The 144,179-nt window shown below is 34.4% G+C and overlaps 7 protein-coding genes and 3 long non-coding RNA genes across 21 annotated transcripts; 3 read left to right on the forward strand and 7 right to left on the reverse strand.

Annotated features, from left to right (window-relative positions):
* Nucleotides 1-4,748: 4,748 nt before the first annotated feature.
* LOC147512337 (uncharacterized) lies at nt 4,749-8,922 on the reverse strand. Of its 3 annotated transcripts, XR_015217188.1 has the most exons (8): nt 8,437-8,922; nt 7,325-7,510; nt 7,120-7,183; nt 6,765-6,995; nt 5,952-6,234; nt 5,770-5,849; nt 5,530-5,675; nt 4,749-5,237 (listed from the first exon to the last, which is right to left on the reverse strand). It is a non-coding gene; the product is annotated as an uncharacterized LOC147512337 (long non-coding RNA). The 3 variants fall into 3 exon arrangements; XR_015217189.1 differs by lacking the exon at nt 8,437-8,922 and having other exon boundaries at nt 4,749-5,201; nt 7,325-7,659; XR_015217187.1 differs by lacking the exon at nt 8,437-8,922 and having other exon boundaries at nt 7,325-7,658.
* A 59-nt stretch (nt 8,923-8,981) lies between these two features.
* LOC147512338 (uncharacterized) lies at nt 8,982-20,964 on the reverse strand. Of its 3 annotated transcripts, XM_086599460.1 has the most exons (13): nt 19,259-20,964; nt 18,848-19,114; nt 17,549-17,602; nt 17,200-17,298; nt 15,511-15,736; nt 15,163-15,355; nt 14,899-15,087; nt 14,688-14,816; nt 14,448-14,571; nt 13,325-13,501; nt 12,648-12,766; nt 9,677-9,752; nt 8,982-9,214 (listed from the first exon to the last, which is right to left on the reverse strand). In XM_086599460.1, the coding sequence occupies exon 1, from the start codon at nt 20,100-20,102 to the stop codon at nt 19,410-19,412; it is 693 nt and encodes a 230-aa protein (XP_086455586.1). In that variant the 5' UTR covers nt 20,103-20,964; the 3' UTR covers nt 8,982-9,214; nt 9,677-9,752; nt 12,648-12,766; nt 13,325-13,501; nt 14,448-14,571; nt 14,688-14,816; nt 14,899-15,087; nt 15,163-15,355; nt 15,511-15,736; nt 17,200-17,298; nt 17,549-17,602; nt 18,848-19,114; nt 19,259-19,409. The 3 variants fall into 3 exon arrangements, 1 of the variants encoding a protein (XP_086455586.1); XR_015217190.1 differs by lacking the exons at nt 17,200-17,298; nt 17,549-17,602; nt 18,848-19,114; nt 19,259-20,964 and having other exon boundaries at nt 8,982-9,752; nt 15,511-15,819; XR_015217191.1 differs by lacking the exons at nt 14,448-14,571; nt 14,688-14,816; nt 14,899-15,087; ... (4 more) ...; nt 18,848-19,114; nt 19,259-20,964 and adding an exon at nt 14,148-14,280 and having other exon boundaries at nt 8,982-9,752.
* Nucleotides 20,965-26,559: 5,595 nt separating this feature from the next.
* On the reverse strand, nt 26,560-27,342 carry LOC147512339 (17.3 kDa class II heat shock protein-like). Its single transcript, XM_086595310.1, has one exon. The coding sequence runs from the start codon at nt 27,184-27,186 to the stop codon at nt 26,722-26,724; it is 465 nt and encodes a 154-aa protein (XP_086451436.1). The 5' UTR covers nt 27,187-27,342; the 3' UTR covers nt 26,560-26,721.
* A 6,246-nt stretch (nt 27,343-33,588) lies between these two features.
* Nucleotides 33,589-35,363, forward strand: LOC147512340 (uncharacterized). Its single transcript, XM_086595311.1, has one exon. It carries the CDS (start codon nt 34,135-34,137, stop codon nt 35,182-35,184), a length of 1,050 nt encoding a protein of 349 aa, XP_086451437.1. The 5' UTR covers nt 33,589-34,134; the 3' UTR covers nt 35,185-35,363.
* A 24,046-nt stretch (nt 35,364-59,409) lies between these two features.
* LOC147512341 (PHD finger protein ALFIN-LIKE 3-like) lies at nt 59,410-65,917 on the reverse strand. Of its 5 annotated transcripts, none has more exons than XM_086595318.1 (6): nt 65,715-65,917; nt 65,050-65,160; nt 64,926-64,958; nt 62,562-62,790; nt 60,596-60,728; nt 59,410-59,926 (listed from the first exon to the last, which is right to left on the reverse strand). In XM_086595318.1, exons 2-6 carry the CDS (start codon nt 65,147-65,149, stop codon nt 59,678-59,680), a joined length of 744 nt encoding a protein of 247 aa, XP_086451444.1. In that variant the 5' UTR covers nt 65,150-65,160; nt 65,715-65,917; the 3' UTR covers nt 59,410-59,677. The 5 variants fall into 5 exon arrangements, with proteins under 5 accessions (XP_086451444.1, XP_086451441.1, XP_086451443.1 ...); XM_086595315.1 differs by lacking the exon at nt 65,715-65,917 and adding an exon at nt 65,382-65,491 and having other exon boundaries at nt 59,410-59,947; XM_086595317.1 differs by lacking the exon at nt 65,715-65,917 and having other exon boundaries at nt 65,050-65,299.
* Nucleotides 65,918-66,762: 845 nt separating this feature from the next.
* LOC147512342 (anamorsin homolog) lies at nt 66,763-71,043 on the reverse strand. 2 transcript variants are annotated; one of them, XM_086595312.1, is made up of 8 exons: nt 70,811-71,043; nt 69,746-69,893; nt 68,588-68,751; nt 68,431-68,514; nt 68,177-68,336; nt 67,960-68,096; nt 67,289-67,363; nt 66,763-67,171 (listed from the first exon to the last, which is right to left on the reverse strand). In XM_086595312.1, exons 1-8 carry the CDS (start codon nt 70,826-70,828, stop codon nt 67,133-67,135), a joined length of 825 nt encoding a protein of 274 aa, XP_086451438.1. In that variant the 5' UTR covers nt 70,829-71,043; the 3' UTR covers nt 66,763-67,132. The 2 variants fall into 2 exon arrangements, with proteins under 2 accessions (XP_086451438.1, XP_086451439.1); XM_086595313.1 differs by having other exon boundaries at nt 70,632-70,969.
* A 9,745-nt stretch (nt 71,044-80,788) lies between these two features.
* On the reverse strand, nt 80,789-85,097 carry WAV2 (alpha/beta-Hydrolases superfamily protein). The gene is made up of 8 exons (XM_086595322.1): nt 84,626-85,097; nt 84,167-84,202; nt 83,629-83,707; nt 83,418-83,472; nt 83,202-83,318; nt 82,723-82,887; nt 82,313-82,556; nt 80,789-81,101 (listed from the first exon to the last, which is right to left on the reverse strand). The coding sequence occupies exons 1-8, from the start codon at nt 84,861-84,863 to the stop codon at nt 81,097-81,099; spliced, it is 939 nt and encodes a 312-aa protein (XP_086451448.1). The 5' UTR covers nt 84,864-85,097; the 3' UTR covers nt 80,789-81,096.
* A 151-nt stretch (nt 85,098-85,248) lies between these two features.
* On the reverse strand, nt 85,249-97,819 carry LOC147512344 (nuclear transcription factor Y subunit A-7-like). Of its 2 annotated transcripts, XM_086595319.1 has the most exons (6): nt 97,380-97,819; nt 88,088-88,461; nt 87,188-87,300; nt 87,040-87,111; nt 85,945-86,112; nt 85,249-85,865 (listed from the first exon to the last, which is right to left on the reverse strand). In XM_086595319.1, the coding sequence occupies exons 2-6, from the start codon at nt 88,365-88,367 to the stop codon at nt 85,494-85,496; spliced, it is 1,005 nt and encodes a 334-aa protein (XP_086451445.1). In that variant the 5' UTR covers nt 88,368-88,461; nt 97,380-97,819; the 3' UTR covers nt 85,249-85,493. The 2 variants fall into 2 exon arrangements, with proteins under 2 accessions (XP_086451445.1, XP_086451447.1); XM_086595321.1 differs by lacking the exon at nt 88,088-88,461 and having other exon boundaries at nt 97,380-97,726.
* A 13,451-nt stretch (nt 97,820-111,270) lies between these two features.
* On the forward strand, nt 111,271-113,733 carry LOC147512345 (uncharacterized). The gene is made up of 4 exons (XR_015217193.1): nt 111,271-111,356; nt 112,188-112,301; nt 113,190-113,276; nt 113,556-113,733. It is a non-coding gene; the product is annotated as an uncharacterized LOC147512345 (long non-coding RNA).
* A 13,183-nt stretch (nt 113,734-126,916) lies between these two features.
* On the forward strand, nt 126,917-131,225 carry LOC147512346 (uncharacterized). 2 transcript variants are annotated; one of them, XR_015217196.1, is made up of 4 exons: nt 126,917-128,416; nt 128,548-128,803; nt 129,584-129,750; nt 130,598-131,225. It is a non-coding gene; the product is annotated as an uncharacterized LOC147512346 (long non-coding RNA). The 2 variants fall into 2 exon arrangements; XR_015217194.1 differs by lacking the exon at nt 130,598-131,225 and having other exon boundaries at nt 129,584-130,120.
* Nucleotides 131,226-144,179: the final 12,954 nt, after the last annotated feature.

Here is a 144,179-nt window from a genome sequence, read left to right on the forward strand (position 1 = left end):
GTCTAATTTAAAAGGCCAGGTTAATTATGGTGTATTTTACTAATAGAGACTCTTTCACTGAATTTTCCTTATACTTTGTGAAGCACGTTTGTTGTAGGGAATATTTAGTTGTTGTTGTTTTTTTTTTAAGAAAATAGAATAATGGTCCACATTTTGAGACATGGAATGCTGGGTTCTCAATATTTCGTTTCAATTTGTCGTTGATTGGATTCAATTCCGACTTCAATTAGATACTGTGCAATTTACGAGAGGTTTAAATTGCTCGGAAGATTAAAAACTGAAAATTGGAGCTGAAGGTTTGCATGTTAGACTTATTCAAAAATGTTTAGAAAATTGAGCTCTATATGTTGATGTCTTGAAGCCTGCCAATTTGGTATTTATTTATAATTTGTTTTTTTTCCCTAGAGGACTACTTTAAGATAGCACAAGGGATCTACTAGAAGCTTAAAATCTCTTACTATTCCTGCACTAGGTGTCTAGGTATTTGTTTGTAGGTCCTTAGATTTCAGTCTCATATATTTGTGTCGCTTGCATATTTTTGACAATTACCTTAATCGAAGTTAGTGGATTGGAGCTTAATGCCTTCTGCTACTAATCCAAACATCGGCTATATATATGGAGTTTCAGCTTTACTGGGAAATTTTCAATACATTCAAGTTGGCATCATTGGTTTGTAATTCACTCAGTCCTGTTTATAAATTTCATTTTTCATTAATGTTAAAATGTACCTTCATGTATTTCATGTGATGCAAGTTATTCATGGTTATAGTCCTATAGAAGAGAGTAAACAGGTGCATAAGATGTACCTCATTCCCTTTGGTTTGTTTGTTTGCTTAGCTCCCCACTTTTAGTTTTTCGACACTATATATCCTCTTTGTTAAGCAAATTTGTTATGTTTAGTTAGTTTTTTGGGTCTTAATATTATGTCGTTACTTAAGCTTGATTTTTAAAGTATTTAGAGGTGTTTACTATTTACCTTAGCTAAAATGTGGATTTGACTTCAATGTTTAATGCTTGCAGGGGTTGTAGTAAGCTATTGGCTTGAAAAGAGGATGTAATAAGAAACATAGAGTCACCATATGTAACTAAGTATAACCCGAGAAGCCAGAAAAATTATGGATAAGATGTGAATTTTTGTAGGAACGATTGCAAGTGAGCTTCTGTTGGATTGAAAGCTTCCAAGGTTTTGATTTCTTATATTTTTAATTGATGTATACTTTATCAAAAAAAAAAAAAAAACAAATCAAATGAATGTATTGCAATTCATCCTAAATTTCTTGAATTGCACTTTTAAGGTTGTGAATATTTAAAACAGTTAGTACATCCATCCATCTCTGTGCTTTTTACTTGGAATAGAAATTCAATTTTGGGTTATATGTATATTCTTTTGAGGGACTTGGAATCTTAAATAAGTTCCATGAACATATTTTAAATTCTATAGGGAAATGAGTTTTACCTTCAAGTGGTTCATGTACCCCTTTTAAAAATATGAATATGTATTTGTGTGTTTTGGATCTTGCTTTCTTTGCGTCTATGACTAAATACCTTTTGTATGCTAATTCAGTATTCCATTATGATGTTCTTTTCCACATAACACATTTTATTAAGGTTCTGAAGCACTTCCACATGGGCGCCACTTATCCCGGGGTACAATGGAACTTAGATTGTGTTTTCATTCATTCATTCACAACACTTTTGAAGTATTTTCCTATTCAAGATCTCAAGCCTTTAAGATATTATGGTGGTAGTGGAACATAGTCAAACGAAGACTACTAATAGCTAAGATCTAACATTCTTGGTAATGCCGAGACGTGGGAATATGCAAGGACACGGTTTGGTCTAGGCAACTCCTGAGCAACATCTTTCGAGCCAGATAAACTTATCGAGTATATCAAAGCATTAGCATTTAAGCCATGTGGTTAAGGTGATAGAATGGAACTTAAAATTTCACATGATCAACTGTTGGATTTTAATTGTTTGAAGGGATATTTGTCTTCCTGAGTTTCGTATTTGCAGAGGGTTAGGTTATTGGAGTGGAGATGACCATTTTACTAGCGGGAAAACATGAACCTCAAGTTTCTATTAGTGATGAGCAGACACTACCTGTAGCCACTAAGTTGAAAACTCATGAACGTTCTTCCTGTAATAAGAGAGATTGTCAGAGTTCAATGATAGGACTAAGGCTTCTTTAGGGGATGTTAAGGTTGTGACGATCGTTCAAGGGGGGTTTGTGGTTGGGGAAATTTGTGTCAATGAAGTGTGAACATGGTGGTGAACCAATTGTTAAGGATCAAGACCAATAGGCCCCTTTAGGTACGTCGTTTTTATGAGTATCTAACTGTCGAGAGTAATTTGTTGAAGCTGATTACTGGTACTTAATTGGACGCCTTTGAGAACCTTATAAGAGAATTAGGTTATTTGTTTTGCATTTTATAGATACTTTGTTGTTGACGATGTGTAAAGCGATTCTCTAAACTTCCAATACCACAATAATTGTGTCACTTTCATGGCATGCTTATGAACAATTTTAATTTAAAAAAAGGGTTAGATACTTTATAAAGCGACTCTTTATAGATACTTCGTTGTAGACCATGTGTCAAGATATTCTCTAAACTTCATTCGTTGTTTTGATAGTTGTACTGGTGGATTATTGAACTATATATATTGATCTAGAGAATAACTTTCTTTCACTATCTGCATTAAACTGTTAAATCATGGTGAATTTAATTGAATGTTCATAGGTCTATAGAAAAGTATGGCAAATGCATGTTTAGAAGCGATATCAACTCATGCAAGATTACAGCTGTAGTATTGGATGTCACAAGCTGGTCTGATGTTTCCAGTAGGTCGTATCCATCGTCATTTGAAATCAAGGATTGGTGCAAATGGGCAAGTAGGGGCCACTGCTGCAGTTTACTCTACAACTACACTAGAGTACCTTACAACATAAGTATTGGAGTTGACAGGCAATGCAAGCAAAGATCTCAAAGTGAAGAAGTGTATCACCCTAAGGCACATCTGCAGCTAGCTATCAGAGGGGATCGGATGAGGAGCTTGACACGTAGATCAAGGGAACAATTGCAGGTGGTGGTGTGATCCCTCACATCCACAAGTCACTCATCAACAAGTCAACCAAAGAATAAACTATTCTTTGATGAGTTTTCCATCAGGCTTAATTGTTGTTTGACAGGCATTGGCCTTGGTTGTATGTTTAGGCACTCAGTAGATGTTACGGTGTTGAATATTTTTAGGCTATTTGTTTTTGTTCTAACTTTTAATTCTTAGTGACGTTCTGATTTGAACTAGGGTTTCTCTCTTATGCTTGACTTTCCATGAATTGATGTATTTTTTAGCAAATACGCAATCTGTCTTTCCAATTATTTTTAAAAAAAAAAATAAGAATCTGTATTTTTTTTTAATATTATTTTTCCTATATGGAACTTAGCTTTAAGCTGATTGGAATAGATTATATTTTTGATCAACAGAAAGTTATTGTGTTTCACTCTGATGTCTTAATCATCATTTTCACAACCTAGCTACCATTAAAAAAATTTTGTTTAATATTCACGTGCAAAGCACGTGCATTTTAGCTAGTATATATAATATATCAAACACGTATAGTCGTATATGCATATTAGTTAATTAATTAATATATTTAGTGTATTAGCTAATTCATAATATGCATACATATGAACGTTGACATTATTATTAACATTTATAATACATGTGTTTAATATAATATTATAAAACATGTATTTAATAACACACATTAACTATTATGCTATATATATTTAGTAAACTTTTACACCTAATAAACAAAAACTATAAACATAATGACCTTAAAATACAATGTACTTTCTTGTTTTTTACATTAAATACAAAGTATTTTTTTCTTGCCTAAAAATACAATGTACTATAAAAATTTTACAATCCATACTATCTGTTAAATTTGGTGGGACTGAATGTGATTTAGCCCTTATATACTAAGAAAAAGACTTGAATACCCTCAGTAACAATTCAAATTTTCAATATGTACCGGAATTTGAGTCGGACTTAAAAATTGAAGTACTTTAAATACTAGCTTTTATGTCCGACCTATGGTCGGGCCTGCTACATTGATAGTTAACAATAATAAATCCTTAAGTCCATTAGAAAAAATAATATATGTACATTGATTGTTATTGTTTCAATATCCCAAAGTCCACTTGATCCTTATTTGTTTGAAAATCAAAACTTTAGTTTATTTCATTATCTTATAGATAAGAAAATTAATGGGTTTTCAAGAGGGCTAGAAAAAACTTGATGTTGAAACAATTTGAAAGAGTCTTGTAGCACAGAGAAAGTGTGAGAGTTTGTATTCTTGTGATAGGAGATGAGAAAGAGAGAGGGAAAGAATGGTTTTTCTTTTGGACATTTTTTTGTTTATTTCCCTTAATGATAAGGACTACCATCAAACCATGTGCAACATTGGCTAAAAGGTTGGGCTTCAACAACCAAGTTAAGCAAGGTACTCAGTAATCAGTAAATCATATTGAAGAAAGCCTGTAGTAGAATATGTGACAATGGGCTGAACACAATAAATTCAAAGAATATAGGTAAAGCAACACCACTGAATTGAAAGAATGTTTCTATAACCACCATGGAAATATAGCCAATATAGAATATGATATGTTCGTTGAACAGCCCGACTAAAAGACTCCGGTGAAATTGACTACCAACATATGTTGCATATTGGAAAGACAATTGACAATGTATGTATGTTGCAATAAGCTTCTTCACAAATAGTTTAAATGAAAGACAATGAGTTTAATGTAGGTATATTATCCCTTGGAATAATAAAAATATCTAATAAAAATAACTTTCAACATATAACTTGAACATTTTTTTCCGACACTCTAGTGATTAAAAGGTCTTCACCCTCCCTTTTATTATTAATCTCTTTGGAAACAAAACTGCCCTGTCATGGAATAGGCCATTTATTTATTCTAGCTAGAACTTCCCTTCTCCTACATTCCAATTTCTCCTTTGTGTCAATAAGGCTCTCGAAATTTGAACCATATGACACGTGTAACTTATTCCCAAGAAACACAAACTCATCCAATTTCCTCTTTGCAAATCTTGCATTGCTGACCTGTAAAAACTTATTCCTTTCCTCCAGCTTGAGATGGTGCAAGGGACTTTATGGCCGCATCCAAGTTCAACTTCAATGAACAAATGTGTTAGCCGTTCCGTATTGCCTAATGATGAAACATAGAAAAATTGAAATTTTAAATCAAAATACTTCTGAGTCTCAAATTTGGTAGTTAGGCCTTTTACAAACTTAAGTTATAATCAATTAATATAATCCTACACTATTAGATATTAGGGATAAATAAGCAAAAGGGCCTATACTTAACAAAATAGTACTTCAACATATTAGGGCAATACATTTATAGAACACTTCGAAAGACTTCTCTTAATGTTGAGTTGATAAGAACTACTGTTAATATCCATTTCCCATTGCCTAAAAAAAACACAATAGAGACTTACCTTCAGTTTGCACAACTTGAGTTTTAGTAGACTTCTGCAACTAATTCATTGGTAGAAGAACCCATTCAGAGTGCTACTTAACATAATTCCGATATTGAAACGATTTGAAAGAGTCTCTAATTTACCAACACCCCACCTCTAATTACCTAAATATATTAAAGAAACTCATAAATATTTCATCAAAAAAAGTTAATACGCATATGCAAGACAAATTCAAAAGAGGTGAACATCAGTTTGTACCTATAGGCCCGACGTTTTTATTGGAACTAAGAAGCTGCAGTTGCTAACGCATTCCCATCTAAGAGTGCAAAAACCATATGCTGAAAATAAAATGCAAATCAAAAACCCATCAGAAGATAACATATTGGTAATAGGGCAGTGAAATTAAGGAACCGAATAGAGAATGGTTTGAGTCTAGTAACCATTTCTGTTTTGTTGTTGAGAGAGAGAGAGAGGAATGAATTGACAAAGGGTTGTTTTGTATCTTCCATCTGATGGAAAGTGGCTGCTGATGAAGAAACTTGGCATAAAAATCGTAGTGCTGCTGCCAAGATGGCTGAGACCACGCACTTTAAAGAAATAAATCCATCTAGATTTCCAGTAGCATTAGATCCAAAGAAAAATCAGCAGCAGTAGCAGTCGATGTACACACAAAAATCATTAGATGATATGTAGCAAAACAGGAAGGTGTTTCTCATGCCAAATCTGCAAATGCATCACACACTTTATAGTCATTTAGAATTCCTGTAAGTGAAACAATCACGAAGAAGATATCCAAAGTTCACAAACTGGTTGTTCATAGTTGAAAAAAGTATGTGCAATTTAGGGAAAGGAGTTATGCAAACGACACAATATTAAACAACTAATTATACTGTACGTAATAACCAAGACAAAGGTACATTAAAAAAAAAATAAAAAAAAAAAAAAAAAAAAAAAAAAAAAAAAACCCACTTTAATTTGTCATCTGAACTTTTGTATCTACTTCACTGATATGTTCCTAGATTCAGTGTGGCTTCTTTACTAATATTACCGCAATGTGATGACTATATACTAAACTAAGAATACCAGCCTTTATTCATTGCACCCATAATTGCTACGTGCATTGTTGTTGCTTCTTTTAATTTTTTCGCATACCGATGAAAATTGCATGGATTTATTAGCAATGCCTATCAATAATTAAAGAGGTCAAGTCAAGAGGCATAAAGATTTTGTCAGTAGCGGACATGTTAGATTACCTTATCGGTGAGAGAACCATGAATTGGAGGTGTAGCGAAAAACTTCATGTCCGGACAGATTGTAACTACTACTTTTGCACTGAAAGCAATGCCAATAGCCAATCCTGGGTAAATAACTCTGTCTCCAACAGCAAGAGAAGTCACTGCGCTGCCAACTTCTTCAACAACTTCAGCACACTCATGACCAATGACCGTTGGCTCTTCCACTAAAAAAGCTCCACACCTCATATGCTACATAATTTCAATTATATTTTGCATTAGTGAAAGACAATTTAAATTTCCCTGGAAGAAGTATTTAGTGTGTATCAATTAACATAAATTGCAAGATCAAATCTAAGAGAAGTAAGATTGTTACCTTCAGCTGGTAGTGAACATCACTTCTACCTACAACTTTTATTTTGATCTTAACATCATTCGGACTTGCAATCAGATCAAGTAAATTAAATGTCAAAAACACATGACTACGTTAAGTATACATGATCATGAAAAAAGGTTGGATGCATGAAATAGAAGATCATATAGTTGAGCTTAAAAGAAAAAGAAAGAGAGTCGGTACATACCAACAGCAGGAAGTTTGAATGGTTGAATTTTGAGATTGTCAACACCTAGAAGCCATTCAACATTGTTTACTTCTTCAAGTACTCCTGCTTGTGCAGATGAATATCTTCTCTTTTCTGGTTTGTTGAACCTGCTGAATTTTATGTGTCGTTGAACAGTTGAGGTCGAAGGATGTCAAGATAGCACTACTGGAAGAAAGAGAAACAGTAATAAATTAAAAATAATAATAAACATAACTAAGAATATATTTGTCGCCACTTCTAAGATGATGGGTGACACCTATTAGGACCTTTGCAAATTGAAATGAAAGTAGATAAATTAGTTCATATTCCTTTTTTTTTCTTTCTTTCCACCAGTGTATTCAAAAATAGAACTTCAAATCATAAAACTGAAGTTAGCACCCGGGGGGGGTTACCTTTAGTCTGGGTCATTCAACTTTCTTGAGTAAGCAATAGCTTATGAAGGCATGAATTGAAATGGAAATATTCAATCAAAATATTTTTAACACATTGAAATGAAAAATTTGTAATGAAATAAACTTGAACAAATCAGATAGGATCTTCCGCTATCCGAAATTCGATAGCAGATCATCAGTCTACGATACACGATTTAAGATATAGCCATTTCAGATGATGAAGTAGATAAAATGAACCTAAAAAACACCAAAGCAAAGACTATAAGTAGATTATTCAAACTGGTGCAACAACTTCACACTTCACATGATGCCCATGGTAAATATACTAAATGCAATCATATACATAGAACATTTTTTTTTTATCCATATTTTAGTCTAAAGAGGGGTGGGTACTCAGCAAGGGAGTTCTTGCTTGGTCATAATGATTTGATTAAAGACGGGTAGCTGTCTCTTTGATCTGAACAAAAAGAATAGCAACCCAATTAACGATTATGAGAGATTACCTCAGAGTAGTGGAGCAACAACTGGTCGATCTATTTGTGAAATACTTATTACATACAATGATACACGACACCTGTTCTCAAAAATTGCTTCTATATTTTATCTCGTATAGAAGATCTTCTTAAATCACGCTCACTTTGCAAGAGTGTTTGCACATGGAATATGTATCAAACTAAATACAGTTGTGTTATCACTCACCTTGACACCTTCAGAAAGCCTTGAGCGCACAAGCAATTTTTTCCAGTTCCCCATTGCATCATTGAAAGTGTTCCATCTACATAGTCATGAACTTGAAAAGTATTACAGTCACATGCTTCACACCCAAGTTTAGCACTATACCACCGTTAACTAATCATCTAGAGGAGTTCATGAGGTTCATTCAATTCATGGGAATATGTGGAAGTTAAGATGTGTTAGGACTTAAGGTTGGTTTCGGTGAATATGCACCAAACAAAATGTACGTGCTGAAATCAAAGGAAGCTAATAATCAAACATTATTTGTAAAGCTATTTTTTTTTTTTACGTCATTGAGGAATATGAAATTAGAAATATTCTAGTATATAGTAAGTCACTAAAACTACCAGTAGAAATATATATTGATCTACTAAAACTACTAGGAAGGACAAAGATGAAAATAGAAAAGCATAACCAAATTAAATTATCACCTATTAGTCACTTAAACTAATGTGCAGTGTCAAGAGAATCAATTTGTTACTTCAACGGGGCGGGGCGGGTTACCTTTAGTCTGGGTCATTCAACTTTCTTGAGTAAGCAATAGCTTATGAAGGCATGAATTGAAATGGAAATATTCAATCAAAATATTTTTAACACATTGAAATGAAAAATTTGTAATGAAATAAACTTGAACAAACTGTATAGGATCTTCCGCGTATCCGAGAATTCGATAGCAGTCATCAGTCTACGATACACGATTTAAGATATAGCCATTTCAGATGATGAAGTAGATAAAATGAACCTAAAAAACACCAAAGCAAAGACTATAAGTAGATTATTCAAACTGGTGCAACAACTTCACACTTCACATGATGCCCATGGTAAATATACTAAATGCAATCATATACATAGAACATTTTTTTTTTATCCATATTTTAGTCTAAAGAGGGGTGGGTACTCAGCAAGGGAGTTCTTGCTTGGTCATAATGATTTGATTAAAGACGGGTAGCTGTCTCTTTGATCTGAACAAAAAGAATAGCAACCCAATTAACGATTATGAGAGATTACCTGAGAGTAGTGGAGCAACAACTGGTCGATCTATTTGTGAAATACTTATTACATACAATGATACACGACACCTGTTCTCAAAAATTGCTTCTATATTTTATCTCGTATAGAAGATCTTCTTAAATCACGCTCACTTTGCAAGAGTGTTTGCACATGGAATATGTATCAAACTAAATACAGTTGTGTTATCACTCACCTTGACACCTTCAGAAAGCCTTGAGCGCACAAGCAATTTTTTCCAGTTCCCCATTGCATCATTGAAAGTGTTCCATCTACATAGTCATGAACTTGAAAAGTATTACAGTCACATGCTTCACACCCAAGTTTAGCACTATACCACCGTTAACTAATCATCTAGAGGAGTTCATGAGGTTCATTCAATTCATGGGAATATGTGGAAGTTAAGATGTGTTAGGACTTAAGGTTGGTTTCGGTGAATATGCACCAAACAAAATGTAATTGCTGAAATCAAAGGAAGCTAATAATCAAACATTATTTGTAAAGCTATTTTTTTTTTTTACGTCATTGAGGAATATGAAATTAGAAATATTCTAGTATATAGTAAGTCACTAAAACTACCAGTAGAAATATATATTGATCTACTAAAACTACTAGGAAGGACAAAGATGAAAATAGAAAAGCATAACCAAATTAAATTATCACCTATTAGTCACTTAAACTAATGAGCAGTGTCAAGAGAATCAATTTGTTACTTCAACGGATACTCTGCTTCACTTAATCTATTATATTCTTGAGAACAATTACGTAGTTCATGGTCGAGTTGTAAGAACAAATAAAATCGAAATTTTAAATAGCAAGTAACGACCAATTGTTATTTGATTGGAAATTCGTAATGCATCACCTGAATATGGTTTTAGTTTTGCACTACCTCTACTCATCCAAAAAAAAAGGTCTGCTCTATCTCTCTTCCTGTTACTCGAGTCTTAGTTTATATGAATGGAAAGTGCGAAAAAAATTGGAGTCTAAATAGAAATATGTAAATTCCAAACTAAATTTATTACTACCAGAAATCTTCCATACTCATACCCTCGAGCAAAACATTTGAAAAAGAACAAAGTAAAAAGTAATATAGAAAAGTAAAAAGTAATACAGAAACATGTCAATGCTAACCATTAAAATGATAGGCCTCACACACTCGAGCTACAATATGCAGATAAGTGTATGTACCATTCCGTATGTAGTATTGTTACTAGCATCAATCTTGCTTTGCTATGTAAAAAACCCAAAAGCTACAAAACATAAGCATAAAAGAAATCACCTAGAAATTTTGTAAGTCATCTAAAACTACCTTACGACGAAGAAATATATATTGATCTTTTGACTAAAACTACTCCGGAAGGACAAAGATTTGAAAATATCGAAAAGCATTAACCAAATTTATTATCCACCGATGTCTCTATTTTGCTTTTGTGGCCTCTTGTTGTAATGAGCTGTCACCAGAATTCTTAGGATTTGTTACTTCACTTCCGCCATGAGATTCTTGATGTTGCTAATCTATTATATTCTTTGAGAACAATTAATCTTACCCGATTTTGATGTTAACTCTCGAGTTGTAAATGAACAAATAAAACCACAAAAAGTTTTAAGCATTTTACAAGTAGATGGTTGCCGGTCTTGAGAGGGAGTTTGTTATTTGATTGTAAAGAAATATTCCGATGGAGGGACTTGCATCACGCCGGTGGATATGGTTTTAGTTTTGCACTACCTCATGATTCATCCAAAAAAAAGGTGGTGGTCTATGCCCCTCTTGCAAAAAGAGTAGACTAGATGTCTTAGTTTATATGAATGGAAAGATCATGTCGAAAAAATTGTGATGCATTTTGGAAATAGGGGTATGTAAATTCCAAACTAAATTTTCTACTATCCCAATGAGGGAAGACTCGACACCCTCCCCCAAAACATTTGTCTAAGAACAAAGGGAAGGCATCGCGTAGAAAATGTAAAAGCCTGTAATACTTTGGGAATGGAGTCTTTCAAGGTGGGAGAAGCATTAAAAGAGATCGGCCTCAAAAATTGAGAAACACGTCATGTCAATACCATTAAAATGAGGCTTGTAGAGCTAACCATTGTTTCATTCCTTTCATGTTTGACACTTTTGTTTCTAGCCCATCAATCTTGAGCTTTAAGCTATGTAAAAATGGACTGCAAAGACACAAAACAACGAGTTTGTATTTAGGAGGATAGGAATTGCCATTCAATCAAAATTCTTGTAATTGTTGCACGCTTGTCCCAATTTATCATCTTTATCAATAAAATTTCCACTTAAACAAAAAAAAAAAAAAAAATATATATATATATATATATATATATATATATATATATATAATTCCAAAGTAAATGATAATTAATCACGTTACAAGAATTTTGACTGTAGTGATTTCTCACTGATGCTTATGTTTTGTAGCTTTTGGGTATATATATATATATATATGACAAAAGAATAATAATGATAAAAAAGTTAAGAAAGCATCTAGTTGTTTTTTTCATACTACCACTTTTAAGGAGGTGAAATTTGATGTCAAATTCAATATGCATGGTTTGTTTAATCAAAGAATAATGAGTGCAATATCATCAAAATTTTGGATCCACTCTGCCTAAGAGGCAACTCCTAAAAACAACTTCCATATAAGTTCCTCAAATAGTAAGCATACTATCTAATCATCGTAATACTAACTACACTTAGTTATGTAGGGCTTGCTCAACAAACTAACAACCAATGTACCTAGGAAGCATAAAACTATTGAAAATCGATTATACTGGACAAAGTTGTTAGAGTGTTGCCATATAAGAGAGAATATAGGCTGTCACTGGTAAGATAATCATAGAGCATAAGAAAATCATATCTAGAGCATAAGATGATCTTTCTAACGAAAAAAAAATAGAAAAAGTAAGAGTAAAGTTTAGTGATCCTTCTATACTTTAGACCTTCAAATTCATCATCATCTAATGATTGCTAATATTCACATGACTTACAATAAACTATAACCAAGAATCCTACAACTGCAGAAGTTAATAGAGTCGTTGATACTTGGACGATTAAATTATTGATTTATAAAAACGGTGGAAGAAACTAACCCAAAGACCGTCATAACAACATGTAAAAATATAAATAAACCGAGACAATAAATATTTGAGCTACGACTCACTTTCAATTTATCCTCCTCCAAGTATTCCCCAACTTCTTCTCTGAGATGCAACCTGATCTCAGTTCCACATCCTAGTGGTTCGTTCCATGAATCCTCAGAGATAGCAAATGATCCATCGGCTATAAAGGTCCAAAAAAGATAACATTATCGTTAACATTGATACAAAACCACAAAAGAAGTTGAGACAAACTTCACAAAAACTTAAACGAAGAGAAAGTCCTATTGTTTATGTCTTAGATGTGGTGAAAGCATAGCTAAGATGAAAGAAGCAAGCTAAATGGAAAAAGATGTTAGTTTAAGGATGTCATTTAAATGAAGAGAAAGTCCTATTGTTTGTCTTAGGATTAGAGAAGTTCACCACATTTCAAAGCACTAGATCTCTTCAAAAGGCCAAGGACATTTGGTACCAAAAGCAATAAACTTATATGCGAGTAGGACATTTGATAGCAGTAAACTACTTGTATGAATTTTTTAACCACCAAAAGCCAAATCAGGTGCTTATCAGAAGCAAAGAGGAATTTCATAATATCTGATATTATCTAAAAAGGGGGAAAAAAATAAACAACAAATTATATTCAAAAATGTTTTATCGCCAAAATAAAAATAATAAATTGGATTGAAAAAGAAATAAAGATAACATAGTTTCTCAAAAAAGTGTGATTCAGAGAGGAAATGACCTTACTAAACATAACGTTCTCTTGCTGCAAATCAACTAAACCATCTAAGAACACCTTGCATTAAAAAGTCCATTTTCTCTTAGAAAGTTCTATCGGCAAGTCGAGACATTCAAAGCATCCTTCACCGTTTACATTCCATGTAGTTAACCGTTTACATTCCATGAATTACCATACTGTCTGTGGAAGAAAATGAAAAAAAGAACCTATTCCACTATTAGGAAAACATATTAGACATCCAAAGCAAAGTGTTTATATATGTAGGAATGTAAAAAATTAATAGAGTTTAGTATCCCCTATTTTAGGACCTATTTTGTAGTCATGATGAAATCTAAACTGTTCTCCATTGTAAATAATGTTGCACTGATAGTGTATATAGCCTACGCAAGAAAAGAATGACACACATTGCCTTTGTCTAATAAAAAAGTAATTAAAGCTCTAAAGGTGACCAATACATTCTTTTCTAATAATCTAAAATAATCTCTGCATATAATTTAAACTTTAGCTGGAGAGAGGGTGACGTGTCCACATAATAGAGAAAACCCTTAATGAAGAAGAATTTCTTTTTTTTGGTTTTGACCAAGGGTGCGTTGTTGTTTTATTTGGGTTACCCTAAATCCGATTCCTGCAACAGTTTATGTGATAAAAACTGCATGTTGGCAACATCATTTTTAGTGAGATTCCAAATAAGACTGCCGGTGCATTTTTTACTTAGTCTGTATACATTACAATCAAATGTCTTTGCTATGAAATTCTCATGACTAACCTAATACGTATTGTAGTGGAAATCCATAGTGTTTTTCCCTTATATCATGGTTTTGCATACCTATGGTCCCTTTGAAAGATGCAAGGCATATAACTTTGTAGTCTAAACATGGTGTTTGACCATTGCAGTTTATAATATTTGCCAACGGACGGATTGACATCATCTTGTAATTGAGATTGGAGGATCACCATAGCTACTTAGGCTGACCAACGCATGTCAAAAGGAAAATGACAAACGAAAAACTTTAACTTAAGCCCAAAGAAATACAAAATTAAAATGGAATACATAAACATGAAAATTAAAATAGACTAACATCACGTAACACACATAAATCAATTAAGGAGTAAAAAGGAAACATACCTGGTTTGAAAAGAGTTCCTTGGGTAATAATTTTTTTCAAATTTTCAGCATATATGAATTATGCTGAATTCTATAGTAGCTGACCCGACTCTAGCATCTCTATGTCATGAGACCTTAGTGCATTCTACATGTAGAAGTTTCAAAATGTAAGACATATAACACACAAAACAGACGTCCACCAAATAAAATATATATTACCATAAGAAAACATCAACAAAAGAGAAATATATAGAAATTTACCAATTGCAACCAAGAGAAAGAACAGTTGTGAAATTCCATCAAACCTCCATGTTACAGCAGCAAGCGACCGTCTCATCTTGCGCTTCTTCCTACTATCAAAAGACGATTCCATATTGTTGAAGGAAATACCTAACATAGATTTGAAATATTATATATTTAAGCCTAAGCAAATAATTTCTATTGCAATATAAGTTTATTATGCATAGAATACCTGTTCCTCAGTATAAGATTTAAAATTGAAGTGCCAAAGCGTAAACGTTGGTGAAGAGAAATCGTAATATAACTCAAAGCATATATCAACTGCTTCGATGAAATCTCGCATTGTGAAATGTTGCTCCCTGATGACCTTGTCTCCCATGGACTTCAAACTCATTACGGACAGAGAGCAAGCATTGTGAATCTAGGGAAGAAAATAAACTGAAATTAGTGAGAGAGAGTAAGAGGAGGGCGGCGGGGTTACATTAATCATACTTACTTTGCTAGAAATCTAAATAGAAAGAAGAGCAATGAGTTGGATATTGCATTCTCTCAAGGGTTATTACAAAAGCCAATTTGTTGTTTGACTATTTTCCGCTATGAAGCTGAAGCGGAGGATGACAATGAAGCCTTGGTAGATTGAAACAAACTTGATGACTTGAGGCTGCTTCTAACCCATTTTCTCCTTTCTTCTACACTTGCTCATTGTGAAAGCAAAAAAAAATTCAAATTTAATATAATCAATTTTCAAATCAAAGAGAGAAAAAGAGTTGTGCATCGTGTTTTCAAATGTAAATCAGTAATTTAAATAGAAAAATGTTAGAATTGAGTTAAGGTTTTCACATACCTTGTTTGTGTAAAGCGCTCTAAGAAAATCCCATGTCTCTCTATGAACATAGGGAACCACAACTAAAATCATCGCGAGACTGCAGAGAAGCCAGAGATACATTCAAGGAAAATCTTATCAAGTCGTTGCTCTATGGTTGCTGAATTCATTTATCTTAGATTTGGTCCCTGCAACTCTTAGATACGGTGGAGCCTTAGTTTTTGAGAATGACTGCTACATGCAGACCCTGCAACATTCAAAAAACCCTTAAGACTATTCCTTTTATTTCGAATCAAATAGATATACAGCAAGTTAGCTAAGCTAGATATATAAAACATATACAGAGGAATAAAAAATGAGAAAGTTAGCTGAGTTACATAGTGAAATCTCTACTATATGCTGCAATGCTGAAGACTTGGTTATTTCTTTTTTATTATTTTATGCTGTGATTGGTCCAAAATTCTAAAACTTCACCTATATATATATATATATTTTATATATATATATATATATATATATATATATATATATATATATATATATTTTAGGATTCTAAGTGCCAATAAAAAGCCAAGAAGTTGATTGCCGAACCTAATGTCAGGTAACATAAGTAAAATTAAACAAACTACAACCCCATAAAACCCATGACAACACGAATTAGTGAAAAGAATAACATGATCGCAATGGCTTAGAGAACATACTGCAAAGATAAAGAATTGCGATTATGAGTAGCTATAGAAAACCCGTTTAGGTGATTGTCAACCAAATGCCAAGTTGCCAACTAACACAAATAAAACAAAAACGACATAATAAAGTTTGGCCTATATACAATGGGTAAGAGAATTTAACGCAAAGGTAAAGAATCTACGACCTACAATAGTAAGTAATCACTCGAAATATTTGTTCTATAGATACACTTGCGAATCACTATAACTTGAAACTCAGTGGTAGGTATATACAATAGATTTATGTACATATGAAATAGAAAGATACATATGAAACTTCAGGGAACTGTCATAGATGTAAATGATGTCGAAAAAATCATAATACGTATCACACATAGTGAGGTTGCAACTGAGCAAAAACAATTATGGTGAGGCTGAAATTATGCACCTTGAAGTAAGTCCCATGACAAAGAAAGTTTAAGATTAAAAAATGACGAAGTTATACATATATTTCTTAATCGCCATGAGAAAACTACATTCAAAGAGTCGAGTTCTAAGAAATTGGTGAGTTTCAAGAAAAACTTGAAGCGAAACAAATAATGAATCTAGAGACGCTTTATTATCAGCTTATCGCAGAACGAATTTAGCACAATGTACTAAGAAATAACTGTTGACACACTGGTGTGTTTAAGCGATAACCGAATTATATTCATTGCGCACAATGGTCTCTCCATCTGCATACCATATGCTTGAAGGAATGAAATGTGCCAATTTCAGTACTAACACACTACCCATAAACACTTATATATATAATAATGGATTGGGAAAAAACAAAGTAAATCTAAAATAAAGCAATAGATAAGAAGACATATATACAAAAAGTCGAAGTTGAAAGTATATAAGTGCTAAAACATTATGAAATCAATATATGTCATGTGTACCATATAGATTTATTCTACTCTATTTTGGTTGAGTATCACATGTCATAGGATTGACTACTTAAATTCATTTATGCAATTTCTTGAGAAAGTACCAGTAAAATTACCTTCATTGCGCGTTCATTTCTACGATGAACAATTATTTATTTGCTTGCTCTTACTTGATGAGTTGATGTTACATCGGACGTCCTTGGCAGGTTTAAAACCTATATCAACAAAACCACAATTCATGAGAGTTAGTAAAACATCTCATCTCTGATTTGTGATTTAGTCATGATAAGAGAGCTATCATCTCAACTGTTAGTAGGTTTAGAAAGCCCACAAACAATGCACAATAACCTGATTTCCAATCTCCACCCATTTGTTTGCATAAAATTCCAGCTAGAAGAATCTTTGAGTTAAAGGCTAGCCAGAAAACCCATCATATAATCTATCTACTGAAAGTTTAAATCTTACCTTCTCCTTCGATTGAGTTAAGTTCAACTCCAACACACCATACATGAGTGAGATCTGCATTTAAAAAGAATAGTAATGAGTCTTATGTTCTTACAACTACAACTCACTTAACACCAAGTGGGCTAATCTATCATTGATATCAGTTAGTTGTATGAGAATATGAATTCATACTAAACTCATGACAATGTATTGTAACAAAATTGTATACTAAACGTATGTTTTTACTGTAAACCAATGTGAAATTGTGCACTATAATACAACTGATAACCACTCGTAAAATCAATTCTATATTACTATGTGTGCAGAGAGAAAGAAATAACAAAGTGTATGAAAATCAACTCATAGATTTTGTGATTGATAGCATCAACCTCGTTGGACCTGCTACTTGAGTGTTAATATTAAATCGATATTAATTAAACTGAAGTTCATGATAAATGTGTATGAAAAAGAGATTATTAAAAAAAGGAAAAAATGTGAATTCAGGTGTCTCTCTTGTCTAGGCAAAGCATCTAGAGGATGTCTAAGATGTTAGGAATCTTAGCGCCAAAGAGACTCAATGTGTCATTATCAACATAAAGGTACATATTATATAAAAAGATACATGCCTGTATATTATATAAAAAGATACATGTCTTTAGTACTGAATTAGCAATCAAGATAGGGGCAAACAACAATAGAAGAGGAATAAACAAATAATCACTGAAGTCACAAAACTATTCCTACTACCTAATTCCTACTAAGTACTAAGAGTGGCATATAGCTAAGTAGTCATAGACATTTCCCAATACAGCATCCATGTTTATTGTATCTTAGTATGTGCTAAGTAGTCCTGGATTGAATGAACGGTTGAGTTACTTAGCCTTCCAGTTTTGCTTGTCAGTTTTGGTTGACAGAGGGAGCTATGCTAAGTGTACTGTTCAAGAAGATTTATGAGAGGGTCATGGACTAAATATTAACTACTAAGATTACTACTTAAAACTTAATTTTTTTCATAGATTATTGGCAATTATGAATTTCTTTTTCTTTCTTCCATGAGCAAAACCTTTGTACTGTAGACGGTTGGACATCTATTTTCTATATGATTACATGTTAAAGCATAGCGATGCCCTTTGATGCTAAATGGATCATAACTGTAGCAGCAAACATTTTCAAAGAAAGTAGGAATCATGAATGCAAAAATGACTTGAGATAATTGAACGGTACAAACTTTTGATTTATAGAATTATATTATGTCGGGAGTGATATTTATAGAGAACAAAGATGTAAGTCAACATATTTATGCACAAATTATCAGCTTACCTGGTCAATGTTTGAAGTTGGAACAGTTTTTTCCAACCATTGCAATTGAAGCCCAGTCCCACAAAAACCCAACAGAAACCCATCCGAATTGCGAAGCCCAGTCTCAAAAAAGTCAGCACTTGTTGACTACTATCATCATACTCTTATTAGACCCCATTATCACTCTAGGATTCCCTAGCATGTTTCATGTTGCTCAAAATTCTTTCACCCGTTTATTTACTTTTCTTGTTATACTGCATCCTTTTTGCATGGTTTAGATACATCTTCCTACCAATACACAGAAAACAAAATGCAATCAAGAGTTTTAAAAAAAAAATACATAATCTTCTTTTTTGTTGTGTTGGAAACGTAAAACCCCATCACTAAAAAAAAAAAAAAAAACTTAAGCCCATAGAGATGAAAGAGATTTACCAGAATACTTGTGGCATCTTGGTCTTCTTTTTCCATTTGACTTCTTTCCAAAGCTGGGTGTTTTTGTAGAACGACCATTGATAGAATTGACATGCCTAGAGTCCAGTTTAACTTTATCTGTATTTTGAGTCAACCAGTCATAATCATCAGTTTATGTGTTTCTACCGTCGTCAAAGGACTCTCGACCATCACCCTTCCTTTCTTCGCTACCAGACTGACCTTCATTGTCAGGCTTAGTATCATCACTTTCCAAAACTCGAGCATCCAGAGAATCAATACCGTTATCGTATTCATCAGCAAACTTTTCCCCTTCATTTTCTAAATCAAAGTGGACGCCATTACTATTCATTTGCCTTAACTGCCCAACATTCTTCAAAGAAGCCTCATATTCAGCTTCATAATGCTTTAATTCATCCCTTCCAACTTCATTATACAATCCCCCACTTCTCATATTACCAACAACAGGAGGATGCTTATTACTTCCACTCCTATTCTTCACATATTCCTTGTCAACACTCTCATCTTTATTATTACCAATCTCCAACTCACTCTCATTATATTCATCATCCCTTCTCCTATCATCCCTATCCCAATATCTCGAATCCCATCCATGCGAACCCGAACCACGACCAAACTTAAGTACTCTAGAACTCTTAGTACGTGTCACATTTGTAAGAAAATCAGAATCATTCTTTAAGTCATCATACTGACCAGATAAGGATGCAACATTTTGAAAATTAATGGGTTTTGAAGAGGGAGAAAAAAACTTAGAGACAATAAAACCATTTGAGAGATTTTTGTAGGGAGAGAGAAAGTGGTGAGAGCTTTCTCTTCTCTTCACCATCTTTTTGTTCGGTTAGAGAGAGAGGAAAAGAGGCGTAAATGTTTTCCTTTTGGACTTTTCTTTTTATTTTTTTGGGACTTTCCTTTTTGTTTGGTTAGGTTACGAACAATTGAGATTGAAATTGGGAAAAGAGGGCGTAGAATTCATTTTTTTTATGCCGAATTATTGGAAAAGCTGAGGTGTCCATCCAAGAAAAAAAAAAGGGACTGACATGTTTCACTGGGAGCATTCTCAACTACTCAGTATTCATAGTCTTTGATAATTGATTGTTGAAAACTTAAACTTAAACTTATGCAATTCATGCTTCAAAAGAAACCCAACACGAAGACTTAAACTCATAACATCTTTATCTTTATCTTTACGATGTAAAGAAACTCCTCACGTAATAGTGAGGCTTGGGTCGACTGGATTTTTGTTTTTCCTGATTTATCCCCATTGCTCTTATCTACTAACATCAGCCAAACAAAATACAATACGTAAATTGTTATGTTTAACAGGGACACATATGTCATTCGATATATTATTAATTATTATTGGAGTGGGCCCAAGAAATCAGACTCAGAAACTCACAATTTTCGTACCCGTGGACTATTGCTTTTTGTCTTTATCAAACTATCTTAATTCACTATCATAATTACCCATTGTGACAAACCCTTTTCATTTGCATAGTTGCACAATTTAGTACACACGGGCCCAAAGTTTAAAAACAAAAAACACACACAAAAGTTACTGCTAATAAAAATAGTACACGTGTACATCTATTAGGTTGCCACATTTTGCACGCCAAACTCCTCCATTTTACCTATCTCATTTTATTATTATTATTATTATTTTAATAAAATTTAAAGGAAAAAAGGCTTAATTTTTTTTTTTTAATGAAATTTAAAGGAAAAAGGGCTTAATTTGAATTATTTATATATGTAAGATGTGTAATACTTTTATATATGCAAAGAAATAAAAAAAAAAAAAAAATTATGTTGAACATTAATTGTATATATCGGGCCGGCTACGTCGACATACTATTCTAACATACTATCTTGACATACCCAGCCAACTGTCAGATCTTGGGAATCAAGGTCTAGATATATTTCTAACAAATCAAACAAATTAAATGGGGGCAAAAACGACAATTTTTTTTCACAAAACTTTTCTTTTCACGTTGCGTTTTGGGTTTTCTTCCTTAAAAGAAAAACCCCATCTACATTCTTTAAGTACTCCAAGGTGGATGGAATTGGATTTGACAAATGCATAAAGCCGCCCTTGAATGAGGCCCTGTCCTCTGAAACTACGCAATTAGGCTTACAAGTATAGGTAAAAAGTGGTACATTTGTGGTGTTGGAAATCATTGTAAGGGAGGTCAGAAATTAGTCATCACTGTAGTGATTGGCAAAAACAGAAAGGGGGTTCGGTGGCTTAGTCATAAAACTGGTCACAGCCATTAAAGCTTATGCAAAGGATGAGGACGTTACTCCTTTTTGTAATCCATTTTTTTCATTGAGTATATATCGTCATATATTGCTTGCAACGTGTGACGAGCTCTTGAAGCTGTGGGACTGTGGGAGTTCAGTAGGCGTCGTGAGACATTGATTGTATATATCCATTTCCATTGTTGTTGCACATGCTAATACTTAGGAGGTTGAGGCATTAACAAAGGAGTGCATGGGCATAGTTTAGGACCTCCTTCCCTCAGGATTACTAATTATTTGTCTAAAAACTTCTACAGTCCAATGTTATTTCAAAGAAGCGGAATACACTAAAAGATGATATGGTTTATTTGGATGCAATTAATTTTGTGCTGGTAGTGTTTTATTGGTTGGGGACAATGACTCTAATCATTATGAGTCACGAAACAAATTAGCTTCTTGATTGATACTGGAATGATGTATCTGGATAAAATGTGCCCCATCTATTTTATTCCCGCTTACCCTCTTGTAGTAAGAGTGTAAGACAGATACCATGAGCATTTGCGTAACTTCGAATTCGATCGTCCTTCAAATGAATTCTCCAGAAAATAGAAGCAGTGACTTCGACAATCCTACTTTTCATTCTTTTGTCTTCCATATGATCTTCATCTCCTCCATGCAAAACATCTTCATCATCGATATTGATTGTTATTACAAAGTAGAAATAGGAAAAAGAAGAACAAATTTTTGTCTTTTTGTTTTTTGAGTACAACCAACCGAATTTATTTTGGGGCAATGGAAGCCACGTGAATGGAGAAGAAGAAGAAAAGAATTTTTCTTTTGTGAAAAGAAATTGTCGTTTTTGCCCTCTTTAATTTGTTTGATTTGTTAGAAGTATATCTGGACGTCAGATTTCACAATATCTTACGGTTGGCTGGGTATGTCAAGATAGTATGTTATAATAGTATGTCGACGTAGCCGGCCCGTATATATATATATATATAATCCATGTCCATAGCAATGTTTTTTCCTTTTCCAATTTGTCCTCATTGATATTTGCTAATTACACCACCCATACCAAATCTAATATGTGGATTGTTGTATGTAAGAGGAGTATATATGTCATTCAATACGTAATTTTTTCTTCCTTATGAAGTTGGCAAAACTGTAGGGTTTTATGGATTTGTTTTGTTTAAGAGGTTTAGGGGCTTTATTATTAATTGAATTGGAAACTTCCCATTACGTACTAAATTTAGACCAACCGACCCCACTACCAATTCCCCAACTCTTCCACTGCCTATTTTCCATCTCTAATCACATGAGACGTTTTGGGGGCAGATAATAGTAAGAAAATTCGATTTCTTCCCACCAACACCATGTAACCAAATAAGATAAAAGATGTGTTGAGTACATTAAGCATGCACAGAAATTTAAATGCAATTGTTTACTTAAAACACCCTATGTCTACCTCTACTATCGTTTCTATTATCATGGTATTGATGCTGATTTGGGTAAAATATTTGAGTTTTTTTTTTGTTTAACCGAACTTTCATCTACGCATCAGTCTATTGGGGTGATTCTATATTTCAGCCGAGCTTTTAATTGAATTGAGCTCTCATTTCCGCATCATTCTACTGGGATAAGTCATAGTTCGGCCTTTATATCTTCTTTACATATGGTCATATGCAAAATGGCGAATTTGTATGGTAGATAATTATATATCACAATTTTTGTACGTATGAACATACGGTAAATTTCACGCTCATCAAGCGTGCCCAAAATGCTAGTATCTTTAAAAACAGCACCCAACTTCAATAATGCATGCCTCAGCACTAGCTTTCCTTGCAGCCCAATCCTCATTGCTCAAAAACTCAACCAAACAACCATTGAAATCCCTCAAAACATTGATTCATCGACGCCCCAACACCAATAACACTTTGAATCAACGATAACAAAGCAGGTTTGCCCTTAAAACTCTCACTTCTCAATAATATAACAAATTTAGGCAATACCCTTTGTAAATGATACAGTAGTAGTATGATAGGGATTAGGGAAGTTGATTTATCGATTTAATGTCACAGAAAATATGAAAAAAATTCACATCTAGTTCAAAATAGTTCATTAGACATAGATTAATCCATTAAACACAAGAAAACGTTCACACAAAGCAATTTTGAAAGACATAAAACCAACTCAAAACAAAACCATAACACATATATCATTCACTAGGCATTCATATCTTATTCATTCAAACACCGACTAAAACCGCATCATTCTGCATCATTTTCACATCATTCTACTGGGATAAGTCATAGTTTGGCCTTTATATCTTCTTTACATATGTTCATATGCAAAATGGCGAAATTGTATGGTAGATAATTATATGTCACAATTTTTGCACGTATGAACATACGGTAAATTTCACGCTCATCGAGCGTACCCAAAATGCTAGTATCTTTAAAAATAACACCCAACTTCAATAATGCATGCCTCAGAACTAGCTTTCCTTGCAGCCCAATCCTCATTGCTCAAAAACTCAACCAAACAACCATTGAAATCCCTCAAAACATTCTAGTTCCGATTCATTGACTCCCCAACACCGATAACACTTTGAATCAACGATAACAAAGCAGGTTTGCCCTTAAAACTCTCACTTCTCAATAATATAACAAATTTAGGCAATACCCTTTGTAAATGATACAGTAGTAGTATGGTAGGGATTAGGGAAGTTGATTTATCGATCTAATGTCACAGGAAATACGGAAGAAATTCACATCTAGTTCAAAATAGTTCATTAGACATAGATTAATCCATTAAACACAAGAAAATGTTCACACAAACACAAAGCAATTTTGAAAGACATAAAACCAGCTCAAAACAAAACCATAACACATATATCATTCACTAGGCATCCATATCTTATTCATTCAAACACCAGCTAAAACCGCATCATTTCTGCATCATTCAATTGGGATAAGTCATAGTTCGGCCTTTATATCTTCTTTACATATGTTCATATGCAAAATGGCAAAATTATATGGTAGATAATTATATGTCACAATTTTTTGTACGTATGAACATACGGTAAATTTCATGCTCATTGAGCGTGCCCAAAATGCTAGTATCTTTAAAAACAGCACCCAACTTCAATAATGCATGCCTCAGTACTAGCTTTCCTTGCAGCCCAATCCTCATTGCTCAAAAACTCAACCAAACAACTATTGAAATCCCTCAAAATATTCCGGTTCCGATTCATCGACGCCCCAACACCGATAACACTTTGAATCAACGATAACAAAACAGGTTTGCCCTTAAAACTCTCACTTCTCAATAATATAACAAATTTAGGCAATACCCTTTAGGCAATACCCTTTGTAAATGATACAGTAGTAGTATGGTAGGGATTAGGGAAGTTGATTTATCAATCTAATGTCACAGGAAATACAAAAGAAATTCACATCTAGTTCAAAATAGTTCATTAGACATAGATTAATCCATTAAACACAAGAAAACGTTCACACAAAGCAATTTTGAAAGACATAAAACCAGCTCAAAACAAAACCATAACACATATATCATTCACTAGGCATTCATATCTTATTCATTCAAACACCGGCTAAAATCGCATCATTTCCACATCATTCTACTGGGATAAGTCATAGTTCGGCCTTTATATCTTCTTTACATATGTTCATATGCAAAATGGCGAAATTGTATGGTAGATAATTATATGTCACAATTTTTGTACGTATGAACATACGGTAAATTTCACGCTCATCGAGCATGCCCAAAATGCTAGTATCTTTAAAAACAGCACCCAACTTCAATAATGCATGCCTCAGCACTAGCTTTCCTTACAGCCCAATCCTCATTGCTCAAAAACTCAACCAAACAACTATTGAAATCCCTCAAAACATTCCGGTTCCGATTCATCGACGCCCCAACACCGATAACACTTTGAATCAACGATAACAAAACAGGTTTGCCCTTAAAACTCTCACTTCTCAATAATATAACAAATTTAGGCAATACCCTTTAGGTAATACCCTTTGTAAATGACACAGTAGTAGTATGGTAGGGATTAGAGAAGTTGATTTATCGATCTAATGTCACAGGAAATACGAAAGAAACTCACATCTAGTTCAAAATAGTTCATTAGACATAGATTAATCCATTAAACACAAGAAAACGTTCATAACATAAAACCAGCTCAAAACAAAACCATAACACATATATCATTCACTAGGCATTCATATCTTATTCATTCAAATACCGGCTAAAATCGCATCATTTCCGCATCATTCTACTAGGATAAGTCATAGTTCAGCCTTTATATCTTCTTTACGTATGTTCATATGCAAAATGACGAAATTGTATGGTAGATAATGATATGTCATATCTTCTTTACGTATGTTCATATGCAAAATGACGAAATTGTATGGTAGATAATGATATGTCACAATTTTTGTACGTATGAACATATGGTAAATTTCATGCTCACCAAGCGTGCCCAAAATACTAGTATTTTTAAAAACAGCACCCAATTTCAATAATACATACCTCAACACTAGCCTTCGTTGCAGCTTAATCCTCATTGCTCAAAAACTCAACCAAACAACCATTAAAATCCCTCAAAACATTCCGGCTCCGATTCATCGACGCCCCAACATATAACACTTTGAATCAACGATAACAAAACAAGCTTGCCCTTAAAACTTTCACTTCTCAATAATACTAGTCAGTGCTACGCACGTGTCTCTATTTCTCTCTACTTTACGGTCTTTCTCACGTCTCTCTTTATTTTACGCAGATATTAACTATTTTGCCATACCAAAAGACAAAAGGACAAAAAAACGAAGTGATTGCCCTGTAGTCGGCGATATTAACGATTTTTGCCATTGCCCTACTGTAGCTAAGGGTCGCGAGAATTAAAATATTTTAGATAACAATAGGCAATACCCTTTGTAAATGATACAGTAGTAGTAGTATGGTAGGGATTAGGAAAGTTGATTTATCGATCTAATGTCACAGGAAATACGAAAGAAATTCACATCTAGTTCAAAATAGTTCATTAGACATAGATTAATCCATTAAACACAAGAAAACGTTCACACAAAGCAATTTTGAAAGACATAAAACCAGCTCAAAACAAAACCATAACACATATATCATTCACTAGGCATTCATATCTTATTCATTCAAACACCGGCTAAAACCTAAGCAACCTTCACTTCAATAGTCTTGGGTTTCTTTGGTTCTGGAGGAGGTTTCTTCTCGACAGTGACAATCAGCACACCATCTTGACAGATTGCCGAAATTGCTTCCATATTAGCATTCTCAGGCAGAGTAAATTTCCTCATAAACTTGCCAACCCTCCTTTCAATCCTCACATACTTAGCTCCTTCTTTTTCTTCCTCCCTCTTTCGTTCTCCAGTAATCACAAGCACATTGTCTTCCTCCAACTGAACCTTGATATCACTAGATTTCAGCCCCGGCATGTCAATGACGAATGAATAGGAGTTTGGGTATTCTTTTATGTCTGCTGGTGTTGCTGCCATTGCCTTTGCATCTCGGACATAAGTGCGCGTTGGTGCATTGTTTGATTTATCGGATTCGTCAGACATGTCCATCATTTGGTGAAGAGTTGAGAAGAGTGGGGCGTCGATAAATCGCAAATCCATCTTCACTGGTAGCACGCGAGAGTAACAGACGCTTGATTCAAAGTTTGGTTTTCAGATAATTTGATTACAACTCGATGATGAGATTGGCTTATGGGGTTTGTGGTTATATAAGTGAGAACAGGAGTTTCTAGAGAGGTAAAGAAGTCTGTTGGGTTCGAGACTTCGAGGAGGTTCGAAAGTTAATTCTTCTAATCTTCTGCCAAGAAAGCATCCAGAACCTTGTGGAAATTTCTTACGCATAACATGACCCCATACCAAGAACTGTATAGGTCAAGGCCCAAAATAATCAACATATCCAATAAATCGGACCCCCAGAGGCCCAAATTCTTCAGTAAGTGCAAATTTTCACCGTGGATGCCCAAAAATTGAAGTATATTTTGAGAAACATACAAAACATGAAAACAGAAAGCGATGTAGAAAAACAGCCGAAAAATATTGATGATAAAAAAAACAAACCAAAAAGGTTGTAAATTTGTACAATGAATTGGGATGGGACCTTTTCCGCAAAACGGTGACTTTTAATTGGCATAAACGAAAATCTAAAAACATTTTAGTCATAACAACAATTTTTTAATGGTGCAGAGCAAATTGTTGTGTGATATCAAAATATTGGATGTATCAGATATTAATATTTTATAAAACATGGTTATTATTTGCCCGTAAAAGAAAGTGTTGAAGTGCTTAATGTAACAGAAATAATGATGAGATTATATTGTGTGCCTAAAACCTTGCAATCAAATACATAAATTTTGGAGAGTCACAACTAAATGATTAATTACCAATTGGTTTTGGTTTTAAGTTGAATCTTTAATATATAGAAAAACGAGGGGTCGAGTGAATAGTGAATGTGCGTGGATGTAGGGCCATTTTGGTCATTTCATATTTTTATTATTTTTTAACTTTTGAAGGGTAAAATAGTAATTTAAAGTTTATAAGTTTTAAAAAAAAAAAGTCTGTGAATCCCACGTGGGTACCATGTGCACAGTAGCTAGTACCCAAATTAAATATTGTACCAGAGCGGCGAAGAATACTATTTCTCTAGCCCAAAAGTCCCATCCCATCGTACACCACATTTTAAAAAAAAAAATCTACATGTTAGGTTTAAAGATACGCAACACGTATATAATCCTATTCTGAGTGTCTAAAGCCATATAATTTAATATATATAAATATTGTAACATTTTCACTTATCACTAATTGGTTTTAAGTTAGTAGTCCAAATTCAATAAGAAAAAACAGTCATTTTCACTTTCTCATAACATTGACTTCGTCCAAAAGCGTCACATTTCTCTTCCCCAAAGGCAAAGTTCAGAGCATTTCTAGGTGGTGGTAGCATACTTTTCATATTTGAAGAAAAAATTTGAAGAAATTGGTCGCAAATTTCGACCAACTCTAGTTGATCGCAAATTTTGCGAGCAAATTCACTTGACGGGCCAACCCTGCGCGACATTAGTACTGGCGCGCGACAGTACTAATGTCGTGTGCTATGTTTAATATAATGTCGCGCGACAGTCGGACTTTTGTCATTTCACAACTTTTTTTTCAACTTAAGTCACTTTAGTTCTAGGAAAAAAATGAGTTCCGACGACGAATACGTCTATAATAACCAAACACGATGGAGTAGTGACGGTGAGGAAGAATAAAACAGTGGTAATAGTGCATACGTTTGGAACAATCCCATTGGTGATCTAGATGATCATGAACCAACCACTTCTGGAGCTGGAAATCAGGGAGCTGAGGCTGACGATCCATTGCTACTTCAATATCAGCAAGTCGATTTTGAATTTCCTACAGAGGCTATTGATTTCAGCCATCTTAGGCCGGTGTCTAAGAGGTTTCATGATAGGCATGTCTCAAGAGTTGTTCTTGAACAACAGGTATGTATTTTAATTTCATAAATTAGTAGTAGTAGTAGTAGTAGTTAATTTTAGTAGTTAAATACATATAATTTTATTTTTATTTTTTTAATTTTAGTTTCATTTTGCGTACATCAGAGATGTGTTATGTATCGGGTTCGGTGCACTCCACGTGCGCTTAATACGTGGTGGGATGATATTAAGAAAGTCGGTGCACTTGACCATGTTAGAGATGCAATTTTAGCGACTCCCTTTGCTCATCTAGTTGACATCCCTTACAATAAGACTGACATTCAAGGAGTTATTAATGGTTTAGTTGAAAGATGGTGGGATAGTACAAATACTTTTCACTTCCCTCAGGGAGAGTTGGGCTTCACTCCATTAGATTTTTGCATGATATCTGGTTTGAGTATAGGATTAGGTAATCCGTTGAGATGTAGCAATCAATTCGAGTTGTGCCCAAATGATGACTTTCTTCCCTTTGTCGACCGAGGAGTCATATGACAAATCTTTGTGTTAGGATTTCGGTATCAAGGTCGCATACATTACACCGTTGACTACCCGATTCAGATTGCAGTTTTGATAGATTATTTGTCACTTGATTCTGATGATGGTCAAGCACATGTTGATGAGTATGTAAGAGCTTTCTGTATGTATTTGATGGGTGTCTTCTTTTTTTCCTTCTGGCTATTCCACGATTAACTTGGGATATCTAGCCAACTTTGAGCACTTGCATGAGTTGGGCGGTATTGATTTTGGTGGAGCCATATACTGCCATTTGTTGCGTTGTTTAATAGGGCTTCTCGGCAGACTGGTGTTGTCAGTAGTCCCCAGATGGGAGGGTTTGTCATTCTCTTAGAGGTATGGTTTTATGAGTATTTCCGTGCTGCAAATCCTATCCTCACAGAGTATACCGATGAGAGGCCGAGGCTCAGGGCTTGGCACGGACCTCGTCGAGCTCGTCTGACCAGTGAGATCAGTCATAACATAACTTCTGTCTGAACCCAGATCGAGCTTAGCACATAGGCTTCTATTGTTTTGAGGCCTTGGAGGACATCTGTGCACATCGGCGCGAATGACTGTAGATATGCATTGTTCATTTCTCATAGGAGGATGGTATTCACTTGTGGGAGTGATATGGAGTGGTATTTAGGGGATAGATGTTATAGACAACTCACACAATACTTTGGTATCCCCCCTGATCCGCCTACCCATGTATCAGAGGCTAAGGACATGACTTTAGAGCAAGTCATCGAGAGTAACATGCATTGAACTTGGCTACAGGCTTCTGACCTAGTTACATTGCAGACTTATGAGCAATACTACCGTTACTGGTTTAGGGTGTCTATTGGTCATTTGCTCCCAGTTGTAGGTCGTACAGGCAACATTCATACGGTTAGCAATTTAGGTGTCAGACGTGAATTCCAGATTGGCCAGCCGTCACAGCCGACATTTCAGCCTGGACCTGTACACACATTTGTTCCAACGCCAGATCCCCCTCAGTCAGAGTGGCCTTGGGTTTTCAGTTTGAGCGATCCGAGTGGCCAGACGATTTACCAGCCCATTTCTTCTATTGATGACACTCACGTCGTACAGTTAGAGCCTGACCTTGGACATCTATCTTTGGTAATTATTTTTATTGGTTTTGGTTTATTATTTTTGTTTATTATGAAAATGTCATAAATTATTAATGAATAATTATTTTATAATGACTTATGCATGAGTTATGAGACAAGCATTCGTGTAAATGATGGCTTGCGCTCCTCAGTATTCGCCTACAATGTTAAGAGAGAGAGACTTCTTTCCCAGGCTCATGTGGATTATGACGATTTGCAACGCCAGATTGATGAGTTACATGCTCAGATTGATCGCACAAGGGTGAGTTCATCACAAATGATGACCGCACGGAGAGTTCAAGATAAGGACAATCGAGGAGGAGTTCATGTAAGACATATAAGACAGTCTAGGAGGTTGTTGTATGACGATTATTATTATGATGTGTGATTTAGAATTGTTCATTTGATCATTTTGATATGTTGTATGATTATTATTATGTTGTGTGGTTATTATTATGTTGTGTGATTTAGAATTTACTTCCTTTGATTTAGCAAATGAATTGCAATTTTTATTAATAAAACGACAACTAATACATGATTGCAAAAACATAAAATAAAAATAAATAAATAAAAAACAACTATTACATATCACCCTTATTACATACTACTAGAGTTACTCTAGTTATCAAGCCAGTCATCATTTTCTTCATCATTAACTTCTTCGTCGTTGGAAGCATCATTTGTACTACTTGCTCCAGCCTTTTTTTCATATTTAGCTACAATTGCATCTTGTTTTAGCTCTAAAAGCCTTCGCAAACGAAGATTGACATTGTCGAGTGACATTGCCAACAACCTAGTCTCATTTTCCTCCTCTCTAATACGGAGTTTTTATTGCTTCAAAAATAACTTTTTTTGTATCTTCTCTTGCTTCAATTTCATCATACTTTGAAATTGCTCATTTTGAATATCTTCTTTATTTCTTTGACTTTCTTTAAAAGTTTCAAGAAATTCATCCATATTTTTAGCAGTGGATGCAACATTACCCTCGATAGTAGAAGCAACTTTCTTGTTCTTCTCAATTTCTTTGCTCTGCTTCCTACCGACCGACCTCTCCAAAAAACCTTTGGTACTGCTAGGATCGTATTCCGAGTACAGTGAAGGTGAAAGGGGTAGAGTAAGGCATTGAAGGGGTTGGAGTTGAGGGTAAAGAATCGAAACCTTCAACATCTCCGGATCTTGCTTTCTTCTTTGGTCTTGGAGCAAGCGTTTCGTTGCGTAACTGAGTTCTTTGCCACTTTGGCGTATTTTTTACTAGATTATAACAATCTTGCCATATCCATGGTTTTCCAATAGTAGCTGCATAAGTTGTTGCTACGTGAAAGCTATGTTTATTAAAAAAAAATCAATATCAAGTAGTATATAAAACGAAGTATAAACAAATCTTACAATGTCTTCACGTCCCCACCCGCTTGGAGGTTGTTCTTCAAGCTTTCTTAGTATAGCATGATATTTGAACGGTAAAATAATCGACCAACGTTGTGAGACTCCCTTCCACTTATGATTGTGGTCAAAACCTTGAATGTCATTCATCCTAGCCATAATTCGTTCACAATAAACTTGACCCAATTGATCATTCCTTACTATAGGATCTTCTCCAATCTCAATCAACGCTTTAGTAAGAGCAATATTTTCTTCATTTGTCCAACTTGGACCCCTTCCTTATTTTGGTTATGATATTGAGAGTGTTGTGTGTGAAATGGTTGAGAGTGTTGTGTGTGAAAATGAAGAAGGAGATGAGTATGTAGATATATGGATGTAGAAATCCGGCCATTTTTTGCCCGTTTTTTTTTCCGTTGGAGCACACGACATTAGGAGTGGCGCGCGCCAGTAGTAGTGTCGCGCGACAGTGGTAGTGGGTAGTTGTGGTCAAAGTCAAAAAAGTGGGGCGACATTAGTACTGGTGCGCGACATTACTATTGTCGCTCCGCATCCGCATCCAAACCTCTAAATTTGCGAACAAGAATGCGAACAGACAGGTTATGCGACCATGAATGAGGCCACCTAGAGATGGAATTCCGGGAAATTCTGAATTTTTTCTTCAAATATGAAGAAAAATACATGTTATACTACTACCTAGAGATGCTCTTGGTGGCTTTATATTTGGTCGCATCCTTCAAATTTGAAAGAATGCGTCGGAATTTTCCGAAATTCTATCTCTAAGTGGTAGCAAATCCGGTCGCATCACCTGCTTGTTCGCATTCTTGTTCGCAAATTTGGCAATTTGATCTGCGGATGTCGCTACGCTACCATTGCAAATGTAATTTTTTTTTTTTTTTTGACTTTGACCAAAGACTACGCCACCCCGATATCATTGTGCGCCACTACTAATGTCGCGCGAGTTATTTTTTTTTACCTTTTTAATTTGGTGCGACAGTGGGAATGTCGCATGAGTTTTTTTTCCAACTTGGGGGCGACATTGGTAATATCGCACGACAATATCAATGTCGCGGAAGGTAGTCCTATTCCAAATTTGCAAATGAAATTTGCGAACACCTAGAATTAATTGAAATTTGCGACCAGTTTTTTCATACTTTTTCTTCAAATATGAAGAGTATGGTACCACCACCTGAGATGCTATGAGGGAAGTAATTCATCAGTTGCAACAATCCACATAACAATACACTAAAAAAGAGAAAAACACATTATTAGTGCACAGTGCATAGTGCCAAAACTCCAATATCATCTGCCTGAAAAATAAAAATACCGATCAATAATATAAAATATTATTGTAGTAGAGACTTGATTCAAGCCCAGACCAATCAATCTTTCGGCCCAGGTCGTGTATTGGGCTTTCCACCAATCAATCCCGACAACATATGAGAACAATCAACGTGGCAGTATGGATAAGGCAGACACGTTACCCATTGTGTCAAATTCCTAAAACCCTAACAATCATATCCAATCCCCCGCCACCACGTAACTACTATATATTCCCTAAACACACCCCTCTCTTCTTTCTTTCCCTCTTTCTCTCTCTTCCCTTCAATCGCCGTAACCACAAACACTCTCCATAAACTCTCTTTTATTTTTTGGCTGTAAATAGAACTTTTCGATCCGTTTATTTCGGTTTATTAAATCTTTTAATACCCCCACACACCTTTTGTATCAACTTTGCATGCTATAACAAATCCTCCTTTTTTTTTCTCCGGCAAGATCGGCTCTACTCTCCGACGAGTTTTTCCGGTCAGTAGTCGGAGATTATTCTTCCTCAAATGATGTCATCACTCCTCTTGTTTTACTCGGTAAAAAAGTCTGCATCATCACTACTAACTAATGTTTGATCTTCTTGTATTCTTCATTCAATCTTTTCGATCTAACAAGTACTCCTTTCCACAAAAGAAAAAAACAGTCTGTACGAATCATCGTAATATAAATATCGAGTAGGTCAATTTGGTGTTATTGTGGTTTTGGATGAATTTTGTACATAATAGTTGTTGTTCTAAGCTTATTTGAGTTGAATACTAAAAGTGGCGAAAATGAGTTTGAACGCGGCCGAGGAAGATTCGGCACAAGAAATACATTTACCAGCCGATATAGATTGGAAAATGTTAGATAAATCGAAATTTTTCTTCCTCGGGGCCGCGTTGTTTTCTGGCGTTTCCGCCACTCTTTACCCTGTTGTAGTATTAAAAACGAGGCAACAGATATCGCAAACTCAGGTTTCTTCCGTTAAAACTGCGGTGTCTATTGTGCAACACGAAGGGATTCGTGGTCTTTATAGAGGTTTTGGGACTAGTTTAATGGGAACTATTCCGGCTCGAGCTTTGTATATGACAGCGCTTGAGGTTACGAAAAGTAATGTTGGGATTGCTACTGTTCAGTTGGGTTTTCCGGAACCTACTGCAGCTGCGATTGCTAATGCTGCGGCTGGTTTAAGTGCTGCTATGGCTGCACAGCTTGTTTGGACTCCGGTTGATGTTGTTAGCCAACGGCTTATGGTGCAAGGTGGGCACAATTTCAATTCTAGTTCCTGTAAATATCGAGGTGGGATTGATGCGTTTCAGAAAATTTTAAAGTCCGATGGTCTTCGAGGTTTATATAGAGGATTTGGGATGTCGATATTGACATATGCACCCTCAAATGCTGTGTGGTGGGCATCTTACTCTGTGACGCAAAGACTAGTATGGGGTGGATTTAGTTGTTATTTTCGCAGAAAAGATAATTATTGCAAAGACGAAAGTTGTACTAGTAATGGTAATGGTTATAGTTTCCGGCCTGATACGAAAACTGTGGTGGCCGTCCAAGGACTTAGTGCAGCCATGGCTGGTGGCATTTCGGCATTAATTACAATGCCCCTCGACACAATTAAGACAAGATTACAGGTCTTGGATGGCGATGACAATGGGCGAAGACCTCCTACAATTGGACAGACAGTTAGGAATTTGGTTAGAGAAGGTGGATGGGCCGCTTGTTATAGAGGATTAGGTCCTCGATGGGCATCCATGTCGATGTCTGCTACCACTATGATCACTACATATGAGCTTCTTAAACGCCTTTCAACTAAGAACCAAGAGCACTTGACTTGATTAACTGAAAAATGTTATGAATCCTTCATGTAAATTTTGTTTCATATTTCTGTTATTTCTCCTAACCTGTTTGCCCACAGGGCTAATGAAAATATATGCAGGTTTGCCTGTATTATGTGTCTCTTTCATGTTTTAATGGCATTTTGTGCTTTTTAATGTAAAACAGAAGGTTCTGTGTATTTGAAGATTTTTTATTTTTATTTTTATTTTATTTTCCGCTACAAATCACATCTTTTATCTAACAAAAAGAACGGTGTGGGACGAAGGACCCTATCCGACGGCTCAAAATCTTTTTCAACATGACAAATTCAAGTGATTTAGGGGCTTGTGCAATTTTGTTAAAACACCCAATATCTTTAAGATCTATCCAGAAAGTCAACAATTATGGCTGGGCTTAAACACTAGGCTAGCCCATATACTGTTGGGCCTCCAAATTTGACATGGTGGGCTTATGGATAATGGGAAATTGGGTTGGCCTTGATTGGGTTTTTTGCTGCCGAAGGTGCAACGAGTTGTTCAGTGCCGTACGGCACAGGCAAACCCTAGTATTTATATATTATAAAATTAAAAGGGTACACTGAAAGTCAATATTTTGGTAAAGTACTCATGTAACTATAAGCCCATTTAGCTAGATCATGAGTCTCACCATTAAAACATCTTCTTAACCATCTAAAACATGAAAACTTAACATTATTAGCAGTTCTGATAATTGCTTTCGTAATGCTTTGTAAAGACCAAGCAATACTAGACTCATGGGAGCTCAAACTGTTGATAACGTTAATGTTGTCCCCCTCAAAAAGAAATTTTCCTCCTCCTAAGTGTTGCTTTCCCATTTCAAGCACTACCGCGCAATAAGTTCACTCTCCTCACGACTTTCTTTGTGAATCTCCTCACTGCAGCAGCAAGTAAAGTTCCTTCTTGATTCCAAGCCATAACAACAACATATCCTGACAGAGATCTCTTATTGAAAGCAGCATCAAACCTAATATTTACATAATCAGGCATGTCAGTAGTGTTACTTATATGATAATGTAAAGTAGATATATTATTATTGTTACTAGTAGATGTTGAAGCATGTGGGCTATGGTTTGAATTTATATTCCTAAGTGTAGTATTAATAGAAGAAGTAAGGTTTGGATTCTCCCTGTCAAAAGCTTTGAGTCTTCTTTCCCATTAAATCATAGTAGTGATTAGTATAGACCCCATATCCGCTGCTCCTTTATCAAACTTATCCAAATTCCTATTATCCCACATAGTTTGCATTAGGGTGCATGCATACACACACAAATTTGCTATGTCAAGGACTTTGTTTTCACACCATTCCATGATCTCATCCACCCATCTTCTAATGGACCATCCTCTGTTGACCTCTGTTCGTAAACCCAGTGGCGAAACAAACCACAAAGCTTTAGCCCAATCACATTCAAAAAAGATGTGTTCTACTGTTTATTTTTGTCTGAAGCAAAAGCGTTCCTAATCTTCTTCTGTATCTTCTCTCAAGTTGGCAATATTTCCATGTATAATTTCCACATGAAAACTTGTTCCCTAGCTGCCAAACGAGCTCTCCAAATTCTTCTAATAGTTTTTGTTTGAAAAGTAAAGTCACTTCTCTCCCAATCTTTTGCTTTGAGCATATGAAAAGCAGATTTGACAGAGAATTTTCCTTTAGTAGCGGGCCACCAGATTAACTCATCTTCCCCACCATCATGTAGTCTGATGTGTGTTCCCTTAATAAGCTCTGCTACTATAGGATCAAAAACTTCGTCAATAAGTTGATCATTCCATGCTGCTCCTTCTTTATTCATGAGATTTTTTACTTTCCAGTATTTCTGGATCCCCACTGGTGGGTGCAAATCCTTTATCAGTATAGGGTGATCATGGAGCATAAGCCAAGGATCATTGAACACAGAGGTACGAGCACCATCTCCGATGGTCCAAATAGACCCTTTATGCACCAGATCAAAACTTTTATTGAAGTAAGAGGCATTAGGTGGTAACTTTTGTTCTGCTCCCATACCTTTTTTTTTTCATAAACCGCATGAAAAGTTTTAAACCAGATGAAATTCTCATCCATTAAAGCTCTCCAATTTTGTTTGGCTAATAGAGCTTTGTTCATATCAGAAAATTTCCTGAAATCTAGTCCTCAAAGGACTTAGGTTTGCAAAGTTTATCTCATTCAATAGCATTGACCAAAATATCGCCGATATATCCGATATATCACCGGTATATATTTGGTACACCGACATCGATATTTCCGACATATATCCACCGAATATAGAACTCTTTTTTTTTCCGATATATATCGGAATTTCTGATATAAAACTTTATATCGCCGATATAATCGATATATCTGATATTTACGATATATATCGGTTGACTTTTTGACCATTTTTTAATATAAATATGATATTTCTAATATATTTCCGATATTATATGTCCGATATATCCGATATTTCCGATATTTTAAATAGTTTGGAATGGTCACCAAAAAAATGGATATATCCGATATATATCGGTTTTTGGGTACACCGATATATTGATCGATATCGATATTTTAGGCCTTGCTCAATAGTGTGGATACTCTTAGATTCATCATGCCCATGCCACTAAAATTCCCTACACACTTTATGCTACTCAATAGTGTGTATATGAAGATGTGAGTTGTGGGAAGGACTGAAAACATAAATGTAATTGGGATTCCAGGGCCTTTTGTGAGAGTGAGTGAAACTGAGAAAGATGCAGGGAAGCTATAAAGATTTGCAAAAGAGTTCTATTAAAGAAATTAGGATTCCATTTTGTTGCTGTAATTGGGTCTTTTCTGACCGACCTTCATGTGAATAATTGGAATCTTATTCTTATGATTAGGACTTAGATCTGATATCTGCTCTGCAAATAGATGAGGGTTTTGGTGTCTGGACTCTGGACTATTATTTTTCTCTATATACGGGACAAGCAAGATAATAATGTTTATGACTACTAGAGCGTTAGTTGATGGTTACTGTTGTGGGATCATTAGTTATTAGGTAGTGGATTGAAAAGTATCATTGACTATATAATAGTACCACTAGAAAATGTGTTTTCCTTGTAGTTAAACTCAAGTCCTCACTTTCATAGTTTTAAATTTATCTAACTTCTTTAAAGAAAACGGTGGGAGGAACAGTGAAATTCATCACGCCATTATTTTTTTTTTTCCAATTTTACCCCTTTCCAAACACGAATATTACAGTTCATGCCATTTGTTTGTTTTATTTTTTTTATTTTGTTTTTTGCATGGGTAAAATAGTAGTTTCACGTCTATAAATTAATGAAAAATAAAATAAAATCAGAGATTGTTAAAGAAAACGAGAGTTTGAACAGTAAATTCATCACACTATTATTTTTTTTTCTGATTTTGCCCCTTGCCAAACCCAAATATTACAATGTCATGCCATTTTTTTTTTACGTAAGTATAATAGAGGCGCCCAGACACGCATTTTGGATTGAAATAGGCTAGTAATGTTATATACATCTCTATGCTTCAACAGTGAATTCATCACGCTATTAATATTTTTCCAATTTTACTCCTTTCCAAATACGAATATTACAATTTATGTTATTTTTTCGTTTTATTTTTTTATTTTATCTTTTGTAGGAGTAAAATGATAGTTTCATGTCCAAAAATTAATGAAAAATAAAATAAAATCAGAGATTGTTAGTAAGGTATATATTAATCATCATATGTCCAACGTAAGATGAAAGTTTCACAAATAACTATGATACCACCATAGTTCGTGATTCCGAACGAAATTCCGGAATTCGTTTGGAATTTCAATTTTTCAAAAAATCGGAATTTCAAATATAATGTCGAAATAATCAAAATTTCAAAAGAATTTGAAATTCCGAATATAATAGGGTTGAAATTTACTGGATTTCGGTTTTTGAATTTGAAATTTCGAAATCCCGAACTATGGATACCACATGATTTGTGACAAATGGGTCTTGAAAATGCACCTAACCCTAGAGTGCTAAAGCTTAGTCCCAACTCAGGTAGGAAGCTGTCCTAGACCCTGACTGATGGCGATCCTCTCCATTAATAAGCTAATGTTGTCTTCATCTTTGGAATTATTTGGCAAGAGATTTTATGATTGGACGATTGGTCGAGGAAGTCAATTGATGAAACAAACAGAATATTAGGCTCGGAACTTGATTGGTTTGCGTTTACTTAATTATAGGATTTGATTACCATTTACCAAGGAATACTGAATACATACTTGCATTTTGGTATTGTGGGCAAGGTAAGCTATGAACTATTGGAAGCGCTATGTACAGTGGTATCATGAGGCGCCCACGTGAAAGTCATCTGCTTTTTATCTTGAGTACTTATACCTTGTTCACGTTGAAACCTTTTATTATTGAATGCAACTTACGCAAGAGTTCATCAGTCATCACATCTATTATAATAAAACACAATGGCAGGATAAAGGGTAGTCGGGATCGCGTGGGGATCTGCGTTTGATGGGGCATAGGTGTACGCTCCACATCGTTTCGAAACACCTTTGAGTAGTTTTTAATGTGTCATTTAATTAAGGTTGTAATAAACTAAATAAAGTGTAGAAACCATGACTCTTGGTCTCTTGGTCATAAATAACCCCAAATATTAAGATTAATTGTCATTTAATTAAGGTTGTAATAAACGGTAGAAACTATGATTCTTGGGCATAAATAACTCCAAATATTCAAATTAAGTGCCAGTAAAAACAGGAGTAAGGAAATGAAAACAACTTTGAAACATAAAACGCCCAAGATTCACGCATGCTTTAACATCTATACCTCGGATCAATTTTATCTTCATTAGCATGGGATTCTTCAGATTAATTACTCCATCATGTAATTTCTAACATTCAACTCTTTCTCTGATAAAGTCTCATTCTCTCTATCCCTTTTTCACCTTCTAAAACCCGCATTTTATATGTGTATCCCTCTCTACAAAGAGTTTGATTATCTTCTCGTACTACTCCGTCATGGCCGGCATTACACATTTTATTTTGATCATTTTTATTTTATTTTTTGATGATGTGAGTGTGATTCTTTGTTTTTCATGGTTCTATCATTCTATGTCATCGAAATGGTAGCATTTTTTCGACATTCCTAATCGGTTTTAACCAAATTCCCCGTAAGATTCACTTATTATGATCACAATGTTTTGATCGAGTGCAACAGTTGGGTTAAAAGTTTTTGCTTACTATTGTTTAATTTTTTGCTTATCTTTCCTTAGTTGCGAAATTTAAGGAAACGTTTTGTATTGTTCAGATTGTAGCTTATATGCATTTTAGTGTGCTTTAAATTTCTGATTTGATTTATGGGCACACTTAATTTCTAATCCATGGATATTTGGATTGGTGTGAAAGAATAGCCATTAAAAGCACTAGATTGATTTATAGTTTAGTTGGGCTATTTGAATTGAAATCGATACACACTTTGATCCTAATCAATCGGGGAAAAAAAAATATTTTGTTGTTGCTAGCTATTGAGATGTAGATAGTTTATTGGTCTCAATTTGATAACTTTTTATTGCACTAGCTTTAGATTTTTTTTCTTTTCCTCAACTTTTTGAAAAATGTGATGCTTCTCTTCCACTCGAATAAATGTAGGCTTTTAAAGGAGTATCAATGCACAAGGGTTCTTATTTAAACTTTCAGAGATTAAATTTATTCAATTTATGATTAAGTGAGGTTGAAGCAATAGCAAAGATTGGAAAGGCTAAGTGGTCTTTGACGCTGAATATGTACAAGCACACAAAATTATTTATGGTTCTTGAAGTAGTATGGTATACACTGAGTGAGTTGTACGTTGTATGTATGTGAATAGTTTCTTATAATGGCACTTTAGATTGTTACGTTGGATCTACTTAGGGAATTCAGTCAAAAGTTTGATGCCACGATACCATGCCCAAACAATTTTTCTTATGTTGTTTAACATGGGATATTCCAATAAGTAATCTCTTTTGTTGAACTACACATTTGAAGCTTCGAAGTTCATCATCGTATACTTACTAACATAAGCTAATATCATTACATATATACGCCTTCTTTGCTTTATAACACAATGTCCAGAAAGATCTAATATCAGAAAAGGTTGAAAAACCTTCTTGAATTGGTTGCTTAACCTTAAGGGCATTGCAGGTAGTGGGTTGCTATTCTTAGGAACGCTTCCACCCTTAACTTATTCATCGTAAGCATCTCTTTAATTGCGACTATACTTAGACATTCTACCCATTTGTCATGTTCCTAATTATTTGTGATCAAAAGTTATTCAAGCTACAAATCGGAGAGATTTGTGTGCGTGATCTCAACCTCAATTTATTTGTGATTATATATTTGGAGATAGTATTTATTAGTGGATACAACTCTTTACATTGTTGTGGATTACTTAGACCTTCAAACAACATGGGCAATAGCTCCTTTTATCTTAATTCTTGCATGATCAAACTTGAGCAGTTGCAGTCCATATAGAATGGGCATTGGTATTAGCATTTGTAGACGTGTTTTGAATTACTCGAGTATGTGGTGCGATTTGTTTTAACCTGCTTTTCTAAAATTTGATGATATGCTTGGTACACTTGATATGATTTATTAGTTGTTATGTTTTCTTAAGTTGTTGTTTGTCTTAGAATAATTAAAGTCAAAAATATATTACGGTTAAGGCATTTTAGCGGTCAGATACTCTACTGTTGGGATTGCACTAGAGTGAGGACAAGACAAACAAAATCAGTGGTTGAGATAGAGTCTTCACACATTTATTTGGGGCCAAGAAGTGGCCAATGACAATGTGTATGCTACATTTGAGGTTAGTATTAGACTATATTAGTGAGAGAGAACGGGTAGGTTTTCATAATGATTGAGAATTAAAACCACGTATTCTTTCCAAAACGCTTCATATTCTTAATTTGCTTAATGAAACCCACGACCCTATGCAATCCCCACTCTCCGCTCTCTTCTTCAAACCCTCCTGCACTTCGGTTTGAGTGTCGTCGATATCACCATGAAAAAAGGGAATCAAGGGAGTAGTTCACTTCCATTTCCATAAAAGCAATTGAGTTGTTTCTTCTTTTTTCTTTAATGCAAAAGCCTTACTAATCGCTGAATATAGTTTTATGCCAAGTGGTACTCTTGATTTAGTATATTGTTTTCCTATCTCTAATGCAAAAAGAATTTATCTATTCATCTGCTCATGGTAGCAATTCTCCTTGCAAGTCACCTTACATCTCATCTTTTGCCTTTTCAGTCTTGGTTCAGAGAAACAATTACACATTCATTTTGTCATAAAAGCGTAAGTACATACACCATAATGTTGAACTCTATCTTGAAAAATATATTCCCCGTGCTATTATTAGAGTAGTTGTTTATTTCAAAAACATTTTGTATGGTATTAGTCTCTACATCAAGTGGCTTAGATAACCAAATAACAAAATCAATAGTGTTTTGGAGGCTAAGATTGATGAAAGCAAGTTAATTTGACTAAGACCATCATAGAAGGTAAGTTATTCGGAACTTATTTATTTTTAAGCGCAATTATACACTTTATTCTTTTCTTCATTCAAAGTTCTCTTTGAGGAAGTTTCTTTTCCAACTCTACCTCCCAATCTTCATTGATCTAAAGCTTGCAACAATAGAACTTTCTTTACTTTATTCTCTATTTGATTTCATTTTATCACCTTTTCAGTCTGCTTATAGAGGTCGCCTATCTTTTTAAAAAGGATTTGTTAGGTTTTAGGTTTCTTTAAATGTGATTGGCATTGTAAGAATGCTTACCTTAAAGGAATGATGTCTACACAAAAAGATATCTTTAATAATTCCTCCAACAATATATTAGTTAAACCCTACCAAAAGAATCATGTTTTTGACCATTGTAGTTCTTATACCATAGGATACTATGTGAAGTCTTCACTAGATTGAGCAATGTATGTCTCATCTGCCTGAGTAGGTTGAACATAGCACTACTATCTATTTAGAATTGAAAAATGCAACTTATAGTGCCGTTGGGAAAGTGCCTAAGATACTGCTTGATGGCGTTATTTCATTACAAATCGTGATTCTCCTTTCCCATTTTCTTATTTGTCGTACTTCTTTATTATTTGCCAAATTTTATCATGTGGAGTGTTTCATAGTTTGCTTTGCCTCTATTTATATTTTTGAACTATGCATTTGAAGTTGAACGTTGAGCATAAGTCTAAATTATGCCAAATTGAAGCTTCAAATGATGTAGTAATTCCTTGGGAATGGGTTGTCACCGAAATTGGTAACTTTCATACCTAAACTATTTCTTTGATCCACTTTATTGATTGTGCCTCTTTGCGGTACTCTCCTTCATTATTTTCCCATTTTTATTTTGTGGAGTTTTGATGGTCAGTCATTGATTATTTGCTTATCTTTTTGTTGAGCCATGCTTATGGGAGACCTGTGATTGGTTCGGAATGCTTAGCGCATAGTGAAATTAATATATGAAAATGTAAGGTCAGTCGGCCAATCCAACCAGCACTGGGACATTTCAGTCCACCGTCGATAAATGTAAATTTGGTCAAGGTGTTATACAACCTTGAGCCTAGAATGGGGTGCTTACTAAGTTGTTCAATGAGGAGTTGGGTTTCATAAAAGTGTGTAGGGATTTCGAAAAGATATTCCTGGATGCATGAGTACGTGTTCTCAAACTTATACACTGTCCATCTTGATATTCTCCATTCAGTGGCCAAATCGACCCAACGTAAATGTTGCTTATACAATTTTTTTTTATTTGTTTTAGTGCCATATGTATCATAATTCATTTTCTTCCACGTCATGAAAATTTTCAAATAATAAGCTGATGGTTTGTTTTGGATCCACGTATTATATTGATTTGTACGTAGCATATCCCGACATCAAAAATTAGTCACCCATACTTCTTTTTGTTAGGGGTTCTCCTAATTTGCTTTGTAGTTCGATTTTGTTGTTACATTATCAGTGTTTTTTTTTGAATGGTAAGCATTGCAGGGAGGCATAGGTTGGACTACAGTGGAATTTAACTGATCTAGCTTGGAGTTTTTATTGAGCATAGGCTACAATGCTGCATTAGACATGTTTGGATGAAAGTTGTATGGGGCAAAAGCTTTGGCAGACACATTCCTTCTAAAATATTTGAATTTTAGTTGTTTTGATCACTTGGCACACCTCATTATGGGTTTGTCTAAAATTGCTTGCTAGATCATATTGTAACCAAATTTTAACTTTTTTTTTTTCTTCTTTTTGGTAAATGTTGAGGATTGCAGGTTGTTAAAAGTGGAATAAGGAATTCAGGGAGATACTTGATTCAATTGACGCCAAGATTTTGCACTTACAATGAAAGCCGATGATTCAAGTTCAAATACAAATAGCTAAAGAACATTTATTCATAGTAAACACCTTTATTCACTGGCACACCACACACTTTGCAAGAGACCTTTCCAAAGACAAGCTGATCCGGCTTGGTGAAAGTGGCACGAGCCGCCAAAAAGCTTAGGCATCACATTCCCTCTTGAGTGTGTTATCAATATCCAAGTTCTTTGTTAGAAAATGGACCTTAATATGAAGTTGTTGTTAGAAAATGGTACTTCATGGGTGTGGTGGCGGGAATTAAACTTATAATAATATGGAAACATCAATTTTTAGACGGTCTTCGTGTGTTCAAAACAAGATATGTAAGCGTCAATGGTCAATCTTTTCAATCTATATTCCTTGGCTTTCCTTGGTAATAACAGGATTTTAGAGAGTTCTCATCAATTTATATTCTTTGGATTATTTTCTTTTGGTAACAGGATTTTAGAGTCATGTATGCATGTGCAATACTTGAGTCAACTATCTCATATGGAAGCGCAAAATACAAGTTGCTCGTTGTTAAGTTATTTTATGGCAACACCAGTACCTTTTCTTTTGCATTAGGTATTCAATTAAAAGTTGAATTGCAGGCTACTAGAGACATAGCATAAATAAAAACATTATTTTATCTTAACAGGTTAGTAGTGAACAAGAAAAAAAAGAGACATAACATAAAGAATAAGATAGTGTACCAATATTTATCTCCATCATTTTATTCTAATTAATTCTACATAATATTAATCAAGAAAGCATTAAAACAATCCGTGCCAAAGGCACGGGTAATACCTAGTCTATATAATAAAACAGAAAGGAGTGGGAGAACAGATTCTACGTCATATGGTTAGGGACGTGGTTGACACACCCCTAATCATAGCCACTAAAAAATTATAGAGGGTGAATTAAAAAGTTTTTATGGGGTGAGTTAAAAAAAAATCTCACCTCACCCACCCCACACAAAAAGAGTTAATATTTGACAAAATTTTTATGGGTTAAAATGATAATAGTAGGAGTAGGCAGGGGGGCCTTGAGGGTCATAGGCACGGGCATACCCTATATTATCTAACATAATAGGGAAGTGTGGGCCCAAAATGCCCTATCCAATTGGTAGGTAATCATTTTCACCAAAATATGACTTGGCAGATCCAAGTGTTTAGTGGGTTTGTGCAATTTTGTTAAGTTATCCAAAGATCAGCCAAAAGTCAACAATTGCGGCTGGGCTTATAAACTGTTGGGCCTCCAAATTTGACATGGTACTACACAATTAGCTGACCCAATTGATACTATTGGGCTTATGGATAATGGGCAATTAGACTGGCCTTGCGCCATGACGAGTTGTTTTGCGCCAAAGGCGCACAAACGCCTTGCGCCGAAGGCGTGACGAGTTGTTTCGTGCCAAAGGCGCGACATGTTGTTTCGTGCCGAAGGCACGCGTTTTGGCACGCGTACGCCTTGCACTGAAGGCACGATGAGTTGGCGGGATAACATGGTAGGCGCGTTGAGGTCTCGCAGGCCGTAGGCACGGGCATACCCTAGTTCCTTAATAATACTATCCCAAGTTCCCAACATGGATGAGCCCAACACTTTTTTCTTAAATTTACAATCGAATCGAAGTGAAATTACTATTTTTCCCCACGTGCAAAAAAAATTTCCAAACCAAAAGCGTATAAATTTATTTAATTACAATAAGGTATATTCCAATTTCGATGCCCGATTTTCTCAAAAAACTAAAATATTAGTAGTTATTCATTTAGATTATGAAAGATAAAACAAAATGAGATATATGTTAGAATTAAATAGCTTTAGAGAGAACACCACACTAACCAAAGTAGATTGAATAATGGAGAGAATGAGAGAGGAAATCTTATTGATAGAATTAAGTCTGAATGGAGGAGGTTACCTTTATATATAACTAGGTAACCTCATTTCTAAGATACAAGGATTATCAGGATAAACACCAAGAAGGATTACCAGGATAAACACCAAGATAGAAGATTACTAGGATAAACACATATGAGGAGGTGTCCCATATGGGCTCAATGGTGGGCATCCATATAGACCCACGAATTTCATAACACTCCCCTTTGGATGTCTACCATTCTTGTGGAAATTTTAGTGGATGCATCTTTTGTAGCATTCTTTTGGATGCTCTATAACTATCCAATGACAGTTCTCTCATTAAAACTTCGCTAAAGAAAATCTAGTGGGAAAAAACCAAAGCGAAGGAAAAATAGTACAACATTATTCAGAATCATTGTAACTTGATTAATACTGCCTCATTAAAACCTTTACTAGGAAAACCCAGTAGGATAAAACCTAGATAAGGGAAAAGATTACAGTGCATATGTCCTGGGACACATTCTTCGGGATGCTCCCCCTGCTCTATTACACCCCCTGATAAAGACAAGTCTTTATATGGCTTGGTGGTGAACTCTACGCATGCCGATATGATCCCATATACAAGTTTTTGAATTGTATGCTTCGGTAGTGATTTAGTGAAGAGATCAGCAAGGTTGTCACTGGAACGAACTTGTTCGACCTTAATCTGCTTCTTCTTCTAAAGCTAGTGAGTGTAAAAGAACTTTGGCGCAATGTGTTTTGTCCTATCTTCTTTTATAAATCCTTCTTGAATCTGGGCTATACAAGCTGCATTATCCTCATAAATAATGATGAGAACACCTATTATAGAAGGTAATTGACAAGAACTATGAATATGCACAATTAATAACCTTAGCCATACACATTCACGACTAGCTTCATGAAGAGCTAAAATTTCAAAGTGGTTAGAGGAAGTTTCCACTAAAGTTTGTTTAGTGGAATGCTAACAAATGACAACATTACCACTAAGAAATACATAACTTGTTTGGGAGTGACACTTGTGAGGATCTGACAGAAATCCTGAATCTGCATATCCCACAAACTTGGAACCTTTAGAATCCTTTGAGTAAAACAAACATAAATCCGTGGTTCCACGTATATATCTTAAGACATGTTTTACGCCGTTCCAGTGTCTTTTAGTAGGTGCTGAGTTGTACCTAGCTAACAAATTTATAGCAAAAGCAATGTCCGGTCTAGTGCATTGTGCTAAATACATTAATGCACCAATTGCACTCAAGTATGGTACTTCAAGGATCCAATACTTCTTCATTTTCTTATTTGGGGCAATATGGGTCTTTCTCTATGTTTAGTGATCAGACAACCATTGGGGTCCTTAATGGATATGCCTTGTCCATATGGAAATGTTTCAAAACATTCTCGGTGTAATTAGTCTGGTGGACTAATACACCACTAGAACTTCTCTCGATTTGCAAGCCGAGACAAAGTCTTGTTTCCCCAAGGTCTTTCATCTCAAATTCCTTTTTTAGGTATTAAGCAGTTATCTCAAGCTCTTCTGAAGTTCCAATCAAATTTATGCCATCCACATAAACGGCTAGTATTGTAAATCCATTTAAAGATTTCTTTATAAAGACACATGGACAAATTTCATTGTTTGCATACCTTTCCTTAAACAAATATTCAGTAAGACGATTGTACCACAATCTTCCGAACTGTCGCAAACCATTCAATGAACGTCTTAGTTTGATTGAGTGCGTATTCTTTGATTTTGCTTCGGCAAACCAAATCCTTCAGGAATTTTCATGTAAATATCTTTGTCTATGTCCCCATACAAGTAGGCAGTCACTACATCCATGAGTTATATCTAAGCTTTCAGAAACTGCTAAACTTATTAGATATCTGAAAGTTGTAGCGTCCATAATATGAGAGTATGTTTCTTCATAATCAATCATAAAACAGTAATCTTTCTTACGACATGTAGTGATCTAACAAATACTTAATAATGTCATCGTCCATCACTTGTTCGTTGGAATTAGGCGAGACAAAACAAGGGGTTCATTCAAATAATAAAAATTTTTGCCAAAGATAAACTTGATGTGAAACATGATCAAACTTGATGAACCTGCTGACGATGGATTTCTTTTATGGACTAAAAAAAAATCTGAAAGAGAAACAAATAGGATACACTACATATCGGTAGTCAAAATAACTATTAATCTTTCGACTAAAATAACATGATTCAAACTCTGCATCTACAGTAAACATTTCAGGTCAATCCAACAATGGAAAGATCTTCATCTAAGCGGAAAATGAAAAACTGCTCTAATGAAACAAATCGGTTAGTGTTCTGACTGTTCTCATACCTTTGTTTTTGTGTAGTAGATGATGAGTAGAAGAATATGGTACTGAGAAGATGATAGCTCCTAGAGTCTCGTGCTGATAACGTGTTAGAATTAAATAGCCTTAGAAAGAACACCACACTAACCAAAGTAGCTAGATTGAATAATGGAGAGAATGAGAGAGAAAAATCTTATTGATAGAAATAAGTATGAATGGGAGGAGGTTACCTTTACATATAACTAAGGTAACCTCATTTCCAAGATACAAGGATTACCAGGATAAACACCAAGATAAAGGATTACCAGGATAAATACCAAGATAGAAGAATACCAGGATAAACACCAAGATAAAGGATTACCAGGATAAGTACCAAGATAGAAGATTACCAGGATAAACACCAAGATAAAGGATTATCATGATAAACACATATGAGGAGGTGTCCCATATGGGCTTAATGGTGGGCATCCATATAGGCCCATGAATTTCCTAACAATATAGAATATGTGTAAAGCCCAGTGGCAATATTACACTAAAAAAAAGCATAGGGACAATTTTGTAATTTTTAGTATGTGCCATTTTTGTAATTTAATTGGGTATAAACTAAGTAGTTAAAATTAGTTTTCAAAAGTAATCAGTCTGGGAATGATATGTGATCGGTGATTAATTAGCAATTTAATCGGGTTAATCGGTTTTATGTTATTATATAAAAAGAATACAATATTAAGTGCAATAATTAAGAAATAATTTAGTAAAACACGAGTTGTAAGTTCGAATATATCCTATTTTCATTCAAAGTATAGGCACTGTTCACGATTCCAAACGGAATATTAGAATTCCAGTGGATATTTTGGTTTTTCAAATAAACGAAATGACATCGAAACGAATTAATCCAGAATGTATCGCTGGGCATTTCCAATAAATAACCTATTGTTCGACGGCAAATAGTGAAAACTACCTGAATACATCTCAAATTCGATAGTATTCGATAAAACTGAACAGTTCACTCAAAACTTTTTTTCTCTCTCAAAAAACGTATTCACTGGAGTATGATGATTCCGTCAAAGCATGAATGATGTGGATATACCCTCTATGATCAATGGAAGTTTGATCAATTGTGGAAAATGAAAAAGTCCACTATTTTCTAGTTTCCAAATTCTAGGTCTAAAAGTGTTCAACTTTTAAAAGTAAAAATAAGGTAAGAATTTATTTTTTTCCATTTAGATTTTGAAAAATTGAAGTACTTGAAAAATATACGAGTCTAAACCCTTGATTCGTTTCTGTTTCATTGTTGTGACAAACAAACTTACAAAATTTATGAGCCAAACATACTGATTCTATGATACAACATCCTACAACAAACTGTATATGTGATTGTTAGAAGATCGTTCACTCTTTAATCTTTATGAATGTGTATGAGTATCATTCCATAGGAGAACAGTCAACTTATTTATTCCTATTCTTAGCAATAAACATCTGTACTAGATTTTGGACCCGGCACATATATATGCCCTGGATCTTTTTAATATATTGCCCCTCTTAAAACTGGAACGTTCGATCAATGTTTTTGTTAAGAAAAAAAACCATATTACGAAAAACCTATATTGTGATTTGTGCGTAACTGCAAGTGCTTAAAAAACTTCAATATTGTTTCCATCATCAAGTAGTTGTGTGCCAAAAAAAAAGCCATTATGCTTATTCTTGTGATTTACATTGGTTTGCATCCTGATATGTTATCCTTTTTTGTATGCCAAACCCCAAACACAATATGCTCTTAAATGAACTCATATACATGCTCAATAACATTTATGATATTAAGTGCTCTAAGAGAGTCATCTAATTCTCAATAGTTCCTATTGTAAACCCCCCTTTATGATATTTGAGTTGTCATAGAATGCAATAATAACCTCCCTTACATTTGAATGATGTTCAATTCTTGCTATTTGCCTATATGATTTGCTTGAAATAAACTACACATTTGATTGGTTATTTGAATCTCCCATGCATTGACCCTTTCAATTGTTGATGAATATAATTATTGGTAAAAAAAAATTGTTGATGTTTTTTTTTCTAACGCACCCATAATACAAATGAGATAGTACAATGATCTAGAAACCCCCCTCCCCCCCTTCTCGTCTTAATGCAAAAATTGCTAGTTTATAGTTCACGTAGAGAATTTTAAAAAAAAATTGGTTATTTTTCTTCCTAGAACTGAATTCTACTACTTTCCTAATTCCTATGATCCTATCACAATAAAACTTGTTTGAAATAAACTACCCACTTTATTTGATTGGTTATTTGAATCACCCTTAATTACCCTTTCAATTGTTGATGTTTTGAATTATTGAAAAAAAAATTTTTTTTCCGTTAAAAAAATTGTTTATGGTAGACTGATTTTTTTTTTCTTGCGCACCCATACTACAAATGAGAGAGTGCATGCTCTAGGCTTATAAAACTTAATATGTTTTACCATAAATAAAAATCACTTATGAAAGACATTGCACGTGATTTATGGTTTTCTCCATATGCATATTAGCATTATGAACATCTTTTGTTTCAAGAAGAGTCCACCTAGGATCATAGCATGTTTACATGACATTCTTCTCAATCTGCATTTACTTTGTATCTTTGTAGGTTGTGCTAGGTTCTTAAGTTTTGGTGAAAGATATATGTCTTATGTTCTATTCCAATCAATCAGATGCGAGGAATGCGAGAAAATGCAACCTGCGTAATGAAATAAGTTTTCTTCCATTGACGTAATCTCCGAGGCGAGGTGTCCCTGTAATAGTTTTTCTTGATTTCAGCCTATCCCAAGAATAAAAAAGACGTGCAGAAACACCAAGGTTAGATGTTTCCAGCCTTGACATCTCGATGTATATGACCATGCTCATAAAGATACTCCAACCCCTTCATTACTTCATACAAAACCTCAGAGATAACCACCTCATCTCGAAACCCGTCTGGATAAGCAATCTTGAGTATATTATGAACTTAACCTGGTTCCATATTCGGCATGACAACCCACAAATCATGATCATTCACAAAAGCACAATGAGCTTTAACAACGTTTGGGTGGTCAATCAGTTTCATCATCTTAACCTCTTGAGCAATGTTGTTCAGGTCACTTTTTCTCAAAATCTTGGATCTTTACAGGGAACCACTTACATATACTTTCAAACTAAAAAGGATTCTTTATATTGAATTTGGGGGTAATTATAAGATCTTTCTTTCAACTGATCTATGAATCGATCAGTTACTCTGTTCTTGCTCATGGTGTTAAACGTGCAAGCGCATCTCCCATCATGTGCATTGATATCTGTGAGCTCTTTGGCGTCCTCCCCTAAGATATTCTCTTTGAACTTAGTTCTATTGAATACTCGAGGTTGCTTTCATTGTCACATTGTGTGTATTCTTCCTTGAAACTTAAAGTTTATTAAGCCATAAGTGGAGTTGTATGGAATTTTTCATGCACATTTTCTTTATGGTGTTCTTTACTATTTTTGGTTGTTCTTAAGATTAGAATAATGTTATCGTTCAGAGAAGTAAACTCAGATATATTTTTGGTTGTATTTCATATGTTTGATGCGTTAATTGTTGGTTACATACTCAGGCATACAGACGTTGGTCACCATCCCATCTTAGTAGGATATTTCACTATCAAATAGTCAAATGTTAACATCTCGATCAGAAGTAGGCATTTTTTCTAGTGTTGAATATGTGACGGCTTAAACTTTCAATTTGTTTGGTGTTTGCAATTCACTTGGGACATGAGTATTCTTTGTGGTAGGAGCTCTTGCAAATCCAATGGACATAAAGAGGAAGTCATTAGGACCCCGATATTTTTTGGCACCACTAGTACCATGCTTGACATCATTATGGATTTTATGGGCGCTACAGCTTGGGAAAGAGAACATATGCGGAGCAACAAATGAAGCTATTGGAAGCACAAAATCTTTCAACGGATGTTGTTTGTCATGCAATTTGTCTAAAATTACACCAGTTTCAAGGTCTATGTCGCAGTATTGCATTTCTGATTTGTCATATCTTGAACCCTTAGGAAAACATTATCTATTTATTTATTTTGGAAGCAACAAAAATCAAAATCAAAACGAAACATTTTTTATTTTTTTCTAATATTGTTTATTTTTTTCTTTAAACATATACCTTATTTTTTTTACCAAGGACTTAAGGAGAACCTTACCTACACAAATTCTCCAAGCCCAACGGTGGCATACAAAGATATCTCAAGAACTCACTAAGAATTGGCAATCCATAATAAGTATTATATGTGTAACCTTCAACACCTGTAATTTCTCTAATCAGTACCCGCTGTACCGCTAGACTAAGAGGCACTAATTAGAGGCACATTCAGGGGCATCCATCTATGGTGTAACTGTTGATGACTTGGGTGTACTATTGGATTTAAAAAAATGTGTTACTCATGAATATGCAGCCAATAAATTCACAATGTGAGATGATCTAATAATGGCTAGGGTGTTGTATTTAAAATTTTAAATACACAACAGGACAACACTGCATATTTGGAGTGTAAACAAAATAAAAAACATAAGAAGATAACAGATAGTATTCAACGGAAAAAATTGTATTCAGTTTATTTAAAATAAGGTAGAGCTAGTACAATAAGAGATGATACGCTAAGCACATTAATTAGCGAAGCCTTACATATGAAAAATGACATAATTTCCGGAAAAGATATTGGACTTGTACAAAACCTATTTTTTAGCAAGTTAGTTTAATAGAAATTGAAAATTATGAAATACACTCGAACTTTTTAAAGAGGTTCCGTGTTCCAAAGAAAAATTGGACTTGTACATAACCTATTTTTTAGCGAGTTAAAGAGGCTACTTGTACATAACCTATTTTTTAGCAAGTTATTTTTATGGAAATTGGAAATTCCTAAATACACTCAAACTCTCTAAAGAGGCTATATCTTTCATATTAGAGTGACACGTAGGAGAGAGAAAAATCACTTTTAGAAGTCTCTACTTTAGTATATAGATAGTAGATAGTAATATAGTAAACTTACCAAATGGTTGTGTGACAATATTTTGACGTATTGAGTGAGAAGGCCTTGCAAAAGATTAGTTTAGAAATTGAAACACAGGGTAATGTCCATGCTCAGTCCAATTCAGCAACTGAGTATGTGTTCCACCTGTAGATGCATGAGAAGGCCTTGCAAAAGATTGGTTTGAAAATTGAAACGTAGGGTAATGTCCATGCTCAGTCTAATTCAGCAACTGAGTATGTGTTCTACCTATAGATGCATGAGAAGGTGTTGCAAATTGATACGTAGAAAATATATATAGTGGCATACATATGATTCCAATTCTTCTATCTACTATCTATATAAATAACATAAAACTTGATATGTAGAACTTACCAATTTTTTGTGTTACTGTGTTTCCTCGCATCATTGTAGAAGAGATTCTTTTGTTTTGTAGACACTGAATTCTCCATCTTCGTGATTCTTTTAAACTTTGCTTACTTGGAGTAGGAGTTGGAGTTGCATTAGAATTTTTTCATCGTCGTTTTCGTCTTGTTGAGATTTCTTTACTGGAGTTGTCCATATTGTTGAGTCTGAAATAGAAATAGGTTTCTTCATTAGATTGGATTGTTATTAGTTAATAATATAGTCTAATTGAATTGTCTTATCTTTTACAGGATCAATGAAAAAAAGAGAAGAACAAAATAACTTGATTGTTGTTGGGAATTAGGAGAAGCAAGATTTGAAACTATATATAGGAATTTTTTTAGCAAAAGTTTATTTTTGGCTCACTATTGTATTAAGATTTGATTCACAATTTGGACTGTTGAAATACACTAGACTTGTACGGTAATTGGTTTGCTAGCATTCATAGTGGTTTCCAAATTGGACTTGTAGAGATAACCTATTTTTTAGCAGGTTCTCGTTAGACCTTTTTCAATTATCGGTTTGCTATATTGGGCAGAAACACTTGTACATACTGAGCCTCCAAATTGGTAGCACTCCAAATTGGGCACACATAATCACCTATTTTTTAGCTCCTCACGTTAAGGCACAACATGCCATAATCACCTATTTTTTAGTTCCTCACGTTAAGGCACAACATGTCGTTTCTTTCTTTTTAAAAGATTCACCTATTTGTTAAGGCACAACATGCGGTTTCTTTATTTTTAAAAGATCCACCTATTTTAATTTTTAGGATCGGTTTGGGTTTGGTAGCACTCATAATTTGCAATTTGTTGGACTCTTATGAGAGAGTGCTAAGTAGATATATATCTACGTCACCACAACTCTATTAGGAGAGGCCACCTAGGAGAGAGAAAAGTCTATCTCTCATATTAGAGTGTCACTTATGAGAGAAAAATCTCTTTTAGAGGTCTCTACTTTAGTATATAGATAGTAATAGGACATCAACTTGTCTGGTTTTATATGAAACTAGTCTATTCTCTCATTTTACGGTAAAAATTTTACCCAATGAAGGCATTGTTAGAATATTAGTTCACTTTTGTTATCAAAATAGTTGGGAAAAAAAAACATATACTAGAAGAGAGTGGAGACACGATAGAACAAAGAAAGGACAAATTTTAGCAACTAGTGTACTTAGTATTGTATAGGTTATAATTTTGCAATTCATTGATGCTTTAAAAGTATCTATCATGTACTTGAATTTTGAAGGTTGGGGTTTCGTGCATTGATAGATTTTGCTCTTTTCCTTTAGCTTTTTCTTCTATGATCAATTCATGCATAGACTCGAGTATGGATGCTCGAAAATTTAAAAAGAGATGTATGTATCAATTTTTCGGTTTTATTCATGCATTAGTATTGCAAGTGAGAATTAGTCGTTCAATTTTTAGTCTTTGTTTCTTTTAGGTTTTTGTTAAATTTTGTGTTTTTTTAGTTATCCATATAACCGTTCAATTTTTCGTTTTTGTTTCTTTTATGTTTTTTGTTAAATTTTGTGTTTTTTTAGTTATCCATTTAACCGTTATAATGGTCATATTGTTGGGGTTTTCTGTTGTATTTGTAATATAGGATGATGAAAATTTTCAATTAATTTTTTTTTTCAGGTGGCAATTCAAAAGGCGAATAGGTGGCAATTCAAGAGGCGAATAGGTTCAGGCATCCTCTAATGCTCTGTATCGCGCAATCAAAGATGTGGAAGTGACTCACAACCTTCATAACTTATCTCTCTCAGATTTACTCTTCGACCCTTCGGGTTTCTAGACCTATTCGCTATGTGAATCAAGGCCAATTGCCATGAGTCCATTCCTTGTGGACTTGTCAATCACGTTTATCAATTTTGCATCTTATTTGAAAACACAAAATTTGTATTATGGGTCATTTGGCGATCTGATTATGTTGTTTTCTTTCAGGGAGTGCCTAAACTTAAAAGACTAAATTATTATGTTGACGGTGACAATGCGGGCTTGCGAGTGGATTTAATCGGGATTAGTAACCTCTTAGCAGAAATCGCAAAAAGAACCATCGGGTTTTGCAAGTATCCGTGTCGATACAGACATATGTTAGCTTTGACAGAGGTTGATTTGAAATAAACAAATGAGACCCTCCACTAATTTGCTAACTTCTAAACTATACTTTGTGGAAAAAAAATGTTCATATAGTTATTTAGCTTGTACAAAAATAAAATCTAACAAAACTACAAAATTATTATTTACCTGGTATTACTAAGTTGCATCTTCAATTCAATATATAATCTTTTACTAAAATTTGAATTTGTCTAACACATTCATAATATTACTCTTGGTGTGAAACAAAAAAAGCTCAAAACCAAAAACTAACCCAAAGATTTATCGTCAACTATTTTCTAGTTTTATAAATTTGTTTAACATACACACCAAGAAAGATTGATGATGAAAACTTAGAGGTATATTAAGTGTTTTGAAAGCTTTAGTGAAAAAACAATTTCATTTTAATCGCATTCTCTCTTATTGCATTTTTATTTTTATTTTTTTGTTTTCATGAGATTCATACTTTTTAATGTTGTTACTTTGAGTTGTTTGATTTATTTCACATGTTCAACAAATTGGAAAACCCTAAATCCCAAATTGAAACGAATGATCTCTAACAAGATTAATTTTATGTTCGGTGTAAATAAAAAGAATTACGAGTGATTTAACAACAAGTAAAAAAATAATAATAAAATAAAGTATTTATATATAATAATAATTTATCACAATTTATATTCAAATCTTGTCTACTAGTAGTTCATGATATTCTTCATGTTATACGTTAATGTGAAAAAAACAAGTTGACAACATTGTAATGATGTAATCTCTCTCTCTCCAGTTGCCATATACTATTTCGTTGTTTAACATGAAATAGATTTCATAAGAATAACAATTTTTTTTTTTTTTTAATATTAGTTGTTTGATAGATTTCGCATGATCTAAAAAGTATATACTATTTCGTTCTTTAACAATTCCTGATCCACCACCAACACATTAAGCAGACCGAGTCAGAACATTGGTGAACAAATAGCTTAATTGTGCGGAGTTTACCCTAGTAACTTGAAATGTCAAACGCCGAAAACCATATTGTTCCTTATATGTGCCCCAATGTCTGTATCTGTTGTACCAAAAAACAAATAAAGATCCATTTCCTAAATTAAGAACACGTCCAAAACAAGTGGCAGCAATATCTAAACCTGATTATCGAAATATATATATATATATATATATATATATATATATATATATATATATATATATATATATATCGGTTTGTATATATATTAGGGGTGTCTCTTTTTGCCAAATTTCCGATTTTTCCGAAATCCGACCCGAAATTGGTCTGGCTCTGGGTGTAGTTTTCATGGGCCGATTTTCCGATTTCCGAAATTCGAAAAAAAAATTGGATCGGATTTGGATATAATTCTAAAATCCGATCCGATCTAAAAATTCCGAAATTTCTGATATTATTGCCAATTTATTCCGAAAATATATACTTCTCTCACTATCCACTTGATTAGATCTCGACAATTAATTCATTTTCTAGTTTTTTACTTCCAAAACAAAACAAAACATAACCTAGCCCCTACTTCCCACTTGAATTGGGACCACTCTACTGTCATTACAATCGCCTGCCATAACAACAATGATATGAAAAAAATGTCATTGAGTCATACAATGACTTCCGCACCAATCCAAAAGCCAAAATTAATAGATAGAATATTATGTAAAGCTACTTAGAGTCCAAAACCATAATCCATTATTTATCACAGACACTTCACGCTTCAATTTCCACACACCGAAAAAAGATTGAAACATTACAAATACCCGGACCTCAAATGAATGCAATGTTTGCTATTGGTGGTGGGCTGCGTTCTTTTTTTCGCTTTTTTCTTGGATCACTTGTTTGAATGAAAATGGGTTTTCTCAAGAAACAAGTCGCGTATTGTTGTTGGTACATTGGTGTTGTGGACATGATTTTCTCTCCCTACAATGAACATTGGCGTATGATATTCCAAAAATAATTGAAAGTAAAGAGATTTTTGAAAATTTACCAAGTATTCCGAAATTTTCGAGTTATTCCAAAATTTCCAAAAGTTCCGAAATTAGAAATATATTTTGAATCCGAAAAAAAATTGGATCGGATTTGGCTAGCATATTAGGTTCCGAAAAAAATTTGGAAAAATTCCAAAAGAGGTTAATCCGATCCGATCCGAAATCACCCCTAATATATATATATAAACCTTGTATTGGGCTTTCAAACCAAACACAATTAGCACAATCATAAGCAAGCACATCTCCATGGTCAAAAGTAAATATTAAATCCCCAACAACAACAGATCCAAGATACAACGCATTGGTTTGCGAAAAGGAACTGAGATTTGAGTCCACGACCCATTTATCACGTCAAAAGCGGATGCGGATGCACGCGCACCCTGAACCCAATCAATCTTATCCCTGTTAGCAACAAGAGCTGTAGAAATGTCTTCAAAACTCTTAACAGTGAGTTCAGGAGGAGGGTCGGCAAGAGGGGAGAATAGGTTAGATTCAGGATTATAGACTTCAGCCCAGGAATAAGTTCTATAACTAAAATAACTGTATAAAACAATATATGCTTAGAAGTAACCCCGTAATTGTTGTTGATAACTACAACGTACTTTCAAGATTACCTGAACGGTTGAATAGGGCACTGCATAATGAACAGTCCAAAGATAAGACTATTCTCCATGCATGTTCAAAGATAAGACTATCCTTATAGCATAATGAACTAAAAGTAACTATTCTCCAGGCATGTCATGGAAGAGACGAGATTGGTAACACTGTTCACAATTATCGACGCAATTTGCCCAACTAACACTGCCATTCATATCAAAGCACGATAACCGTTTTCAATCCTGCTGATGGTGCGGTGGTCAATAGACTACACCTAAGACCCACTTCGCATTGTCATTTAAATGACCACATTGTAGAGATCACCCACGGTTTCAAGCCTCAGAGTCGTAGACTATTTTGCCAGGCTTTACCATCAAAAACCATGTTAATCGTCTTGCATCTTACAGAGCACTATCAGATAATCTTACTACATTTAACAGTAACAAGAGGTATGATTCTCTTTTAAACAGTAACAAACTTAAAGGGTTTGAGCATACAGTTTCTAATGCATGCTGAAACTAGACCACATTATGTTACTAATAAAAAAAAAGCAGGAACAAAGAGGTGCCAAATCACCATGTGAAGGTGTTTTCATGATTAACAGGGGAAAACAGATTTCCTGTATAGAAAAGTACATATCTGTGACCTAATTTAGAAACAAATAACGGTATCCTCAAGCCTAATTAAGAAAACACTATCATCCACAGTTTTCAGAACGAAAGTACCGAAACACTTAATGCCCAACAAGGCAGAAGAGACAAGGAACAAACCTAAGCTACTGGACAGTTAGTTCACGAAAATACAGACGCCAATAATCTTCTATTCCAGGAACATCAAGGGCGTGCTCTTTTGTTGCTGCACGAAGGACACTTGTACTGCTTAATATGCTCAGCCCTTGCTGGAGTGATCTTCACACACTTTCCATGGAACCATTTCTCGCAGATATCACAGCAGATCCAGAATTCATCTGATGCATAGTTCTCACCGCATGCCCCGCACAATGTCTCCCCGTGCTCGTCCTCATCCTCCTCGTCCAAACCTTCGTCTTCCTCCTTTGGTTGTGTTGGCTTCGAAAACTTGCCCTGAGATTCAGAAGCCCGCTGCTTTTGTTGCCAAATAAGTGAATACCAATAACTAAATTGAGATAAATATGTAGATACACATCAAGTACAACACCCAATAAACTCAAAAATTGCACCCACAGATAGGGGAGAAAGAATGTTGACAAAGTTAACCTCACACTAGCTGCTTGTAAAGAAAGAATAAACCCGCAATTGAATAGTAAGGTATTGATTATAATTACCAGTAAGTTCTACAGTTCCTTAATAGGTTAGCAAACAAGGCAACTTGTTCACTTTGGAAGGTGTTCTTAAGGTCGGGACTAGTGTTTCCTTCTTAATATTGCAAAGAATATTTATTGAAGTCCTGCCAATCATTCCTACTTAAATGCTGGTAAGACATGGTTCATGATCATAAGGTCCAGATTCACTGATCAGTAAGGGGATATCTCTTCAATCTAAACCATGATTGGAACAACACATAAACTCGTGAATACGTGATTGGTTTACCTTATGAAGACCTTTTCAGTCGTAACAAATGAAATTAACACTCCGCTACCAGTAAAACAACACTAAAACCAAACCAAACCAAACCAAACCAAACCTAGTCTATACCAACAAAACACACACTTACTAACCAACTAGTCATTTAGCTCATCCATAAATAAATGAACTGGTAAAAGCTTTTAGCACCTTAGAGTTTGGTTTAGATTTGGTGCTGCTATGATTTGAAACCGAAGACTTCTCCTTAACTTGCTTCTTTGCAGCTCCAGTGACAACCTCATATATTGTTGACATTTCATTTATCATATTAAACAGACGTTTCCTGCATCACAAGCGTGGGAAAGGCATACAGGGTAAGGCAAGGAAAAACCTAGAGTAAAAGAAATCATGTTCAATTAATACTTCATGTCGTCACCAATCAAAGTAGTACATACATAGATATATTAATCCAATTGAAAATGTGTATCAATATGAAGTGTACTGTGATTCAAAACCAAAAAAACGCAAAAGAATAAGAATGGCACCAAGCAACCCAACACTAAGGCAAATCCGTACAGAAACAAACTGTCCATCTTAGTGTCCCATCCATATTACATGCTTACTCGTAACTGATCAACAAGAGATCAAATTACTTCATGCATTAAATAGTCAAACCACCTTGCAATGCACACAAGAAAAAACAAGAATGACAAATCAAAATTGCCAAGCATGTGGAATTGAGCAAAAGATATGATGATTCACCACCTACATTAAACTACTGTCTATTAAGTAACTAACATCCCATAACGACATTGACTTTATGTTGTCAAAGGTAGCTTGACCTTTAGTGTAAGAAGTTGCAGGTTGTTGTCAAAGGGATTGCTGGGGCGGCGCCTCTTGAGAAACGTAGCACCCACATCTCACCCCTAACCCCCCCTCCCCCAATGACTTCAAATGTCTTGTGCATGACTCGCCAGAAATACAACAAAAAGAGTGAGAAAAAGGAGTTACTATCATTAAAAACAGCATTACCAAAAAAATCATACAACAATATTAAGTCTAGCTAAAAGAATTCTATTAACAACGAATATCTAACAGATAGTCCCTTAATGAACAGCTGTTACCACTTTCTGACATGCCAACTACAATTTCTATAATGCACTAGAACTAGCTTTGCAAGACATTCACTGTGTGGGAAAAGGTATGCAGATGTAAGGTATAAGACTACATGGTTGCAATGAATCCAAAATGGAGTTAATAAAACTGAGCTACATCCACAGATACTACACTATGAAAAGCTATTGACAATTAACAAACCACAATTTCTAATGTCAAAATTCACATGTACGCCAAAACCAAGGTATCTTCGTTACAATGTCTACATGCCCAAGAATTAAGATGGATTGGATATTAGCATCATACAATTGAGGAACAAGGGTCTACAATGGAAGTAGATTAGGCACTACGGACCGGGAGAGCAAGATATTTGGAGAGATGTGACGAATGTTAAATTTGGCGCTACATGCCCAATAGCCTATGTTATAAGGACAGCCACATTTTAAAAAATAATCTGTGTCGTATACGTCACACATATCAGACACATTGTATGTAATATACCTCAATTTTTATATTTTGCCATGTAAAACACTTCGTATTCTTGCTGGATACAGACACACCTATCCATGTCAATGTAACTTAGCCAATACAGACACGTTTTTTGCAACAAATCACAGAATGCAAGTTAAAGACACGGAAACGTACAAAAATTTAAGGCATATAAGATACATTATGTGCGTGTGTCGTATCCGAGCTGGATACGCTGACACAGATTATTTTTATAATATGGTGTGTCCATGTAACATAGAGAGAATGCAATCTGGATTGCTACAAAAGTTTGTCAAAAAAGTATCTATTAGGGTAATATATGACAAGCAGTCTGACTATGTAGAGATAACTATGATAACAAGAATAATAAGCTCAAAATTTGACGTTCCTAAGTAACAATCCCATCAGATCAAACAGAAAACAGGATAGTTATTTAACTTTCCCTGTATCCACTCACTTGGGCAAATATTGCACACAATCACATAATATTAGCATTTAGCAACCACACAAAATTGGAGAGCTCAACGGTAACAACACCAAAAATATACACAGTTGAGTAGAAAATGTTTACCTGTCACTTCTATCAAATCCAAATCTTGCACCAAAATAAAATGCCACACCAAGTAGCCACGCATCACTATGGACTGCAACCAAAGCTAACCAGTCCTTTTCTTGCATTCCATCCCGAGCAAAATTAATGCCTAATGCAGGCTCTGGGAGCTCGGGAGGGACCTCTTCAGCAGGTAAATTAACCTCCCACTGCTCACTGGGGAATCCATACAAACACAGATTTTCCTTTTCTGCACAACACAAGAAATATCTAAGAACGCTACAATTACAGAATCAGTAAATCACAAAAGCTGAAACTTTGCACCAAAAATAAGCTGAGAAGGCGGGTTGTCATATCGACACAACCACAAGATCCAACTAAATTGTGTTTCAAACAAGAAAGATGGAGCATTAAGAAAATTACTATGAAATACAAACAGAATAGAGGATGAAGAAAGAGCACTTGAATGCTTTATAGCATAGTAAAAAATGTTGACTTGCAATAATACACCTTTATGTAAGACAAATTTCACCATCCACAAAAATATTATCCACTATCCAGATGGTGATCACCAGAAAGTTATAAAGCGGTAGGACCTGGCACTCCTTTCTCATTATAAATATAATGCATTATTACTATCTTATACAGCATAAATTTTATAAACCACATAACAGGCCCAAGATTCAATAATAAACAATATGACAATATGTCCATTAGCAATTACTCAACCTACGAGGTGTAAATTGAAAGCAGAGGGACCTGTTCGGAGGAGCTAATTTGAAGAAATATTAAATACATTCTAGTAGCCAACACTGCAATAAGAAAATGACGACAACTTAATACAATCAAACTAATGGGCCTAACTACGGATATGTTATCCACCTTATCATCCAAGCGTGATAACAACATGATAATTAGAGTAACCAACAAACTACTGAAACAAAAAATCCATAAGTCACACTCAGAAACTCATCCTTTAATTGATACATCCATTAGCACGAAGGACGTATCAACTAAAAGTTAATTAGCGTTCAATTTACACCTCAGGTTGTAAATGTGAACCTTGGCTGTGAGCAATTTGTTATATCCAACAAGTTCAACAACTTTTTTTTTCCAAGATTAATACCTGATTTAGAAATATGTTCTTGAACAATGGATGTTACACTAATATGTTCAACAATTAGTGTTTTTTTTTTTCTTGTGATTTAAAATTCTGAATGAAACCATTGGATAAAACTAGGTTTTTGTTGGAAATCACTTTTCCCTTTCCACTTGTAATAATTTTCTTAGTGTATGCATCTTTGTAGCGATAGTTATATACACAATTCTATTATTTTTTTGTTGGTTCAAATTACAGCATGTATGCTAAGAGAATCATGGTTCTTTATATTTAATGGTTTTTGTAGGAGATCAAACCTAGAGCTTTTTCTTTTAAAATCACAAAGGACTACTATAAATAGAAATTAACATATTTAGATTATAAATTCAAACAAAAACAAGAGTTTCATCTATATTGAGACTTCGATATGCGTTAATCCTTGTAGGGCCAGATATATTACTGTACATAGTCATCACAGTGTTCATAAAAATCCAAAGAAGTAACACTTAACTTCAGAATGACAAAAATTCATGGAAGAATAACCCATCCTCCAAAGACCCTGGCCTGGTTTAAAACACCAATGGATATCAAACAAAACTAAATGTGACGCAAATCCACTTTAGCTACTCCACAAAGATTGTAAGGTCCTATTTTAAACTTAGCGTGAATCCTAATTTCCTGAAACCAAATATGTCTAAATGACACCAAGGGTAAAGGCCTCAATTAAATCTTGAAGAATTACTTTCGACACAAAAGTTTAAATGAGAAAATGATGCACCACATACCAACCGCATTGCATTTTTCAATACACAACAGTGACGCTAATCTGGATTCAAATTGCATAATGCACTTCTAGCGACAAGAAAGACCATTTTAATTTGTATCCAAACAAAACTGACCACCATAGGCTCTAGATAACAGCTCTTTTTTCACTTATCCATAAACAAATGACCCTGAAATCTCTGTACAATAAACTTTCAAACTCAAAAACTAAACACCTCTACCCATACAAATAGAACACAGAATGTTTATACAACCCACATTGAACGGAAATATTTCAAAAAATAAATATAGTAATAATAATAATAAAATATTTAAAAATTCCAAGTTCCCAACCAAGGAATATTACTATTTACTAAAATAAACAGAACTCCTAAAATCTACAGAACTATAAAAAGGCTAGAAACCAAAATTTGTCCCACATTTCATTATCACTCAAAATCTCGTGAGAAATCAAACATGCAAAAACTAATAATCCAAAAAAGGAGTGTGTCAGAAACCCTAACCAGGATCACACTGCTGGAAAAAATCCTCAACATCTGCAACAACAACAAAAAATATCCAACCATCAAAAAACCCCTCAATTCCAACTCAAAAAAAAAAAAAAAAAAAAAAAAAAAAAGAGCGAACCATCAGTGAGAGCTTTAATCATTCCAGCTCTCCGACCCTTAAAATCCCTGAAAACTTCTTCAACAGTTCTTGGATTATACTGCGTTCCACTTCCATCCATCTCTCTCTTCTCTTCTCAGTAAAACAAAACAATAAAAAAATCACACACTTCAAAATGAAAAAAAAAAAATTTAAAAGGAATTTAGTGATTTGGTAAGGGTATTTAAAGGTAATAAGTTGTTCAAGGACAGAATAAACGAGGACACTCGGCCAAATGGGTTTTTAATTTTTTTTTATGTATAAGAGGGAAAGAGAGAGAAGTTTTTTTTGAGATGAGAGAAAATTATTCTTACTTTGACCTGTTGTGTTTTTTTTTAAGGAGAGAGAAAGAAATACAGTATTTGAAATTGGGTTAACTGGATTTGATATTTTAGTGAGGAGTCCGGCTTATACCATATTAATAGGAAAGTAAATTTTGGTTTTTGTTAGGGCAAGTTTCAAATTCGCAATATATTTGTGATTGATGTTTTTTTTACTTTTTAGATCCAGGGTCTTTTAGGTCAGCTGGGCCATTTGTAGAGGTTGACTAGTAATCACGGGCTTGGATGACATTGTTACAAATCTGGTGAGGGGATTCACAGGTCATCATCGGTTACATCGAGCACGCCTTAAAAACACAAAATTACCGGTTCGCTGCTATGGGCTAACTATTGAAAAATTATGCGAGAGTTGCTGGAGGTATCGACATAAGAAGAAAGTAGAAAGATCTGATCCCATCGTCCTTGCACTTGTTGGAACTGCGATAACTCAACAATTGAGAAGGAGAGAAACATGGTATGTTTACCCTTTAAATTAATATATGTGTATAGTTTTTAAAGTGAGTTTGAACGTTGAGAGAAGACACAAGAAGCAAAAATTGTAGAATTCGAGATCCATGTTTTGGTGAGCCATTGAGATAACGTTTTGGGCATCGGTTGAATCCGTCTAGATACTTAAAATGGATGACCCACCTATATCAACATGACAATTCAGATCTAGTAGACAATGCACTTATGAGTTGCATGAGTCTCAACCTCACTGAAAGACACGTTCTGTTTTTGACATCTAAACAAAGTATACAAAGCAAAATGTGCATTTAGTAGCATTCCTCTTGAAACCCAAGTTCTTTTCAACCGTTAATTTTGAACTTTGTCTATCAGTCTATGCACTGAGCACTTGTAAACAATGTAAAGCGCATGTGTGAAAATCGTGTATTGGAACATTTGGCAATTTCACATCGAGATTTAGGATTGCTTCGTATTCAATAGCTCAAAACGTGTATTGGACATTTGTGTGAGAATAACAAAGACTCTAACGAAAATGACTGTTCATCATTTTATGAGGATATTTGTCCAAGTGTGTAATGGTCAGGTCATTCAAATTTCAAAACTGTGTCCTACTGTCTCCCAGTGAACAGAATCTCAAAATAAAGTGTTGCATCCCTGTACAATTTCATGCATTGCTCATTGGCAAGTAGAAGTGTATGCACTTGCGAACCTGAAAAGTGAGGCCCTCTCAATTTTTTCTCATCTTCGAGCAGAGTATACTCATCTTTAAAGTTTAAAGTAGTTCGGTACTTCGGTTACGTATTAACTTAACAGCAACAGGATCACAGATTCACAGAATGACAGAACCACTTCTCTTACAGTCTTACTGCCATAGGTGGTTGGGTTTATTTAGTCAGGAAGAACAATACACAGCAAAGCTGCACTATATTTACAGCTCATAAGATTTCTGAATGAATTCTCTGTAGTCCATTTAACTCAGAGTGTCGGATAAACACAGAAGTCCGCATTGTCAATATAACAATTGCATGTCTAGAATTGCGAAAAACACAAAGAAAGTTTTTATTTCAACAGTTACACTTCTCTTAAAACCCAATACCATTAGACTCTACATTGAAGTTGATAGAGGAAACCAAAATCATAAAGAGACAAATCTGTAAAATAAAACCTAACAGCCGAAGAACCAAGTTTGAGACACCTGAACCAGTTCAAACTACAGCATCTCCATCGTAAATAAATTCTTCAACAACAAACTTCTCTATAGATTTCTTTTGTGATAACTAGAAGTCAGATGCAAGAAAATTCCCAGCCAGTGATACCTGCATCAAGAACACAATGCATGACTTTCTGACTTATTTAATTACATTTCTTTATTAGACACAGATCTCTTTCAGAGAGCGTCAAGGAAAAAGAGCGAGTACAGTTTAGATTAATACCTTCTCACCCAGTTTAAATGGAGGCAGACCTTTGTAAGGGCACGAGCCGCAACGGAATGCATCACCTAGACCACACTGCAGTTGTGGAAAAAAAATGTTTAAACAGGAAGAATATAGTTTTTTTAACTATTTCCAAGGAACAAACCTTACACTACATTTTAAGAGCACCAGAAAGTTCTAAACATTCTAAATGAATAAATCACAATATTGTGGATTTTTATTTGCCTCAACAAAATGGGGAGTGTGTATGTGAAGTTTTATTGAATTAGAGCATCTCCAATGAGGCGTGTAAGCCGTAGATAATAGCTAATGACTAATAGAGGGAGTAGGGAATTATCAACCCGGATACAAATTGGTAAAAGGCTCGGGCATCACTTGGAGTGATGCGCGAGTTTAAAATATGTCCGAACATCACTCCAAATGATGTCCCTCTCTAGTTCTAAAAGTGGCCATTTGTAAACTAGGGCGTCACTCCAAGTGACGCCTGATTTTTAAAATCCAAATGTTTTACATTTCTCCATCGGGAACTATCAAGTGTGGATATATATAGTCTTTAGTGTGTAATGAGAAATTGTAAAATCCTAATGGCATCTATGTAGAGCCTACATGGAGGTGCAATTCTACACCCTCCATTGGAGATGCCCTTAAAGACTAGAAATGTTGGCACTTACACTACCACATGAGGACTGAGGATTCTCAATCTGGTCCATAGTGAGTCCCAACTTCTCCACTTTCTCCACTGCCTCAGCACGTCCACAACTACAATTTTTGCATGCTTTCCTTGTGCTTCCAACTTCACAATCATCAACTACAGGAGGACAATCACATAAAGACGCTCAGAGGACTGAACGACAGGACCAAATTTTTTGATAGGGTTCTATAATTTACCTGGTAGCAATTGTGGTTTCTTCAAGTCTTCTTCCGTTAAAAGACTGTCTTCATCAATCAGATCCAAATCATTGTCAATCTGTACTTTGGGCAGACTCTTTGTAGACTTTTTTATGGTAAAGGAGGAACCCATCTTCCACGAAGGCTTATTGGCCCTAACCTGCATATTAACGAAAGTATCTAGGTAAAAAAGGACATAAATGAAAGCAATAGAGATACATTTGCAAGATAGACAGGAAGAGCCCAACACTTACTGTGAAGGAGTTGAGATTTTCCAATGGTACTTTTGCATCTAGAAATCCCGCCAGCAATAACCTACGCTTAAGAGTGGAAACTATCTGCAGAAAAGGGGACATTGAGTGATCTTCCAAAAAACTCGCATGAAACCAAGTTATAAAACTTAAATTTTACCTCATCTTTGTTCACTGCAACAGACTGAGACTTTTGAAAGGTAACTGCACCACCAGGCTTTAACGCTCTAAACATCTCTTCGAGCAACTCATGACCAGGAAGCTCGTGTGTCGTCAAGACAAAGACAACAACATCCATTGAGGAAGATGTAATTGGCAATTGTTCTGTTATTGGTATAAAAAAAATGTAGATTAGAGAAAGTTGTGAATTAGGATTACTTCCCTTCCAATGCAAAATTGAGATAATGGAGGATAGTAGAGCCTGTTGAATCACTATGGTTCTTCAAACCATACCAAGTACATACCTCGAGATGTTCCCCACTAAACATACATAGACTAAAACAAACACTAAAAGGATTTCGACTACTAATATATATATATATGCTTTAAAACGTCTTAAAAAACGTTATTGCTTACATTTTGAAACGACTCAAGACCAAGTCTCACAGAGAAACCCCTGAGGCTTTGCGTTGAGGCTCTTTTCCAACAAATCATTAAAAAACTACTAAGTTGGAATCACCGCAAGACAAAAAACCGAAAAGGTATCTCTTTCAGCCATGGCTATTAATTACCCATACTATATCGTATTCAATTCTATCTTAATTTTAAGCATAGAAATAAAATAATAATAATAATCAAATGAAAAGACCTATATTTTCCATTTGATACGTCGAATTTGCACAATGTTCTGAAAGTATATCTTTGTTTTATCATGCAATCTTTGTAAAACTAGTCATATGCAACACCAAATAGTCTGCAATTCTATTTACTTCTTTCTATACCTTCTCTATCAAATGATATCATATACCTTTCAATACCTTCTTTGTATGGAAATATCATATACCATTTTATAATTTCTTTATATACCAAAAAGTCTGCAACAAATAGAATTATTCATTGTTTTGCTAATTGAAGAATGGTGTCATGTCATTTATCTACTAACTCTGCTGAATTTTTTTAACGCATTTAGAGGATACAATACAGACAGATAGAAATATATAACCAGAGTAATTTATGTAGAGTAGCTGCAACTTTCCCATAGTACTTGAGCAGTAGAAAGAGTTGCTTGTTCATGAGAAATATACTTTGTGGTGGATTTTTTTCAATCTGAAGTCTTACAAAAGTCGGCAAGTCAAGTTTGTAAGTCAAGTAAACTTACTTAAAGATAAAGCTTGTGTGATAATTAAGGGATCATTCTGTTCAATTCTTTTAACCCCATGCTCTTCAATTGCATTCAAAACTGCACTGACAGGTATGACCACATTGTCTGTAAGTGCTAGAACACTTCCGTTCATCTCAACAGCATCCTGCAAAAAAAAATATCAAACTTTAACTTCAGACAAGGATTTTCTTCTTCCATGTAAATAGCATCTATCATATATATATCCTGATTATCATATCTCAGTCAACTTGAAGTACGATACACTAGTTCCACGAGTAGCTTTTCTGCCTCGTTTTTCTGTCCCCGCCATTGACAGTATCTACCTCTTCATTCTAAAATTGAGAGCTCCTCAAAGGAGAGGAAATAAGAACTCGAAATGTACCCATTTTCTAGACCCCCCACGCCAAACAATTGTAAACATACTAATGTCTGAAGTGAAAACAACCCTACATAAAGATTAACTGGTATTGTTAACTTCGTTTTTCTGATACCTAATTAGCCATTTGTCAAGAGGAATTCTAAAATGTAAAATACAAAAACGACTTCATATTGTACTAAAAAAAATGTTTTCCAGATTATACTAACTAGTATACCGCAAATCGATGTTGCCTAACGAAGTTCGTACCAACAAAACATATATTTCCAACAAACCAAGAATTCCAACAGCATTGTCATGACTCATGAGTAGCATCCAAAATGACTAAAACATTCAAACAATAGTTCATCCCCAAAATTGAGGAACAACAACCAACCAACCAACCAGATGGAAAGCGTTGAATCACCACACCCAATAACTTAAAGGTTAAATTATATTCTATATCACACACACAAATAATAAAACTCTTGTAAGTATCTAAATCATCTATGACAAAGAATTGATTACCTAGCTAGGTTTCGATAATTGATTATTGAAGAGATTTGGGTGTTGCGTTCTGCAATGGCAAGGAGGATTGTTTTTTGGGTTTGTTGTTTATGACATTGGAATTTGTTACTTACTTTAATGTTTACAAAACACATAAATCCAACAACAATAATAACAATAATTGAATATCAGCTATATACCTGAGAAATAGATCCCATTTAGTTTTGATCGAAATTTTTCCAATATCTGACTTTGGTTTTTTTTATTGGGTGTCAAAAATGAGGATTTGATGAAGGCGTGTTTGAAGTTTGAACAAAAGAAAAATAAGACTTTATTTGATTTTGTGCACTGGCTGTGCTGCCATGAAGTCGGTCGGTTGTCTTGCGTACCAACTTTTATGTTTCAATTTACCATTCAGCCCCTCTCTCAGCCCGAATTTGAATGGGCCATATCAATTTGTTTTTAAATGACAATTACGGATTGGCCCACCCAAGTGGCAGCTTAAGTTCAATTTTTAATGTTATTTATTTTGTTGTCATTTCAAAAGGATTTCGGTGGTGTGGTGGAAACCTCAGAGGTCATCGTATTCGTGTTTAGTTTCAGAAGACAAAATAGCACATACTTTTTGTCCAAATAGAACAGCAAGTTCGGCAACGGAAATATGGATTAAAGACACGTCCTGTTTTATTGTCGTCGCCACAATTATTAGAATAATGACTTATAAAATCTTATTAAGTTTGCCAATGATTAATAAAGAAAAGATAAAATAAATATGGAAATCAAAATAGATAACTTATGTTGGATTTTCTATTCCCAATATATAGACATAAAAAGAAATATGGTTGTTGTTTATCGGGATCAATCTCTCTAAGTGTTTTAGATACGGTCGACCAAGTCTTATAGTTTCAAATGGACCAAAACTTTGAAATATCTGCGTGGGCGTGCGAGGAAAAGTAACATTGTGCGTACTGATAATACTACTAACATTTACATGAGGAGACCATGACCTCCGAGCAAGTATCATAGCTGGAAGTTGGAAAGCAAACTAATGCAGAACGTACTGGTTCTTACTTTTAAGTGAGGTGTGTTCCTTCACAGAACCACACAGCACTTCACACATTACCTTAGACTAGCCTTGAGCACGTGGGCAAGGGCTCTCTCTCTTTTGTATTTTCTTTTTCTGGTAAGGTACGGTAGTCCCAACACAAAAAAAATGGGTGATTCAAAGTGAAAATCTCTTTTTTAGAACAGTGAATTTGGCATAGAAATGTTGTCCACGGGACATCATAAGCTCATTGGTCCACGTCTCCAACTTAACACATGGACTTAGAAAAACTCAACACAGTCGGTTTATTTTTTTCATTTTATTTATTTTAATAAAAAAATATAAAATAATAATAATAATAATAAGCTTCCACTATTGAAAACTTCTCCATCCACCAAACAACAATAGTTGTGGTTGTTCCCTTTTAAAGAACTGATTAAAAAAACTTTCTCCCCAACTCAATTGGTTGAAACTCATTCCACTATTCTTTACACCATTTTCTCAACCACAATAATATAACTTCCAACACCATAAATAGAAAATTGTCTAAAAAAGTAAATCCAATTTTAAAACTTAAAACTCTCAATAATGTTCTCTTCTTCAACTAACTATTTTTTTATTATTATTATTTTATGAATTTACCCAATACTCACCAAATTAGTTTGGCAATTGCTTCAACATCGACATCGGTAACTTCGGCAACCAACTTAGGAACTTCTATTTGGATTTGTTAGGTGTCACCAAAACTTTGCCTCAATCTTGTTTTTTGTTTATTTTTTATTTTCCTTCAATTTTGTTGGTTGTCTAACTATGTGGTAGAAGATGATGTTGACGTGTTGTTCTTTTATGTTTTTTCATTTATTTAAATTTTACTAAAAGAAAAAAATATATAAAAAATGAAAAAAGAGAGATAAAATGATTTCTATGCATGTCTACAAAATCGTTCTCTTTTTAGGAGTGATTTTTTGCTCCTAGCGTTGGTTCCTCCAAGCGCTCCAAGGAAATTTTGAGCCATACACGTCTCATCTTTTCCACAAAAAAAGGAAAGTTACAACCGTCACAAAATTCTCAATTTTATTAGTTTGTTCCTCATAAAGGAAATAAAAAGAAGAAAAATAAATAAATATAGTGTGGAATAAACCAACAAACGTGTGTATTTCTTCTTCATCTTCTTCCCACAAAAATGTGTTAATAACAATAATATCATTTTCTTGTTAGCTTGTTCTTAATGCATTCATTGTGTTTTTCATATTTTGATATCTATTTTTTGTTTTATTTCTGTTTCCTTTTTATTTCCTTTCTAGTTATGACTGAGGGACAAACTAGTAAAATATGGAATTTTGAGGAATTTGTGCCAAGTATAACTACCTTTTTTTTTGTGGAAAAAATAAGACGTGTGTCTCTTGGAGCGCTTGGAGGAACCAACGCTGGGAGCAAAAAATCACTCTCTTTTTAGAACCGATTAACCCAAGCACAAAAACATGTCACAATATTACTTTTTCACCCCTGGAATATATCAACTATTTAAAAAGTATGTACACAACTATAATTGTAATTTAAGAACTGGAATAGGGGGTAAAACCATCCAGGCTATTAGCAAAGTGTTAGACCGAGAGACAACAATTTGGTTAGCTTGCCCACGCCCCCTTATAAGTAGTAGAGTAACTAGTATAGTAGTATAAATTTATATAACAAGACGAGCCAAAAAAAAAAAATAAAAAAAAAAAAAAAAAAAAACAACAACAACAACAACAACAACAAATAGTATTTTATCTATTTCATTTAGAATAATAACCACTTCTAGACCTTGCTAGCAATTATGTCCCCATAAAAAATGGTTGCCGCTCTCGATCTCTCTCAAGCCTGAGGGAGTAGAGATACCCTTCCTGTGGGGAACAATAGTCTTTTCCACCTCCCCCTTGTCCCTTAAGCTCTCCTCTCCACCTAGGTCTAACCCAATTAGCCTTCCATAACCTAAACTTTATCCTTCCCAGTCTCCACAACCCCAAACTCCTTGATTCCAATAGATCTACTAATTGAAGAAAAAAAAAAAAAAAAAAAAAAAAAAAAAAAAAAAAAACTTCCTCCTTTTTGTTGGTATGTAAGGTTTTTATAACCCATAAGATGATCAACGTTGGTCTCTTGGGTTTTGGGGCTATCTCTTTTGGTGCAGCCACCTTCCCACATTTTGCAGATCTTACCTCATCTAAAGACCTTAAATAAGTTGGATTTAGTTAATTTTTGGTATGCAGCTGGTTGTGTTGGTTTCAATTTGGCTTTACTTGGTCTAACATCTCTCTATCGACGTCAAAGCCATGGGTTCAACCCCTTATATATGTCCGGATTTCTTGTTTGGCTCCATGATTTGTTTGTTCAAAGTCATGGCTCTCTCTCATTTTCTACCCCCTCTCTAGATTGCTGGTTTGGGTTTCTTGGTCAGGCCACCACTCACTAGTTGGGCCTTTGATTGGTGGGGCATTCCAATTTGGAATTACTAATCCGACTACTTTGTTGTGGAGTTTTATGTTGTACGACTTGATGACTCGTGAGTTGTCACCTTGGGAGATCCAACACGGTGGAAGAATGAGCAACTGTGAAGCTACCCAGAAAAAAAAAAAATTGGGTTTCCAATGTGGTCTTGGTGGTGCTGGTGGTTGCTTGGAGCTGGTGGAGTCTATGTAGAGACTTCCATAAATTTACAGCTTATGTTTGTTTCAACTGTACTAATTTCAGCTTTATGTTCTTGTTTTCAGCTTGATGCCAATTGTTATGATTGTAAGAAATTACCTACTAATTAATACAATCAGGGCAGTTTTATCAAAAAAAAAAATAAACCTTGTTAGAAATTTGGGATACGGGAAAAATACGGTACGGAAATAATTCAAGAATTATTCGGTGACTCAAAAAAACAGTACGATCAAATATTCGGTCAAAAATTCGTAATACGGCAATTATGCGGTGTTTAATTAATACGCGTTTTAAACGTTTGGTTTGCAATAATTCGGAAGTAAAAAATTCGTGATATTATGTTAGTAAATATTGATAATAGTTGTCATTCTCTACAACATAACAAACATATCCAAGCAATTTAGCTAAGAAAATATTGAAACCAATTGAACAGTCCACATAGGTACTTCCATTTAAACATGTTGTGGTATTAGAATCCACTTCTTAACACTATTAGTAAAAATGTTAACATGAGCGAATAGCTCTTTCAATTGAACTTAGGCTTTATATATAGCCAAACTAGATTTCCCATTCAAAGTCAAAGTCGGAAAATTAAATTCAACAAATACAAACACACACACACATATATATATATATTGGTAATTAATATTTTATTGATATATATAAACAAGTTACACTATGAGAGGAGACAAGTGCGCAGCTAGTCCTTTATGAATATCATGCATGCAAACCCAGCCTACGCTCCTAAAGACAAAGTCATTAGCGCCAGCAATTAATCATCACATTGCTATCCATGACCTTCTACAATCTTTTGAGTACGTAACTCAATAGATTGAGATGCCAAAAAACCAAAAGTGTCAGAGGAAAATGAGATAAAGCAGTGTTGGTTAGCGCCTTACAAGCTTCCTCATGTTTCTCCACTTACTGTTGTATCTTATTTCCTTTTATTTATTTATTTAAATTTTTATTTGTTGTTGCATCAATCGATCAGCCTAAAAATGATTGGGGTATCCAACTCAAACACCTTAGAAAACATTAGTTTAATTTATGCTAGGGAGAAACTTCGGATATAGGTGTTGCTAATTGAACTTACGCGTTCTATGCAGTTACTTAGTGGACAACAAGTCAATAATTCGAATAATACAAAATATTATTATCTTAGTAATAACAGTTTAGAAACTTAACGAGTAGAAGCTTAATTAATTGATGAACTAGAATACGTCCCTTATATATATTTAATTTGTTAGACAAACAATAATTGTTTCTACCATGCATGATTCTACAATGTTAAGTTAAAGAGCAAAAAATATAATTGGTACAAATGAAGGCATTTCTTTTGTGCTAGTAATAGTACATCAAAGAGAAAGAGAGAGACATGTTGCAACAAACAAAATAACTAATATGAAATCCAACTTAAAGAAATCCCTTTATGTATGTTTTTCTTGTAAGACATCGATTCTTGACTTAATTATTGGTGTGTTTGAGTAGCAGCGGTTTGGGCATTATTTTATAGGAGAAAAAGTGAGAAAAATTGTGTTGCAACTAACATGTTCTCTAAATTGGTAATTATCCAAATCTTTATTATTCACTGACATGTTTTTTTTCCCCAAAGTGGTTCTACGCACTCATACTCCATCAATAACTCCTTTGGGACTCCATTTCCTACTTGACATCCAAATCTTATTTTCTCTTTCCAAAACTCATAAAACAAACATAGAAAATTAATAAGAAATAACTTACCTAATGAAATAACTAAAACAAAAAATAGTAACAAATAAAAAAAAATTACCTGCATTTTAAAATAATAATAATAATAATAAAGAAAGAAAAAAACCTCAACACCCAAAAAAAAAAAGTTGAATTGGGCTCCCAAGTGCTAAACAAATCATCATATTTTTTGACATATTTATATATATTATACATATGGACTATTTTTCTCCATTCCAAATTAATATAAACTAAAGTGATAAAAAGTAAAATTTTGTAGAGAGAGAGAGAGAGAGAGGTGATTTTTTTTAGTGTTGGTTTTTTCTTTCTTTCTTGAAAGTGGGAATTTTGTTTTTGTTTAATTTGTCCGTGCAAATATAGATAAGTTTTCTGTTACTATTTTGAGTTATTAGTCATATATTTGTTTCTATATTTGTTTTTTTTTTAATTTTTGGAAAGAGAAATATAATTTGAATGTTATGTAAGATATTGAGTCCCTAGGGAGTTATTAAGGGAGTCTAGATAGTTTTTTTTTTTTTTTTTTTTTTTTTTTTTTTTTTTTTTTTTTTTTTCATGTGGTAACATAAGAAGTTATACCCACTACATTTGCTTAAGAGAAAGAAAATTGTTTATTTTGGTAATTAGTTAAAAAAATCTTAATTTACATGAAATTTGAATTATTGCAAGTTAGAATTTGTAATGCTTATTAGCCATATATGGTTCATTTTGGTAATTTAATTATTAATTTAAAAGAAATTTGAATGTTTGCAACTTGCAAGGTATCGTAAAGAACTGTTCTAGAACTCAAATAAGAATGTGGTGGTCTTTTTGTTTGTCGAGAATCAAAAAGATTGAAGTCGTCATGCCCAATCAAATGACCCGTCTATATTTTGTGTAAAATACTTTTTTCTTATAATTTTAACCAGGCGGACCTTTTGTAATATTTAAAGACAAGTATATCGGTCTTGTAGTGAAATAATTAAAAACATAGAAAGTTTATTTTGGATTTAGATTTTTGTTTAAAGTCTATCATTTCAAGGCAATGGATTACTAATAAGCAATTAATATTATATTGGTTTTCAGAGCTAATTATTTGGTTAAGAAGTGATGATATTTTATATAATTTAGGAATATATTTTTCCCCACCAAAATATGTATAGTGTGATCATACTAAAAATCTACAGTATGAGGTGCAACAAACAATATCCTATTCTCATCATCACACCCAACCAATTAAATCTTAGAGTGCAATAGAGATATCAATAAATCGTGAAAATATCAATCGCTCAACAAGTGATATATGTTCAATTTCCAGCCAATAAATTACTGATTAAACGCGATAACACAATGGTTCAAAAGTGTAAAACCATTATTATTATTACTATTGGGCTCAAATCATCTTTTCACGTGTCGATAGGTGTAGAGCATTACCTAAAGTGACAAGCTCTCCCTAGTATTCGTCTTCCTTTTCATATTGTATTTTATTGATATACCAAAATTTATAAAATAGTAGAGTACAAGCTCGCTACAAGCCTACAAGTTTCAAGTATTTTCTTTTCAATTTTCCACTTTTTCTTATGGAAGCTCCCACTCTTAATTTCATTTTGCTTTTGTGTTAAAAGAATCTTAAATAACATTCCTAAATCTAGATAATATTATGAGCGAAAAAAAATTACAAATTAAAGCTACAATTAATTCATTTAGATTTACTTTGAAATGCTTTAATAACATGGATGGAGCGAAACCATTAATCTAAGTTTAAAGGGGAGAAATTATACTATGTGATAGACTAAAAATAATTTGTCTTTCAAAAAACTTCTTGGAGTGAAGAAATCTACAGTTTCAAAACTTCTCGTATGGATACCCATATAAATGAAGACTCGTATATCTAAAACCAATTACAATCATAAGATGAAAAACAATTTTGTTTGCCAATGTATATTAGGGACACACAGTAAGCTAAGTATTTTTCTATCATTAGGTGCATTTAAGTGCGGGATTAATACTCATAAAAAAAATGAGTAAATAAAAAAAAATGAAAATTCTTGATAATATTATTGTTCAAATGTTCGTTACAAATGTCAGAACTTTTTGAGTCTTCAAAAATCATACATTCTTGTTCAAGCCTCTTCTTTTCTCTAAAGGTGGAGGGCCTGGGCACATGCAATGACATTTGTTGGACTTACATATGGGGCAGTTACAGATATCACCCTTCGCTATCATGCCTACACATTCATCAGTACTTGAACAAAAACTGCCCTCATCCGCTGCTGACGTGAATGGCAGATCTACAAACATTATGTGGGCAAACGTTAATAATATATAAACTAAAATTTAAATAAAAAACAGTTAAATTGTGACAAAACCAACTTCTCAGTCGTAGTTGTAAAAACCTTGACTTGAGTGCCGTAAATCGATGCCAGTCATTATATATAGAGGTGACTCTAATTGAACTCATGATTTCTATACAATTAGTCGGTGAACAACAATAGAATAATAAATTATTGTCTTAGTAATAATAGTTGAGAAACATGTGAAAACTTAGTGGAATAATATTAGTCCATTATATATTTCTAGAGAAACAATAATTGTTTCTACCATGATTTTATGGTGTTAAAGTAAATGAGCAAATTAAAAAAATAAAAATCAATATTACGTCACAAAGAAAGAGAGAGACCTGTTGTAACAAACAAAATAACTAATATGAAACCCAACTTAAGAGAAGCTCCCTCCATTTGTTTTTCTTGCAAATGATCAATTCTTAGCTTATTTTGTGTGTTTGAGTAACAATGTTTTATGCTTTATTTATAGGAGAAAAGTTATGAAAATTGTGTTGCATCATGTTCACTGAATTAGTAAAACTTTAATTTTCCAAAATTTTCTATTCATTGATAAGTTTTTTTTTACATGTGGGCAACATAAAAAGTTATACCTACTACAATTGTTCAGGAGATTGGATTATTTTGGTAACTAATTAAAAAAATTCTTAATTTGAATGATTGCAAGTTAGATTTTATAATATTTTGGTGGTATATATGGTTCATTCCTTTGGTAAGTAAGTTAAACAATTCTTAATTCAAAAGAAATGTGAATGATTGTAAGGTAGATGTTGTAAAATATTCACAAGGTAAAGCATTATTCTAATTCTATGACATAAATAAGAATGAGGTAGTCATGTAGGAAATGAAGTCCCAAAGGAGTTATTGATGGAGTCTGAGTGCGTAAAACTACTTTGGGGAAAAAAAACATGTATGTGAATAATAAAGATTTGGATAATTACCAATTTAGTGAACATGTTAGTTGCAACACAATTTTCCTCACTTTTTCTCCTATAAAATAATGCGCAAACCACTGCTACTCAAACACACCAAGAAGTCAAGAATCGATGTCTTACAAGAAAAACAGATAGAGAGGGATTCCTTTAAGTTGGGTTTCATATTAGTTATTTTGTTTGTTGCAACATGTCTCTCTCTTTCTCTTTGACGTACTATTACTAGCACAAAAAAAATGCCTTCATTTGTACTAATTATATTTTTTGCTCTTTAACTTAACAGTATGGTAGGAACAATTATTGTTTATCTAACAAATTAAATATGTAAGGGACGTATTCTATTCCATTAATTAATTAAGTTTCTACTCGTTTCTCAACTATTATTACTAAGATATATAATAATATTTTGTATTATTCGAATTGTTGACTTGTTGTCCACTAAGTAACTGCACAGAACGCGTAAGTTCAATTAGCAACACCTATATATGAAGTTTCTCCCTAGCATAAATTAAACTAATGTTTTCTATAGTGTTTGAGTTGGATGCCCCAATCATTTTTAGGCTGATTGATGCAACAACAAATAAAAATTTGAAAAAAAAATTAAAAGAAAATAAGATACAATAGTAAGTGGAGAAACATGACGATGCTAACACTTTTGGTTTTTTGGCATTTCAATCCATTGAGTTCTCAAAACATTGCAGAAGGTCATGGATAGCAATGTAATGACTGCTGGCGGTAATGAATTTGTCTTTAGGAGGGTAGGCCGGGTTTGCACGCTATTCATAAAGGACTAGTTGCGAACTTGTAGCGCACTTGTCACCTCTCTCAGCATAACTTGTTTATATATCAGTATAATATTAATTACCAAAATATATATACATTTAGATTTGTTGAATTTAATTTTCCGACTTTGATTTTGAATGGGAAATCTAGTTTGGCTATATAGAAATCCTAAGTTCAATTGAAATAGTTGTCACAAAAAACAGCACTTATTAGAACCGATGGACAGCTCCATTGGCTCACTCGCCCACACACTTATAAGCATAATACAAAATATCAGGATATGAGTATTTATCGATATTCAATTTCTAGATATGTATCGTAGATATATTCCCCTCTTTGGGAATATTTGACATTGTTTCACATACAAATATCGTAGATATATCCAAAATATCATAGATATTGTAGATATTTATTGATATATCATGATACATTATTTATATTTATTTGAAATATAATGATAAATATTAAATAAAATTGTTATATACACAAAATATCACCAAATATTCTTAAATATCACAAATATCGTTTAAATATCACTGATATTTGCAATCGTATATATCTCTAAACATATCGTGATATTTATATATCTTTCTCTGAAATCTAAATAAATATCTCCAAATATCACAATATATCGAGATATTTTGTACTACGCTTATAAGTAGGTCGTAACTGACAAGCGAAAACTATATCAACACACATTTGCACTTTTCATTAATTTGTTATTCCATACAATTGAGGGTATGTTTTAGGCATTCTTGCAATTATCATCACATAGTACAGAGTAAAATCACACTTTTGGCAGCTCACAAACTAATGAAACTATGTAAGCACAAAGAATTTTGCCAAAAAAAAAATACGAAATTCTTGCAGCTGCCAGCGACATACAGCCATTTCAACTGCTGCAACTCTAAATGGGGCAAAAATAAAGAGCCGGCAGATTCAATAGCCTTGCAGCTCAGCCTGAGTTTGTACATCTGCTCTCACTTTGTCATTCAATCTGAAACGGACATGAACATGCATCAGGGTGAAGAACAGAAGATTCAAATGACTCAAGTATAGTGCTTTTGGCAAAAAATATTTAGAAGGCTCCATCACATAGTAAAATGACTGATGATTTCAGGAATAATATATATAATAAATTGCAAGGAAAAGAGAAATGCACACCACAAAATGCATGTCATGTAAAAGAACTTCTGGATATATTTGGAGAGAAGAGGTAGATGGGCTGGATAACCTATAAGGAAGAAATATTGTACATGCATAGACGTAAAAAAAATAATCATAATGAAAATATTCAATACTTCAGTATCGACATACAAACGAATGTGGAGATGGATGATGGTATACATAGTAGAACTGGAACAGACTGGACAAAATGGAGACATAAATAGGTTGTGTCCAAGCACCTCCACCAAAGGAAAAATTATACATGCGGGTAAAAAAAACAAACTAATCATAATGAAAATTTTCAATACATTATATCGATAATACAAAAGAAGGTGGAGGTAGGGGATGGTATACATAGTAGAACTGGAACAGACTGGACAAAATGGAGACACAAGCTAGTGCACTTTATGCAAAAAGAGACTTCCAAAGAGGAAAGGTAAGATAGACAGTGATATAACTAGTAGCATTAGAACAGAGTGGACAGAATGGAGACAAAAAAGTTGCATCTTATGTAACAAGAGACTTGCAAGCTAAAAGAGAAATTCAATAGGAATGTTATTAGAACAGCTTTGCTGTATGGAGTAAAGTGTTGGGCGTTCACAAGAACAACACATGCATGTAACAGAATCAAAAACATTTAAATGGATGAACGAAGTGAGTAGAAGAAACATAGTTAGAGAAGAAAGTGAGAGAAAAGATTAGAGTGGAGCCTTGTTGAAGATATCAGAAAGTACACTTTAGACGGTATAGACATGTACAAAGGACCTACTGCTGCACCCATAGAAAGAGGACAATCTTTGCATAGAAAGTAAAAGTCAAAGAGGAAGACTAAATTAAATGTGGTAGATTAGCGGAAAATTAAAAATTAAACATGGGACATAGTAATAAAAAATTTAAGAAATTTAAAGTTTACAGGTGAGATGGCATATTATAGAAAAAATTGAAAAAAGAGAATTCACTTAGTGTACACTATTCATAAGGGATTAAGGCAAGGACCATGATGATATGATGGTGATGGTATTTAACTTTTAAAATAATTACCATTAACATTGCGGTGCAAATCATTTTCCTTCTTTTCTGGAACATTTTCGTCCAAAAAGTGCTGAATTGTCCTCCAATAGCGGTCCCCACCAGCCAGCCAAGTGTCCATATGCATACCATTTGGGAAATCAACAAATATGCATCGCTTGTTCCGTGTTGCTGCTTTAGCATAAAGCAACTGCATGTGCATTGGAGGAACCATCTCATCTTGCAAACCCGAAAGAAATAGGATAGGCTGCCTGATCTGCAGAAAGGGTACATCATATGATATAGCAACTTGGAGAATCAGACGCCACTGAGAAAGAAGATGACTAGGGGAAGGTTGGAATAGGAAAAAAGTCCGATGATAATTCATTAGCTATCTCATAAAGTATAGGGAGGCTGAGTAGCCTCCATAAAAGCCCACTCACCTGACCAGCAATATCAATGGTATTCCAAGGAGAACGCACAAGACAGTTGAGAACCCTGGGACCTTTAGAGCCACTGCCTCCAATGAACCACTTCAGGAACGGAAGTAGAACTCCAGCCATGTCCAGGATAGATGTAAATGTATTCTCTAATATCAGAGCAGCAACCTGTAATTAAGGTCATTGCCATACAAATAATGTGTTTAGGAGATAGATCCAAGTAAACATTTCTATTCTCAATTGTCCAAATCTGTACTGAATTCAACAAAGGGAAACAACAGCAAAGAGTCGAAGGCAACACTTTGTTTGTCACTTCGATAAGAGATAAAAGTGCATATATTTGTTAAACACCAGAAGCAACAATCATAAGGAAGAAGCATGTTATTTCAGGAAAATAAAACACTGTTTAAGATCAAACAAGAACATCAGGCGAGCTGTCAAAATCAGATGCTTTGGTAATCCGATGGGGCAACAAAACAAACCTTATCAGGGTTATTTTTGGTGAGCACTGATCCAACGGCACCCCCAAGGGACCTTCCAAACACAATTATTCTACTTGTGTCAATGTCTGTTCTCTGTGTCAGATGATCTAATGCAGCCTGAACATAATAGAAGAACTAATAGTCAAACTACAAACTGCATCAAGAGATAATAGGTAGACTCGAACGACAAGAAGTCCAACTAGAGCAACAACAAACCTGAGCGTCCCTTATAATGCCTTCTTGAGAAGGGAAACCATCACTAGCTCCATATCTGTGTAGATAAAAAGTTTGGCTCTTAAGTATACAATAGAAATAATAATAAAAAATGCATTATAAACGATGATTGTGTGTAAACACAGTGATTGTCATATATGCAACAACATGCTAAAATATTGAAAGAAGAAACATCATGCAAGTAGGTGGATACCCTCTGTAAGAAAGCATAAAAACATTGCACTGTAATCTCTGCAACATTATGCGAACCATTTCAAGACGATGGGCAATATCTGCAGAGTAATTATCAAGGCCTCCAACACGATAACATTTTCAAGAACTACTTTCAGATATCAGATTGGTCACTGGCCAGCGTATATGTGTGTGTGTGAGTGTGCAGTCTGTTGATTAAAAGTCTTCCTTTCATGTGGTTCAGGTTTTGGACAAAAGTAAATGATTCTCTTGGAGTTTTTTGTTATTATCCTTACATCCTAAACAATAAGGATAATGGGACCATAGGTTTATTGTTCAATTTTCCTACCGGTAGGTTGATTTTTGTGCAGTAGTTTGCATTTTTTTCTTTTTGATGTTAATTACCTAAATCCCTAGCTATGTTTTATATACTCAATACAAATTTCATATTTCTAATAAATAAATAAAATAAAATGGAAGGCCCTCCCCTAAAACTGTATCCAAACATTAACAACATTGAAACACTATCCACTTCCAAAAACAATGGACTATTAGGATACTGCCAGCATTTTCTTGGAAAAACAGAATAGTTGGACCTGCAATTAAAAGAACAAGCACTGTTATATTCTTGTCAAATGAAAGAAGATGTACAACACCGAAAGTTTTCGGAGTCATAAAAGGAAAATGATTGAGATGTCCTACAATTACACAGAATAATGAAAAATCAGCTATACAAACCGAAACAATCACGCTAAACAATCTACAGATATCTCGTCTCATTGATTCCAATATTTTGGTTCTTTGGAAGAAACTAAAATCATGGACATTTCAGTCCAGATAATCTGATAACATAAACATGCTAGACAGTGATGAAAGTTTACACACCCATGGAGTGAATTCTAATCTCAAAAAGCCAGAGCAAAATATATCAAAAAATTAATCTACCCGTCTATTTTAGTCAATTGCAATAATTGAATTAAACCCAAGAAAAAAAGAATGAAAATTAGAGAAAAGAGTACCTTTGCAATGAGGTAAGAGCTTAATAAACCAAGCATGAAGACGAATACCATCAGAAGAAGTCAACCAAACATCTTCATAAGTAAGACGAAGACGGTCAGGTGTAATTGGGTAAGATTTAGTGAGTCCAGGTAAGACTGGTACATAAACTAATTTTTCTTGAAATGCTACTAATAGAGCTACTCCTGCTACTACTATTCCTCCTACTCCATATAACAACACTCCCACGTATGACACCATTTTTTTCTTTTTCTTACAAGATTTCCATTCTTCTTGAATTCATCATGTGGGATTCTTTTTTTTTTTTTTATTTTACGGACTAGTCTCAACTAGATTTGTTTCAGAAATAGTTTTTATGTGGGTCCCGTGATTTGGACCAATTCATCTTTCCACTTTCGATCTGTTTTGATGAATCAGTTTTATTATATGTTTCGTGTTTGGTCTGTCTGTTCAACACACAGCTGTGTATGCGTTACTTGTTTCTTTGGAATTTATATATATATATATATTAATTTAAGGACGGGCTTGGGGTACATATGCACAATTGGGCTTGTAACCTCATCAACACTTCACCCACATTCTTGCTATTTCACTTACACAAGAATAATAATCAACACTAAAGCAATTAAAGCAAAAAATAAATCCACAAATTGTAATTGAGAACTTCATATCCACAATACAAAAAAGATGAGCAGTTACAGTTAGCACTTAGCAACATGCGTACAACATCAAAAGTAAAGTAACAAAGCCAAGGATGAATTGCCATTGGGCACACAACACACCCGGTCAGAACGATCCAAGAGACGATGCACCTAAAATAGGCGGTCATCAGTGAACACACACTAAACCGAGCTGCTGACAGATCCCCACTCAACGGATAACAGGAACACGATACTGGGAGCCATTTCCCATGATGGCCCCATCACTTAGCAGGGGTCCATTCGTGTGGGAAGGGTAGCTGGAGAACCTGAGATCTGACATCTGGAGTGTAACATAACCGTTGGAGACGCTAGTGGTTTCAGAGCAGGATGTATGGGAACCACCTGTATTACAAGTTTCAGACTGAAGAACTTCAGATTCCAATTTATGTCCCCTCAATTTCAGTAAAGCCCTTTCTGCGGCTTTCTGACCATTGCTGCAACTACGTTCAGATTGCTGTGATTTATTTGTGTTGAGAAAGCGTCCTCCAGATCCCCTCACCCTCTTCAAAGCATGAAGATGTCGAGACTCGTGAAGATACGGCTGCAATGTGAGTCTGGATGAATTTCGTTTCCAGACTGAACAAATATATTACAAAGTCAGTGCCAGTGAACATACTTACCTTTCGAGATTTTATAAGTTTATTTTGAGCCTCAAGCTTGGCACGGGATTCTCTGCGTCTGAGGATTCCGCGGTACTGTTTTGGGTTGACATAGATGGGTTCATCTTCTGCTGGATCAAGAGGCAGTGGAACTCGTGAAAGTGTCATTCCCAACATTGGCGGATGAATCTGGTCAAGTATCAATAAAATATACACCAGAAAGGACCATCAGGTGCACTAAAATACTAATGACATGCAAATGAGGAGAACGAGGTCTGTATATTGAGAAGCAAAATATACATTCGAGTACATAACAATTTGGATCAGTATAATGGATAAGCAAGGACAATGTATTATCTCAAATACATTTGTATAAGCAAACTATTGCCATTATAACAAGTTCACTAAGAACTATTCTAGAGCAACAAATATTACTTTGACCTAAAGATAGGCATTTCACCATAATTTAATAATTTATCAATATTTATCATGCCATATGTTGTGAATGTCACCAATACTGTACGTCACATTATTACTTTTGATAAGCCAATGTATTCAATATTCATTGGGAAGGGGAAAGTTTTACTTGAAACATCTCAATACAATTAGGACATGTATTTTATTTTTCTTTTCCACTTTTTAAGAAGATACATTGCAATATAACCAACATTGCCAACTAGTTCAGCTCTGATTCACAGTGCCTTGCAATTTATATCTGCTGAACAACTAAATCAACTGTGCAACAAATAGACCATATTGTCATAAAGTAAGTCCCAAAGTGGTGAATGGCATTCACTACTGAGTGGAGGGTTTGAAAGGATTCTCTTAGGCTCACGAGCTCATGGGAAATGATATATGAGAAAACACAAGTAGAAGATAACAAAATAAAAGAACTGGGATAGAAAAGATCCCATAGGAATTTAAATCACCCAAATATTCAGCACTACACAAATACACTTTTAAGGAAATAAAAATCCCTCCAAAATATATAAGAATTTCACCATCCAACCCAAACTAAAGGCTTCCGCTACTCTTAAATCCTGTTGAAACTAATATTCCAATAGGTGATAATATTTGAATGCATTTATGATAAACTATGTAATTTTTGGAACTTACAATTGCCTGAGGTGCACAGGGAGCCAACATGCCACCAAAGTAGGGATCGGGATAAGAATATGGAATTCGAGCCTGAAACCAGAATGATGAGAAGCATATTATATACATACACACTCTCAACCACATTCTGAAACAAACATCAACTTACAAGCGACTGGCTATAATCCGCTTGTGAAGTAGGGAGGATGAAATCTGGAGTGCCCAGTGATAAAACTGATTTCATGTGACCTTCTGCTCGCTTTCCAACAGTTTCACTGAAGCCTGAAAAAAAAGAATGTGTTAGCCTGTTGAGAATATCGCAGACCTTGTTACCACAGGAATCTCACATAACTAGTTCCCAATACCAAGTGAGCTAGCTGTTTACTTGACAAAAGAATATCGTGAATGGGGCCTACTTGCATAACAGAGACTAATGAAAGTTATCATTTGAAACGGTTTATTCAATTACTGCAAATAGGCCATTTCAAGAATACAAAGTAGATATTGGTTACCAAATTTGCAACTCAGACCTGGCTCCGACAGACTAATTCTACCAATGGAAACAGAAATAACACAACTGAAAAACAAGCAGGAATAAGGTACGACCCAACCTTACAATGAGATTTAGCAATCGGTTACTTAGCAAATAACACCCTAAAGACCGTAAAAGAAATGAATATATAGCTTGTGTGTGTGTGGTGCCAGCAAGAGAAAGAGACAGTGCACTAGAAAGTCGTGTCTGTGTTTGTGTGGTGGGCTGGGGGTTAATACACTAGTTAAGACTAATATCCTAGAAGAATTAATTTAATATCTTGTACCCTTTGGTATTGATGTGGTCTTTATAGAAATATGCAATATGGATGACTCTAATATGAACTTCACACATGTTTGTTTATGAATACAGTAATGGCCTTGAGAAGAGTATAAAAAACACCAACTACAGATAAGCACATGATGGAGACTTCATTTTTGCACCAGAACTGGCTAAGAGCATAGAATGGTGCTTTCTTTAGAAACCTCATAACTGAAAAATGAAAAAAACACTTTAAAAGCCTCAGAGTAACTCTACCGGATTGCCTATGAGGGTTACATCCCTCCATATGTGGCACTTCAAGGTGAGATTGACCAGTAGATTGAGTTGAAGATGAATCCTGATCTTGCTTGTGACTAGATTGCTTTCCCTTATAACAACAATGATGAGAATCTACGTTCAAACTTAGCGCGCTGGATAGAGAAGATTGTGGAACTTGAGATTCAGAAGAAGTCAACCAAGATTGGCAATTAACAAAGGCTGGAGACATCAAATGGAGAGAAGTTTGATAGGAATCTTTGTTGGATATATTTTGCATTCTTCAAACTCCTCTTGTTACAGTTTTTTAATTCAGATTCTGAAAGCTTAATGTCCTAAACAACGTCTCGGACGTCAATTTGGTTCACAAGCGCCTGCGAGTAAACATATATATTAATACGTTGAAGAGAGGGAGCACTATGAGTTCATTCAAACTTTACAAGGGAACAAACTTTTGAACTTCTCAAAATCAGAACACCAAATGAACTGAAGAAACAACATGACAAACTTCAAACAAGAAACATGCCAATATATTTCAAACAATATTATAGTTCAGGGAGTAAAAAACTGAAATAGAAAAAGAAACTCTTCAGAGCCCATGCTCAATTGCATTTCAATGACACAACTTAAGTTCTTAACTACATACATACATATGTTTTGGACCATTTCATTTTTCATGGAAATTAACTGCAATGACTTAATATGATAAACTTTAACGAAAAGGTGAGTTCGTGCACATTATATTTTCTACGTTTGGATAGTCACAAAACAACAATCCATTTAAATATTCCACAAGGTCCACCCAGTTCAAATTTTCATAAAAAACTAACTTTCACAAGATCTATGTGTCATTTTAATGGGCATGACCACCTCATTCTTATTTAAGTTCTAAAACAATGCCATAACACCACCTCATTAGTCACTAAAAAAGATTATAATAATTAAAGTTTTACCAGTTCAGTTAAAATGTTGCAATACAATATGCCTCACTTTTTCCCTATAAATAAAGTTCACACCATTGCTAATTAAACACACAAAAAGTAATAATGAACTATAGAGAAAAATGATTTACCATATGTCCATATACACATTTTTACAATATCTTCGGCCTTACAGTCATTCAAATTTCTACTAATTTAAAAATTGTCCAACTTAATTACCAAAGTAATAATGAATCAATTCCAAATAAACATTACAAAATGTAACTTGCAATCATTCAAAATTTTAATTAATTAAGAACTGTTTTAATTAGTTACCAAAATAAACCAATCTCTTGAGCAATTGTAGTGGGTACACCTTTTTTTGTTGCCACATGAATAAAAAAGATTTGGATAGTTAAAGTTTTACCAAGTCAGTGAACACATTGCCAAAAATAATTCCTCACTTTTTCTCTTATAAATAAAACTCAAAACATTGCCACTCAAACACACAAAATAAGTCAAGAATTAAGCTCTTGGAAGACAAGGATATGGAGAAGGCTTCCCTTAAGTTGGCTATCATACTAGTTATTTTGCTTGTTGCAGCAGGTCTCTCTCTCTCTCTCTCTCTCTCTCTCTCTTTGTGACATACTACTTAAATGGAAGCACTGTCTTCTTCCACTGACTTTTCTCATTGTTTCGCCTCAACACAATATATAATGGTAGAAACAATCATAGTTTCCCTAGACATACGGAAGAAATCGAAGAATACTAATTCATTAAACTTTCACGCGTTTTTCTATCATTATGCTAAGACATTTAATGTTCAATTTTTGGTAACCAAGTTAAGAGTATATAGGAAGTTAGGAGTTCTATTAGCGGGGACGTATGAAGCTAGTCTATTTTACATCAAAGCATATGAATTACTACTATATTCCGCTGATTAACTTTGATTAATAGAACGTATGAGTTCTATTTTTGAGAGCCTACTGCTAAAGTTATTAACTTTTTTTTCATTATGGTTGTAGGTCTGCCATCTGCGATGGCACAAGCGGAGGGTAGTTTTTGTATCAATACCTATGACTGTGTAGATATGGAAGCAAAGGGTACTCTCTGTAACTGCCCAATATGTCAGTCCAACAGATGTCACTGTATGTGCCCAGGCGCCCCACCTCCACCAGCAGATAAAAGAAAAGGCTTGAACAAGAGAATATGACTTTTGTAGAATCAAAAGTTCAATCATTGTTAAGGAACGTTTGATCAATGATAAATCAAAAGAGTTTAAATAATTCATTTTCTTTTTCTGTTCTATTTGTTCTTCTACTTAATCCCACAGTTAGATGCAATTAATGATCAAAATATTGATATTCGCCATAATATAGATATGTCAGTCACCAAGATAAATGGCAGTAATAACTCTTCCAAAAAATTGAAGGGATTAATCTTTAGCTGGGAATTCAAATGCATCAGTAAAATAGATGAAAGTCTTTCAGTACTGCATCTATATCACTAAACCATACTAATAAAGTACAAACAATCAACCAACAAAAATAAACAACACTATTCGGAAAGGGGCGATACGGAACCATGGATAAAGAGTTACACAGCATACTCCCCACCAGTAATGCCCTTCGCAACCTAAACCTTTCTACCCCTCTAAATTACAACTTGTACATATAAAAACACCGACAAAGGCATATTTAATAACCCTTAAAAGTTATTGGATCAAACAAAAATTCGGTGCCTTAATTGGCACAAATTGCAAACATATAGAAACGCAATCATTGAATTGCAGTATTGCACCAAGTTTCAACAAACAGAGGAATCAGGAACCACACAAAGTTACAGAAACAGAAGTATTGCACCAAGTTCCAACAAACAGAGGGGTGCCACAAAGCAAATTAAGGTAAAAAAAAACCCTGAAAATAAACTAAAGATACAAGAAATCTTACTCAAGAATCTCACTCAAATTAGTAAGAACTAGCTCAAACCCCAAGAATAACCAATTCAGTAAAACTACTTCATCAAACACAAAACAATAAGCAAAAACCAATTAACTATTTTCTGTAACATTGAATAGACCCAATCAAGCAAAGAACCATCAAAGCATTCTTTTTCCCAAAAAAAATTAACCCAAAGTGGAAAGTTTCCATTTTAGCAAAATGTGCAACTCTAGAACGCTAAATTGGGGAAAAAAACACCATGGTCTTACAAACATAGTTCTTAGTTCTTACCCTGACTGCCCGACAAATAGCAAAACCACATGATCCCAAAAACATACAGAAGAAGAACATATAAGATTGAAACACAATAAAAGAAAGAAACAGGAAACACTTAAAAGATACCCAAAACTTAGGAAACAAGAAAAGAGAGTGACAGGGTAATAATAAGTGTTATAAACAACGTGTCGGATGTCAACTTGGTTCACAAGTGCCTGCGAGTAAACATATATATTAATAGGTTGAAGAGAGGGAGCACTACGAGTTCATTCAAACTTTACAAGGGAACAAACTTTTGAACTTCTCAAAATCAGAAAACCAAATGAACTGAGGAAACAGCGTGACAAACATCGAACAAGAAACACACCAATATACTTCAAACAATATTATAGTTCAGGGAGTAAAAAACTGAAATAGAAAAAGAAACTCTACAGAGCCCATGCTCAATTGCATTTCAATGACACAACTTAAGTTCTTAACTACATACATACATAGGTTTTGGACCATTTCATTTTTCATGGCATTTAACTGCAATAACTTAATATGATAAACTTTAACGAAAAGGTGAGTTCGTGCACATTATATTTTCTACATTTGGATAGTCACAAAACAACAATCCATTTAAATATTCCACAAGGTCCACCCAGTTCAAATTTTCATAAAAAACTAACTTTCACAAGATCTATGTGTCATTTTAATGGGCATGACCACCTCATTCTTATTTAAGTTCTAAAACAATGCCATAACACCACCTCATTAGTCACTAAAAAAGATTATAATAATTAAAGTTTTACCAGTTCAGTTAAAACGTTGCAATACAATATGCCTCACTTTTTCTCCTATAAATAAAGTTCACACCATTGCTAATTAAACACACAAAAGTAATAATGAACTATAGAGAAAAATGATTTACCATATGTCCATATACACATTTTTACAATATCTTCGGCCTTACAGTCATTCAAATTTCTACTAATTTAAAAATTGTCCAACTTAATTACCAAAGTAATAATGAATCAATTCCAAATAAACATTACAAAATGTAACTTGCAATCATTCAAAATTTTAATTAATTAAGAACTGTTTTAATTAGTTACCAAAATAAACCAATCTCTTGAGCAATTGTAGTGGGTACACCTTTTTTTGTTGCCACATGAATAAAAAAGATTTGGATAGTTAAAGTTTTACCAAGTCAGTGAACACATTGCCAAAAATAATTCCTCACTTTTTCTCTTATAAATAAAACTCAAAACATTGCCACTCAAACACACAAAATAAGTCAAGAATTAAGCTCTTGGAAGACAAGGATATGGAGAAGGCTTCCCTTAAGTTGGCTATCATACTAGTTATTTTGCTTGTTGCAGCAGGTCTCTCTCTCTCTCTCTCTCTCTCTCTCTCTCTCTCTGTTTGTGACATACTACTTAAATGGAAGCACTGTCTTCTTCCACTGACTTTTCTCACTGTTTCGCCTCAACACAATATATAATGGTAGAAACAATCATAGTTTCCCTAGAAATACGGAAGAAATCAAAGAATACTAATTCATTAAACTTTCACGCGTTTTTCTATCATTATGCTAAGACATTTAATGTTCAATTTTTGGTAACCAAGTTAAGAGTATATAGGAAGTTAGGAGTTCTATTAGCGGGACGTATGAAGCTAGTCTATTTTACATCAAAGCATATGAATTACTACTATATTCTGCTGATTAACTTTGATTAATAGAAAGTATGAGTTCTATTTTTGAGAGCCTACTGCTAAAGTTATTAACTTTTTTTTCATTATGGTTGTAGGTCTGCCATCTCATGATGGCACAAGTGGAGGGTAGTTTTTGTGTGAATACCAATGATTGTGTAGGTATGGAAGCAAAGGGTACTCTCTGTAACTGCCCAATATGTAAGTCCCACAAATGTCACTGTATGTGCCCAGGCCCCCCACCTGGCTGGGGTCCTCCACCAGCAGATAAAAGAAAAGGCTTGAACAAGAGAATATGACTTTTGTAGAATCAAAAGTTCAATCATTGTTAAGGAACGTTTGATCAATGATAAATCAAAAGAGTTTAAATAATTCATTTTCCTTTTCTGTTCTATTTGTTCTTCTACTTAATCCCACAGTTAGATGCAATTAATGATCAAAATATTGATATTCGCCATAATATAGATATGTCAGCCACCAACGTAAATGGCAATAATAACTCTTCCAAAAAATTGAAGGGATTAATCTTTAGCTGGGAATTCAAATGCATCAGTAAATAAGATGAAAGTCTTTTAGTACTGCATTTATATCACTAAACCATACTAATAAAGTACAAACAATCAACCAACAGCAATAAACAACACTATTTGGAAAGGGGTGATACGGAACCATGGATAAAGAGTTACACAGAGCATGCTCCCCACCAGTAATGCCCCTCGCGACGCAAACCTTTCTACCCCTCTAAATTACAACTTGTACATATAAAAACACCGACAAAGGCATATTTAATAACCCTTAAAAGTTATTGGATCAAACAAAAATTCGGTGCCTTAATTGGCACAAATTGCAAACATATAGGAACGCAATCATCGAATTGCAGTATTGCACCAAGTTTCAACAAACAGAGGAATCAGGAACCACACAAAGTTACAGAAACAGAAGTATTGCACCAAGTTCCAACAAACAGAGGGGTGCCACAAAGCAAATTAAGGTAAAAAAAAACCCTGAAAACAAACTAAAGATACAAGAAATCTTACTCAAGAATCTCACTCAAATTAGTAAGAACTAGCTCAAACCCCAAGAATAACCAATTCAGTAAAACTATATCATCAACCACAAAACAATAACCAAAAACCAATTAACTATTTTCTGTAACATTGAATAGACCCAATCAAGCAAAGAAGCATCAAAGCATTCTTTTTCCCAAAAAAAAATTAACCCAAAGTGGAAAGTTTCCATTTTAGCAAAATGTGCAACTCTAGAACACTAAATTGGGGAAAAAATACCATGGTCTTACAAACATAGTTCTTAGTTCTTACCCTGACTGCCTTACAAATAGCAAAACCACATGATCCCAAAACATACAGAAGAAGAACATATAAGATTGAAACACAATAAAAGAAAGAAACAGGAAACACTTAAAAGATACCCAAACTTAGGAAACAAGAAAAGAGAGTGACAGGGTAATAATAAGTGTTATAAACAACGTGTCGGATGTCAACTTGGTTCACAAGTGCCTGAGTAAACATATATATTAATAGGTTGAAGAGAGGGAGCACTCTGAGTTCATTCAAACTTTACAAGGGAACAAACTTTTGAACTTCTCAAAATCAGAAAACCAAATGAACTGAGGAAACAGCGTGACAAACATCGAACAAGAAACACACCAATATACTTCAAACAATATTATAGTTCAGGGAGTAAAAAACTGAAATAGAAAAAGAAACTCTACAGAGCCCATGCTCAATTGCATTTCAATGACACAACTTAAGTTCTTAACTACATACATACATAGGTTTTGGACCATTTCATTTTTCATGGCATTTAACTGCAATAACTTAATATGATAAACTTTAACGAAAAAGGTGAGTTAAATTGCACATTATATTTTCTACGTTTGGATAGTCACAAAACAACAATCCATTTAAATATTCCACAAGGTCCACCCAGTTCAAATTTTCATAAAAAACTAACTTTCACAAGATCTATGTGTCATTTTAATGGGCATGACCACCTCATTCTTATTTAAGTTCTAAAACAATGCCATAACACCACCTCATTAGTCACTAAAAAAGATTATAATAATTAAAGTTTTACCAGTTCAGTTAAAACGTTGCAATACAATATGCCTCACTTTTTCTCCTATAAATAAAGTTCACACCATTGCTAATTAAACACACAAAAGTAATAATGAACTATAGAGAAAAATGATTTACCATATGTCCATATACACATTTTTACAATATCTTCGGCCTTACAGTCATTCAAATTTCTACTAATTTAAAAATTGTCCAACTTAATTACCAAAGTAATAATGAATCAATTCCAAATAAACATTACAAAATGTAACTTGCAATCATTCAAAATTTTAATTAATTAAGAACTGTTTTAATTAGTTACCAAAATAAACCAATCTCTTGAGCAATTGTAGTGGGTACACCCTTTTTTGTTGCCACATGAATAAAAAAGATTTGGATAGTTAAAGTTTTACCAAGTCAGTGAACACATTGCCAAAAATAATTCCTCACTTTTTCTCTTATAAATAAAACTCAAAACATTGCCACTCAAACACACAAAATAAGTCAAGAATTAAGCTCTTGGAAGACAAGGATATGGAGAAGGCTTCCCTTAAGTTGGCTATCATACTAGTTATTTTGCTTTTGCAGCAGGTCTCTCTCTCTCTCTCTCTCTCTCTCTCTCTCTCTCTCTTTTTGTGACATACTACTTAAATGGAAGCACTGTCTTCTTCCACTGACTTTTCTCACTGTTTAGCCTCAACACAATATATAATGGTAGAAACAATCATAGTTTCCCTAGAAATACGGAAGAAATCAAAGAATACTAATTCATTAAACTTTCACGCGTTTTTCTATCATTATGCTAAGACATTTAATGTTCAATTTTTGGTAACCAAGTTAAGAGTATATAGGAAGTTAGGAGTTCTATTAGCGGGACGTATGAAGCTAGTCTATTTTACATCAAAGCATATGAATTACTACTATATTCTGCTGATTAACTTTGATTAATAGAAAGTATGAGTTCTATTTTTGAGAGCCTACTGCTAAAGTTATTAACTTTTTTTTTCATTATGGTTGTAGGTCTGCCATCTGCGATGGCACAAGTGGAGGGTAGTTTTTGTGTGAATACCAATGATTGTGTAGGTATGGAAGCAAAGGGTACTCTCTGTAACTGCCCAATATGTAAGTCCCACAAATGTCACTGTATGTGCCCAGGCCCCCCACCTGGCTGGGGTCCTCCACCAGCAGATAAAAGAAAAGGCTTGAACAAGAGAATATGACTTTTGTAGAATCAAAAGTTCAATCATTGTTAAGGAACGTTTGATCAATGATAAATCAAAAGAGTTTAAATAATTCATTTTCCTTTTCTGTTCTATTTGTTCTTCTACTTAATCCCACAGTTAGATGCAATTAATGATCAAAATATTGATATTCGCCATAATATAGATATGTCAGCCACCAACGTAAATGGCAATAATAACTCTTCCAAAAAATTGAAGGGATTAATCTTTAGCTGGGAATTCAAATGCATCAGTAAATAAGATGAAAGTCTTTTAGTACTGCATTTATATCACTAAACCATACTAATAAAGTACAAACAATCAACCAACAGCAATAAACAACACTATTTGGAAAGGGGCGATACGGAACCATGGATAAAGAGTTACACAGAGCATGCTCCCCACCAGTAATGCCCCTCGCGACGCAAACCTTTCTACCCCTCTAAATTACAACTTGTACATATAAAAACACCGACAAAGGCATATTTAATAACCCTTAAAAGTTATTGGATCAAACAAAAATTCGGTGCCTTAATTGGCACAAATTGCAAACATATAGGAACGCAATCATCGAATTGCAGTATTGCACCAAGTTTCAACAAACAGAGGAATCAGGAACCACACAAAGTTACAGAAACAGAAGTATTGCACCAAGTTCCAACAAACAGAGGGGTGCCACAAAGCAAATTAAGGTAAAAAAACAAGAAATCTTACTCGAGAATCTCACTCAAATTAGTAAGAACTAGCTCAAACCCCAAGAATAACCAATTCAGTAAAACTACTTCATCAAACACAAAACAATAAGCAAAAACCAATTAACTATTTTCTGTAACATTGAATAGACCCAATCAAGCAAAGAAGCACCAAAGCATTCTTTTTCCCAAAAAAACTAACCCAAAGTGGAAAGTTTCCATTTTAGCAATATGGGCAACTCTAGAACACTAAATTGGGGGAAAAAATAGCATGGTCCTACAAACATAGTTCTTAGTTCTTACAAATAACAAAACCACATGATCCCAAAAACATACAGAAGAAGAACATATAAGATTGAAACACAATAAAAGACTTTAAAGATATACCCAAAACTTAGGAAACAAGAAAAGAGAGTGACAGGGTAATAATAAAATAAGAAACACAGAAGAGAAAGAGAAAGAAATGGGTACCTTATCTAGAGAAGAGAGGAGTTGTTACTGTTATTGTTATTGTTATTGTTATTGTTGCTGTTGTTGGAATGAATCTGAACATGTTTCCTTACACGAGTCAAAACTCAAAACCACCCACCATTCTTCTTGGCTTTGCTGCCAAAAGAATAAAAAAAAAAGATTAAACCTCGAAACTCCACAAACACAACAAGGCTATCAACGCCACCACTACCACCATTAACACTGCCACCTTTTCTCAGTTTACTTTTTATTTTTATTTTTTTTAATATATTAATTTTTTATTGGTAATAAATGTTTTAAGTTTGTTGCAAAAGAGTCCAGAAGTACTCCACTCTTCACTGACACGTAAGCATTCAGCCGCCCTCCTTTCTTCTTTTATTATTTTTTTTGCTATTTTTGTGTTTTTTCAACGAAGAAAAGTAGAAAAGTTTAAGGATAGTGATGACTTCATTAAATGGATGAGTTAAATAGGTATCTTCTATAAAGTTGTTTTACTATTTCGATACTGATGAAGTCATGCTTAAGTATTGAGTTTGACCTTAGTTTGCATTTATGACGTTTTCAAGTGTTAGATCTTCTCGTGTCCACTTTGGGAGGAGATGTAAAAGCAGGCCAGAAAATACATATATTTGATATATGTCGGAAATTGAGTGATCTCGGATCGATATTATGAGATATCCCAGCCATTTATTATGAGACTAGCATGTGTCTTGTGCTACGCATCAGTTCGCCAAGTTGTAAAGAACTAAAATGAAAATTATTAAAAAAAACTAAAGAGAAACAATTTTTTATGAATCTCACTAAGAAAAGAAACAATTTTCTAAAAATGGAGAAGATATACAATTCCTATACATAAAATTTAGCTTTTAAATTAAGAAGACTATCCTAAAATTATTGAAGAAGGAGGTGGTTCAATTTTAATAAAGATTAGGGAGCCAATTGTAATTAATAAATAGGAGAGATGTAATTTAAATAAACGTAGGGAGGTGGTTCTAAAATCTTAAAATTAAGATATTAGAAATACACTATTCGGTTGAGAAGTGTGGTTCCTACAAACCCGGCTATCATATAGTGTAGAGACTAGATTTTGGACCCGGGCATACGCTCGGGATCTATTAAATATTTTGTGTGCTGAAAAGGTTTTTACAAAATGTTTTACACAAATTTTCGAATCAGAATATATTTTTATTGAAAAGAAACCAAAAGAAATTAATGAGCAGCGATTATGGTGCATAAATACTTGGAAACTAAGGGATCAAATTGAGATAGGCTCTTCAGTTTGTGGTTTATGATATTAATCCATAATTTTCAAATATAATTATCTTAAATTTGATCTAGTTTGTATAATAGTTTTCTTAGATTTATGGTGATTTAGCGGCAAATTTTCGAATCAGAATATATTTTTATTGAAAATAAACCGAAATACATTAATGAGCAACGATAATGGTGCATAAGTACTTGAAAACTAAATGATCAAATTAAGATAGTCATTTCACTCTGTGGTTTAGGATATTAATCCATAATTTTTAAATAGAATTATCTTAAACTCGATCTAGCTTGTATAATAGTTTTATTAGATTTATGGTGATTTAGCGGCAAATTTTGAATCACAATATATTTTTATTAAAAATAAACCAAAATACGTTAATGAAAGCGGTGATTATGGTGCATAAGTATTTGGAAACTAAGAGATCAAATTGAGATATCATCTTCACTTTGTGGTTTAGGATATTAATTTGTAATTTGTAAATGGAATTATCTTAAACTCAATCTAGCTTGTATAATAGTTTTATTAGATTTATGGTGATTTAGCAAGAAATCATCACCGCTCAGCTTACGTACTAATGTGTACAAATCACTAAAACAGATTGATTGTTTCCATATCCTCAAAGAATACACTACTCCCACTTGAAAAGATTTGTCACATGAACGTGTCCTACGAACGGGTGCCGTTATATTAAATTATTATAAAAAATATTAGCAACTATGCATATATAGCTATGAGATATGAAAATTATATTAATTACTCATTTAAATTTCTTGCACCACTATGCATAGCTCTATAAAAAGGAAGCATCAAACCTTGATAAAACTCATCGACTTCTTTTTATTGTTAGGTTTAACAATAGAAGTTTGATTGAAGTTTTGTAAGAATGCCTAATGTGACGAAGATAATATTGAATCTACTTGAATAGCAAGACATTCCCAATCACAATAAAAGAATTATGATAAACACTACTTAAATTGTAAAACTATATTTGGGGAGATATTTATTTATAACACCCCGTGTTTTTTATACGTATTTTTCTATTTAATTAATTAATTTAATTGTTTATTTTAAAAATTTGTCTGATTGGACTTCGGGATAATGGGCTTGGTTTTGGGCCGAAGTCGGTGTTGGGCTTGGGTTTTGACCCAAGATATAAACACATTGTTCTAGAGAATAGGGTTTGGAAGATAATAAAATATAAAAAATGGAAGCGAGAGAAAGAAGTTTCTTTGGGAGAGGTGGAGCACTACCTGCCAGTTCGGGCTAGGAAAATTTAGGGAGTTGCTCATACAAGGTGAGTAGCTATTTTGCTATTTCACCGAACTTATGGTTTTCTACGTGCATTGATCACTGCTCATCATAATCGTGGTGTTGGATTTTGTGCCATTGGTTTTAGTAAACTTTGTTAAATTCGGTTTGTATTTGTGTCGAAAGCTCACCCCAACAATGACAGGGCTACCAAGTTGGCAAAATATATATATATATATATATATATATATATATATATATATATATATATATATATATATATATGCCAAACTTGAAGTTGACTTTAACTCTAAAAAGAGAGAAAGGTGCTGCAACTAGATATACATGGATCGAGGCAAATTGTTAGGAAGATTTGGACTCTAAGATTGTGGAATCCATCGGAATACGATGGATAGGCGCGCTTTCGATTCTATGAGGGCGAGATTCGCAAGCTTCGGTGCGTAGATTCATGCCGCTTAATGGAACTTCAAATTTCTTCATTTTAAAGGAAAGCTTAGCTTTCATGTTTGAGATGGCTTATCTTTTTTGAAGACTCATTACGCCAATATGATGAGCTAGAACTTTGCTTTTGGAATCGGTAATTGCTACTACCGGCTTGAAAAGAAAGGAGTTTGGAGGTTTAGACCACGGTGATGATCGAGGCTGACCGCTAAAGTCCTAATACAAACCATTATCACCGGAGACACTTTTTGTTGTTTTTGGCGGACGGATTGGATGGCCTATCCAAGCCGATGTCTTCGCTTTGCATTAGTTCATTGGGTGCGCGCGTTTTTGAACTGTTGAAGCTCGAGAGCATCAATGGCGACCAAGAAATCGCCGATGATTGTTATTGTTGGTTTTGTGTTTTTTTGTGGATGATTGGGTTGATGTTTGGGTGTGAGGGGTGTGTTTGAGGTTGATATGGTTGTGGTTGGGGCATTGAAGCTCCGGAGGAACCATTAATGGCGTCGACCTCGATTTTGTTAGTATAACAAAATCGCGTTTTGAGGTATCGGTGGATAGGGGTTTTTCTGAGAACCAAACCCGGCGGGTTCTTTTTGTGTAAAGGTGGCCGGTGGTGGCTGTTGTGGTGGTCTGTGGTGGTGGAGAATTTGATGAAGAAGGAGGTGAAACGGTGACCCACGATTTGGGCTTGGCCCAAATCGTGGTGGCTATATTTTTGTTTGGTTTTTTTTTAAATTTTAGAATTTGGGCCTTTGACTTTGGGCTTTTGGGGTTAGATAAGTTTGGACTGGTTGACTGCTGTTGACCCTTGGCAGGTCGACGTTGACTTTGACTTTGACCAGGGTGACTTTGACCAGAGTTGACTGTTGACCAGGGTTGACTTTGACCAGTTGACCCATTTTGACCTTTTAACTCGGATTATGATTTGGGTTATTAGGATAGGTCTAGGGCTATTAGTATGCTTGACTTTAGGCTAAAGACCTCTATATATACGTGTGTATGTGTATTAACTACTATGTGATTGTGCAGTATTTTATGATATACAACGTTATGACACTTAGACATCAATCTAATTAATACGCGTAAACTAAAAATACATGAATCAAGATACTACTTCGTTCTCGGAAATAATACATGCAATAAAGTTCAATAATCGTAAAATAAGATTACCCCTCTTTTAGAACTCTCCGCCTAAAATTTCATATTTGAGTTTTATGATTGATGATGTCATATGTTAGGTGGGCATTTATTGAATGTGCCATAAATGGCCCGTTAAGCGTTATATAGGGTATTCATTGAATGTGCCATGAATGACCCTGTATTCATTGAATGTGTCATGAATGACCCGATTGTTTGGACTACCCTGAGAGGAACTAAGGTATTAAGCCTTGCGGAGTTAGTTGTATTCCTTGAGTGTCTGAGGGAATGTAAGGTTAGGTATTCCTTGAATGTGGCGGAATGACCTAAGGTACATAGGTTGTGAAATATGTGTATAAGAAAAGTAATTGATTAATTAATAAGAGAAATTAATTTGATTATGTGAGTGTTTGGGTTTTCTTTTGAATACCTAATATAATATCTACATATGATATATAGAAGTTCTAACTTTATTTTGCAGGAGGGTAGGGCTTAATAACATTTTGTGCAGGGACGCGGTCCTACCCTTATACAGCAGTGGATATCGGTAAGTGTAATTCAATTATTTAGATATAAAAAGGAGTTATTAGAATGAGTTAATAAGATGGAAGTTAATAAAATGGAAGTTTTGCTTGGGAAGAAATTATGCCGGTTAAAATGACGGAACTACCTGTCTTCCAAGCTGTGAATGATTGAGTTATGGGATAAAATAAAGGGATTGTTTGAATAATTAAAGTATGATAATGGTTATATGTGTTTAGTCTACTCATACCAGCAAATTCAATTTGCTGACCCATGTTTGCTTTGTTTTGGCAACGTGGGTGTGTTCTTGGGAACATAGGTGGAAGGCAGTGGAACCGCGGCGTGTGATTTGGATTCTCGCCTGGAGCAGTCTGGGAGTTTAAATTATTAGGTCTGATCTTTTGGAATGATGTAATAACGTAGGTTACATTTTTTATATGACATGAGAATACGATGTTGGAAATTGTTATTCTTAAAGTTTGTTTATGTTTGTATTGGGATGGAAGAAAGTTTTTAATAAAGTGATAGTTGAGGAATTTGGAGATTTTTGTGTTAAGTTGATCCCGGCTGTGATGTGGGTTTTAGGTTTTGACATGTGTTGTATCCCCCTCATATAGCCCGGGTTTTAGACAATTGAACCAAGTGATGTTTGAGATATTTATATTTCAAATATTCATTTTTTAATTGTTTAGAAAATCGGGCTGTGACAATTTTGGTATCGGAGCTTAGGTTAGCCTAGATAGTGAAGGTCTAGGTGATCCTCGGATTGTGGTGAATGGATAGTTGGAGTGTTTCTCTGTGGTATTTGGTTTGGCTTGTTGTTTTGTGTGTACTTTTATAGTGGAATGTTAGGATATGATTAGGAAAATAAAATGCTTGTTTTAACGGTTAATTTCTTATGAAATTTATAATCGAAATTTTTGCATGTTACAGTGTTGTTTTCCTAACGGAATTTTCTATTTTTAAGTAAGTATTGACTAAAGAAGAAATTATTATTTTAAAATTTCATATTTGAGTAATTTGGAATTTACCCAAGGAATAAGGAAACCCTTTTAATAAAGGTTGGATTTGAAATATTTGATATTGTCCAAGTTATGTATATCGTTGGTGTGTGATCCAATATACATAACATCTCTTAGTATGCATCGTTGGTGTGTGAACCAGTGTATACTTGCATATCGTTGGTGTGTGAGCCAGTATGCATACCACACATCGTTGGTGTTTGATCCTATGTGATGGTAGAGAGTTAGTATGCATCGTTGGTGTGTGAACCAGTGTATACTTGCATATCGTTGGTGTGTGAGCCAGTATGCATGCATCACATTGTAGGTGTTTGATCCTATGTGATGGTGGACATAGTATAGGCCGTTGATAATATGAATCAGTCTATACGTTTTATATTTTTATCTTCAAACATGTGGTGTTTGTGAGACACTGGGAGAAATGTTGATATATGTGTAAACACCAAGATGGTGGAGGGAATTTGTGAGTATTTTTTTAGTGAAAAGATTTGACTGGGAAGATTGTTGGGAAATGAAATTATTAAATGTATATTAAATGTGGAACGCTTGGACTAGTTGGGAAATACTAAGAGAGGAACTGATTGCCTCGGTGTGAGAGGAACTACATTGCCTTCTTAGTATGACTTAACTTGAAGAATATGGGTTTTGCTAAATTGAGAAATAATGGTTTTAATTAAGTGTTGGCAATTGAAGAAACTAATTACATTTATTCTTTTGAGTTGTGTATGCTAGCGGATATACGTATTTCTTGGGTTCAATACGTATATACATACATTTTCGAAGTATGTGATTTGCATATTAGTATGTCTATCTATATGATATTGTATATGTGTATTCCTTTTTAAGGTGTGTATACTTGCATACACGTGATGTCTCATTTTAATTGTTTGACGATCGTTTGTTTGGTTAATCTACACTCTACCTTGAATCTCGGGATCGAGATCCTTTTAAGGTGTGTATATTATAACACCCCGCGTTTTTTTATCGTATTTTTCTATTTAATTAATTAATTTAATTGTTTATTTTAAAATTTGTCGGATTGGACTCGGGATACGTGGGCTTGGTTTTGGGCCCGAGTCGGTGTTTTTGTGTTTGGACCCAAGTATATAAACACATTGTTCTAGAGAATAGGGTTTGGAAGATAATAAAATATAAAAAATTGAGGCGAGAAAGAAGTTGGTTTTTTGGAGAGGTGGAGCAACGTTCCGTTCGGGCTAGGAAAATTCAGTAGGAGCCGCTCATACAAAGAGTAGCTATTTTGCTATTTCAATCGAACTTATGGTTTTCCGTGCATTGATAATCGCTCATCATAATTGTGGTGTTGGATTTTTTGTGCCATTGGTTTTAGTAAACTTTGTTAAATTCGATTTGTATTTGTGTCGAAAAGCTCACCCCCAACAATGACCCGGGCTACCAAGTTGGCAAAATATATATATATATATATATATATATATATATATATATATATATATATATATATATATATATATATATATATATATGCCAAACTTGAAGTTGACTTTAACTCTAAAAAGAGAGAAAGGTGTTTAAACTAGATATACATGGATCGAGGCAAATTGTTAGGAAGATTTGGACTCTAAGATTGTGGAATCCATCGTGAATCTGATGGATAGGCTGCGTCTTCATTCTATGAGGACGAGATTCGCAAGCTCGATGGAAGCGAGATTCATGCCGCATGGAACTTCGTAATTTCTTCATTTTAAAGGAAAGCTTAGCTTTCATGTTTGAGATGGCTTATCTTTTGAAGACTCATTACGCGTAATATGATGAGCTAGAACTTTGCTTTTGGAATCGATAATTGCTACCGGGCTTGAAAAGAAAGGAGTTTGGAGGTTTAGACCACGGTGATGATCGGGCAGCATCGCTAAAGTCCTAATACAAACCATTATCAATCGGAGACACTTTTGTTGTTTTTGGCGGGATGGATTGGATGGCCTATCCAAGCCGATGTCTTCTGCTCTTTGCATTAGTTCATTGGATTTGGTGCGTTTTGAACCGGCTGAAGCTCAAGAGAGCATCAATGGCGCGTAAGAAATCGCCGATGAATTGTTATTGTTGGTTTTTTGTGTTTTTATTGTGGATGATTGGGTTGATGTTTGGGTGTGAGGGGTGTGTTTGAGGTTGATATGGTTGTGGTTGGGGAACATTTGAAGCTCCGGAGGAACCATTAATGGCGCCGACCTCGATTTTGTCGATTATAACAAAATCGGCGCTTTTGGTATATCGGTGGATAGGGGTTTTACAGAGAACCAAACCGCCGGTTCTTTTGTGTAAAGGTGGCGGTGGTGGCTGTTATTGGTGGTCGGTGGTGGTTGGAGAATTTGATGAAGAAGGAGGTGAAATATGACCCACGATTTGGGCTTGGGCCAAATCGTAGTGGGCTATATGCTTTGTTTGGTTTTTTTTTAAATTTTAGAATTTGGGCCTTTGACTTTGGGCTTTTGGGGTTAGATAAGTTTGACTGGTTGATCATTGTTGACCCTTGGCAGTCGACGTTGACTTTGACTTTGACCAGGGTGACTTTGACCGAGAGTTGATATTTGACCGTGGTTGACTTTGACCAAATGACCCATTTTGACCTTTTAACTTCGGATTATGATTTGGGTTATTAGGATAGGTCTGGGCTATTAGCATGCTTGACTTTAGGCTAAAGACCTCTATATATACGTGTGTATGTGTATTAACTACTATGTGATTGTGCAGTATTTTATGATATACAACGTTATGACACTTAGACATCAATCTAATTAATACGCGTAAACTAAAAAATACATGAATCAAGATACTACTTCGTTTCTCGAAATAATACATGCAATAAAGTTCAATAATGCGTAAATAAGATTACCCCTCTTTTAGAACTCTCCACTTAAAATTTCATATTTGAGTTTTATGATTGATGATGTCATATGTTAGGTGGGCATTTATTGAATGTGCCATAAATGGCCCGTTAAGCGTTATATAGGGGTATTCATTGAATGTGCCATGAATGACCGGTATTCATTGAATGTGCCATGAATGACCAGATTGTTTGACTACCCTGTAGGAACTAAGGTATTTGCAGGTTAGTTGTATTCCTCGAGTGTCTGAGGAATGTAAGGTTGGGTATTCCTTGAATGTGGGAATGACCTAAGGTACATAGGTTGTGAAATATGTGTATAAGAAAAGTAATTGATTAATTAATAAGAGAAATTAATTTGATTATGTGAGTGTTTGGTTTTCTTTGAATACCTAATATAATATCTACATATGATATATAGAAGTTCTAACTTTATTTTGCAGAGGTAGGGCTTAATAACATTTTGTCTGGGGACGCCGGGTCCTACCCTTATATACAAAGAAAGGATATCGGTAAGTGTAATTCAATTATTTAGATATAAAAAAGGAGTTATTAGAATGAGTTAATAAGATGGAAGTTAATAAAATGGAAGTTTTGCTTTGGAAGAAATTATGCCGGTTAAAATGACTAACTACTTCGCCTTCCAAGCCGCGAATGATTGAGTTATGGGATAAAATAAAGGGATTGTTTGAATAATTAAAGTATGATAATGGTTATATGTGTTTAGTCTACTCATACCAAAGAAATTCAATTTGGTCACCCATGTTTGCTTTGTTTTGTAACGTGGGTGTGTTCTTAGGAACATAGGTGGAAGGCAATGGAACCAAGGTGTGTGATTTGGATTCTCACCGAGCAAAGGAGTTTAAATTATTAGGTCCGATCTTTTGGAATGATGTAATAACGTGAGGTTACATTTTTATATGACATGAGAATAATCGATGTTGGAAATTGTTATTCTTAAAGTTTGTTTATGTTTGTATTGGGATGGAAGAAAGTTTTTAATAAAGTGATAGTTGAGGAATTTGGAGATTTTTGTGTTAAGTTGATCCTGTTGTGATGTGGGTTTTAGGTTTTGACATGTGTTGTATCCCGCGTCATAGCCTTGGTTTTTAGACAATTGAACCAAGTGATGTTTGAGATATTTATATTTCAAATATTCATTTTTTAATTGTTTAGAAAATCGGGCTGTGACATTATTCCTCCTACATATAATACAAATATGTTTTAGGGTTATTAGTTCAATGCATTTGCATCAAGTTTATGATTTTCCATTAATTATTCTTTGAGGTTAGTTTAATGTAGTACATTGCATCTAGTTTTCAAATTCTCGTTAATTATTCTTTGAGGTTAGTTCAATGCAGTTGGATCAAGTTTCCAATTTTCCGTTAATTATTATTTGAGGTTAGTTCAGTGCAATTGCATCCACTTTATGATTTCCCGTTAGTTATTCATTAAGGTTAATTCAGTACAATTGTATCCAGTTTTCGATGTTTCGTTAATTAGTATTTGAGATTAGTTCATTGCATTTGCATCCAGGTTCCAATCTCCCATTAATTACTCTTTGAGGTTAGTTCAATGCATCTGCATCCAGTTTCTGATTTCCCGTTAATTGTTTTTCTAGGTTAGTTCGATAGTTTATAATTTATATACAGTTTGCATACATGTAAGACTCCATTTTTATAAACTCACTTTCGTTTTGGGTTCCTAATTACTCATGTGAGAAGGCTAAAAAAGCAGACATTTATGCTTTGAGGTCAGCACGATGCAGTTACATTCGACTCCTGATTTCCAGTTAACTATTTTTTAGGCTATTTCAATGCATTTGTATCGAATTTATAATTTCCCATTAATTAATCTATGATTTTAGTTTTATGCAGTTGCATCTAGTTTTTAGTTTTCCGTTAATTATTTTTTGAGGTTAGTTCAATGCAGTTGCATCCAATTTTCGATTTTATGTTAATTGTTCTTTGAGGTTAGTTCAATGCATTTGCATCAAGTTTCCGATTTCCCGTTAATTATTTTTTAAGGTTAGTTCAATGTAGTTACATCAAATTTATAATTTCCCATTAATTATTCATTTAGATTAGTTCAGTGCAGTTTCATCCATTTTTCAATCTTTCATTAATTAGTCTTTGAGATTAGTTCATTGCATTTGGATTCAGTTTCCGATTTTCCGTTAATAACTCTTTAATGTTAGTTCAATGCATATGCATTTAGTTTCTGATTATTTATGCTTTGAGATTAGTTCGATGCAATTATATCCGGTTTCTGATTTCCCATTAATTATTCTTTGAGATTATTTTAATGTATTTGCATTTAGTTTCCGATTTCCCACAAATTATTCTATGAGGTTAGTTCAATACAGTTGCATTCGGTTTTTGATTTTCTGTTAATTATTTTTTGAGTTTAATTCAATGCATTTGAATTGCATCCAGTTTCCGGTTTCCCATTAATTATTATATGAGGTTTGTTTGATGTATTTGCATACTATTTCCGATTTCCCGTTAATTATTTTTCAGGGATTTGCATCCAATTTCTAATTTCCCGTTAGCTATTATCTGACGTCAGTTTAATGCAATTACACCCAGTTTCCGATTTCCCGTTAATTATTTTTCAGGGATTTGCATCCAATTTCTAATTTCTTGTTAGCTATTATCTGACGTCAGTTTAATGCAATTGCACCCAGTTTCCGATTTCTAGTTAATTACTTTTTGAGTTTAGTTTATTGCATTTGCATAAAGTTTCCGATTTCCCGTTAATCACTCTTTGAGCTCTATTATGTATTTGAATCCAGTTTCCGATTTCCTTTTAATTATTCAATGTGGTGTGTAATACCAACTTCTATTGATTCATCTGTAGTGTCTTTGCAAACATGACATAAAAAGTAAATTATGCTTGATTTACTATGTGGGATCATCGAAGATTATCCAGTTTCCGATTTTCCATTAATTATTATTTAAATTATGCATGACTCACTATGTGGAATATTCAAAGATTATCTATGAATGGGTGTTGTTATATTAATTATTCTGAAAAATATTTGCAAATATGCATAACTATTATATATTAATATTATATTAATCACTCAACCAAATTTCTTATAACATGAAAACCTCACTTTCCATTAAAAAAAAATAACTCACATTTGATAAAACCCTTCAACTTTATTTTATTGTTTAATAATAGAAATTTGATTGAAGTTTTGTGAGATTGTCTAATAAGGTGAAGTTCATATATATTGAAGCTACTTGAATAGCAAGGAGTTTCCAATCATACGGAAAGAGATAAGATAAACACCATTTTAAATGCAAAACTATACTTATTGAGATATTACCACAATATAACCCAATTATGTTTTGAGGTTAGTTCAATGCAGTTGTATATAGTTTTTGATTTTTCGTTATTTATATTTTGAGGTTAGTTCAATGCAGTTGTATCCAATTTTCAATTCCTATTATTTATTTTTTGAGATCAGTTCAATGTAGTTGCATCCAGTTTCTGATTTCTCGTTAATTATTCTTTTCGATTAGTTCAATACATTTGCATCCAATTTCCAATTTCCTGTTAATTGTTCTTTGAGGTCAGTTCAATGCATTTGCATCCAATTCTGATTTCCCATTAATTATTTCGTGAGATTAGTTTAATGCATTTCATCCAATTTCTGATTTCTCGCTTATTATTTGATAAAATTGCATTTGCATCTAGTTTCCGATTTCCCGTTAATTATTATTTGAGGTTAGTTCAATGAATTTGCATCCAATTTTCGATTTCCCGTTAATTATTTTTTGAGGTTAGTTCAATGCATTTGCATCCAGTTTATTTTTTTGAGATTAGTTCAGTGCAGTTGCATCCAGTTTTCGATTTCCCGTTAATTAATTTTTAATATTAGTTCCACGCATTTGCATCATGTTTCTAATTTATAATTAATTTTTCTTCGAGGTTAGTTCAATGCATTTGCATCAAGTTTCCGATTTCCCGTTAATTTAATCTTTGAGGGTTAGCTCAATGCATTTGCATCCAGTTTCCGATTTTCCGACAATTATTTTTTTATGTTAGTTTGATGTATTTATATCAAAATTTTGATTTTCCGTTAATTATTCTTTGAGGTTAGTTTAATGCAGTTGTATTCATATTCCAATTTTCTATATATTACTTTTTAAGATTAGTTTAATACTTGCATTTGCATATAGTTTTCGATTTTCTGTTAAATATTATTTGAGGTTATAGTTTGATGCATTTGCATCCAGTTTTCGGTTCCCCATTAATTGTTTTTTTTTACGTTAGTTTCATTCATTATTATATATATATTTTAAATATTTGTCATTATTGCTTTGCCGTTATTTTTTTTTTTAATTTTCTATTATATATTTTGTGATGTTATTTTTTGTATAATTGTTTTTAAGTATGTTTTGAGGCCGTGTTAAGGACATATTCGAAATAAGTCGGTGCTTTATTAAAATTGTATGATTTGTAATAAGGAATTAGTTTATACAAATCACATATTTTTAGCAAAATTTTTTATATGATCAAATATATAAGAATTGGAACACTAAAAATGTTTGATTCGTAACCTTTTATAAATCACCTATTTTTTAGCAATTTTGTATATCTGATCAAATATATAAGAAATGGAAATACACTCCAACTCTCCAAATATAAGAATTAGAAATACACTAAAACTCTCCAAAGAGATTCTATGTACGTGAGATTGTAGGCTATTAGAAAAGATTATCTTTCATATTAGAGTTTCACATAAGAGAGAAAAAAAATTAACTCTCATATTAGAGTGCCACATAGGAGAGAGAAAATCCTCTATTAGAAGTCTCTGCTTTAGTATATAGATAGTAGATATCGAGCTACTTTACATAGCCTCTGCAATGTCTATTTTATTGAGTTCGTCTACCACGAGGATATCCTTATAGGGATGCCAGCCGAGATCGTTGGATCCGAGATCTAACGGTCCGAAAATAAAAAAACAAACCCATATTCTCTCTCTTCTTTTTTGTTTTTGATTTTCGGACCGTTAGATCTCGGATCCAACGGTCTCGAAACACTCATCCCTATAGGGATATCCTCGTGGTATCCCAGATCTATTTTATTTGCTCAAATCTGAAATCAGCAATGTCTATTCGGCATGCATACAAGTTTTTTTGTTTTGCAGACTTTCAGGACAAGCAAGGTACTCCACGATTTTCTGTGAATCAAACACAGCTATATGGTAGTTTTTACCATAGTACAAAATATCGCGATTAATATCGGGAATTTAGAGATAATTATATAAATATCGTGATATTAATTTGGATAAATATCGACAATATTTGTAAATATATCACGATATTTTGATGATATAAAAAGTTTTTGTTTTAATCACGGTTTCACCACAACTCACGGGTGAAATTGTGGTTGCACAAAATCCTAGTGATTGCCAATTTAATGCTGAATCCAATTCCCACGAGGTATGCTTCATAAAACACTCATTTGAGCTTCTTTATCGCTGATCTTATATTGATGACAGTGTATCTTCTCTTTTTGCTTATCTCTGTGATTGTAAAGTTTGTTCTTAAAGATTTAGGTAGTTGCAAGTTAGAAAAGTTTATTAAACAAAAATTCCATAAGCTACCATCTACCTCATTATAACTGATAGGAAAAAAGAAAAACTCATTTGTTCAAAATGATTCGGAACATAAGCTTAATGAAAAAAAATTCAGCTAGTCGAAATGTTTTGGACTGCCATTATATCAAACTGAAGAAATGATCCAAAATCAGAAATCTAAAAGTGTAGGTTAAAGAAACTGACTGGACTTTATTAAATTTATTTAAATTGACAAGGGAAAACAAAACCGGAGGGAAGTCAAATTTACTTGTTCATTTGACCCAAAAAGGAAAAATCTACGCTATGTATAAGTGTATAACAATGATTATCTCTTGGCCTCAGATAACCCATAATCCAATCTAATGCAAAATTCGGGACACAATTCGAAAGCAAGTTTTTAATCACCCCTTCCATCTTCACATGAAAGATGAAATAAAAAAGATGGACTGATTAGCAAGCTCTGCTCCTTATGAAGGTATTTACGTCTCTACTCTTGCACACCAAGGGGACTGATTAGCAGTACTGGTGGCAAATCAGTTAGCATGCAAAAAATTTGGCACCTAATTTAGTTACACTTCCTGACAAATGCAATGGCATGGAAAGCTTATCATCTTTTTTGCCCTTGTTTAAGTTTTCCTCTAGTAGTAGTTATACCGTTTCATATCTTTGACTTTTGACAATACATTCTTCGCAGAGATTAGTGGCTGAAAACTCTGTTAATTCAAGGAATATCTCAAGGAAAATGTCATTAATAATCGGTGCTAGGCGACACCTTGAATGGGGACATGAGAAGCATATCCTTGACTAGGTAACAATTTTGTTCTAGTACTTTGGGTACTTATTTCGTGAAAGAATTGGTGATTGCCAACGTGAATCCATTCTGAGCTGAACAATGATTCGAATGCATGTAATTTACAAAAACAGTTAAAATTGTTTGATTTGGTGAAGTAGTATCATGCATCCACATCTGCATCTTGCTTCTTCATATTCCTACTACTATGTGCACACTTAAAATACTGGACATCTTTTCTAATGTCCAGAAAAGAGAATGACAAGATGGATGATAGGAGTGAATTAGTAGAGATTATGGGGTGCTAGATTTTGATGCAAGTGATGCTAATAGGCAGCCTCCCCTAGATACAACTTGGCAGCAGGTGGTCGAATTAAAAAAAAAAATTATCAATTTTCGCTATCAGTTCTTACTTCTAAGAAACATCTAGAATTGCATTTTTGTTTGTAACCTTTTGTCCTTTGGTGAACCACTGTGGTTATTTTGAATGGAAATTATCCTCGACAAACACTTGAGCAGTTCTGACATTGTACTTTTATATGAATCACATATGGATGAGTAAAGTCATTGGTCTCTTCCACGAGGCTTCCAGAATTCCATAAAGGGTTAACATAGTACACAACCCAGTGAACCCACCAATCGGATGTATTTACTGTTGGTATGACTGATAGAGACATCTTTATGGAGAATCACCTTATCACTGTTTGTGCATCTTCTTTTCCTGTTGTATTTTCGAACTTAGGATGGAAGTATATGTCTAAATGTCAGATAACTCGACAGAGTTGCTTATGAAAGCATACCAGATACATAGCAGAACTGCACCATAGATTTTCGATCTTAACAATTAATCACCCTTTTATCACTTAAAAACATGCTACTAAATTAACTCATTTAACTTATTTACAGATTTGTTTTTGCTTGAGAACTGGCTATTACGACGAAGCAAGGAATGTTGCTTTGTCATCTCGTGTTTCACAACAATTTGCTCCTCAGGTACTATTTGTTTATTCCATTTACCTGAACTGCTTTCTATCCATGAGAATGCATGTCATGTCATACGATTATGTGGATGTGTATAGTGTTCATTATTAGGCATGAGACACCTTAATTGTATTATATAATCATTGTTTATGTCTATGAGATATAAGAGTAGACAACAACGTTCTGTCTTTAAAGAGGGGGGAGAGCAAAGATTTATATAATTACATGAATTTAATTAGTATGATTATATTTTTGAGTTTATTATTTGTCTTGTGATTTTTTTGGAATTAGATGGACTTTGTGACGTGGAGCAGTACTATGATTTATAGTGAGTGAAGCCATCACTAATGCTTGGTATTACATTTTGAAGATTTGGGATTGCTCGGAAAATCGTATGGAAATTTGTAACCCTTAGTAAATATGAATTTGTCACCTTCAAAATTCTTTTGAAGTGATATATATATATATATATATATATATATATATATATATATATATATATATATATATATATATATATATATATATACACCAAATATGAAAAGAAATTGAGATCGTAAAACACCGATTAATGCGAAGAAGAAGATCGGTCGTGAAGAACACTTGATTAAACCGAACTTTTATTTATATGGATGAATGTATGTTACAAGGGGAGAGAGAGAGCACTCTTAGCAAACTAGAAAGAAAATTGAAAGGTAAAATATTGGATACCCCTCAACAAGGGTGAGGTATCCCTTTTATACTAGTCGGAACTCAAAATATAATTTGGAGTCCGCACAGGAAGTGGCTACGTGTGTTTCAATAATTGCAGTCGACTGGGCCACCTTGACAAAGCATACTTGTCTTTTACTTCTGTCTTCAAAGGATAAGAATCCTTTTGATACTTTACTCCATTACCTTTTGACTTTAACGAAAAGAAAAGGTGAAATGTCCCTTTCATGGGTCCTTCTTGGATAAAGTAATAAGAATACAAATTTCTTGATTCTATTTCTCGGTCCTTAATTTGGGCCATTATGCCATTATCTTTGAGTCGTAGATTCTCAAAGAACTTGGATCGGATATCATTAACCACATCTTCAAGTTCACTCGAGGAAAGGTACCCAAGATGGTTAAGATACTCATAAGATCCTTCTTCCTCTATTAATTTGAGGATCTCCATAGCCGTTGGACTAAGAGCCAAAGAGCTCATCCTGCTGAATTGCTCAAAGAATTTGGTTTTATTAGAATTGTCCAAGGATTCTCAAGGATTAGAAATCTATCGATTCGCAAACAAAGTAAACTTTGGATACTTTTGTGCTGAATTAGATCTGATAAACCATTTAATCTGATGAAGACCAATAGCACGAATTTCGGCCATTTCTCTGATCCTGTCTTCTGCTGTAATTATATGAAATTTCTCCTTAGATTCCGAAAGAGAAATAACTCTTGATATGTCATCAAAAGGTCTCTGTTTATGGATTCGGACCAAAAATACTGCAGGATAAGTTTTATCTTCTGTATATTCAGGACAAGCTGTAATAAATTCACAGTAAATAGTTCCATGCCATTTTATCATAGTATTTTCTATGGCCTGAACCAATGGTGAAGGCAGGAATGTTCTGTCATTAGCTCCTGCTTTCAAAGATACTTCAGTACTGATGGTTATGGATTTAATAAATCCCATCTCTAGTAATTCATCAATTAAAAACATATCTTCAGGACCAAAATATTGCCAAAATGTGGCAGGAAGGAAGATATGAAGACTAGGATGTATACTGTGAGTACCTTCAGTGATATGGGCAATACCTTTTATAATCAAAGGGCAAGAACCCAAAACTATTGAATTCCAATTATTAATCCATTTCTGAAAATGTGAAGGAGGAAGATTTTGGATTAAATCAGGTAAAGGTGCTGGAAGGGAAATTTTGGCTTTATTCCAAAAATATTATGAAAAGTCTTTGGAGAGAATACTCCAAGGTACACAATCAAGAGATCTTTTTGAACTATTGGTTTTATTAACCTGAGACCAAGGCTTGATTGAGTTCTGGTTAAGCTTGCTAAAATATTTAGCAGTGATTTTAAGAATCTGATAAGATCTTTTTATTATGCCGATCAAAGGTTTTGATAACATTGTCCAAAATGGACTTCCTCAAAGTCATGAAGCTTTTGATGTGTAAAGAACTTATGTCGGTTATCATAGACATAAGGTAACTCTAGATCATCAAATCGTGACTTTTCTTTTACCAAGATTTTTAGACTTTCTAGAAAAATTATGCGAAGAACTCGTGATAGGTCTTTAAAATATTCGTGACTCTCAAGGTTTTACCCCTTGTTGATGCCGTTAGAAGTACCAATGACTCTCGAATGATCCCAGTTAAGGAGGCCTAAATTGTCCTCAAGAATGTTGATAATCTCAACATTAGCAGTATCCTGAAAGGATTCAGAGTCCTTAAAAGGTTGCTCTATGTGCTGTCCATATAATGGATTCTCCAACGAACCAAATTGGAGCATTCGATTCTGTAAAGAGACATTCAATTATGTCTTAGATATACAGGATATAATCCCGGAGAAATATTCTCTGAATAATGAAGAGTATATTATTTCCAAAATATTTGGATACTCATAAAGCCTTTGTTTGTGAATTATATTTCACAATCTTGGATCTTCCCTGCTCGCGAAGAAGAAGAGATAAATTCAAGACCAAAAGGATGATCCTCAAAGTTAGTGTAAATACCATAATTGTCAATTTTATTTATAGGCATAATAGTATTTAAGAAAGGGGTTCCCAGTATAATTTGCTGGGTAAGGTCTTTAATTAAGAGAAAAGATAGAGGTATATTAACCTCATTCTTATTAATATTAACCTTAGTAAGCTTATGCTGAATAGCAATTTTACTACCACTAGCACGGTCATGGTTTGAGTAGTAGTTTCAAAATATTTTGGTGGAATTAATCCTTCTTGGATACAATTCATATCTCGCACCACTATCGACTAAAGCAATATAATTATTCAAAATATATTCTTTGTCAATAATCAAGGTTATAAAAATATTCCATTTCCTAGAAAGTATAGAGGAAGTGAAACCGGCAGTGTTGGAAGTTAGTGTCTTCCTTGAAATAGTGTTTCTCTATTTGAAACACTCTTTGCTTTAAATGAAGAATCTCTTTGTTGAGATTCTCGATTTTATCATTGAGATTCCGGGTGACTAGAGACTTTGAGGAACTAGGTTTATTTTTCCTAGGCATCAAATACCTCTCTAAGATTATACCTTCCGTAGGATCAACAATGTTGTCCTTAATCTGCTTTTAAAGCAAGTTTTAATTAACTTTAGCTTAGTGTCGGGTCGAATAATAGAGTCGATAAGTTCTAGGACCAATTCATTTGTTCTCGAGGTCGAACATTAATAGCTAACCCATTCATCTGTAAAATAGCTCTCATGCTATCACATTTAGATTGCAACATGTTACACCCATTATGGTGCTTCATTTTCTCAAGTACTAGAGTAAGGATCTTCGATCATTATCGATTCAGAAGAACTAGTATTAAGTAAGATTTTACTTAATTGTAATTTAAGATCTTCATTAATCTCTAGATTATTGATTTTCATTTAGTATAGCACATTGGGTTGGCATAATGACCAATTTTTCCACACATTTTAAACAAGTAATATTACTTTTTATGGTGTGGATCTTTATAAAAATCTTTATTAGGTTTCCAATTTTTATTGGAACTCCTTTTATGTTTTCGAATATATTCTCTTACTGTTTTCCGGGGTTTTAGAAGAAATTTTCTTCTTTCTTTGAGAAGGAATATCATAAGCAAATTGCTCACAAAATTCTCCTAGCTCTTGTTTACCGTAAAAGATTCTCGCTTTTTAAGCCGATGTTTGTAGCTTAAGATCATTGCATAGACTAAGACCTTCTTGGATGACTTGACTAATGAGACTCCCATAAGTGTGAGACTCATAAGAAATATTAGATCCTCCATTAAGATCTCTCGAGCTTTTTCCTAACCTTTTCTCGCAAAAGAAGTTAGGAGACCATCAATAAATTTAGATTTCCAATGCTCACTATTAGCATCATGTAATTGTAGAACTTTGGCTAGGAAGACATCCTTATACCATCTAAAATGAGATAGAGTAGGACATCTAAGATTTTGCAGCATCTCTATTCTTTTCACCGACAAACCTTCCGGTCCAATAAAATGATGGACAATGGTTAGGCATAGAGTGTAGACCGCTGCGTCGATTAGATATATTCCCGATTAGCTTCGAACTAAACTCCACTTTGGTAGAGTTATAGATTTCATCTCTTTGCTCATGAGTGAGAACATTATCCCACCAACCTTTAAGAATACCTACAAATCCATGGGAAATAAACCCGCAGACATCCGCCATCAGATTTCCATGGGCTTTGCAAACACTTGCATACATGAGCATCTCCCCGAAGGCGTGTGATAAATCGATAGTCAGATTTAGCATCAATATTCCAAGTGTAAATAGTCTTAGCTTGATAAGACACTTGGTCATTAAAATAGGCTTCTTCATAAAGAATATCTTGAGAGTGGGTCTAGGATAATAATTCTCCGGTGACCTATATGACTCACTTTCTCGCATTTCCGCTCATAAGTTATTTTATTCAGATTTGAGAAGTTTAAATTTGCTTCAATATCCAAAATTTCATTTGGATTAATATCATCTTCGAGAGTTAGATTCTTGAGAAAGAATATTAAGATTTAATTTGCTTAATTGGGTGTATAATTTCTCAATAAAATCATTTTTGGATGAAGACCGATCCAAATTTTGAAATTGGGAATATCCACGTGAGGTTTGAATAGATGGTCTAATATGACCAAAAGAACTATTTTGTTTTAAAGAAATATTCTTTAAAGGTTCTTTATCCTTATTAGGATCATTCCTAGGGGTATGTTTAAGGATATTTTCAAGATTATTCTCAATCCCGATTAATTGAGCTCCAATAGTTTGTAAACACAAATTTGTATAATTATTTTGTTTACAAATTTTATTAATATCCTCTATCCTCACAGATTTGTGGGCTTCTTCTTGGTAGGCTTGATATAAGCCACCCAAACTATCTTTTAGCCAAGGTGTTGTTGGAGGATGAATAGTCACATCTCCTTTTCATCAAGAGTAGTCCATTTTTCCTCGATGAAATTCTAACACACCAATATAAATTATGCACGGAGTAAAATTACATTTAGTAGTGATCTCCTCCTTTGCAATAGGTGGAATCCTTTCTTCGTTCTTGAATTACCTCTTTATTAGGTAAATTATTTTCCTTTTAATTAAGGTATTTTCCTTTAGGTAAATCTATTTTTACCTTCGCCCTAAAGCCTAACCTCTTGTTTGGCTTTAAGAAAATCACCGATATCTTTTTTCGAGTTGCACGCTCAACTCGCCATTCAGAATTTTATGATTATGATACTCTAGCAAAAAACCATTTTGTCGAGGAGTACAATTCCTCCCGATGATAATCATAATAATCATCATAAGGTCTAAGCATAGGTTTCAATTTCGTAGGAGTAAAATATTTACTCAACTCTTCATATTTTAATTTATAAAATTGATAAGTTTCATAAGGTGTATAATCCATCTATAAAACAAAAATTCATTTTCGATGTCGTGGGAGATTCCTAAACTGGCATGTCGTATAAATACCATGTGGTATTTGTTGATTAGAGATCGGATCTCTTCTGATTGATTATATCGGTATGTCGTGATTCAGTTTCCGAAACCAATGCCTAGAAGATTGTGGTATAGAGATCTTGTAAAACCTCAAAGACAAACTTCTACCAACAAAAGGTTTCTTAAAGTTCAATATAACTTCATCTTACGTTGTTTGGACTATCCGGTCTAAATCATTATTAATGATTGGTCGTGGTTGAACAAATTTTTAGAAATCCATGTTTCGAAATTGAATCTCACTCCAAGGAATCATCCGGTGTTGCTACACTAGAAGTTAAAAGATTTGTGTCTATTAACACGCCTTTTACCTTTTGTAGTTTTATGTCGCACATTAGGTGTTAAAGTCCGCAGAATAACACCTTGTAGTGAATACGTAAAGTAATTCCTATCACTTTCATCCGTGTAAAAGTTATAACCTTTAGCTTTGAATTTGTAATGATCTGAGAATCATAAAGATTTCTATCCGATAAAGCTAAACTTAAATTAGGATAGACATCAAAATAGATGTCCATGACAAAGACTAGTCTCTTGCTCCCATAAGGGGACGTAAATAGTCGAGACACCTAGCATCTCGAAAGTTGCTTCAATACAAGCATTCATACCCAAAAGGGTCAATGGTATGAAAGCAACCTGTATTAAGCCTATGTGAATAAATTTATAATTCTTCACATGGTGATATAAATCACGAGGGCTTAAAAGATTTAAATTATTACTCATGGAATTTAAACTAATAGTTTGTTCCATAGTTTTACCGCAATTTTATCGTCAATTTTTTCAATCCAGTTACCATATCTATATATGGTTTTGGGATCCATATTAGGGATTGTCCATTTATTCATTTTGTCCCTGTGTGTCGAGATCATACTCGATTAATTACGTGTTCTTAATTGAACTTCGGATCATCATTATTTGATGATTGTGCCATGGGGGTTGAGGTGTTAGTGCAAAACAGGTAGAGTATAATGAATTATAACTATACTAAACAAGATAAAAACTATTCTTGATGTGATCATTCGATACATCGTTTTCTTCCAAATATTATTAAGAGTATAATCAAAATCAAGTCTTTAGTGCTTATATTAAGTAAAACCACGCGTCAACGCGGGCTTTGGAGCAAACGGCCTAACGCTTCTAAAATCTAAGACAAAGATATACCCTACGCGACTTTGGTGGCGTCCCGAAGTTACCAATATAAACGTAAAGAAACAATAATGACCTTTCTTGCTAAAAATAGTCTTATTTCAACAAGAATAAAATTAAGTAATCTTAACTTCATCTCTAATAAGATACTATTCATAATAATGGGAAAGAAGAGTCAAGATATTTTAGGATCGGTGGACATTTTTGGTCGGAAATCGAAAACCGTTTTTAAGCAAGTAGTCCTAAAGAGAAGTACCCTCACATCTTTTTCCTTAATCATACTTATATCTTTATTTACATCTTTTCTTAGGAAATCATACAATTAAATATAATTGTAAAACATTTCCTCACCGCTATGCACTAACCTCAAATTTGTTGGCTCGATACCAAATATGAAAAGAAATTGAGGTTAGTGCATAACGGTGAGGAAATGTTTTACAATTATATTTAATTGTATGATTTCCAAGAAAAGATGTAAGTAAGAGATATAAGTATGATTAAGGAAAAAGGTGTGAGGGTTACTTTTAGGACTACTTGCTTAAAGGCTCGGGTTTTCCCACCACAAGAATGTCCTACCGATCCTAAAAAATATCGCTGACTCTTCCTTTCCAAAGATATGAATAGTATCTTATTAGAGATAAAGTTAAGATTACTTAATTTTATTCTTGTTGAAATAAGACTATTTGCTTTAGCAACAGGTCATTATTGTTTCTTTACGCTTATATTGGTAACTCGACGCCACCAAAGTCGATGTGGGTATATGCCGCCGCTTAGCGTAGCGCGCTTAGGCCGCTTGCTCCCCGTAAAGCCGGGATGCGTGGTTTTACTTAATATAAGCACTAAAGACTTGATTTTGATTATACCGCTTTATAATATTTGGAGAAGAAGACGATGTGTCAATGATTACATCAAGAATAGTTTTATACCGTTTAGTATAGTTATAATTCATTATACTTTCTACCTGCTTTGCACTAACACCTCAACCCCATGGCACAATCATCAAATAATGATGATCCGAGTTCAATTAAGAACACGTAATTAATCGAGTATGATCTCGGCACACGACAAAATGAATAAATGGACGATCCCTAATATGGATCCCAAAACCATATATAGATATGGTAACCGGATTGAAAAATTGACCAAGAAATTATCAGAAAACTATGGAACAAACTATTAGTTTAAATTCCATGAGTAATAATTTAAATCTTTTAAGCCCTCGTGGATTTATATCACCATGTGAAGAATTATAAATTTATTCACATAGGCTTAATACAGTTTGCTTTCTGCACTATTGACCCTTTTGGGTATGAATGCTTGTATTCAAAGCAACACTCGAGATGCTAGGTGTCTCGACTATTTACCGCCCCTTATGGGAGCAAGAGACTAGTCTTTGTCATGGACTAGCCTATTTTGATGTCTATCCTAATTTAAGTTTAGCTTTATCGGATAGAAATCTTTATGATTCTCAGATCATTACAAATTCAGGCTAAAGGTTATAACTTTTTACCCGATCTCAAGTGATAGGAATTACTTACGTATTCACTACAAGGTGTTACGGACTTTAACACCTAATGTACGGCATAAAACTACACCAGGTAAGACCGTGTTGATAGACACAAATCTTTTAACCTCTAGTGTAGCAACACCCGTGATGATTCCTTGGAGTGAGATTCAATTTCGAAAACATGGATTTGCAAAAAACTGCTCAACCACAGCCCAATCATTAATAATGATTTAGACCAAATAGTCCAAAACAAATGTAAGGTGAAGTTATATTGAACTTTAAGAAACCTTTTGTTGGTAGAAGTTTGTCTTGAGGTCCCCTTTACAAGATCTCTATACCACAATCTTCTAGGCATTCAGCTTTAAACTGAATCTACAACACAAGATAATCAATCAGAAGAGATCCGATTCTAATCAACAAATACCACATGGTATTTATACACAAGTTAGGGAATCTCCCACAATAAAATGGATTTTGTTTTATAGATGGATTATACACCTTATGAAACTTATCAATTTTATAAATTAAAATATGAAGAGTTGAGTAAATATTTTACTCCTACGAATTGAAACCTATGCTCGAGACCTTATGATGATTATTATGATTATCATCGAGGAATTGTACTCCTCTAACAAAATGGTTTTGTTTAGAGTATCGTAATCATAAAATTCTCTGAATGGCAGAGTTGAGCGGCAACTCGAGAAAAGATATCGTTGATTTTCTTAAAGCCAAACAAGAGGCTAGGCTTATGGCCGAGGTAAAATAGATTTACCTAAGGAAAATACCTTAATTAAAAAGGAAAAAAATAAGTTACCTAATAAAGAGGTAATTCAAGAACAGAAAGGTTTGTTATTCCACCTGTTGTCAAGAAGGATATTACAGGTCCTACTAATAATTATATTGGAGTACTAGAATGTAACACAAAACATTCTAAGGTGAATAAGAATATGATGACTGTTCAGTCTCCAATAAAAGAAAAGGATAGTAACATACTAGTTACTAAAATCAATGATTCTAAGACTTATAAAAAACCAAAAAGTCTTAGAGAAAAGCAGCATTGGAAGAAACTTAGGCCTAAAGCCAAAGCTCTTCGTTTTTGTATTAAGTGTGATCATAATGGTCATAAGACTAGTCAGTGTTCTACTAGACCACAAGACTATAGTAATCTTTTGAAGATAAGAAAATTTAAGATTAATCCACAGGATAAGATTTATGATCTTCATTATCTTCAAAACTTTATGACCTTACAGAATCTTGGTTCTTATAATCATATGAGACTTCCTAATACTTTATATAAAGGAAATTCTCATATCACTAGTATTCGGGATCTACAAAGATGAGGTTAATAACCTTAAAAAGCACATAAAAGCCTTAAAGACCAATAAGAATATGGTGGACAATTCTGAAATTCAGAATTATACTAAGGTTAATAACATTACATTCCAAAGATGGAATGTCCATGTTAATTTAGTTATTAAAGAGAATATACTCTCACTAATCATGTTGCCCTTTATGACAAATGGAGCAGATCTGAATTGTATTCAAGAGGGTTTAGTTCCTACTAAATATTTTTGAGAAATCTACTCAAAATCTTTCTCTCGCTAGTGGCGCACCTATGCAGGTTGCATACAAATTAATGGATGTATTCATCTCAAAGAAGGACATTGTTTATCTACTACCTTTCTTCTGGTGAAAGATATGTCCCAGCATACTATTTTAGGAAATCCTTTCCTTAACTCTATCATGCCTATTACTAGTATCACTAATATAGGTATTCATGCAACTATTGATAAAAATAGAGTTATCTTTGAATTCATAACTCCCCCGGTTCAAAAGCAGGTTGCTATGATTAATACAAATCTAGTAGCAAAAGAAAGTCAATTAAACTTTCTCAAAGAAGAAATAACTTCTTTAAAGTTACAAAGAAAGACTTCAACAAGAAGGAGTTTCCGTATAAAATTGAACAAATTAAAAATCAATTTATTATCAAGTCCAGAGTGATATTCCCAATGCTTTTGGGAAAGAAAGAAGCATATGGTTTCTTTACCCTATGAATCTAGCTTTAATGAACAGTTTATTCCCACTAAGGCTAGACCTACCAAATGAAATCGAGTATTTGACTTTATGCGAGAAAAGAGATCCGTAGTCTTACGGATAAGAAGTTGATTACTCCAAGTAAATCTCCTTGAGTTGTACAACTTTTATGTCAATAAAGCAGCTGAGAAAGAAAGAGGGGTTCCCAGACTGGTTATTAATTTTAAACCTCTTAATACTGCCTTACAATGGATTAGATATCCCATTCCTAATAAAAAGGATTTATTAGATCGTTTATCTACAGCGATCATCTTCTCAAAGTTTGACCTTAAGTCAGGTTACTGGCAAGTCCAAATTGCCCCTGAAGATCGGTATAAAACTGCTTTTACAGTACCCTTTGGACATTATGAATGGACTGTAATGCCCTTTGGTTTGAAGAATGCTCCTTCGGAATTTCAGAATATTATGAATGAGATTTGCAATCCCTATTCGGATTTTGCTATTGTCTATATTGATGATATTCTAATTTATTCTAAATCTTTAGAACAGCATATTAAGCATTTAAAGATATTTAAAGAGCTTATTAAACGAAATGGTTTAGTAGTATCGGCTCCAAAAATGAAGTTGTTTCAAACAACTGTTCGTTTTCTTGGACATAACATTACTGAAGGAAAAATTATTCCTATCGACAGAAGTATTGAGTTTGCTTCTAAATTTCCTGATGAAATTTTAGACAAAACTCAGTTACAAAGATTTATTGGTAGTTTGAATTATTTGGCAGACTATTATAAAAATCTTTCACAGGATACCTCTATTCTATACTCCAGATCAACAACGATTCCAACCTCTTGGAGTATAGCTCATTCTAGGGCGGTACAGAAAATAAAGCTTAAAGCAAAACAATTACCTTGCTTATCTTTGCCTAATTTTAATTGGTTAAAAATTGTGGAAACAAATGCTTCTAACATGGGTTATGGTGGTATCTTAAAACAGAAGAATCCTATCTCTAGTAGAGAAGAATTAATCCGTTTTACTTCCGGAACTTGGAAGAAAGCACAGATTAATTATTCTACTATTAAACAAGAAATTCTGTCCTTGGTAAAGTGTATTCATAAATTCCAGGATGATTTACTAAATCAGAAGTTCTTGGTACGTATTGATTGTAGTGCTTTGCTAAACGTATTACGTAAAAGATATCAAGAATATTGCTTCTAAACAGATTTTTGCGGGATGGCAAGCGGATCTTTTCGCCTTTGATTTTGACATTGAGTATATCAAAGGTGATTCTAATTCTTTGCCGATTTTCTAACTAGAGAATTCTTGCAGGGATCATGAGCACCTCTCGAGAGGCAAAGGTCGGTTATACCACAAGAGGCGGGGAAAAAGCAAAGGAAAATATAATTTCCTTGACAATAAGGAGCAATTTCCTCCGTTATCACAAAGAAAAGGAAAGTCAATGAAAGAGGCAGTCCTTACTCCTCGACTCCTTATGTCCCTAATAAAAGGGCGATCAAACACCATTTATCTTCAACCGTGATGAAAGCAAGTGGATGCCCGATTGGGAAATTCAAAGAAGATATTTTGACACACGCCAGCATCCCGTTGTTGTTGGCAAAACACATAAATATATCTATGAAGAAATTTTAGCTTCGGCTACATCCAAGATGGATATTCACCATAATGCTATGAAAGATCCCGATTCGAATATAGTCCGATCTCTTACAAAGAAAAGCAATTTTTAAGAGAATTATCTCTTACAATGAGTGGGGTTTGGACCCAACAAGTGTCGAAAATTGAGTTCGACAAATATCCTATATAACTACCGACTATATCTCAAACTTTTACTAATGTGTTTTTCTATCAGAATTCTCACAGAAACACTCATGGTTTATCAAGCTTTGCCCACGTATCCATCAAGACTCGACTATCCATATTGGATCTTTCAAGGTGGGAGTATTTTGGTCCGTAATTGGATATTCTCCCTGAGAATCTTTTTTTAGATATTTTTCTAAAATGGACTCCACAATCATCCTCACCGAAAGGCAATGATAAGATGCCAAGAGGATTATCATCCTTGACCTTTTACCATATATGGTATTCCTTGATATTCAAGTGGGATTTTAGTTGTGAATATAATCACCTTAAAATTCCAAATTCAAGAGAAAATTCTATTCAAGATGGTGGATTTCTTTTCAAATGAAGCCATCATCAACATTGAGAATGATTTGAAATCATTCATAGAACGTAACTCCCGCAATTAATCCTACAGAAGATGTGGATACAGGAAATCCTTTCGATATGATGAAGAATCTTATCAAATTTCAGAATCCCAGTTTCTCTGATAGCCAAATCAATGAGTTATGCATGGAGAAGCTTAAAAATCATTTTGTAAATTCCTTTAAGTTACCAGTTTTGGAATCCCAGGGTATTAAGGAAATTTCATCCTCAGAAAATGCAATGCTATCTTCTCAGCATGATGATGTTTCCATGACATCAATTAATAGTCAGGAAGAAGCAAACCAATTTGCTTGCTTAGCCGGAGAAGGTCAGCCCGAAGAAGAATTGGGTGACAATTTTGATATTACAGAATCAATAACCCGCTTATATCCAAGCTCTTCCAAAACTCCGAAGAACCTATGGACATATGGGCTAAGTTCAAAGAAGCCCTTAAGGCAAAAACAGAATCCAAGACTACTTCCTTTAAAAAGTAAGGAAGTTCAGGATTACACGGCAAGTTTTCAGAATACCAAAGATAATAATAATTATCTTTTCAGCATAATGGCAGACACTATGGCCCAAATTAAGGACCAGAAATAGAATCAAATAATGTATTCTTATTACTTTATCCAAGAAGGACCCATGAAAGGGACATTTCACCTTTTCTTTTCCTTAAAGTCAAAAGGTATTGGAATAAAAAGTATCAAAAAGGATTCTTATCCTTTGAAGACGTAAGAAAAGACAAGTATGCTTTGTCAAGGTGGCCCAGTCGACTGCAATTATTGAAGCACATGTAGCCACTTCCTCTGCGGACTCCAAATTATATTTTGAGTTCCGACTAGTATAAAAGGGATACCTCACCCTTGTTGAGGGCATCCAATATTTTACCTTTCAATTTTCTTTCTAGTTTGCTAAGAGTGCTCTCTATCTCCCCTTGTAACATACACTTCCATCCATATAAATAAAAGTTCAGTTTAATCAAGTGTTCTTGCTGCTGACTGATCTTCTTCCGCTTTAATCAGGTGTTTTACCTGATCTCTTTTTCTTTTATTTGATATATATATATATATATATATATATATATATATATATATATATAGTTCAGTGAATATTGTACTTTTTCAGTTTTTTGTTTGTGTTTATTTGCCATCATTTACCTATCAAATTGTATGAAATGGCACTGGGAAATGGATAAGTTAAGATATTTGCTTCTAGGAAACCAGGAGTGTCATTTGTGCAAGTTCAGGGTGGATGGGGCAAGAAAAAAATAAAATAAAATAAATATATATATTACCATATCAACACATTAGTAATGCTTACAAAGCAAAAAATAAATATTAAAACATTCATCAATAATTGTTACAAATCAAACTACGCAATGGTTAATAACTATTGGAAAATTTGGTTTGCAACGCTTTTTAACCATTGCAAACATTTCTAACACTTTACCCATACCCTATTTGCAATGCATTTTAAGCATTGCGAAAATTATTCGTAACTATTTTTTGCCATGACTAATAGACTATTATGGTGTAGTGGTTGGTTTTGAATAAAGTTTGAGTGTCTTTATATTGGTTATTGGTTTTTTTTATCATGTTAGAGTTTTTGTTTTAATGGTTTAATTAATAAAGATTTGTTTTTATTTAATTGCCATTTTCATACAATACGTACATAAATTGACTTCTAATTATTGTATTATTGAATTTGTTAACAAACAACAATTGATCATTCCCAACTCGTCCTCGATAATGCTTTCATGGAAATCAACAGGAGTTTAAATAGTTTACATTCTGAAAACGAATGTGTTAAAGGTACAGATCGATGTGTTATTCACAACTATAGAGATAAATATAGCAAATGATGGTAATATTTTATGAAATAAAGGAAACAATATCTTACAACGTATTTATTATAGAGAAAATATGCGTTAACTCTGACATTATGGAAGATAAAGTAAAAGACATTCAACAAAGGCTAGCAATCCATAATGAAGGCATAGACTCGAGCTCTTCCACATGTGAGTCCAGAATGTTACCAGAGTAGTAATTTGTTGTATCTCATGTACTGTAATTTCATTTTGTATAACTTTCATTTATTTTATTTCATGTATTTTGTTATGTTAGTGGATATTTAATGTTATTTAATGTGTATATATGTTGGTTATTTTGGGACTATGACCTGAGAATTTGTCGGATAGGAAGTGACTGCACTTTTCTTGGGATAAGAGTTGCCTACGTATCAAGTTTCTCGGGGTAAACTTGAATCAAACCTTATGTAGTTCATCTCTCTCTATTTATAGAGGTGTGCTTGAACTGTTATGGATTGTAGATCCACCTTGTGTGCTATCTTGGTGATTCGCCATTAATGTGATGTTACAAAGTTAATGTCTCCTTGATTGTGGCGTTGATTGAGCTCCAAGATTGTGCTAGTTGATATCTTTCCATGAATGGCTGTAACTGTTGCTGGTGACGACCTAGATGCTCGGTCGTTGGTACGATCTGATGTTGTGGGACGAGCTGAAGTAAGACGTCCTGCCATGTAGACACGTGCTATGTAGTGTAGAACGAAGGGTACTTACACAACCCTCTTTATTTTTACTGCTCATTCATTTGGGCCGGTACATTTGCGCGTGGAAGTAGAAACGATTAAAAAAGTAAAGTTTGAAAGCACGTGTCTGACAGCTGTTTTGTTTTGAATTTAGGTTTCGGAGAATGTGCGGGAACTGTTGGGCTGGATTTGTAGGCCCGGAGTTACTGCGATTTGTGAGCATGTAATGATTTAGGTTTTGGCAACACGAAACGTTTTGATTGTCTCGAGGTGTTTCAGGCAGTTGAGGGGTTTTTGATTTGTAGAAGCTTTTGTTTGTTCACTTTTCAACCAAAGGGAAAAAAGGAAAATATTCAGAGCGAAAGAAAAGGAAAGAACACAAGGAAAAACCTCTCATCCCTTGCCATCAGGTTCGTGTTTTCAACTTAAAAATTTGAGCTTTCCTTCTTTCTTTGATTGTGCAATGTCTATGACTAGTGATAGTGTAAGTGGTGAGGTTGAAGTTGGTAAATAGAGAGAGAGAACGGTAAGTAACGAAGAAGTTGAGGATAGGGTTCGTAGTGGTGATGAGGCTTCGTCGTCTTCTTCGTTGGAGATGGTGGATGAGAGGAAGCCTAAAGTCGGGATTTGTTATGCGCTTTTGAGAAGGAGTTTGATTGGGTGAAATCCGATCCGTCTGCGGTAACGATCCGCCGGGAGAAGAATTTGTATACTAATGCCTTCGCTCCTTGGGGTGGAGGAGTAGTTGTTTGTTATGGGCGATGATGAAGAATTTGGGATGAGAGGCTGCCATTTTCCGCCTTCTTCGGGGAGGTTTTGAACTTTTTTGGGGAAAGCCCCCTGTCAACTCGTGGGGAAAGTTAGAGGATTCTCCATGTGTTGGATTTGTTGAATGACAATGGCTACAAAACCTGTTTAAATGATGTGACGGAGCACTTTGTTGTGAGGAAGTCGGGTGCTGTAAACTTTAGTTTTCATGTTTATAAGGGGAAGTCTTCTGTTATTATGGGGGTGAGTAAGGAGGAATGGTGGCGTAAGCCGTTGTTGGCTGTAGGTAGATATTGCCCGCCTGGCTTGGAGATTGATAAACGTGTTATACAACCTCATGGTAGGTTGTTGGTTGTAGGTCGTAATGTGTGTGTTTTAAATTATAATTTAGACGTTCTTATTTATTTGGTTTGTTTTTGCAGAGATTACAATCCGTGATCATACGAAGAACGGTGTTATTGAAAGGTTTGCTTGTTTGAGTTTGGAGGATAAGCAGGCTTTGTTGGGTGAGGTTGTGCATTACTTTAAGAGGCGTGGAGGGAAGAAAATCAACCGTAATAGGTTGGAGCAAAAAGCTAGGGCTCGCAAGGTAGTGGTTGAACTTTCTGATTCTAGCTCGGAATCTGCCCTGGAGAGGGAGAGTCAAAAGAAAGCACCTGTTTTCTAGAGTGAAAAGGAGTGGAGGTGCTAGTGACAGCCATTCTGGTAGAGCTAGGACGTCTGGTGGGGTCGCTGAACACCGTTCTAGAGCGGTGAGGGCGGCTGGAGGGGTGACGCTTTCCATACGTCCTGAGTTGGGTGACACAAATCGTTTGCTATCCCAACATTCTAAGTTAGGTGATGCAAATCGTTTGGCACCCGAACGTTCCGAGTTGGGTGGAGGGCGCTCTGCGTCCAACCACTTCTCCTCTGGTGATACAGATCGTTCTGCTTCCAACTGCTTCTCCTCTGGAGATGCGGGTGCTTGAAAGTCTTGAGGTGGTGCCGCAGTGGCGATCTTTGGTGGGGAGGGTGATGCTCTCAGTTCGTTCTGGAAGCCTAATCTGAAAAGGCATTCCGAAATAGTTGAGTCGGAGGGGGCTAAGAAGGCTCGAACTAAGTCTGGAGACCGACCTGGTTCTGTTGAAGGTCGTTCGTCTTCAGGTCGGGTTCCTCTGAAGAGGATGAACCTGATTGATTTAGTTGATGATGCTGGGTTGGCTGAGGCCCGTGGAAAGAAGAAAGTTGGGGAGGCTGAGCCTGCTGCTGAGCAGGGCAAGGGGTCAGAAAGTACGGACCCAAACCAGAAGAGTGATAATGATGTCCTTGATAGGATGGTTACGTATGAGGATTGATAAGCACCCAAAACTGTAATATTAAACCTCATTGAGACATATAAATTTGGTTAATTATGTGTTTAATAATCATGAAATAAGTATGTTTTCGTACTTTTGCAGGTCTTCGCAGTAAACATGAAAATATTGGTTAAACCTGCGTTAAAGCACAAGGAACGATGTATATATGAATTCTTCCAAATCAGCCATGTGAAGCCCAACAAATCCGCACAGAAGCATCAAACTTCTAAAGCTCCCACCTCTTAAACCAGGACTCCGAATGCGACAAATGAGCTGCTCAGACAATCAGGGCGATGAACTCTACGCATAGGCGAGAAGTTGTAAAACTGCCAAAAAACCAGACAGCCACTGGACTTCACATGGACCCACTATGCGGGCCCGCAAGATTTGATGAGTCATCATACAAGTCAAGACAAATGTGCAAATAATTGGTGCAAAAGTGACACCTTGCATGTAGTTAATAAAGTTAGATGAGATTAGGTGTTAATAGTGAAAAAAGATAGGTGTCACTTTGCTGTGGATTGTATGGTTAAGAAGGAAGTAAATATGATTTGGTGTTTTACGTGGGAGGAAATGAGATTTCTCTCAAATGAAGAAGAAAACAAAACAAGGGGGGACACTCCATTTACTCCCTTGACTTCTTTTCCTTTACCATACATTATTTTAGTTCCTTAGTCTTAGTTTTTATTTTTAGTTTTTAGTTTTGGTAGAAAGCTTGTACTAGTTTTAATGGAGGAAACCTTGTGTTCTTCTAGTTGAAAATAAATCTAAATGCAAGTGAGTTTATATAGATAGTTCTTCTTCTTTTTGTTCTCTCTCTCATTCTACATTCTACACTTGTCATATTTTCCTAAGGAGCATGAGCTAAAGCTTCCCTTTGTGGGAGTTAATGATGCTCATGTGAGGAAAACCTTTGTTATTTGATTTTAGTAAGTTGTTAGGAAGAACAACTAGACCTACATCCTATCCCAAAATGGTAGTTGGTGTAGAGTCTAGTTAGGAATCAAGGTGATAAGCTTAGAGATAAGTCATTGCTTTGGTTCTACATGCTAGCATGTATGATCTTAGAGATAAGTCATATATGTTAGGGATCAAGTTAATTTTTATTAGGACTTGTCTAAGAGTTCTAGGAAGATTAAGATGCACTTACTAAAAATCAAATAATAGAAGTTATCTTCACATGAGAAAAATTAACTCTCAACTTTTGTTTTAATAAAATTTTATCTTGTCTTAGTTACATGTTTACGTAACATAAGGTTTTCAATTTTTGCATTAAAAGAAACCAAGTAGTTAGTATTAATATAATCATAGCTAAATTTCCTCACTAGTTTCCTAAAAGAGTAAAACCAGTTGTAAGTGGTCTAAAATTTAAGTTGGTTCGAATCCCTACTCAAAACCATATGAACACGAAGATCGTGAGTAAGGAAAAAAATCTTTGAATTCGCACTTTGTTCAATAAGAGATTCATATCTCTAAGATATGCAAAAGGGGAATATCAGAATGGCGTCGCTGCCGGGGAAAAAACTCCTCTTCACAAATTCTCATTTTCTTCAATATAATGAGTCAACTCGAGCGATGGGAAAATGAGCAACGCGAATGGGCCATCACAGTATTCGTGATAACACTGTTTATCATTGTACTATTGTCGCTCATGCATAACATGATCTAGAATATCTAAATCTATGAGGGTTTATTTTCTTCCATACTCATTTATCCATCCAGTTTGCCTTTCTCCTTGCCCTTTTCTTTACTTCATCCACCATGGCATCTTCATCAAACATTGCATCTTCATCAAACATGACACCTCCAAAACTCATTCCAGAGCAATCCTTTCAGTCTATGATGGATTCCAATACTTATGGCCATCTCTTTTGTGACTACATCACTAACATTGGGTGGTCTTCCCTAGTTCTTCAACGACCAAACTTATTCTCGAAGTTTGGCCGTATACTTTTATGCTAATATGGAGGACACACCAAAGATTCAATCATGCGCGTATGGCTTCTACTTAGACGGGTTCACAATCCTAGTTGGTGACACACATCATATTTTCTCTAAACAACAGCTTGCCCTAACTTTGGATCTTCCATATCACGAACCGGCCGCATCATGACATTACATCTATCATAATTCTTACCGTTTCTTTCAGTGGCAAGTTTTTTGCGAAACTTACGGTGATGGTCTTGAGATTAAACTAGAAGGAGATGGCCATGTACCATGGCGCGACATCACCATTCCCTTAGCAAGCATGACCATGAACATAGGGACTGCGATGTTGTTTATACTCCTGAACATCATGGGAGATTGGCATTTTTCTACGCCAATGAGGTCCTCTCACAGAGTATTCAAAGTATTAATCGCTCAACGTGATACATTATTTAACATCTTAGGTTGTGTTATCTCCAACCTGAAACGAGATCGCACTTTTCATGATCAGTATATTCTTTTACCTTAGTCATGAAACCGCTTGCCAGATCATGAAGACACATTTCCCACAGGTTTGCAAAATCTACTTTTCATGATCGGGTCAAGGTAGATTCTATGTGCCCAAAGAAAAACAAAATCATTCGCTCATTAAGGTTTAGGTAATGGAAACGTCCCCATTTCGGTTAACGAGGCATGTTAAAAGTTTTTACCCAAGGATGAAAATATGAAGAAACATTTGAACAAATCCGGAGACAAAGAATGGGCAAAAATTTGGCAGACTATTATCTTTTGGCACGATGCTAAGGAAATGCATTTCCTTATTGAGGATGCCAGACCAACACATCCTGCTGGATGGTAAATTTGAGAATGACATTGTACATACATCTAGCTAAATAATTATGTTTCGTGTGCTATTGTTTTTCATTGTTTCTTTCTATATAAAATGTTATGTTCTCTGATAAGAGCCCAAAACTGTAGTTTTAACCCTTTAACCATCATACTTTTAGACCAATTATGTGAGTAATAATTAAGAGTTAATACTGATTACGTGTTTTTATGCATTACAGGCTTCAAAGTCTATTATGTGTAGAAATGTGCCACTTTAGCGAGATAAAGGAGTAAAAGTCGGTTGCTAAGGAGTTCTGTGAATAAAGGCCAAGATTCAAGGAGACAAAGCCTTTGTAAAGCCCGGTCAAAAGCTGAAAAGTCAACACGGGCAGAAATAGTGCACAAGTCAGCAGAACTTCCGAAGGCCGTATCTTTGGACTCAGACCTTGGAATTGGGTCTACCTTATGTCAAAACGACCGGATCGGAAAGAGCTTTCCAATGGTTTAAGCCTTGGCCCAATCAGAGGAGCAAAAGTGGATGAAAAGTCTGTCGAAGCCAACTGCAGCTGAAGAGGCCTTTTTGGACTGAAAGAATTGGGTTTTGGGCCTGATTCTCTGGCTCAAAACATGGCTCCAAGCCCATGCACGATTTTTGGATCTGAAGCATATAAAAACAAAAGCTTAACTCTTTGTTAAGGGTAAATAGTTAGGTTAGAAAATAAATTAGGTTAGGATAAGAAAAGTAGCCATTAAACCTTAGCTTTTAGATCTAGATCTAGTTTTTACATTCATTCAATTAGTTAGTTTAGAATCATATTTAGTTTTTAGAATAAAATATTAGTTCTTCATTTCAATTTAGATTATTGCTTAAATTCTTATTTGGATTTAGTTATCTTAAATTCATAATTAGTTATTCACAATCTTAGATCTAAATTAGTTTTAATTTCAGTTTAATTTAATTATGTCTTGTTCTTATTATTGTTCTTGTGTTGGGAATGGGAGTATAGAAATTTCACATCAAATCATTACTCTCACCATTGTTCCTTTTGAGTTTGATTAGTTGAATTTGTTTAAGTTTTGAGAGTTAAGAGTGGACGAATCCTTACTCATTATATTGCATGATTATGTTTTGAGAGTAAGAAGAATTGATTTAAACGTAAGAACGGTAGGATTACGTATTAGTGTTGTTAACATTAATATTTAGGATTCTACTATTTTTATGGTTATCAAATGGTGCCGCTGTCATCTTAATCTCGTTCAAGACAAGAATTCAATTGCTTGAATCCAAGGGGCAATCCCCCATTCTCTACCCACCCACCCTTTTAATTTTTCATTATTATTTCTTGAATTTTTCGACCGCTCAATCAATTGTTTTTTTAGCATAGGGCCATGGATTTACAGAGAAAAACACTGCGGTGAAGGTATTTATAAATTTTCGAAAATTCTGAAAATTTTCAGACATAATATTTAATGTGTTGTTGATTTACTGGAATATTTTCAGATTTTTCAAAATTGGTTTACCTTGTGAAAAAAATACGATCTTTACAGTGCTGCATTTCAGTTTTCACACCGTATGTTCTTGAAAAACAGACGAGTAAGGTTACTTAGGGAGTTCTAAAAATTCTATAATTTTTACAGGAGTATCTATCCTAAGTCAGGAGTTTGTAGTAAAAATTTGACGAGTTTTTTATTTGTTTTGACCTCCTAAATTGTAGAGTGTTTCCAGTGTGTTTCTGCAGTGTTGCAAACACTTAATATCTGGAACACCAGCCGATAAGGAGAGGTTGTAGAACTCCAATTGCTCTAAAATTTTTACAGGAACAAGTAATATCTCTCATGAGTCTCCAGTAAAAATTTGAAAATTTTTGGCTTTTTTTTTATGGGTTAACCATTCGGTTGTTTGTATTATGTTCGAAAACTATTTCACAAACTTTGCAGGGCAGTAGACGGACTTTCATAGCTCCGATTGATCTGAAATTTTACAGGCTACTTGATAGACGTCTTATAAAATTACTGTAAAAATTTCAAATTTTTTGGAGTACGGTAAAAGGCCTAAAACTCCAAAACCCTGAAGCGCGACCAGCAAAACCGAAAATATGACCCGCGACTCAAACACCGGACATTCGAAAACCCGAAACGCCCAAAAACACTTGGACATTCGAATTTGCAACACCGACCTGCGCCCAAGTGAAGCGAAGAGCTGAGCTGATTTTTGCCGGATTTCCACATTTTTGTTTCGAACTTCGATTTTTCAAGTTTTTTAGTAATCTAACTTGTTATATACACTGAACATGTGTAAACAAGACGCTTATTCATAAGCTGGGCAAGGACGCGCAATCGTATTTCTTTCTTCCACACCTCGCATCTCCAGTTAGTTGGAGGTTTATACTAGTATATCGTAATTGTTTGGAGTGTTGCATGTTTAGTTAAGTTCGACTTAGTCTTGCATGAGATTAAGGTCTGGTCAAAGAAAAACAACTAACGTAATTACACGGCAACGTCGACAAACACGTCTATCTAGTATACCACCTATTACACCTCTAGCTACTATTCCACACACACCACCTGATATAATGGTGAAGAAAGAGAGACTCTCTCTCGACTTCTACAAAGCCTTTGGCGATAGCCCCAAATCTTGCATCGTTCTAGCGGACCCGATGGGGATTTTCTAATCCCCCAAATATTTTTAATTTGTTACCCGCTTTTCATGGTTTAGACCATGAAAACCTTATCGCCATACGCGTAGGATTGAACAAGTCCTAACAACATTCCACCATCCCACAGTTGGTGCGGAACAAATTAAACTGATGGTATTTCCTTTCACCTTAGCCGATAAGGTGGCGTTTTGGTTAACTGCCCAAATGCCAAACTCTGTGGACTCATGGGCTCAACTTGTTCAATTGTTCATGGAACAATTTTACCTACCACTAAAGACAGATGAAATGCTTCAAAAGATTCATTTCTTCCGCCGAATCCTCATGAATCCTTTTCAAAAGCCGGAATCGTTTCATAGGATCTTCTCATTGAATGCCCAAGATCATAATCTTCTGAAAATTTTCAGAAAAGACACGCTTTGTTCGTGCTTTCTTCAAGGGCTTTCACATTATCATAAGGAGGTTCTAGATATCATGACCGGGGTAGTTTTCTTAGTAAAGGAGCCTTGAGGCTTATAAATTCTTAGAAGATCAATCTAAGAAGAACAACAATTGGGGAGGTAACGATTCCTCCCGGGCTCCTCCTTCTTCTCTTGAGGTTAAATATGATCCCGAGCTTAAAACTCTTATCGATGCCCTCACTAAAAAGGTAGATGTCATCTCTGCTCAACAACAACCCACTCCAAATATGAACATTAACTCTACTTTCGTTGTAATGTCTTTGTAGTCTTGAGCATTCCGACTTCTATTGTCCTCTTGTCTATGCACAAACACCACCACAACCATCACACTTCAACCAGTTAACTCAACATCAAGGACAAGGGAATTTAGGTGACCGGAATAGAGGTTTAGTACCCATAACCCCTATTACAACTATCAACATCAAGACATGAACGCCAACAAGCTTTAATTCCAATACAACCATCGACCGACACAAAGTAGTAGTGACCTTGTTGGAGAAACAAAATCAAATTATGCAACAAAACTCCAACTTGATGAAAGATCGGATGATCAAAAATCTAATATGATGAAACAAACGATGCAAATGATGCGTCTTTGTGCCAAAAGGTTATTGACATGTCTTCTAACCAAAATAATAACCAAACCGGGCATGAATCCTTTCCAAGTCAAGCGATTACCTAATCCTAAGTCAACAAACACCGCCTTTGAAATAAACAAGATTTATTGTAATGGTAATATAAACCAGGGGGGACCTACATCAATCAGTCACTACCCTTCGCTCAGTTCTCTTAGTAGTTGATAACCAAGTGACTATGCCTAAAGATTACCCGCAAACTAAAAATGATACCATACCAAATACTATAATAGAAACCTAGACCCTACAACTGTAGAAGTACCAGTTAAACCACAACCAAAAGGGAAAACATTACAAGACCCAATAATAGAAAGTGAAGACACTACACCTCCTCAGTAGAGGTTCCAATATGGACACCTAGCTGGAAAACGGCTAGAGATAAAGCAAAGACTAATAATACTTTTTTATCCCTTCGCTAAAAATAGCGATAAATCACAAAATCCCCAAAGACTAGTTGTGGTTTAAAAGGGCGAGAATTTTGATGAGATTAGGGAAGTGTTTAAAAATTTGACTATAAACCTATCTTTTTCTAGAAGCTATAAAAAGTCTACCCGGACACGCTAAGTTTCTAAAAGAGTTGTGCACCAAGAAGAGGAAAACAAACATACCCCACGAAGCATTCTTAACTCACAACAATATCCCTCTTTATCTGAACATAACGGAATTGTTAAGTTTCTATAAACCTATCTTTTCTAGAAGCTATAAAAAGTCTACCTGGACACGCTAAGTTTCTAAAAAAGAGTTGTGCACCAAGAAGAGGAAAACCAACATACCCCACGAAGCATTCTTAATCAACAATATCCCTCTTTATCCGAACATAACGGAATTGTTAAGTACAAGGACCCCGGTCGCCCCTATCAGACAATGCACCTTAGGTGATACCTTCATAACAACTGCTTTATTAGGACACGGGGCGAGTGTTAACTTACTCCCTTTTTATTTATATAAACAACTAGGTCTAACAAAACTTCAACCAACCAAAATGACTTTGCGGTTAAGCGATCGTTCTATTAAGTATCCCAAGGGTGTAGTTGAAAATATTCTCGTTAAAGTTCGGATTTTTACTATCCAAATTTAACTTTGTTATTCTTGACACGAAGTTGCTCATGATTCCATTCCCATCATCTTAGGGCGCCCTTTCTTGGCAACCGCCAATGCCCAAATCAATTGTCGGGATGGCTCAATGACTCTTTCTTTTGGAAATCTTTCTGTAGAAGGTTAACATGTTTAGACAAAAACAGGACAACTAGGTTTTGCCTCAGAAGGGAAGTGAAGTCAATTGAGAGTTTTTTACCTCACATTAGTCGCGGTGACACTTTAGTCCCCACACTAGTAGATACCCCTCTTATGGAAGAAGACAAGGATCACAATTTCTACTCCCTAGACGTAGATAACATCAAGGAGGATTTCCTTCGACTCTTTTGCAACCCTTTTTTTGCCCCAAGAAGTTCTCTCTATTGACATCCATTCATCTCTTGACCATGACGGAAGAAGAATTTTTCGCCCTCTATCCCAAAGATTCTTCTTACCCACCTATTGAGGAATATCTTGCATATCTCAAGGCCTCTGATGATATAGACCTAAGAACACTAGTTGAACACCATTCACCCACCTCACATCCTCATGTCACTCATTCACCTTCCATCACGAATGTTCCTCGCCCTCTACATTTTCAAAGAACCATTGAGTTTGTACTTGACCTTGGCGTTTCTCCTATGCTTCATAACTATCTAAAACCAACTGGTGAAGAAGTAACACCCAAGGACAAGCCACCGACACTTTTTTCATTTTTTCCATTTTTTCCTTCTCAAAATTATCCACATCCTACGATATCTTCCACAACCATCAATTTTCTCACGCTCATTTACTTGGCATCCCTTCAGTAGGAGGAAAAAGAAACTGTATGCTTTCGATTAGGTTTTAGATCTATAAGGTTTTGCTCTCATTCCACTAAGCTACGTCCATAGGAAATCTTGGTGCTTAATTCTGTTTGATGGGGCATTCCATGTTAATTATTTGTGGAAAGACCCACAACTTTTTCGATTGTTGATATATGGTAAACTGCATTTTAATACATATATATTAGATAAAGTCTCGAGTATCTAACTATAAAAGACTCATTTTATTCTTCGGTGTACTCCATTCCAATCTTATGTTATGGGAGTGCACCATTAAGGCAACCGGACCCTCCTTTTGGAGTGAGTGGTTGTAAGTGTCGGATTCTTAGTCTACGTTTCATGTGACTCACACATTTATCTCTTGCACTTTTTCTCGTGGATTGAGTAGTGTTTCTCTATGGAGTGAGTTTCATTTTTATTTCTTTATCGTAATTTTGTTTTGTTTTTCTAAAAATCAAACATATAAAAACTAAATAAAATAAAAACATAAAGGGTTAACTAGTATTACCCCCCTACTAGATGAGCCAATTAGGATCCCCCCCCCCCCCACTAGATGGGAAATTAGGGTTCCCCCTAAATACACACAAAAAAAAATCCCAATTGAATTTTTTTGACTTTTTTTTGTGTGTGACCCTAATTTCTAGGGGGAACCTAATTTCCCATCTAGTCTAAGTAATAATAGTTCACCCAAACATAAACATATATTAGTAAGTCTAGGGAATCGACTTTAAAAATACCCAAGTTTTCTTACAATACCAACTTTCTCGAGAGATAGGCCAAACAAAATTTTCAAACTTAAAAAGAGTTTTCCAATTTTGTTTGGGGTGGTGTATTTTGGTATTCATTTCAAATCATGTTGCCACCCTAAGCTTGTCATGTTTACTCCAAGAGAGTTTATGTTAGTTAGTACGCACCCGGTTTAATTGTGCTTCATATTATCATATCATCTTTACAATATTTACATTATAGTAATGCCAATTTTTGCCACGTTTCTATGGTAAATTCTTTCCTTATCTCTTTACACTTTGAGGACAAAGCGCCTCGATTGTTTGGGGGTGGGATAGAAATATTTGCAAAAATTAGACACTTTTAGGATGTAAATTACGCACTTTTATTTATAAAATTTTAAAAATTATAAAAATTAGTTAGTTACATAATTTAATTGTGCTATTGAATTGTTTCATGAACCCCTTCTCCCAAATTGTTTGGGGTGGTATAGAAACACGATGTAAATGTTAAGCACATATTAGGTTGTATATTACGTGATATTTATCTTAAAAATAAAAATAAAAATAAAAATAAAAATAAAAAGTTTATGCTATACACTTATGAATATTGGTATTGTTTCTTTCTCTATGCTCTTAATAATCTAGAAGTCTCATGTAGCTTTTGCATTAGAATAGTTTTTAGAAACTTAGGTTAATATGTAGGTAATAATCTTTGCATCTATCTATAAATATATTACATGAGTATCTATGATTGTTTGGCAAGAAGTTTCAAATCTAGGCTAGAGTACTTATTCTACAAAATCCTGTGAGAATATAGCCTAAAGCCTTATATGAGTGAAACATTTGAGAAATGACACAAGGGAGAAGTATATTCGAATAGAGAAATCACACGCCCACTTTGTTTGACCACTATACCATGTCCTAAGAGAGAATTTAGGCCCTTTTTGGATTGATATAGCTAGAAATTCTGACCTAAGTATATTTTCCGCTAGTCGCCCCACTGAGCCTTTCATTAGCCCTTCCATAAACCACAATTCCTTTACTCTGTTACAAAAACAAAACAAAATATATAAAAAAAAAAAAAAAATCAACCTACCCATTTTAGAATAAGTCCGAATAGGATGAGTGAAGAAAATAGAAGAGAAAAAAACCTGTGGTAAACAGAAATTAGTTAGTTGCTTCAGGAAAAGAAAAAAGTTTCCAAAAGAAAAAGAAAAAAAAAAAAATAGAAATAAAATAAAAACTCCAAAAATAGAATAAAAGGAGTCGAAAAGCCAAAAGAAAAAGGCTAAGGATGGAAACAAAGTGTAGAAACAAAAGAACAAGGTTTTCTCTAGTTACGTAATATGAAGACCCTATTATCTCAGACTTGTCTTTTTGAATATCCGTTTCCTTCATTCTTAAACCATCTCCTAATCCCCTGAACACCTAATAAAGACCTCTAGCTCAATTAGGAATAGGTTAGTAGGATAGTAAGTCGCAGATGTGTTTGATCAACTTCGCTTTCTTGTGTGTCATTGAGATTGTAAGCTAAAGTATGCCCACTACACACTGTAGAGTAGCAAAACTTGAGAAAGTGGAAAAATCGAGAGTGATTTTTGTCTTGACTTTTATGTGAGAACCTACTTAAGGACGCTTATTCCAAAGTTTCATAAACGGACTCATTCTCGCATTTCATAGCATTACTCATTGTATATATGTTTATTAAGTAGATGATTGATTATTATGCATATATTAGCTTAGGTTTCGACATGATTATTCTCAGATTCATTGCTAGTGAGATGTATAGATAATTGAGACATAAATAAGGAAACAATAGTTTTATTTCTTAGTCGTTGTAGTATAGATGAAGTTTGTGAGTACCTTCACTAGAAAACTCTCACGAGGCTATAACTCGTCCACTAGGGAATTCCTAGTGGTTTAAGGCTTTGTTACATGTGGTCAATGCAATCGCACTCAGCGAAACGAGAGTAGATAGAACTCCATTTTTGGTCACTTATTCTAATTTCTCATATTTGCTTGAGGACAAGCAAAATGCTGTTTGGGGGTGGTTTGATAAGAGCCCAAAATTGTAGTTTTAACCCCTTAACCATCATACTTTTAGACCAATTATGTGAGTAATAATTAAGAGTTAATACTGATTACGTGTTTTTATGCATTACATGCTTCAAAGTCCATTATGTGCAGAAATGTGCCACTTTAGTGAGATAAAGGAGCAAAGGTCGGTTGCTAAGGAGTTCTGTGAATAAAGGCCAAGATTCAAGGAGACAAAGCCTTTGTAAAGCCCGGTCAAAAGCTGAAAAGTCAACACGAGCAGAAACAGTGCACAAGTCAGCAGAACTTCCGAAGGTCGTATCTTTAGACTCAAACCTCGGAATTGGGTCTACCTTATATCAAAACGATCGGCTCGGAAAGAGATTTCCAATGGTCCAAGCCTTGGCCCAATCAAAGGAGCAAAAGTGGACGAAAAGTCTGTCAAAGCCAACTATAGCTGAAGAGGCCTTTTAGGACTGAAAGAATTGGGTTTTGGGCCTGATTCTTTGGCCTAAAACATGGCTCCAAGCCCATGCACGATTTTTGGATCTGAAGCATATAAAAACAAAAGCTTAGCTCTTTGTTAAGGGTAAATAGTTAGGTTATAAAATAAATTAGGTTAGGATAAGAAAAGTAGCCATTAAACCTTAGCTTTTAGACCTAGATCTAGTTTTTACATTCATTCAATTAGTTAGTTTAGAATCATATTTAGTTTTTAGAATAAAGTATTAGTTCTTCATTTCAAATTAGATTATTGCTTAAATTCTTATTTGGATTTAGTTGTCTTAAATTCATAATTAGTTATTCACAATCTTAGATCTAAATTAGTTTTAATTTCAATTTAATTTAATTATGTCTTGTTCTTATTATTGTTCTTGTGTTGGGAATGGTAGTATAGAAATTTCACATCAAATCATTACTCTCACCATTGTTCCTTTTGGGTTTCATTAGTTGAATTTGTTTAACTCTTGAGAGTTAAGAGTGGACGAATCCTTACTCATTATATTGCATGATTATGTTTTGAGAGTAAGAAGAATTGATTTAAACGTAAGAACGGTATGATTACGTATTAGTGTTGTTAACATTAATATTTAGGATTCTACTATTTTTACGGGTTATCATTCTCCAACCTTTGTGTTCCATCAATCCAGACCTAATTTTGCTCACGGTTCTCAGGTAATTTCTTTTTTTATCTATTGATACTTCGAGGACTAACCATCATTCTGTTTGAGAATGTCTTAAACCTGTAGAAAAAATTAGGCAAATTGTAGCCTGTATATAGTATTTATTTTCTTGTTAATAATTGCACTTAGTGACAAAGTCTTGTCTCCTTTTCAATGATAAAAATTGTCTAGAAATCTCACATTAGTATCTGAATTAGGATTTGTTTTTAAGAAACTTAAGATAATACGTATGCAATAGTTTATACATCTTTTCATGAACATTAATGTACTGAGTATCATCGATTGTACATAGCAGTAAGTTTCTAAACCAACGGTTAGTTACTTAAATGATCAATCCTATGAGAATCTAACCAAAAAGCCTCGATATGTGTGTTATGTGAGTAATGACATAGAGGAGTAGTTTTTCCGATTGGAGAAAATTTTCCGATTAGAGAAAATCACGCGTCTACTTACTTGATTACCACCCGAACCCTAGGCGATAATTTATGCCTTCTTTGGATCGACATAGCTAAAAAAAATTCTTACCTGTTACAAATTTTACCGCTAGTCACTCCACTAAACCTTTCATCAAACCTTTCACTTTCACCAAAAATTCCTTACCCATCTATTAAACCAAATAAAAGAACCTACCTAAGTTATGAGTATGAGAAATATGATTAAATGTGGAAAAGTAAAGAGAAAGACTTGTCCCAAATAAAAGTCAGTTACTTGCTTCAGGAAAGAAAAATAGAATCATGTTTTTAAGTTATATATATATAAAATCATCAGTATCCAGAGGCTTAATAACAAGGTTGGAAAACTCAGTTAGAAAAAGGAAAGAAAATAAGAATTTGTTTAGTATAAATATCTTGAAGACCCTATTCTCTCATACACGAAAATTTTGATTATCCAGTTCTATTTTCTTCTACACCATCACCTAAGCCCCACAATACCTAATAAAGACATCTAGCTCATTTAGGAGTAGGAAGGTGTGATAATAAGTAGTAGATGTGATTAATCGACTTAGGCTCCTCTCACTATCATTGAGATGCGAGGAAACGTGTGCCCACTGCACACTGGAGTTAACGAAACCTGAGTGGAAATTTTTTGAGTGAATTTGTGTTTCGACACAGACCTGTGAGAACCCATTTAGATACGCTCTCCAAAGGATCTAGAAATGACCCTGCTAGTACATTTCAATAAAAAGTTCACTGCATGCATAATCATATATAGATGTTTTAATTATTGAATACATATTAACTTGAGTTTCAAAGAAATCAATCCTCGTTCCCTGTTAAGGAGATGTATGGATATCTGAGATTAATTTAGGAAACAAGTTTTTGTCACTAAGTCATAG

The sequence above is a fragment of the Coptis chinensis genome, chromosome 3 (genome assembly GCF_015680905.1).
Source record: "Coptis chinensis isolate HL-2020 chromosome 3, ASM1568090v1, whole genome shotgun sequence".
NCBI classification, from domain to species: Eukaryota; Viridiplantae; Streptophyta; class Magnoliopsida; order Ranunculales; family Ranunculaceae; genus Coptis; species Coptis chinensis.

Bases quoted from the DNA above. Each gene is read 5' to 3' on its own strand.
- LOC147512338 (XM_086599460.1), bottom strand. From the start codon at position 20,102: ATGGTGAAGAGAAGAGAAAGCTCTCACCACTTTCTCTCTCCCTACAAA.
- LOC147512339 (XM_086595310.1), bottom strand. From the start codon at position 27,186: ATGGATTTGCGATTTATCGACGCCCCACTCTTCTCAACTCTTCACCAA.
- LOC147512340 (XM_086595311.1), top strand. From the start codon at position 34,135: ATGAGTTTGAACGCGGCCGAGGAAGATTCGGCACAAGAAATACATTTA.
- LOC147512341 (XM_086595315.1), bottom strand. From the start codon at position 65,149: ATGGATGGAAGTGGAACGCAGTATAATCCAAGAACTGTTGAAGAAGTT. The intron at 62,791-64,925 runs GTTAGGGTTTCT...TGTGTTGTGCAG, and splicing joins TTTCCAGCAGTGTGATCCTG to AAAAGGAAAATCTGTGTTTG. The intron at 60,729-62,561 runs GTAAACATTTTC...CTTGTGATGCAG, and splicing joins GGATTTGATAGAAGTGACAG to GAAACGTCTGTTTAATATGA.
- LOC147512342 (XM_086595312.1), bottom strand. The intron at 68,752-69,745 runs GTAAGTTTACTT...TACCAATAACAG, and splicing joins CACACAAGCTTTATCTTTAA to AACAATTGCCAATTACATCT. The intron at 68,337-68,430 runs GTAAGTGTTGGG...GTTAATATGCAG, and splicing joins AAAATCTCAACTCCTTCACA to GTTAGGGCCAATAAGCCTTC.
- WAV2 (XM_086595322.1), bottom strand. From the start codon at position 84,863: ATGGTGTCATACGTGGGAGTGTTGTTATATGGAGTAGGAGGAATAGTA. The intron at 83,473-83,628 runs GTATCCACCTAC...TTATCTACACAG, and splicing joins TTTATGCTTTCTTACAGAGG to ATATGGAGCTAGTGATGGTT. The intron at 82,888-83,201 runs GTTTGTTTTGTT...CCTTAATTACAG, and splicing joins CCAAAAATAACCCTGATAAG to GTTGCTGCTCTGATATTAGA.
- LOC147512344 (XM_086595319.1), bottom strand. From the start codon at position 88,367: ATGCAAAATATATCCAACAAAGATTCCTATCAAACTTCTCTCCATTTG. The intron at 87,112-87,187 runs GTAAGTTGATGT...TTCTGGTTTCAG, and splicing joins CGGATTATAGCCAGTCGCTT to GCTCGAATTCCATATTCTTA. The intron at 86,113-87,039 runs GTAAGTTCCAAA...ATACTTGACCAG, and splicing joins CCTGTGCACCTCAGGCAATT to ATTCATCCGCCAATGTTGGG.